At 44.3% G+C, this 144,179-nt stretch overlaps 1 protein-coding gene across 3 annotated transcripts; it reads left to right on the forward strand.

The window, feature by feature from the left end:
* Positions 1-2,575: 2,575 nt before the first annotated feature.
* Positions 2,576-111,052, forward strand: LOC147888966 (Zinc finger C-x8-C-x5-C-x3-H type family protein). 3 transcript variants are annotated; one of them, XM_087392140.1, is made up of 11 exons: positions 2,577-2,930; positions 20,451-20,570; positions 52,780-52,858; positions 53,253-53,412; positions 87,248-87,304; positions 87,516-87,613; positions 107,809-107,880; positions 108,039-108,253; positions 108,373-108,557; positions 108,905-109,141; positions 110,602-111,052. In XM_087392140.1, the coding sequence occupies exons 1-11, from the start codon at positions 2,789-2,791 to the stop codon at positions 110,725-110,727; spliced, it is 1,491 nt and encodes a 496-aa protein (XP_087248266.1). In that variant the 5' UTR covers positions 2,577-2,788; the 3' UTR covers positions 110,728-111,052. The 3 variants fall into 3 exon arrangements, with proteins under 3 accessions (XP_087248267.1, XP_087248266.1, XP_087248268.1); XM_087392142.1 differs by lacking the exon at positions 2,577-2,930 and adding an exon at positions 20,013-20,352; XM_087392141.1 differs by lacking the exon at positions 107,809-107,880 and having other exon boundaries at positions 2,576-2,930.
* Positions 111,053-144,179: the final 33,127 nt, after the last annotated feature.

Consider the following 144,179-nt stretch of genomic DNA (forward strand, 5'->3'; position numbering starts at 1 on the left):
TAGTTGTGCCTCTACTTCTTTTGCCCATAACGCTATGTGCATCTAACTTTATTTGGGACTAAAGGAAATATATTTGGGGGCACACAATTCTCCAATAAAAAAGCATAGAAATATCCCATTGTAGCGGTTGCAACTGCATGAATTTTGCAAATGTTGTATGCACTCGAAAATAAATTAAAGAACTTGCTATTCAATATACTTGAGAATGCATCAAGATAATCAAATAGAAAAGCTCTTGAAGTCAAGATTGTGTCACAAATAACCAAGTCATATCTTCCCTCGTCAATGGTTGTGATTGTGTGCAATTTGGTTTCTTTGAATTGTCTTCAAACACAATTACAAATCCAAAACTATTTATGGTAAAACAACCAATAGGCTTCTTCTCCAAAATCATGGTCCGAGTGGCTACCAAGCTATCCACGTGAATGTGTATGAATGGGTAGTGAAGCTTCAGAAGGCTGTTGACATGGGAACCATGAATGTGGCCAGATATGTGATTTCCCTCACATGATACAATACGCCCATGGAGAGAAGGAATTTGCACAATAAGCTTGCCATTGCAAGAGAAACAATAAGGTCTCATAGGACCATGACTAATTCTAGTGCCTTCGCACACACACACGTCACATTGGTACTCGATCAATTGGAATCAAGGTTGGTGAAGTGACATGCACTTTACATATACTAACAATCAATATCTTGTAAGTAATTACATCATATAACCTCTATTTGAAAAAGAAGGACGAAAGACAAGCACTTGGCATCCATAATCAAGTTCCGACACATGGCTCACAAAAGCTTTTGTGTTAACTTATGCATTGCGTGCTTGTGGTCAGCAATGAAAGAAAACTATTCGTCAATGTATTTCTCAAAATTGAAGCGCTTAGCAAAATAAAATGTTCCACATGGATATGGGCTCACCACAGCTTGATCCTTATATGGGCCATTAGCATTATGATCAAATCTGAGGATCCTCTCTTTGTATTAACCTTGATAATGACAAAGGCTATTGTGTCCATAAGTGAGGAAATGGAGCCTTTTCTTGACTTCATCAATGACGAAGTTAATGGGACGTAACTTATGGCGGTTCTTTGCAGTAGATGCAACAAAAACTATTATAAAGGTGGAGGCATGAGAAACTCAATGTGCCCCCTTCACCCCAATAACGCTTTTAGACATAGTTGTGCTTTCAAGAATGGATCAACTTGCAAGGTGTTTTTGAATTGTTGAATGTATGATTGTAGAATTACAAGGGTAAGTGTTTATCATCAATAATTTCACCCTAATGTATGTTGGATAAGATGGATTGCGAGCTTTGTAAGCCCCATATTCACCAATAGAATGTAAAGCAATCTCGAATAAATTTGGACAAATCTCTTATTCACACCATGGGGAGGAAGTTTAGTCTCTTATTAAGCACCGGTATCAAATCCCTTGAGTCTCTTGAGGTACTTTGCAAATGTGCTTCTTGAATCTTTGGTTCCTTCAAGAAGTACTTTCTTCGCAATCTTCCTTCTTTGCAAATAAGGTTTTACTTATAACAATTATAGATTGTGAATGCAATGAGCACAATTTCACACATGTTTTATATTATTCTCATTACCTTTGACAATTCAATAATTTAAAAATTCGAACTTCTAAGAGCATCGCCACAATATTTTAAAAGAATATTAAGTATTTTAGGCTATGCTTGCATGAAAAATATTGCCACATTTGCCTTATATGGAGCTTATATGTATGATTCAAGGAAACACAACATGAATAACCATTGCAATATGCATGAGGTATTACTTTTTCCTATTGAAATTAGCAATAATGAGGGTGCTAAGGGTCCTATGGAACTGTTGATTAGCTTTTTTATAATCAAGAAGGAGACAGAGGTAAAGAGGAGAAAATATATTGAAAATAGAGGAGAGATGCATTTAGTTTAAGGGGAAGAGAAGGGAAAGGAATAAACGGGGGTGGAAAGGGAGGAGAGGAGCAATTAGTTTAAGGGGAAGAGGGGGGTGGAATACATGGGGGAACGCTTTATTGTTCATTCACTTTTGGCAAGTTTTAGGGAAGGACTACACTATCATGGTGAATGTTGCCAGGTATAAGAGAAAATTTTTAAAAGATGTGAATCTAGGTCTACTACAATTCATGCTTGAAAGGCTAGCTCGTTTCAAGATCAAAGATTGGAGACCTATTCCCTTGTGTACCAGTTTATACAAGGTCGAAGATCAAAGAACTATTACCATGTGTACCGGTATGTACAAGGTCATGACCAAGGCCATTAAAAGGACACTTAGATGGATTGCTCCTACAGTGTTTACTATAGAGCAACATGGGTTAATTCGAAAGAGAGAGAAGAGGCTTACCATTAAACTCTTTGTGTAAAAAAAAAAAACTTACTCACTCAGTCACTAACCCACCATGGTCTTATTGAGGGGCACCCACCCTAGACCTACACTGTACGCAGGTAGATGCCCTACCGTTCCATAGCCGGGGCATCCACATCAAACTCCTCATTAACACTATACTCCCATGTGTATCCTCTTTGATGCTTAGGCTTATTTAATCTTAGAGAAGCTCCATTGCAAACATGAAATTTGTGACCCTCAAAAAAGTTGATCACCAAGATGCCAGCTGAAAATGTGCTCAAATTGACCATCATATCATCCCTATCGTCGTAGTGTCAATCTTGTGCCTCATCGCGCAAACACACACACACACACGCACTTCTTGGTCTCCGAAGGAAGCATTGCCAAGAGCTACTTGCGGGATCATTGTCAATTCTCAAGCAAGCATGTCCTTCCCTCGGGAATTTTACAAGACAAAGCTCTGTAATCTGTACCAACGAGGCCACTGTCCTCGGCAGAATTGCTCTTTTGCTCACGGGGATGCAGAGCTTCGACGTTTCTCGGGCGGAGGTGCAGGAGGGTTCAACGGTATGGACGTTCTCTCTTTTTTGCCGTTGCTTGGGCCCGAGACATGTCGCTTTTAGGCGAAAGTCGTCCGTTCGCAGCTCCTAGTTTATCCGTCGATTGAGATTGTCTATTTTCTCACAAGTCGTGTGACCTGATGTCTAGTTCCGACACTGTCATACACACCGATCATGATGTCGGTATGACATAAAATGCTTGCAGCTTATGATCTGCAGTTCGTCAAACGTTCTCAAAATCATTGCTAGGTAGATACCGTAGACATCTATGTATGTGCATGCAGTTTATACTTATCTCTGCCAACTCTGACTCACTCGATCTCTAGTGCACCAAGAGGGCTTTTCTGGAAATGGTGACACCTTGTTCTACACTTTGGGCTAGCAAGGCCTTGTTTATCGACAAATCGTGGGTGGGACAGTGTTGTTACCTCAAAAGGTTTCCGTAGTATCTCATAATTGACAATCTAGGCTATCCTTCCTTCGGCGTTGCATAGGTCCTGGATTGATGCTACTTTCTCGTGCCACAGCCCTGGGGCTGAGTCTTGTGGTTGCATTCTATGCCATCAAATAATTTCATGACCTTGCAGTATATATCCACTGTAAAAAAAATGCAGATTAGGTCGACAGGATTGTCCAGGTGCTTTTGAGGAAACAAAACGCATAGGTGTCTTTGGAATCATTTGAGGTTTTGTCATAGACAATGTAAAGGTATTCCAACGCATGATGCTCATTTAGTTACTTGTAAATGAACGCATCATGTTCGTATTGCACTGGCTTAGGTGATGGACGTTTGTATTCCATCAATTCTTCCCTTTCACCCTCGCTTTCAATTGATATGAAGGTACAATGCCGACGTTTTGGCTGCTAAAAAATAGGTGTGCTGTAAAAAGTTGTGTTTGTCTTTATCAATTCTTGATTTGGCTGTTGCAATATTACGACAGTGAGGCATACAAAGTGTGAGACACTTTTTAGATAGTTGTATGCGAGTCAGCCTTCAATGCATGTCATGTTACAATCGAGCATTAGTACTACACAAAAACTTCCATTGGAGGTGTGAGCCTGATAACAATATATGTTCTTATGTGAAGTCAGGAACGAGAAAGAAAGCTATTCACGATGGAGGTGATGGTTTTTGATGTTGGGATGACTGTTAAAAGCTACACTTTAATTCTTCTTTTACAGATCTGTTTGGGCATGTTTGTGGATGCATCCAGGTATACATAAAAAGAGGGACAATCACAAAGTATTATGGAAGTAGGCATTAATGCAGCATTTCATATCTACATCATCATACAGGGCAATCTTATGTTTACTAATAAATACATCCTCATTTGTAATGCTAGAACGTTCAATCCTGTTACTAGCAGACGAAGGTTGTCCCACGTATATGCCAAGGACACACCTTTGTGAAAAAGGGTTGACACAAAGATATGCCCAATGGTAACGTTAACCTGAGGTACTCATAGCTTTGTTTACAAATACCCATGAAGGTCATTGCTGTCTTGATATTGAACGAGAGGTTGAGATTATAGACTTTTTTACTTGGATTGACAAGGGATTGAAGATATTTAGTGGTAAGGTGCTAAACTGCTTGATGCCTGGCTGGTTATGAGAGTAATATGAGAAGGGGTGCAGCATGGTAAATGGTCCCCTTCTGAGACATAGTAGATGTAGAGAACCACATGCTTTATGTTAAGGTTCTAGATTAAGACATTTGCGTGAGTAATCAGTTTAAGAACTTGGTGCATCGATTAGAGAGCTGATATACAAACAAAATTCATGTATGCAACACATGCGCAAAAGGTCATTGCTCTCTTGATATTGAAGGAGAGGGCTTACAAAATAGAGGTTGAGAGTAGAGACTTTTTTACTTGGATTGACAAGGGATTGAAGATATTTAGTGGTAGGGTGCTAAACTGCTTGATGCCTGGCTGAAGGTCATTGCTCTCTTGATATTGAACGAGAGTGCTTACAAAATAGAGGTTGAGATTAGAGACATTTTTACTTGGATTGACAAGGGATTGAAGAAATTTAGTGGTAGGGTGCTAAACTGCTTGATGCCTGGCTGGTTATGAGAGTAATCTGAGAAGGGGTGCAGCATGGTAAATGGTCCCCTTCTGAGACATAGTAGATGTCGAGAACCACATGCTTTATGTTAAGGTTCCAGATTAAGATATTTGCCTGAGTAATCAGTTTAAGAACTTGGTGCATCGATTTGAGAGCTGATATATGCAACACATGCGCAAAAGGTACTGACACATAACTCCCTTTAATTGTAAACTGAGGTCACTCTCCAACATGTAATCCAACATTTGTGAGTATGACACCAACATAATTTCATTTAAATGCATAGCATGTTGTAGGCCTTGAGGATTTAACGAGACTTGAGGTCTGGTTGAGATATATGAACTATGGTTAGATACGTAAAATATCTGTTGTAGTTTGGTTCCAACTTCCAATTAATGCATACCCAGAGTGGAATGCATCTGCAAAAGTGGTTCCTATCTGCAAGTTAGTTGTGTTAGAACTGAACATATCCTTGGAAAACCATGGACTGAAGGCTTATTTCGAGGAAGAAAATGCCTTGCATTCTTTAGTGGTTTTTTTGTGTGTTATAAACGTTAGATTTGATCTTCAAGGTTCATGAAGACACAATGTTGGTGGTTGGGCTTAGCAGTAAATTTGGGCTTATGTTAGGCGCAGTTTGATTGCACGTCAAGTATTCTTAAGTTCTTTTCTTGCCTTGCTTGCATACTTCAGCTCAATAATCTTGGCAAGCTTTGTGGCTTGTTCAATGTTTGAGACTTGTGCGCCCTCACATCAGATGCTAAATGAGGGCTTTATACCTAAATTTAAAGCAGCAGCTTTTTGTAAGATAATAGTAGTGGGTATGAACACTTCACCCAAGGGGCACTTTTGTCCCCAATTAAGGGGTCCCCCCCCCTTGTTGGTTTTTGGGGGGGGGGGGGGGGGGCAGGGAGGGGCTGCGAACATTGAGTGGGAGGGGAGCTGAGCTTAGCCTTCAACGGTGAGAGAAAGAAAGAAAGGTGTATTAACGTCCTTGGAAGGCCTCACGGGCCTATGGGACAAAGTACAGCAAATGAAAATGAAAACTCATACAAGCCACAAGGGCTGAAGCAAAGGGCTAGCTAAGGCCATTGCTGAGTGCTAAACAAAAATCTGGGAGACAAAACTCAGTAGCCCGGAGAGAGAATAAGCAAGCTTTCCCTAAAAGAGATCGTCACAATTTCATTTATGACGCGTCTAACACCCAGCACAGTGTAAGCTCGCCGGTGGGCGAAGATGTCCCGGATATGCGTGTCAGGCTGCCTCCTATAGTGGCGGAGGGCGTGGTCTCCTTAACCTCTATATCCGAAGAGCAATATCAAGGGTGACACCTTGTCTCGGGCGACCTCTTCCAAGGAGGGCGGAGATGGGTCGAACCACGATTGTGTGTGCCCTGTTCGCTCTTGGTGTCTTGTGCGGACTCTGCATCACTCGGTTGGTCGTCCTATGTTGTCCCTTGCTACTGATCCATGCGCTACCTCCTCATCCTCGACTCCTCTGTGTCTTGGAGCCAACTCGAATGCATAGAAGTCTGTGACATGTCGCTGTGACCGGTTTGCCTCGACGCCCTATGGTCTCTATGTATACCTGCGGCTCTCCCTGTCTCGATCCCTAGTCGATGTGAAGAGAGAGAGAGAGAGAGAGAGAGAGAGAGAGAGAGAGAGAGAGAGAGAGAGAGAGAGAGATGTATTAACGTCTGCGAGAGGCCTTGCAGGCCTATGAGACAATACAAACCAAAAAGTAACTCATACAAGCCGCTGTGGGCTGAAGCAAAGGGCTAACTAAGGCCCTTGCTGAGAGTGTGTGTGTGTGAGAGAGAGAAAGAAAGAAAGATAGAAAGAGAGATATATTAACGTCCACGGGAGACCTCGCGGGCCTATGGGACAAAGTGCACAGAAAAGCGAACTCATACAAGCCTCAGTGGGCTGAAGCAGAGAGAGAGAGAGAGAGAGAGAGAGAGAGAGAGAGAGAGAGAGGTCGGTCTGCGAGAGGCCTCACGGGCCTATGAGACAAAGTGCGAATCCAAGAAGTACCTCATACAAGTCACTGAGGGCTGAAGCAAAGGGTTCACTAAGACCCTTGCTGAGAACTGAGAACTGAAAAACTGAAAAATTTGAAAGAAAAAGCTAAAATGCTAACATGCTTAGCTAGTGAGCAAAATACTAGAGTAGCAAAGTAACAGAAGCGTGTCAGGCGCTCAGGGCTAGTACTCCTAGTACGTGCTCAAGTTCCATATATCCAGGTAACTTGGTGGCACTCTGATGAGATGTGAGAAGCTCTCGTGTTGAGCTGTCTCGTGATGTGGGGGAGGGCATGGCCTCCTCGATCTCTGGATCCGGTGGGCTACATCAAGCGTGATGCCTTGTCTCTGGCGATCGCCTCCGAGAAGGGATGAGATAGGCCGGACCTCGATCGTGCGTACTTTGGGCTCTCTCCTTGTCGTGCGTGGAGTGTATCACTCGTCTGACCGCATCGTGGTGGGCAGTCTTACTATCGATCCATGATGCTCTCATCTCATCAAGCTCCTCTCCCTCAACTACATTGACAGCTTACTTCGATGCATAGAAATCTGTGAGATTTGTTGATGGTGACCTGTGGCATCAGTCCATGCTGCTCTCTGGCCTGTCACATCAGTGTCTCTCTCTGTCGGCACATCTCAAGCAGGTAGAGCCCAACACAGGCCTGATAGTGAAATTGTATCAACCGTGTGAGTGAACCAAAGCCATGCCCCTCCTGAAAGAGGCAATGATATCGTCCTCGGATCTCATAGTAGACCGGGCAGACACATAGAAAATGCTTTGTCTCGATCTCCCCCATCTAGCATAGTGTGCAAGTCCTCTGCTCTCGGGGTATGCCTACAACTCTCCCTGCCTCAATCCGCAGCTGATGTGATGAGACTCGTACCTGACCAATGGTGATCCTCAGTGCATGTGACTCTCCTGTCCTCAAGATACTGAGGTCTGATGGCAAGACCGTGCTCTGAGATCCTCAGGAAGTGATCATGGTAGAACTGGATCTTGGTGGAGAGATCCTCTCTCCCCCAAGCCCTCGATGTATGAAGCTGGAGGAGGTCCAACTGTATGATATGGTTGATCTCATCTCGTGGGATCATCTCGGGTGGTGCGTCCAACTGTACTGAAAGGGGGGAAGTCTGTCCATCTGAATGCCGTGACTACCAAACCATGTGGATATCCGTGCGTACCATGTTGTATCAACACCACTCTCTGCTAGTCGCCTGGAGGACTCAAGTGCTAACCTAGGTAGTCTTGGGGTAAGGCCCAAACTCTGTGGAGGAATGTCACTGTCTGAAAGATGGCATCAACTTGGAGAGGAGTCATGGTGAATTCTGCGTGTATAATATGATGGGGGACTAAGGGTTTACTCCGAATCATGCGGGATCCCATGGTCACCTGCAGTCTCTCAAATCTCTTCCACTCTGTTGCTGAAATATCACTCCCCCAGAAAGGTGCTGCGTACATTGCAGTCGGTTTCACCAGCGTGTCAAAGAGCCAACCCTTCATCGGGGGGTCCTGGAAGTGTGCCTGGAAGCATCGCCTTTGTAGTCGAGCCAGAGCACCCCGTCCTCGTGAGTCGTGCCGTACCCGCATGGATCATCGTGAAACCTGGTCTAGTGAACACTATCGGGACTGCACTATCTCCACAGGCTCACCACGGTATGAGAAACTATGGTGACGGGATGCTGGTTGCGAGGTGTTGAAGACCATAACCTTGGTCTTCCCAAGGTTAACTGTCAAGTCTCTCTCCCTGCAAAACATCTCCAGAGCCTCTAGACGTTTCTGCAACCCCCCTGTTGAGGATGATATGAGGACTATGTCATCGGCATACAACAATATCTGCACCATCAGGTCACCTAGCAGCGAACCCTCTCCGCCTAGTCGATCGACTAAAGAACTGATCTCGTCAATATAGAGCCCGAAGAGAGTTGGTGATAGGGGACAACCTTGCTTAACTCCGATGGTGCTCTCAATCCAGTCTGATAAGCCTCCTGGGGCACGTATTGTCCCTCTGACAGACTCATATAGACTCATGACCCCCCAAATCATGATATTTGGGAGCTGTAACTCCTGTAACCTCCTGATCAGGCGAGAGCGTGGGATAGTGTCAAATGCCCTACGAAAATCGACGAAGCAAGTGTAGACATGCTAACGCCTCGACTTCACCTCCTCAATAATAGCCCTCAGTGTGAAAATGTGATCCAGGGTGGAGTGCTGTCTCCGAAATCCTGCCTGCCCAAGTGCCCACTGTCCGTGACCCTCTGTGTGGCTGCTGATCTCCCTTTCTAGGACCGATCCATATATCTTAGTGAAAGTGTGGCCAATCATAAGAGTACGGTAGTTCCCAGTGTCCATGGGATCATCTGCCTTGTGTATCGGTACTATGGTGGTGGTGCTTCAGGTAGGTGGGAAGCCATGGTGGACGGCATGATTGAACAATTGTGCTAATATCGGGGTCAGGATCTCTTGCCCATGCGCAAAATGCTCAGTGCGTAATCCCTCATGATTTGGTTTTTGTCGGTTATGAAGCCGAAGAAGGGAAGCTCGTACATTCTGCGAAGTAAACAGATGACATGTGGTGGGTCTGGGCATAGAGGACATATCAGGTGGTGCCTGACCTGGGACATCATACAGAGAGCAAGCATATGTGTGCCAGACTGCGGGATCTGTGATGGGAATGGGTGACTTCCCTTCTGATAAGAGTCCCCATCCCATGGTAGGATCTCCTCCGCGAAAGGAACTATCATTTCATCCATCCTGTGCATGAGGAAAGCTCGCTTCTTACGTCGTGTCACTCGGCGTGAGATCCGGTGTGCCTCTGGTGGAGTCAAATGTCCCAGTGCTATCTCACGTGTAAGGTGGGCTCTCATATCTCTGCACTCATCATCAAACCATGGATTTTGGGACATCTTCTCATCTGGAACACGTGTAGATCGTGTCTTGGGAAAGGATCTGGCAGCAACATCTTGTATCACGGATATAAGAGTGTCTGATGCGTGTGCAAGGTCCATCCCATCACCAAATAGTACTGGAAGCTTAGAAGCCAGGTGGCTCACGTACACCGGGTCAAGAGCACGGTCAAAATGGATCTGAACATGAGTGGGTGGTGGGGGGGCCCTCCTCATGGCTAGCTTGGCGACCGATATATAGAAAGTGAGATATGAGTGGTCGGCTCCGAGTGGAGGGCGCAGCACAATAGAGTCATGTATCCGTGGGGCCAGTGCTAGCGGACTGAGCAGGTAGTCTACCGTAGTACTCCCCCCTCCATGTGGGAAACAGGTGAGTCCACTTCGGAGACTGCTATATATGATTAAGTCATGTATAGCACCCAGCTCGAGTAAATGTCTCCCATAGGCTGTCAATGGTGCATCTGCATCTGACGACTGCCTCATGATCCCCAGCTTTGCTGCATCCATCTCCGGTACTATGAGGGAATCCTCATTGAAATCTAACAGGCCCACCTGTCTATTCCTAGTACGTGCATTGAAGTCACCAAGGAGGAGAGTGTCCCGGTTGTCTGGTAACTGGACCCGAATCCACATGTGTCTGGTAACTGGACCCGAATCCACATGTGTCGTGCATGCTCCTCCTTTTGTATCATAGAGAGGAGTGGCCTCAGATGTGATCTGAAAAGAACAGCCACACCTCCAGATCCTCGTACCCCACTATCCCTCCTCAGTTCCTTCCTTTGGGCAGACTACCATGTGTATCCTGTCACTGTGGGTAGCCCTCTCTCTGGGCTCTCATGTGTCTCGGTGTAGAAGATCACATCTCTGTTATGGTATGTCTCCAAGAACCCCCCTGGGTCGGACCATAGGGTGCCATTACAATTCAACACTGCCATCCTCAATTTGTTTTGCATACTCGCCCCATCGTTCAGACACCGTCATGTGCTGTCCCCTTCTCCTGCTGCATCTCGTACTCCTTTTTCTACCCTCTCTCGAATGATCACCCTATCTCTGTAAACTGCCCATTTCCCCTCTTCTCTTGTAGCCATCACCCGTACCATTCCTTCCCTTCTGTGTTCCTGCTGTAGGAGTGTGAGATCTTCATCTAGAAAGATCTTGGTCCCCTTCAGTGCTGCCCGTGTACTCATAAGGGTGGATCTATCTGTGGCTGTTCGCAGCTTTACAACCAAAGGCCTCATTGGTGCATCTGTTTAACCCACTCTCCAGGCTGATTCACAAGTGAGTTTTACTCCCATCTTGTCAAAGAGGATTTTGGCATCTGACATGGGGCTATCACCTACTGTTAGGGCTCTGACCTGCACATTCAAACTTTGCTGTCCCATCGTTTCTCTTCCTCAATGGTTTCAGAAATGAGCTCCCTTTTCTTTGGTGGTGTGTCTTTCTTTATTACATCTTTCCATGCAAGCATATCAGCTTTCCCTTTCGTGATTTGTTGTGTGAACTTGGCGTGTTTCCCTTGTACCGTTGTTTGCAAAGCTGCCATTTCCTTTTTCAAGTTGTTCATTCTGTGATTTCAGTATATCAATGATCTTGCACCCTTCCTTTGACGTCCCCTTCACATTCTTGAGCTGCTGCATTTGCTCTTTAATGGTGTTCAGCTCCTCGTTAAAAGGTGGCTGAAAGTCCCCTTCTTCCCAATGAGCACTTGCCTTCAGTTTGTCATTCTCACTTTGGAGGGCATCAACATGGGCTCCCAATGTCACAAATTTTGAGGTCAAATTACTGTTTTTTTCATCTAGGGCATGAGTCATGTCCTGCATCATTTTACCTTTCTCACATGTCCATTTGTTTTGCATCTCCTCTCGCCATTTCTTCATTTCATCTTGCATTTGGGCTCGAAGGTGTTTGAGAGCTCATCTTCTCTAGTCTCTCTCAGCTTCTTGCGTAGGCCTTCAATTTCTGTGTCTTGCATCTTACATATTTCCTCGAGTGTTGATATGCAAGCCTTGGCGCTCGGGTCTTCTATTTTCTCCGCGTTTGTCCAAATGAGGCTATACTTCCGGTCCTTGTCACCCCTTGTTCCCATTGTGTCACCACTTTTTGATCTGATAGTCTTCTTGGTGTAGATTACAAGGGTTAGGGGGGGGGGAGGCTGGCTACCAAGCTCAACCTTGGTGTTTTGCAGCCCAAGGCTGCTTCACAAGCAGCAAGCAGCTGCTATGGGCACCGTGGCGGTCAATGGCACAACAATGGCGGGGCGGGGCAGAGGTGCAGCAATGGCGAGGAGAGTAGATGGGAGCAAGCAAGTGGCGCGGGGAAGGAGCAGCGCGACAGTGTGGGAGGGGGGTGTGCAAGTAGCAGCGCAGGGAGGGAGCAGCAGCAAAGGAGGCGTAGACGGGGCAGAGGTTGGAGCCAGGAAAGGCTATCGTGGCGGGGAGGTGAGGCATGGTGGGGAGTTGGAGCATGGCGGGGAGCTGGAGCATGGTGTGGCGGAGGAGCCTGGTGAGGTAAGGCAGCAAGGCGGGGAGGGAGAGAGCAGCATGGCGGGGAGAGAGAGAGAGAGAGAGAGAGAGAGAGAGAGAGAGAGAGAGAGAGAGCACTAACATCTGGAGGAGGCCAAAATGACCCACGAAACTGAAATACATCGTGAGATAACCCACCCCTCTATGGGGGAACTAGAGGTGCTTGGTACAGCCCTACTAGTCTAACAAATGTGGCTTCTTTGACTTTCTCTATCTCTATCGGTTTTTGCTTCAATTGAGCGTGACTAAGATCATCTGACATGCAGATCTTTGTGCCTTTCAATTTCTTGCTTTTTTGAAAGACTCAATATCCTGTCCCATGATTCAAAATGTGCTAATGGTATGCTTATTGACCTCATCAAAGCTGGCTATCTAAGTGAAGTTCCATGTTGACTCTCGTATGGCTCCCCTTAGATTCGTAAGACAAGTGTGAACAACCTTCACAATTCTAGAATTGGAATTGCTTGTTGTGTGTGTGTGTCTCTCTCTCTCTCTCTCTTGTTGCATACGTGTATTGCCAATCTGCTTGTGTGGATTGTCAATGGGGATCGGCACCTTTGGCATTGAAGAGGACTTGGAGTATGCCTGTGGCTTATTGTTAGCCAATATGCTTCTTTCGCCCGTTTTACTGAAGCTAATTCCTAGATTAAGCCCACGGGGGAACCCAATCTAGAAGGCTGGAAGTTGTGGTTGGACTAGAAGAGAGAACTTAGAGGGTGGATTGGGGGGAGAGACTACGAGAGTAGACTAGAGATGTGTGAAAGTGGTAGGAGCGGAGGAGAGCAAGAGAGGAGTAGAGCACGAGCAGAGGTAGAGTGGCTGAAGCGAAGGTGAGCAGAGGTGAACCGGACGAGTTGAAGGGGAGTGTTGGGTTTGGAGTCACGTTGCCTGCGTGGCAAGTGACGTTCTTCCTTAGTAGAGAGATGATGAATATATTTTATCGTACTTAGGTGGAGAAATATGTACCCCTCATTACATGAGTTTAAGCTTCAGAGTCTTTGGGTTTGAATTTGAAGCAATGGATCTTGCTTATACTTTGAGTTGGAGTGAGTTCTTCAAATATCCATATCTTCGTGCCCTTCAGCTTACGTGTTTGTTGTAGAATCTCGATTTTAGCTACCTTGCCACTAATGGAGATTTGTATGTGCGTCCCCCTTTTGTTGGATATTCCAAATAGCATCTGGATCCCATTCCACTCATGGGAGCTTCTCCTTGAGGTAGTTGATTTTGTCTTCTGTGAATGTCCCCGTGACTTGGCAGCCATCTGGTCCCACGCGTAGGATCAGCTTGTTGACTTCTGTGGCTTAGAGGTCAGCTTTATCAACCTTAATGCTAACATTTGCAGCCATCTACTGCTTTTTTGAGCTTACCTGACTAGTGTTATTGTGGATACCAGCCGAGGTGCCAGTGGAGGTGAAGTGCATTTGTGTAATACTTCTTGGATAATATCTTGCTTTCCCTTCCCTTCCATATCAGTATTTTTTCTTTCTAGAGCTGCTATTCTAAGCTTGATCTCACGAATTTCGTGCTGCAGAAATGGGCTCTTGCGGGTCGATCATGCTCATCATTTTCCTATGTTGTAGATATGTCACTTTGCATACGGAGAGGGTGTCTTTGAGAAAATGTACGGGAGGGGTGACGAGGCTGCAACATTTGTCACATGCTCCCCTGCAGTTGGGTGCAATGTGACACGCTGGCTGTATTGACAAGTGCGTAATAGTTCCCTAATAGGAGATTTTGTCGTATGCTATGACCCCTTTGTGAGTGCTTGTCCAGGGACAGTTAGGCACAAGCTACGTAAGTCAGTCTCTAAGCCTTAGGAAGTCCGATATTCAGTCGTGTTCACTGATACCCACTGTTTCCATCTTAGGTTTTAGTTAGGTCTAGGTCATAGCCTAGGTTAGGAGCCCCAGAGGCCCCCCCAAAGGCTGACCAGGAAGACCCAGGTCAAGCAGGAAAGGCAGCCTGCAAAGGCTGCCCAAAATGTCCCCTGGCAAATGAGCCAGGGGGGGCTATTTATTGGCTGCAAACTCAGCCAACCAGCCGACTCAGTTCGCTGTTTACAGCTTGCTGGTTGGCCCAGCCAGCCCTATAAATAGGGCCCTTGGCTGCCCTCATTCCTCATTCAGAAGCCCTCCAATCTTCAGCACTTCCCCAGCCAACCTTCAGCCCTTGGAGCAGCCTTGTGCCTTCCATCTTCTGGCCCTGATCAGCCTCAGTTCCTTGGCCATCAGTATGTGGGAGAAGTACATGCAGCCCTTCAGCAGGGTGTTGCACCAGCAAGGGAGTAAGGTATGGGTAACTGTTTCAGCAGCTCTTTACAGTTTTGCACAGCTCACTTCTCAGTTCTATATTTCAGTCATCTCTCAGCTCTCTTTTAGAAATCTATTACTCCTAGCTTTCACTCTCTCACTCACGCAGTAACCCTGCATCCCGGTGGACAGCACAAGCCTCTTCCTTGCCTTGCAGTTCTCCTTTGGACAGCAGCGACATGATGGGCTGCTGGAGTGCCTAGACAGATTCTACATAGGGGATTGGGCACTCCTCAGAGGAGGCTCTACCGGCATCTTAGTAGGGACCAAGATGTCGGATCACTCCGGCGGTCCTTCACTTGGAGTAGCCTCACAGCGGACTTCTCCAAAAGGGGGTCTATATACCGGATCATCTTCTACAGGAGGTGGATGTACAACACAATCACTACAAAACCCGTTTCTTTGGGAAAGAAACGTTTCGAAATGTTTCTATCCCAAAGAAAGGTGGCCAAGGGTAGTATTACTGGAAATTCTGCATGTTAGGCATTATTTGAACATGCCATGCATATGTGGGACATATTTAAGACATTTTTGGCACTAAAAAGTACCATCAGGCGTTTCAAAACTTTTGCTTTTTTTTGAAACGTTTTGAAATGTTTCACGTTTCTACGTTTCGAAACGTTTCTGGTGACTATGGTACAACATGCGATATTGGAGATTTGGAGATAGTTCGAGGACGGACCTAGTGAGGGTTGGGTGGCGTGGGTGGTTGAGACAATTCAATAGAGTAGTCAGGCGCTCCAGTCCCAGGCCCTTAGACAGAGATTGCTCTTCAACAGCAGTGGGAGAGAGCACTTCATCGAGGCCAACATCCATAGAGAGACTCAGGGAGCAGGATCTCGGATCCCGGTGGCTTAGGGACCGTTTGGAGTGTGCAGGATTCGAGCTACAGGACTTGGAGATGTGTGGAGTAGAGTTCTCGTACCACTCGTCTCGGGCCAGATGGGTCCAACAAGGGGATAGGATGACTAGGCAGTTCTTTCAGACCCTAGGACCACGTTCAGCAGGGATTCAGCTTTAGCGACCCCATGACTTGCAAGGTCATATGCACACGGACGCACAGGAGATACTTGAGATGACCACGAAGTTCTACCGCCTGTTGTTCAGTCGAAGGAGTCGCCCACGGCTCTTTTAGAGAGGCGATATGGGAGTAGGTTCCTTCAATCGTCATGCAAGGTTTGAGCAGACACCTACAGGCACAGTTTACCGACGAGGAGCTTTGGGAGGCCTTGCAGGCCCTACCGACCTAGAAGTGCTCTGGAGAAGACGGCCTAACCAGAGCTTCTTCAGGTGCTTTTGGGAGCATAGCTCTACCCCACTCAGGTTAAGCCTATCAGGAGATTTTCGACTTGGGCTCCCTGCCGCACTCTTTGGGAGGAGATAGATCAAATATTCGTAAGTGGAGATCGATCACCTTGCTCGACACGGCTTACAGGATCTTGGCCAAGGTCTTGAGCCTACGGTTGAGACCCCACTTACTAGACATCATCCATAAGTTCAGGAGCATAACATCTTGGACATCATCTCACTTTCTGGGAGGCAGTGGACTGGTCTAGGGAGGAGTCATAGCCTCTCGCCATTCTTCTTTTGGATTTCGAGAAGGCATACGATAGAGTAGAGTGATCCTTTTTGGAGGGTACCATGCAGAGACTTGGCTTCTGAGAGACTGGATCAGAGGGGTTTCAGCTCTCTATGCAGGCAGCTCTAGCCAGGTGATTATTGGGGGACATGTAGGAGAGGCCTTTTCTCTTACCCGTTGAGTGAGACAGGGCTGCCCTCTTGCCCCCTACCTGTTTCTCTTTGTAGCGAAAGCCCTAGGTTACTTATTGCGCTCCCGTGCACTGGCCTCACAGGGATGAGGCTACTAATCCGGCAGGAGGAGGAGGAGCTTCTAGACTTTGAGTTTGCAGGTGATACAACCCTTTATGTGGAGTTGGTATTGACAGGTTGGTATTGACATTTTGGCAAGGCAACAGTTCAGCCCAGTCCTAGAGAGTGTTTGGTGAAAGCTCTTGTATTGGAGCTCAACCAAACTCTTACTAGCAGGTAGAGCGTTGGTGGTTAACCAGGTCCTTCTCGCCACGGCTTGGTATATTGCCTCTTGTTGGTGTTCCCATTGGGGTTGCATAGGGGAGCTACGCCGCTTACTGCGGAACTTTCTGTGGGCAGGTTCTGATGGGACGCGTAACTCTAGAGCTAGGTGGCTTGGTAGATGGTGATTATGCCATAGGCGCAAGGTGGATTAGGCATCATTGATCTAGAGATGTAGAGCAGGGCCTTGCTGGGCAAGCTGGTGGTGAGAGACCTCACCCCAGGAGCGGAGCCCTAGAACCTCCTCCTTAAGCGGGGGCTTCTTGGGAACACTCCTCACATACGAGGTCCGTGGTGACAGTTTTACAGGTGGATTTTCTCTGAGGCTCCCTTGATAGGGAAAGGCTCTCCATTGATGAGTAGTCTCTACAATGTGTGGTAGAGATTAGCGGGATGACTTATTCGGGCTAGGTCGTCATGTAGAAAGGAATTTGAGAGGCAGCGATTCATATGGCACTCAGAGGTCAGGGATGCGGAGGGACACATGCTAGGTCAGCGGATCCACATTGGATGGGCACTATGGAATAGTGGACCGGCTAGTTCCTTCGGGGCTTGGAGGAGACTTCCTAGAGAGCCAGAGGCTAGAATGCATACCCTCTCTGCGGCAAGCACCCGGATGATAGAGATTGAGGCAGCGATCCCCGATTCGTGGTGGGAGGGATTACGGAGTCCTTGGACCCCACACTGCTGGTCAGGACAGTTTTCGTGGACCAGGGTACCTCTCAAGATACGCTTCTTGCGGGAGTCTCTTAGATCCTGTCATTGTTAGGTTTACAGGGTGGAGCCCCGAGGCTCATGGCAGGTGGATACAGAGCTGGATGAAGAGACAGAGGCATCCTTGGAGGGTCTGGAGTGACAGAGGGTTAGGATTGTGGGCCGCTTTGGCAGGACTGGCACATAGACCCCACCATAGTCTTATCGACGGTCGACCCTGGAGGAAGCTGTCTGGCGCTTGTGGATTTGGGAAATAGATTAGGAGGGATAAGATAATGAGTGGGGGGAGGACGGAAGCAGATAGATGGAATAGATTAGGGGGGATAAGATGTCAAACCCGAAAACGAGTATAAATGCATGGAAGGCCTCCCTCACTTCGTCCTTTTACTTAAAATGACCCCTAGTGCTAATCCCTACTTACCTGAATTTTTATTACATTCTGCTCTTTGCAGCATGCTTCAGTCTTATCCAAACTACGCATTTTGATCATTAGTTTTGGCTGAAGGAGAATTGTGATGTTGATGGAGATACTCCCAAGCAGTTGCATGTAAAGATTGTTTGGTGATTGAGGCACACACCAATTTCAAGTCTGTATTGGGGGCCAGGCTTGCTGTATATGCTTTGCTTGCACGAGCTATATTAGACATGTTGCAGATTCTTCAACTGCAACCTTTGAGGGGACAACTCTCATGGATAAATTATAATGTACATAGTACCATTAGGCACCTTGTGTGATGCACATGACGTGTGCTTTTAGGATTCCACATCCGGTCGTGATCGTCGATGATTCCCTTGTGTGAGTGCTAGTGCTTATGGTAGGCCATTATCTAAACTGTGAAATGTTCATGGTGCGTTTTGGAATGTATGTGTCACAATGTGGCTCCTTGCCATGACAATGGAGGAAAGTCCTGGGTAGATTGTGTCCTGCCGCGTGTGTTGGCTGCAAGATATTTCAGAATTGTAAGACGTGTGATTGAACAACCCCTTGGCGTGAAGTTTAAGGCATACTCAACCCACTGGATGCAAGCAGTCCATAAAATACTGAGGACTGGCGCTGGACAGGCTGCTATCACTTCAGCAACTAAGGATACTACTGATTAATTGGATCAGGGTGCTAAAAAGGCTCTTCATCCTGTAGGCCCTTCCGCTCAATGTAATACTTACTAAGGACTTAGTTTCTGAGCACCTGATGATGGAATCCAATGATCATTTTATTAGGTCACGAGCACCTGATGATGGAATCCAATGATCATTTTATTAGGTCACTGTCTCACCTGTGAGTCCCCATATGAGGAGGATATAGGGGTACTTTAACTGGGACAGAGATTGGCAGGGAAGGGGAGAAGTAGCCCTGATCTATAGATATGGATATCGGCATCAGTAGCTGCAGATTTTTGGAGACCCATGCTGCCTATTTGCAGCAAAGCTTCGAGGCCAGCAAATGGCCCTTATATAGGGCTTACCCCTGATCCATGTCGGGTCTGCATTTGGGGGAGGGGTTTTGGTTGGAGCTAAATGGGAACAGACTGCTCGGATGACTGTTGGCCCCTGGCTGCCAGACTAGTAGGCTGGTCAGCGTGCCACTGGTCAGCCACAGACTGGCCGTGCCCCTCAATACTCTAAGTAAAGGACAACTCTGTCACTACCTTCTGAAAGGCTGTCTATCGTGGCGACCTTCCATCAATTGCCTCAAGTTTCAGCATTATGACCATATTTCCCTCGGAAACCCAAATCTTCGATATCTGATGCATCTATATGTAATGTAGCATCAATGTACAGATCGGATGTTATTTGTATCTTGACGTCTTTCAAGGGAAACTATTTCAACGCTTGTATTGGTCAATATTTAGGCCAGTAGTTCAGCTGTCCTTGCTTGTGGGTACCTGGCAAGAATGGTCTCAAGGGTAACTTAATGCAATTCACAGTCCAATGAAAGATTGTATTGCCATGCATTTGCGCGATTTCTTCTCCCTATTCCCTTTTTAAAATAAAAAACTCTTTGTCAGTATTTGTAAAGTGATTTTGAATTGTTTCTTCTAGAGAGATATGTTAACTTCAGTGATTATTACAGGTAGTCTTAAGTCCCTTTCTGATTGGTTGCACTTTTTAGTATGCTGCCACATGATTGATCACCTTGCTATAGTTTTCTATGCTATGGAGAAGATCATTTAAGTTCACAGTTGAACCATATGATTGATTGGACATGGAGAGCTTTGAAGTCCAGTTTAACTCTTCCACTTATCGCCTATTTTCTGTCTGGAAAGATGGTTGGATGGGTCTGCAAGATATTGGCAAAAGGTGGTCTTTGCACTGGCAGACATTTTTGAGATTTCATGACCTCTTGATCATATATGTGGCTTAGACTCTTATCATCTGAAGGTATATGTGCAACTTATCGGGGCCTTTGATATGGAATCCTGTATTGGCCTGCAGGCAGCCTGGTTAATATATAAGTTTTGTGTTTGTACTGGATGGAAGGCAGCAATTTCTGATAAATCTTTATTTGAGAGGACAAGAGACGGGGTCCTCAAGATTCCCATCAGAGACAGTTATCACGCCTTTGGACCATCACTAAGAGTGCTTTATTTATCATACAAGAAGCAAGCTATATTTGATTTTGTCTCTTTGTTATCGACTATCGTTGAGTTGGGGCTTCTTGTGGATGGTAGAAGTCTTCACAGATATGTAAAAGCAATTGTTATGGGTATATAAAGATGTAAAGCTCATGCAGCTGCCTTTATACTGAAGGAAGCATTTATACTGGCCAATAATATGTTTCTCATATGCTTCTACCTCTTGGTAAGCTTGTTTGCTTTTAGTGGTGGATGTTCTATTTCGTGTAGAAATTATGGTTTGTATTCAATGAGTACACGGGGTTTACATTGATACTTGCACAGGTAGACGAGATTTTCGGGGAGGTGATTTGAGGGAGAGACTTGACCGACGACCTTCCCCGCGCAGTAAGAGGTTTTCTCCAGGAAGGGATAGCAGAGGGCGCAGAGGGCAATTGGATCGAGGTAGTATTACATGTTAAAATCTTTTTGAGATTGCTGAATGGAAAAGTACACCTTTGTGCAGTGTCTGTATATGTTGTTCAGTTGCTATTCAAGCTGTACTCCATCTGTAGTGGCATGGTGTATTTTTCTTATCTAAGTATGGTCATAGGCTTAATAAGTATATGCGAATGATTACAGGCTGTTTGGCTGAGCTTTTGATTTCTTTTGTTTTTCTAGTTCGGTCGATGAGACAAACCTCTAGAGATGGGTAAGATATGCAATGCACGTGACATGATTAGTCCAGCTGTTGACACAAACATATAAGTAGTTCCCAATAAAAAATTGTGAGGTTGTTCTTTTGAATCTTTAGCTTAGTACTGTGTAGAAACAAATACATTTGCTAGGACTTGTGTTGTTTTTGTTTTGAGTCACACTACAAAAGTAAAGTTTATGTGAGCAATTGCGCCATAGATGAAGCTAGTTGTGCAAACATTTTGTGTTGCCACTTTAGCCCTGGTATGGCCTTGTAGGCCAATTAGGACACTTGGTCCACCTAGGACATCTAGGATTGGTACAGTTAGGACATTTAGTCCTAAGTTGGTTGGGTCGTATATTGGCCACTATTGTACTTTCTCATTATCCATTTGCAAGTACACTCCATTGCTCGTCTGCTCGCTTGCATTTCAGCTTCTTTCCATTGCACTCCCATTCTGAATCCAGCCTGCCATTGCTCCAGCCCTCGACTTATAGCTCAGGTCCTTCAACTGCCACAGCTGCCACAGCTCGCCATTTGTTTGCAGCACACCACGACCCGTCCAGCTGGTTTGTTGCCCTTGTTGGAGACTCTAGCTGAGCTCACAGCTCGACGCAGCTCTGGCGACTAGTTCTTTGCTCCATTGAGTTCTTGGAAGCTGCCGTGCAGCTCAAGGAGCTCTTCCATCTTGATGCAGTGAATTGCGCCGGTTTGGAGGGACTACTGCAGCTGCACTCAAGGCCTAGAAGCCATTTGGTGTGAACTTTGAGCTTTATTTCGACTTGCAGTAGACAATCTAGCACCCGATTAACAGGCGCAACCACCTCTTGCAAAATTTCGATCAGTTTGAGCAGCACTTTGACCTGTTTGTTCAGTCATATGGACTATACAGAATCCCTGCGTGACTACTGTCCGTACATTGCATTTGAGATCTTTGTTGTCCATACACCTCAACGTCCGTACTGTGCAGACAATGTGTGTGTTTTTGACAGTTCTGAATTTCTGACAGCTCCTATGCTTCAGATTTGGTTCCAATCTTCAGGCTTGTGGATCAGGAGCTTGCATTTGCAAAGAATATGGGGCTTTGGAGTGTGCTGACAGCTCATTGCAGTACAAATGGAACTGGTAAATCGGTTTCCTTGGATTTCTACTCTTTCTTGGCTCATGTCACCTTCACAAATTTGGTGCTTTTCACAAATTTGTAGCCAGGATTGTAGTAAGTGCTTGGTAAGGCCTTGTATTCTGTTTTTTGCTCACTTTGGCTTGCCAAAAATTGGGGCTTTTGCTCCCATTGCCTTGCATTGGCCTCCATAGCAGAGATATCTCGATATCGAATCATCTCGTACTGTGGGGATTCTCCTTTTTGAGCAGCCTTGAGCAGATTTTGCCCTTGATTAGGGGCTGAACTCCTAGACAGAGTTTTCTTGGACGGAGTTTTGTAGGACAGACATTTGCAGCCAACCTTTTGTAGGAGGCATTTGCAGTCAGCGCTTGAGGGCAGCTTTATGCATTTGGCTCAGATTTGAGCAGCCATTGGGGCAGTCACATGTGCAGACATTTTGATGTCATTTTTTACTTGACTTTTCAGATTTGCAGTCAGATTCTTGGGCAGCAAGTTCATTTGCAGTGATAGCCTTGAGGCTTGGACAATTGCTGTTGAGTAGAGCACATTGCAATGGCAAGCAATGATTTGCTTGGAATGCTTTCAGATGAGGACGAGCTTGATGGTCCCAACTATCCAATGTGGTCGTCCATGGTGCGCCACTTATTGGTTGCCAAGAATTTTTGGGGTATTGCTGCAGGTACAGAGGTGGGACTGCCCTCTCAGGCATCCACAGCCACTCCACTCCATTGCTGCATCTACATCATCTACCACTACATCTACATCATCTACCACTACTACCACCTCCCACACAGGATGAGAGAGATGCAAAGGCACATGCCTTGATTGCCTTATCTTGCAAGAATTTCATTATTCTTCATATTTGGTCTTGCAAGACAGCAAAGGTTGGATGGGATACATTGGCTAATCTCTATCAAGGGGACAACATGGATGCCTATCTCACAACAGTCAAGGACAATAGAGAGCAGCACTAGATTCTCAATTTGTGTCCACTATGTTGAGTTGCCTTCTTGATTCTTATCAGGGCTTCGATACGATGTTGAGGTTAGTGGCCATGGGTAACCCCAACCAGACACCTCTAGTAGTTCTCAACTTCCTCATGATGCCCATGTTCAGCCTGATTGCATCAGCTTGATGATCATGCTATTGAACAGGCAGTTGCAGAGGAGGGGTCTGTCATTATTTTACATAAAACAGTCCCAAGTGGCTTTTGGATACTCTCAGGGACAAGTAGCAGGCTGAGCCATTGGCTGCCCACACTAGAGGTGCACAGAGATAGGTGCATGGCAATTTTTTTGGATATTGCTTTAACTGGCACGGCTTGCAATGAGGAACCTTTATGCCATATGGATGCTTTTGGCAGCAGAGAGTGGATGGATGCTATGAAAGCTGAATTGGATTCCATTCGCGAAAATAACGCATGGGGGTTGTGTGATGTGCCTCTTGGCAAGCGTGCCATTGGCACTAAGTGGGTTTACAAATTGAAGCGGAAAGCTGATGGTAGTGTCGACCACTACAAAGCCCATCTTGTTGTCAAGGGCTATGCTCAGAAGCAAGGAATTTTTGTTCCCATATAACGCATCACTACCGTTTGGTGATTGCTATTGCGTCACACAAGGCTTGGGAGGTTCATCAACTTGACATTCAAATTGCTTTTCTTCATGGTGATTTGGTTGAGGAAGTCTATGTAAGCCAACCTCCTGGTTTTGATGTTAAGGGGTCTGAAAATAAGGTATGGCGGCTTCGTAAGGCCTTTTACGGATTGAAGCAGGCAATCCGGGCATGGTATGCCAAAGTACATTCACATTTGATATGCCTTGGTTTTCAGAACAGTCCCACAAAAGCAACTCTTTATGTGCGGAAGGGTGGAACAAATTTGCTTATATTGATTCTTTATGTGGATGACATGCTTATCATTGGGCAGATACTCGGAAAATTGCAGCCTTCAAGGCTGATTTGCAGAAATATTTTGCCATGTTAGATATGGGCCAGCTGCATTACTAGCTTGGCATCTAGTTTCCTCATTTTGAATGGGGAAAATGATGAGCCAGCTAAGTACGTTAGACAACTCTTACATTGCTTCCAGCTCAAGGACTGTAAGCTGGCTTCGACACTTTTGGACCCTGGCTTTGGTTTCTCCTCTAAGGATGGGAGTGATCCATTTGATGCCACTCTTTATTGGCAGGCTGGCCATTGTTGGCTGCCTTATCTATTTATGCCATGACTCACAGTAGGCCTGATCTGCAATGTGCAGTTTTTCAATTAAGCATATTCATGCCCAAACCGAGTTCACAGCATTGGCAGGGAGCCCTCTCATGTCCATTCAATTTGTGGTTGGGGGACATGAATAGTGCCGATATACATGAGTCTCCAGATGGTTTCGATAGCAAGGCATGTCTATTGACAATGCACTGCCATATCAGTACTCACTTGATGCCGCTTTCATATGACACAAGGTGACTCATTAGATCATCTGAGATGACCTTTGGCAGGTATATACCCAGAGGACATGGATTTTTTCTACTCACCACATGAGACCAAGAGGGCCCTCTAGAGAGAGAATTTCCTCCACTTGAGTGACAAAGCTTCATCCAGGGCCAGATACTTAAAATTCAATCTCTCCCAGGTAGTACGGATTACCATGGGAAAACTCAGGGTCTCTTCTCATAGATTCCAGATTGAGGTAGATCGTGAGATTGCAGCCAAATAACACCGGCAATATTTGAGACTCTACATTCTTTGTCATACACATGAGGTGGAAACCAAGGAGCATGTTCTGATGTGATGTCGTAAGTATTATGAGATACATGGTCCATGCATATGAGTCGAGTCATTGACTACTGAGAACAGAGATGCGAGAAAAGTAGAGTGAGGTTGCTTGCTTAAGGCCAACTCTCCTACGCAGCAACCCTGAGATCACAAGATGTTTAATATGGCACACAACTCAAATACATGTGCTTACTTAAAGAGGGCAACTCAGATTTGGAAGAGAACTGAGATGTATAGCCATCACATAATAGTTATACGTGATGCACCCTCTAAAGGAAAACATCTCTTCTGCCATGTGCCTCTGTGTCGGCTTTAGTAGCTACTCAAGGCTGAGCACTTCTGCGAAGATATGCTCTGATGTGTATACTGCAGAGAAAGCTCCCTTTGTTGCACCTCTTGTGCTCTCCTATGGATCTGCTGCAGAAGTCAAGGACTTGTGCTTTTGCAGGGTACTTTACAAACGATGATGATCTCTAGGTGCTCTGCTCAAGGCTCCATGTATGGCGGACTGCTATAGGTCCCCAAATGTGGGCATACTGTCAACCTTCCATGCTGAACAGGGTGGCCCATTGGGCTGCCCTTCAATAACATAAACAATGAGTCTGATTTGCTGCCCATGTGGCCATCATGACGAGAAATGACTATTTTGACATCAATAGACATTAGAACATTATTACATGATGCACCAATTTGATGGTGTGACATGTATTTGTATTATGATGGACTCCAATTGATTTTTCTATGGTGGTGGATCATTTGAGTAGATAGGACCCCTCGAGCTGGAGGTGCTGCTTTAGATGGCACCAAATTTGGACATGTAACACTTATTTATTAATAAAGATGTGTATCCACGTGTCTAGGTCCTAGGGGTAATAGGAAAAGGAAGGGTGCATTAGAGTGCAGTGCATGGGCATTGGGTCATAGGCTAAGGGGACTTTGAGTGATCTCGAGGGACATTAATGAAAGGTATCCCACTTTATTGTTGAGATCTCACATAGCATTCTCTCTACCACTTTGCATGCATTCACAATCTCTCTCTCACCTTCTCTCACCTTGCATATAGGTCAAACAGAAACAAGTACTGTCACGAGGGTGCTCTTCCCCCATTGGAGGGCCCAATTAGTGTCAAAATTTTGCATGCGTTTGCACCCATTTGCATTTTTGCAAGTTTGGTTCATATCTTAGTTCCAAGGGCAGAAAAGGTTTGGCGATAGGCAGGCTGTATGGCCAGGGAGAGCTGTAGATGACGAAGGGAAACATAGCCTGTTCAAAGGGAGATGCAGTAGGAAACGCCACAGCATCAAAGAGCTATGTGGCAAGAAGACCCGTACAGACAAGAAGTCACGTGCTAGGGGTGCGACCAAGGCACGGAGGAGTGATGTAGGAGTAGGACACGCAGAACCACCAGAACAGTTCGTGGTTTAACAAGGAGTTTTTGGTCGCATGTGACTTCGAATTCCCATTCTCGAGACCTTGAAATTTGGAGGCTCTCTGGAAGGGCTTTCTCATACATTTCTGTTTTTTAGATGGGGAAAGGACGTGTCCTAACAGGGTGCCTCCTCCCCTCCTAATTCCCCTCCCCAGTTCTATTGAATGGAAAGTTGGATCGGAATGAGGTTTTAAGGGGATCTACCCACCAAGTACCCCCTATAATGGTGTTGAGACCTCGGATTCACTCAAATTAGGCACCTTAAAGTGAGCATACTATTTTACAGCAATAGACAAGGAAAAAAAGGCTCAAAAGGTAAGGAAGAAGAGCTCATTTTATCTTGTTTTTGGACACAAACGAAGCAGAGTCGGATAAGTACCACCAACTCTATAAAATTCAAATTTTGTTGTAAAATAAACCTCTCTTTGAAATTAGAGCAAGCCATTTCTCTTATTAGTAAAAGAAAGAGTGGAAGGGTAATGGAGCCCATTGCCGGAATGAAAGAGGGAAAGAACATGGATTAGGGTTTATTTCCTCCCCACCTGTGAGCCCCCAAATAAGGAGTGCATTGGGGGGGTGGACCATAGTATAATGGGCTGCCACATGGACAGCATATGGGGTCCCATGTGGGCAGCACAAAGACAAAGGTACTGGAGGGTGCCTTGGAGGTTTGCAATAGGCCGATGGATCCACGCGGCAGCGCGGCTCAGGAATGAGCAGGTCTACGCTGGAACAAGAGGCTGGAGTAGGGCGCCTGCATGGCGGGTGACATCTGCAACTGGATGGACAAGTACGGGCTGCTGCAGGGACCTGTGTCATGGGTTCCAGGAGCCAGACAGAGGTGGTACAGAAGCAGGAAGAGGTGCAGCAGGATTGCGGGATATGAGAGGCCATATGGGCTGGATTTGTCTTAGCGCCATTGGCTGGTTGCCGCGTGCCCAGGCGGGCTAGGAAGCGGCTGCAAAGGGGATCTCCCTTTGGGGCATTTATAGACCTCCCCCACCACTCGGCTGGTAGGGGGAGTTCTAGTCGGCCCAAGTGGGCTGGCTGGTTGGTCTTTTCAAGGGGGCCTTGAGCCCTATAAAAGGGGGCCTTGGGGCCTCCATAAGGCATCACCGGGAGCAGCACTTCACAAAGCAGGAAGGAGCAACATAGCAGCCGCAATTTGGCCTATTGTCACGAGGGCATGAGTTTTTGAACTTTCGGTCAACAATTTAACCAAGATGTGCCAACTTCGGTTGGAAAGGTTTGATTATAATTAAGGCGCCTTGAGTGTCGGTCAAAGCCCTTAATTATAGTCGAATAGGGCGACCTGGGTCAACCAAAGAATTATTGTTTGTGCGTGCGCATTGGTTTGCTTGGTGGGGACTCCCACAGAGACTAGGAATAGTCTAGAGGTTTCTATTTGCATGCCATGGTGGTATGTCTCATTAATTTGTTGCAGGTATCAAAAGGGGTTTATTGCCCTACTTCTATGGAGCCTAGCAAGAAAACGGGAGGTGTCCATGCGATTGAGGTCTACAGAATTTCCCTTTAGTGGCATATAATCTAGCTAGTAGTTTAATATTGACAAGTGGCATGTTGCCAAAAGGATGAGCCATGGGCTCTTGTAAAAGTTTAATCAAGTATGGTTTTGGTTCAGCCGGTGAGTTGAGACCTTTGTACTCAACAAGAGATTAGACCTTGTGGGGGTTCCAGCCCGATGATCCCTAGTGTTGTGTGTGAGAGAGAGAGAGAGAGAGAGAGAGAGAGAGAGAGAGGGAGATGTATTAACGTCTATGGGAGGCCTCGCGAGCCTATGAGACAAAATGCAAAACCCAAACAAGCCGGCTGAAGCAAAGGGCTCACTAAGGCCGTTGCTGAAAGCTAAAGTGCTAAGCTAGTGAACAAAATAATAATAGAGTAGCAAAATATCAGAAGAGTATAATAGCTCAGAGCTAATGCTCCAAGTACATGCCTAGGTTCCATATATCTAGGTAACCTAGTGGCTCTCTGATGAGATGTGAGGAGCTTTGGTATATGTGTCTGTCGAGCTGTCCCTCGACACGGTGGAGGGTGTGGTCTCCTCAATCTTTGTATCTTATGGGCTACGTCAAGGGTGACGCCTCGTCTTTGGCGGCCACCTTTGAGGAGGGTTGAGATAGATTGGACCTTGATAGTGTGCTCTGGTCCCTCTCCGTGTCGCATGTGGAGTGCGTGTCTCTCTTCTGGTAGCATCATGGCGGAGACTCCCACTGCTAACATCGTGGTGGAGACTTCTAGTGCTAATCCATGATGCTCTCATCTCATCAAGCTCCTCTCCCTTAGCCTCACCGGCGGCTGACTCAGATGCATAGATCTGTAACAAGTGTTTGTGCTTTGTCATGCTCGGTGATCTGTGGCATCAAACCCTGTTTCTCTCTAGTCTGTTGGATCAGTATATCTCTCTGTCGCCGCATCTCAATCAGATAGAGCCCAAGACAAACCTGATCGGGAAAATGGATCAGCCGTGTAAGTGGACCAAAGCCATGCCCCTCTTGAAAGAGGAAGTGGTATCGCCCTCGGATCTCATAGTAGACTGGGCAAACACATAGAAAATGCTCCTCTATCTCTTTCTCCTCCATGTGTCATAGTGTGCAGACCTTGTGCTCTCTGGGTATGCCTGCAGCTCTCCCTGTCTCAATCCTCAGCTGATGTGATGAGACTTGCAACTGACCAATGGCGATCCTCCATGCATGTGAGACTCTCCTATCCTTGAGGTACTGAGGTCTGATGACGAGACCATGCTCCGAGACCCTCAGGAAGTGGTCATGGTAGAACTGAATCTTGGTGGGGAACTCCTCTCCCCCCCAAGCCATAGATATATGGAGCTGGAGGAGGTCCAACCGTATGATACGGTTGATCTCATCTCGTGGGATCATCTCGGGTGGTGCATCCATGTTGTACTGAAAGGGGGGACGTCTGTCCATCCGGATGCCGTGACTACCAAACACCTGTGCGTACCACGCTGTATCACACGGCTCTCTGCTAGTCACTTGGAAGACTCCAATGCTAGCCTCGGTAACTTCCAATGGGGTAAGGCCCAAAATCTGTGGAGGAAAGTCGCTGTCTGAAAGATGGCATCGACTTGGAGAGGGTTCATGGCGAACTCTGCCTGCATAATTTGAAGAGAGAGAGAGAGAGAGAGAGAGAGAGAGAGAGAGAGAGAGAGTGTTGTGTGCTTGCAAAGAGAGGAAGAGATAAAATCGTTGCCAGTCCTACATTTCCAACGTGTGAGAAATTGGTATGGAGATATTACTGGCTCGCTGTTATTGGTATTTCCAATGTGTGAGAAATTGGTATCGAGATATTGCTGGCTCACTGTCATTGGTATCATAGCATGGTTTTGTTGCCCCTTCTGCAACAACGATCCCGGAGAAAGGAATAAGCACTTTGAAATGTGCTTCAGATGCACAATGCTATGCCGACCTAAATGCGTCGATGCCTGCGTAAAGGGTAGTGTCCCATCATCGCCTTTGTGAAGCATCACAGTTCCTGCATAAAGGGTAGTGTCCCATCATCGCCTTTGTGAAGCATCACAGTTCCTAGCGCCAACGTGAGAGAGATCAAGACTTGACTAGGTGTAGTCCATGAAGGAGCTAGAATCAATTGGGCTAAGCTTAGGAGGTAGTATATTGGCAACGGTAAAGTAAAGGCGATGAGCAGCCGTTGCATCTTACGACGACGGATAGTTTGAAGCAGGGCGAGACCCAAGCAAGGGCAATTGGTGGATGGAGAATTAGCTCATGATTCCTACGAATTTTGCAAAGAGATTATGTGCTGTTGTATAGCAGCTGAAGCGACGAAGAAATTCAACGAATTTCTAATAGCTGGGATCGGGAGACCGCCTTGAGGGGATCGTGCAAATTGACTTGTATATGCAATTGTCAAGGCCTCGATCTTGTATTGCGCATATTCGCCTGCTGATTTGCTGTACATGGACGACCAGTGTCTAATATACAAGGAATTCATTGTATTATCGCCAACAGATATGCTCTCACTAATCACGCACATAAACCCATGTTGGGTTTACTAGATCAGACCCTAGATAGAGTTTGGTAAAGACGAGACAGGAAGCTAACACATGGCAGAGCTGACTTGGCAGATTTGCAAGTAGTGACACGTGGCATGTAGGCTGTTCACGCTGATGTGGTGAATCTTCGGAGTGCAGGTAATGTGGCTGTTAGGTGTTGACGTGGATGAGTAACCCCTGCCTAACCGGAGTCTGTTCAGTTAACTAGACCACAACAAATTAGTCTGGTAAGTCTAACCAGACAGCAGTTTGCTAACCAGCTTGTTTTTTTAAAAAAAGAAGAGAGAATTCTTACCTGTCAGTTTTATCTATCTATTAGTAATTACCTGTCAGAAAACAGCTGAGTATCAGTGAAAGAAATATGCATGCCTTGGAACTGAGAAAGGGAAGCCAGATGCATTCTTGGTGCTATTTGCAAGAACTAGAAGGGGCAATACAGTAGTTAAGGCCTTAGAAAATTTGGCGATTATGCAGTGTAATAAAGAAATATGCATGCCTTGGAACTGAGAAAGGGAAGCCAGATGCATTCTTGGTGCTATTTGCAAGAACTAGAAGGGGCAATACAGTAGTTAAGGCCGAAGAAAATTTGGGGATTATGCCATGAGTTGACAGCCAATTATTGGCACAAGTCAGATTAAGTTATGGATGCAATACACCTCTTGTTGAGGCATTTTTGCTTTTAAAAGAAATGGTTTCACTGTGTGAGAATTGACAAGTCTCAAGTCAAGTTTGCAGAGATGGCTTCACAAGACCATGCAGACTAACAAGGAGAGTTCTTACAGAGAGGTGCTTTCTCAGCTAGCAGAGACAAGAAGGGATTCTTTGTTTTGCAGATTAGAACATCCTCATGTAGAGGAAGGGCTAGAGAAAGCTCCCTCTGGAGGAACCGAGAAGGAGTTTGGCAGAGATTCCTGAGTACTGCTCCTACTCTTCCTTCATATGATGTCACAGAGCATGGATGGTTCCTTCCAAAGAAAGGAAGGACTTTAAAAAGACCTTCTATAAGCTGTTTATGTGTAAATAGTTTCGAGATCATGTCCTTACTAGCTGGGAAAGTTTGCATGTGGATGATGGGGACATAGTGGAAATCTATAACCAAAAGTTTTGGCATGCATATTTGCAGATTGCAGCTTTTAAGAAGGTGCCTAAGAAGACCCAGATAAGGAAGTATAGGGCTAGTCTTAATCCAAAGATACAGGCTGTGGTAAATACCCAGCATCATAAAGGCATACATAATATTATGCATGTAGCCTTTGTGGCAAGTTTGATGCATATGTAGGATCCCACTACAGTGCCTGCTCTATATGCCAGGACAACAGAGAAGAAGTCAGCCACTCCCAAGTCTGAGAAAAAAGAATACCCCAAGGCTCAAAACAGGGAATTTCAGCCTTAGAAGTCGAGGGGAAACAAAGCACAAAAAGTCTATAAGGGGAAACCACAGTTCACTCCTGAATAGATTGCCATTACGCAAAAGAGGATAGATGTTTCTGGTGTGGCAAAGAGGGGCATGCGGCTGAGTGCCCTGAGAGGCCCTCAGGCTCGAGGGAGCAAAGTAATCCCCAAGCACTGCCCAGGCTGGTGGCGGGTGGAATTGCAGATGTTTGGGAAGAGTGTCAAATCCTGAGGCAAGAGAGCTGTTGCTTTCATGTGGCAAGATAAGAGACCAACAAGCACTTATTTTGTTGGATCCAGGGGCTACTGATAACTTCATATCAGAAGACTTAGCGTTGAGGCTGGGAATAAAAACCGAAGAGTTTGGTAGGGTCCTAGATGCTGATTAGATGTTCCATGAGGATCCTATGCCTGTTACTCCCTTTATTGGGAAGCTCTGTGTCCATGTACAGAGTTATGTAGATCAGGAGGATTTCTTCATTTCCCCTTTTAAACATTATGATGTAGTTTTGGGAATGCCTTGGTTTCATCATAAGGCAGTGAAGTTGTCTCTTCCTGAAAGAGTGCTTGAGTTGTACATAGGGGTAAAGCACAACGTATTGTTGCCATGAATAGAGGGGACACCATCCACGTTTCTGTTGGCAAGGCAATAAAGTCTATAGTTTCAACGTACATGGTTTTCATTAAAGAAAGAGATTTAGAAGTGCATGCTTATGTGAATGATAATTAAAGAGAAAAATGTTAGTTTCTTGAAAATTTTAAAGATTGCTTCTCAGATGCATTGCCAAGGGAGTTGCCCTTTAAGAGAGTAGAACACCATTGTATAGAACTTATGCGTGGCAGTGAGCCACCCAAAAGACCGCCTTACAGGGTCAATGCTACCCAGAGAGGAGATTATGGCTCAAATACAAGACTTGCTGTCCAAAGGCTTAGCCCAGCTCCTCTCAGTTTTGTTCCGCTATACTCCTTGTATAGAAGAAAGATGGTTCGTTTCGTATGTGCGTTGATTATCGCGCACTAAACAAGATGACTTTCAATAATAGATACCTGATTCCGTGCCTAAATGATTATGGATGTGCTGGATCAGCTAAATGGATCTTCAGTTTTCAGCAGATTAGATTTGAAAAGTGGTTATGAGGAAGTTAGAATACAGCCACAAGATGTGCACGAGACAACATTTCGCACTACATTTGGGTTGTACGAGTATCTGTGATGCCTTTTGGGTTAACAAAGGCTACCTTTAACAGGATGATGGATCGCATCTTCCATCCATTTAGACACTTCATAGGTACCTTCTTCAATGATATTATAGCCTTTTCAAAGTCCGAAGAAGAGCACAGAGGACACCTTGTTGCTGTTTTTCAAGAGCTGCGTAATCATCAACTCTATGGCAACAGCAAGAAAAGTGAAATTTTCTTGGAAGAGATCCATTACTTGGGGCACATAATTTCCAAGAATGGAATTTAGATGGATCTTGCAAAGATCCAAGCCATCCAGGAATGGCCAGAGCTGAAAATTGTGCATGAAGTCCGTAGTTTCCTGGGTCTCTGTTCTTATTACAGAAGAATGTTGCTTCACTTCATGATGTAACTAAGAAAAATGCAGCGTTTAGATCGGGTATTCCTCAAAAGATAGCATTCAACACTCTCAAAGAGAAGCCGACTACAGAGTGAATTTTGGTGTATCAGTCTTTTGCTGTAAATTGTAATGCTTGTGGAGAGTGTGTTGGGGTTGCGACTTGCATTGCATCAGAATGGTCATGTAGTGGCTTATGAAAGTGGAAGACTACGGGATGCTGAAAGACATTTTGGAATCTACGAGAAAGAATTGCTATCTCTTATGCATCACCCGAGATTGGAGGCAAAAGATTCTGGAGGAATGCCATGTACCTCCATATGTTGGGCATAGAGGAATCGTAGCTCCCACTTAGGCCCTAGAGAGGTATTTTTATTGGTCAGCTATGCTAACCCCCCCTCAAGGGAATGCCTCAGGCTATGTCAAGGATACATCTAGTCTCATAGTTTCTCATGCCATCTCATGGTGGTCAAGGATAAATCTATGGCTAGGTTCTCATGCTAGCAAGGGTTCCCATGGGTGTAAGGTAAACAAAAGGGATACAAAAAGACCTTCCAATGGTTATCTCCCCTGCATGTACATGCACACAATGTCTGCAGGAGGTACCATGGAGCAAAACATACACATGGCCTACATCATAAGGTGACCAAAGGTGTTTACAAAACACACAAAAACACAATAGTTTATTTCATTCATTTTGGAGGACTATCCAGGCTGAGTACTTTGACATAAAAATAGAGATCTGGAGCATACATAGAGATGATTTAAAATGCATAATCTTCAAAGGATGCCTCATCTTGTGGAGGCTCATCAACTGAAAGTAGATTTGCATTTTGTGTCTTTGCTTTGGCTCCGCAAAACTTCTCATGATGGTTGTTCTTGCCACAGTGTTTGCATGGATTAATTTTGAAGCAGTTTTTTGAAAGGTGATTTGTCTTTCCACAGTGATTGCAAGGGGTAAACTTGCCCTTCTGGACTTTTACAGCATAAACAGTGTCATTGCCTTTCCTGAGCTCCATATGCCTTTCTTCTTCTTGGAGAGCAGAGATAACACCTTCAAGATTAGGATTAGGAAGATTTTTCAAAGTGGTAACTATGTGATCATAATCTTCAGGCATACTCTTAAGTAACACTGCCATAGCATCATCTGGAGTAATAGGAGAGTTGATAGAAGCTAATTGAGTCATAAGACTCCGCATATAGTTGACATGAGCTGCCAAAGTAGTACCACTAACCATCTTCAATTCAAAGAAAGAGATTTTAAGTGATAATTTAGAGATGTGAGAGCTAGCACCAAAAATCATGTCAAGCTTCTGCCAAGCTTCTGAAGGAGACTCTAAGTCAGAGATGTGGTGAATATAATCATCTCCTAAAGCAAGAGCAATGATACCATATGCTTTCTCCTCTCTAGCGGGATCCCTTGCCGGGCGTGTCGGAGTTGAGGATTCTCCAGCATTGGAGGCTGTAGAAGAAGCGGTTGGAGTCGGTTTGACAAGTCCCCAGAGGTTCTCCCTCATCAATGCAAATTTCACCTTCATCTGCCATGTGTGGAAGCCCTTTCCATTGAACTTCTCTAGATTTAATAGGGTAGTCATGAGAGGGTCTAACCCAGATATTGGGCAGTGTCTTTCTCTCTTACAAGGCAAAAAATAACTGAAAGGCTTCCAAAATATAAGCACTTGATGTAGCAAAGACTAGTGACCAATATTCAATCAATGTTGCTTCTTCTTACATGCTTCATAGAAGTGGCTAAAAGGAATACTTTCCAATCAAAACCAGGTCTAGCAATTCAAAACAAAACTGAAGCCACACTTGTACTGATGTTATTGAAAGTTTCAAAAAACCAGAAATGCTAGAATAGCATCTTATGTAGCATCTTCTTCAAAAACTTGTCAAAACTGTCAAAACCAAAAGGCTGAACTTGGAGGGCTTGTAGCTTACTCTTCAGAGCAAAGGAAAAGGGGGTTTTTAAGGCAAAAGAGAGCTGATTATTGCATTCATTTTGGAGGACTATCCAGGCTGAGTACACAAACTCAGAATACTTGCATTATGGAATGAAGAAGAGTGAGGTCCTTAAGTAGGCACCTCATACATGCTCACTGACATCACTGATGACTTTAGAGCTCCACAATCATCTCCTCAATCTGCTCCTAGATTCTCTCAATCATCCTATGTGGCTCTCCACCACCCAACTGTGCTTGTGGGCACCTAACTGTGCCTCTAGCACTCACACATAGAAACATAAGGTGTGCCTGAGGCATACACCTTGAGACATCCAATCAGTTCAACATGAGGTGGACATTGCCACTCCTACTTCTCTCGAAGACACCATCAACATCACCTTGAAGGTGGAGAAGAAACAGTATTTCTCCAACAAGTGGAACAGCAGCAACAACAAGCGAAAGTCCTAGGGAACCTCTTCCAAGGAATAAAAGGATAAGGAGATAGCAAAGGATGCACCAAAAGAGAAAAAGTCAGCCAACCAGCCTCCTTCGAAGAAAGTAGCCCGCACTTGCAGCTCATTGTCTCCACAATAGAAGCAAAGGTATTACTTCGAAGGACGGTGTTTCAAGTGTGGCAAGCGAGGCCACAACTTCTATGAATGCCCTCAAGCTACCAAAAATAGCAACAACAAAGAAGTAGCCCCCAAAAAGCCAGCTTTGGTGGTTAACAAGGTGGAAGCACCTCTAGAAAAGGGAGCTGTAAACAACACCCATAGTTTGTTGAAAACATGGGGTCAGGTAAAGGATCAATTCGCTTTGTTTTTGTTCGATAGTGGAGCTACTCACAACTTTATTTCTCATGAGATGGCACAGAACTTGGGGATAGCCCCAGAGGATAAAGGAGAAGCCTTGGAGGCAACTGTAGCCTTCAAGAACCAAGAAGAGAAGGTGTACTCCATCATCGGCAATCGGCACATGTAGCCCTACATTGCCCCATATATGCACATATCAGGGATGATTACCAGCAGATACTGGTAGACACCACACAACTCTCATCAGTTCTCTCCACTGCCTCTCCGGCAGCGTTGGGGTCTTTTGTCACTCGTCTTTTTTTGTACCGTCAAGAACTTGAAAACTCTTGACCCCTCCACATCGGAGGAGATTTTTTTTGTACTGAGGATTAGGTCCCATGGGTCATTTTGGCCCCCCGAGGACGATAATAAATTCTACTTCTTCTATTTCTCTCTCTTTCCCGGTTATTGCTATGGTACGGGCAGGTTATGCTGAAGTACATGCAGGATAATGCACCATTGAGACTGGGATTGCGCAAGCTCGTGTATGAGCTTACTTGGATGCCTCCAGATTGACCAAGAGAAACTGGTTGCTTCCTCTTAATCTTGCTCTTTGGTTGTGAGCTGTTTTGGGGAGACCCAGCTGGCAAGGTGGTCCATCGTGGATGCTTACAGTTCAAGTTATTGTTTCTGAGGTTGTGGCAGACCAGTTTCGCTCTCACCCACTGCTTGGGTATTTCAGTGAATCCGTGCACACCTGTGGCAGTAAGGGGAGTTGTGTGACCCCACATCGGCTGCTAGCAACAACTCCAAGACTTATGCAGGTGTGCGAGCAGAGATGGATGCCTATTGCCACCGGGTGTGAGAGTTGAGCCCAACAAGGTTATTGCTTGGAATATTGATGCCTAGTGAGAGTGGAAAATGCGTTGAATGCAAGTGAGATTGAATTCACTGTTTATCTTATTTGCTGGTCTCTCCAACGAATAAAGAAATACCAAAAGGGGCGACAAGGGTTTGGTGCCAATCTATGTCCTTATTCTAGAGCAAGAGCACTCTAGCTCCCAATTTTTGTTTGAGTGGCTGGTTAGTTTTCTAATACCACCCTCTTGTTGGCCTTGAGGCCAGTTTCATGGTTCCGTTGCTGGGACATCACCATCTTCCTTAAGAAGTTGAGCCCGTGATTGTCTCTTGTGAATTATTGCCTACAGTAAATTGGATTATAGCAAAGAGAAATTCAGCAAATGTGTCTTTTACAGGTGATGATTGGGATATGGAGGGGAAGTGCTCCCAGGATTAGCAAGAAGAGCAATCTATGCATGAGGGAGCCTCCTAGGATGACCAAAATGTGGAGGCACAGCAAGCTGTAAATCTTTTTGGCACGAGTGTCTCTTAGTCAAAAGGGTCAAAACAGGATGAGGATGCAGAGGATGCCGATGCTATGGTTAAGGCACAGTTAATGAGTGCTGTGGGAACACTCACGCAGCTCACGTAGGACACCCCGGTTCTTTGAGTTTATGAGGTCTAAGGAGAGAAAAATTAAAAGGGCATCCTCCTGCAGGAGAGCCTATTGGAGTCCAAAAACCGTCACTTGGTGTGATGCCATTGAATGGACAGCCCTCAGTAATGCCGAATGCACAAGGTACTCCATTGCAGCAATCATGGCCAATGGAATAATTTCCAGAATAGAAATCAGGGGCAGCAGGCTTTCCCCCAACCCTCTTTGCATGCAGGATATTTTGGTGGTGGTTTGGTGTTTCAGGCTATGGCTGGCAAGCTGTAGATGTTCCTGGAATGCTTGGCAACTACCCAGTGAGATCTCAGCCTGGTATGCAAGGAATGCAAAGGAATGTGTTTGGGGGTATGCAGCCCGGAAGGCCTAACATTATGTATGGCAATATTGGCATGCACCCAGGAATGCAAAGTGGAATATCAGGGAATTTCGGAGGTTCCACAGGTATGTTTGCTATGCGTGGGGCTTGTTTGGCAAACCCTCGAATGGATAGTGGCAGTGCCGGACAGGTTGGAGGGAATGCTATGCATCCTCCATCTGTTTACCAGGAAGGTGGGCAGTAGTGAAGTTTGAGGCCTTCAATGAGGCTCAAGATAGGCTGAAGGCTCTAACTTTTGTGCAACAGTTTGATTCAGCCTTCTTAGGAGCAAACTTCACTGAGTCCACAGTCCTCTAAAATGTGAAAGGCAGCGACCTTCCTAAAAGGAAATGCTTTACAATGGTGGACCGATTCGCTACTACAGAACAAAGCATGGACCAGTTGGGTTCAGTTCAAACAGGTCTTTTCAGCTACTTGGCTGACCACTACGTTTGTGGTGGATGTTATGACAGCGTGGCACAAGTTGGATGCATCCAAATGTCATAACATAGAAGAGTACAATAGAAAGTTTTCGAAAGCAAATTGAAAAATATTGCTTTGGGCTGCCCAAGGAAATCAGAGACTACTGCACAAAGACAAGGGTAACCAACAGTATCAGCTAATTGAAAATGCTACCACAGCTGATGCATTGTTGTTTGGAAAGACTAGTGGGTACAAAAGCAGTAAGTCTGATAGCTTTAAGAAAGCAAGGAAGCGAGGGAATGCTTCCAAGGCTTCATTCAACAAAGGGAAGAAGCGTGAAAGGCCAGGCTCCTATTGGCTGTCACGTGAGGAAAGGAAAGCTTTGATAGAAGCCAAGAAATGCTTTCACTGCAAGGAAGAGGGACATGTGGCATGGGATTGCCCAAAACGCAAGCGTAAAGGAAAAATGGATGATAGGGATGAGCAGAAAAGGCAAGAAGCCTAAACTATTTGTAGGATTAATGCTTGATGTTATCAGTGAGCAGCCCCATGGGGATGCTATGGAGCTTTGCAAGGCATGGGGCAAAGCGAGAGATCAAATGTCATTGATCTTCCTTGACCTAGGGACGCATGCAAACTTTCTCTCTCCGGAATTAACATGCAAGCTTGGAATCCGTGCAAAGGAGATGGGGCCTGTGATTGAGGCAGGCTTGGCTTGTCATAGATTTAGCACTCTGGTCACCCCTATCATTTGAAAGCTCTGCTTGCACATTCAGAGTTTTGTGGACAATGAGGAATTTTATATAATGCCTCTCGAGGACTGTGATGTTTTGGTGGGTATGCCTTGGTGTCACAGAGTTCATGCTTTGGTGTATACATATAATCGGCAGATCTCTTTGGAGCTAGAGGGAAGAAACATGTATTGGATGTCAAACTTAAGGGAGAGTCAGTTGTTGTTGTATCTGCTTCAGCTATATGCTCATTAATGAAACATCATTTTTCTACTAAGTCTGAAGATCCACAATCTGTAATCTCTAAGCTAGATAAAGAGTGGACAGATTTTCTTAATCAGTTTTGAGAGTGTTTTTTTGACTCATTGCCAGGGGAACTTCCACTTGAGAGGCTTGAGGATCGTGGGATTGATATAGTGCTAGGCACTAGTCCACGAAACAGTAGGGGGAGTGCAGCTCAGCAAGAAGAAATTATGAGCCAGGTGAGGGATCTTTTAGAGAAGGGGCTGATTTAGCTTAGTTCATCCCCTTACTATTCACGAGTTCTATCCGAGAGCAAAAATCTTTTGTGGGCACTTTATTTGATGACATGATAGTGTACTCAAAAGATGAGGCAGAGCACAAGAAACATTTGGCAATAGTATTTGCAGAACTCAGCAAACACATGCTGAGCATAAATGCAAAGAAGAGTGAGTTCTTTATGCCTGAGATTCACTTTCTAGGGCACATTGTCTCTAAGGATGGAGTGTGCATGGATTTCGCTAAGATTGAAGCAATTCACAATTGGCCACAGTTGAGAAATTTGCACGATTATGAAGCTTTTTGGGCTTATGCTCGTACTACAGGCGGTTCATACGCCATTTTGCTGAAATTGCTTCGCCCCTCTATGCAATGCAGAAGAAGGGATCATCTCTTATATGGGCTGAGAATCAAATTGCAGCATTTGAGCTGCTAAAGGAAAAGCTTACTTTGGATCTATTACTAATCCTACCAGATCTCCCAAAGCTTTTGCTGTCCAGGCAGATGCATGTGGAAAGAATTGCCTTGGAGCGGTCATTATGCAGGATGGACTGGTAGTGGCCTATGAGAGTAGGATTTTGCAGGATGATGAAAGACATATGAGCATTTATGAGAAGGAATTGCTAGCTGTAATTCATGCCCTTCCTACATGGAAGCATTATTTACTTGGGGCTGATTTCATAGTGCAGATATATCATCAGTCTTTGAGATATTTCCTCACTCAGACGAAGTTATTTGAGAAGCATATGCATCGGGCCAATTTCTTATCCATATTTCACTTTCAGATAGTGCATGTGGAGGGTAAAAAGAATGTAATGGCCGATGCATTGTGAAGGGAACCCCAAGTTTCTGCAGTAACCATCACTTACCACAATGAGTTGAATGCAATGAAGGGCCAGTATGCTCAGGATGAGGATTTCTCAAGGATTTATGACTAGTTCTCTAATAATCAATGGCATGACCATTATACTCTCAGGGATGGATTTCTTATGATGCATGGTTGCCTTTGTGTCACAAAGCAATTGAGGTCAAAGGTTATGATAGAAAGCCATGCTCCACTGTATGCAGGGCATAGAGGCATTGATGCCACGGTAAAGGTAGTGGAATACTTTTTCTACTGGCCAGCTTTGAGATGGGATAGTTTTTCTACTAGCCAGCTTTGAGATGGGATGTGAATGCCTTTATTTTCCTTTGTATCGTTCCTCTTCTCTTTTCCTCTTTTGGTCCTTCTAGGATCAAAAGGCTCTTACAATGGCCTTGGGGCCTTGGCTAACCCTAACTAATCGCCAGTTTGGGGATATATTGGCTTAGCGGTGCACGCTATGATGAAATCGCCTTGTGGAAACCAACAAGGCAATCTCATGGGACGTCATCTGGCACCTGTGACGTACCCTTGTAGTAGTAAGGGACGAGTAACGACTGTGCAAGCAAGCCCTCCCTTTGAATACTAGTCTCGCTAGAGTTAGGGGATACGATAAGGGAGAAACTGCATTGGGATGGGTAGGGAGAGTGCAAGCAAGTTTCCCAATGTTGGATCGCCGGACTTGAGGACCTCATCGAACAAGATTGGAAATGCTAGTGATGGTCTTGTCGATGATTTAGATGGGTCTAGCTGAGTAAATGAAAACAAAAAAATTAGAATAAACATATATAGAGAAAGGTTTAACTTTTTAGCTAGGTCAAACATGAATAATCTTCATGATTTTGGAAAGGTAACATTAAATGGTCTAACTTTAAGGCTTTATTAGTTAGTACTCATACAAATAATAACATAATAATTCTTAATAAGCAAAGATGTCTTAGAAACAAGCATCTTAAGACTTATGTTCCTATTAGTCCTATTTATACGACACAAGTAATTTATGTTTTCTTTAACATACATAGTAGTAATATGCTGTATGTAGGACAAACCTATCGGGCGGCTTTTATTCGTATTCAAGAACATGTTAGGGAAGCAAGAAAATGAATTCCTTGGTTGAGAATTCAAAACCCTTATATGCGTCAATGGCGAAATCTAGTTTCGAATCTGTTCGTTGCTTCTATTGAGCATATAGAGGGACATTTTAATAATGCCATTTTACAAGGTTGCTCGACCTCGTTGAATTGTTTTGGATGAGAACTTTACATACTTTCTTCCCAAGAGGTTTTAATTTGGAAGGAAAATCAACTTGTTGTAAGAATAAAAGAACCTCTAAAAAGAACCCTATGATGTGGAGAACTCATATCAAGCCCTTTAACATTCCTCTTTACCAACATAGTCATAAACCTACCCTTGTATGGAAGCCAGAAGTTATGTTGCAGGATTGTCCTAGCTCTCCTGCAATCTCACATGTTGATCGTGATTTACTTCCCTCTTCCTGCAAGACTTTACAACCTCGTCAATTACCTTATGCTTACTAGGTCCTTCAAGAACTTGGATTCTAGCAATAGCATCTGCCAATTGTGTATTCAGCTCTCTCACTTGATCTTGTAGAAACAAAATATGTTCATGGTATCCAATAATGGGGTGGCCAAAAAGGCCACCTCTCTCATATATGTGTGCGTAAGGAGAGGGTGTTCGCGCTGCAACCGTGGCATATCTCAAACTGCTGGAAGGGGCTGCTCGAGTTGAGAGAGTTTTCGAAGAAGAGGAGGAAGAGCGGCTGGGCCCCCTTTGCTGGCCATTTCTCCTGTTGCCCCCTGGCTGAACTAACCCCCTAGTTGAGCTGGGGGTTCAGCCCAACTAGGGGTTCACCCCTTAGATGAGAACCCTTCAAACTACTGTTGACAAGACCTATGGCTACGGGAGGGTTACGGAGGGCTACGGAGAGAGCTGGTGGAGGGTTATAGAACTTTGACATAATATTTTTCAAAAAAAATTATTGAAAAAAGACCCAGAGACATTAGGCTATCTAGGTAAAGAAGCCTTGTTTTTTAGTCTCAAGAAGCAAAAACTCTTGGAATTGAGGAAGTTACAGGGAACTGAAAGAGCTTCCCCATCGAACATTTAGTTAGTCTGCACAGTTAAGGATTTGGTTCAAACTGAAATTCAGACAGTCAAGCATGAGGTCATTGTGGAGGTTAGAGCAAAGGTAAACAAAGCTGATATTCAAGAAGAGATTACGGAATAGAAGCCAGATGGAATAATGCATTAAAAATCAGAATTGGGGGAATCCATGGTACAATGAGGAGGATTCGTTTAGTGAGACCGTAGCACATGTTACAGCAGCCATGCCTAACATTGAATGGACAACAAATGAAGACGACAAGCCCCACTCTGGGGATGACGGTGAAGCTAGAGCAGTCCATATTAGTCATTGTAAAGGTCGTCATGTTGTTACATTTAACACACAAGATTTAAGACTCAAGATCCGACGACAGTCATACAAGCTGGAAGGAACCAAGCTATGGATAGTTGAGGAACTTACAAGAGCTCAACTGAAGGATAAAGCAACATAATTAGCCAAGGTTAAGGTTGCCAAGAAGGATGGAAAGTGGGCAGTGTACCGCGGAGAAATAGTACTCATTAAGGAGTTTAAATCAAATCCAAAAGACTGTCAGTCTTAAAATGATGTATGGCTGATTATACATGTTTTTTCCAGGATATAATCTAGGTACTCTAAATAACCGGAGTTGCTTTATGCACTCCTTGGGAGCTGCACTATGCCCTCCCTAAGCTGTTGTATTAGATGAATTTTCTGTTGTCCCATAGACCTTTTGGTCTCCCGTGGACGTCTTTCTAAGGGGAAGCTAGATGGAAAAACATCTTTAAATTCAAGCATTAAATCATTACAAGCGCTTTATGCTTTTCAACAACATCAAGTAAAAGTTTACTTTTTCAGATGCAGAAGAAATAAAATCATTAGTAAAATATAGGTTCACGATATATACCTTGCATTCTTGCTGGTGTATAAGTCGCCCGAATTCCATCTAATTAATACGAATCAGGTACATCATGTTCTCCTTGGATCTGAAAGGTTCTATTATGCTTTTCAAAGATGGAGTTATTGAAATAACTGTTGGAGCTATCATAGCCAAAGAGTATGTTGATGTGATGTGTTGGTGTGTAATACTAGGAAATCTAATACTAGTGGTTGTGTGAGTGCCACGTGTCACCATGGGACTTATCCCATATGCTCTTGGTGCTAGTATGTGTGTGTGTAGCCTAAAGGCTTGTACTTCACTTGTCTCATTTGATGATGATGAATGAATGAAAGCCTTCATGGATTCTACATTTGTCTACCATTTCTTCACTCCCTAGCTCTTTCTCTCTCTCTCATGCACCATAATTCTAACATGGTATTAGAGCTGGTCACCTTGCCATCGCTGCCCTGTCATGTCATCTCTACCCTAACCCTAACCCTAATTCTGCTCAAGTTCTTCTCCTTGCAGCCACCTCAGCTCTACCTCACTGTGCCCTCGCATTTCAGCCTCCTCCTACCTGATTAGGGTTTTTGTACAGCCACCTCAGTTTTGCTTCACCTTGCCTTCTGCCTAACCTATCCACAGCTTTGCCTTCATAGCCGCCATCATCTGGGATCTCTTGGAGCTGTGCCTAGCCTCTTGAATAGTTGGTCGGTGCTCCTTGCTTGCTGGTTGGTACCTTGCAGCCACCAGCACCTACACAGGTGGATATTCAAAGCTGTCTTGGAGCTTTTCAACATGGATTTTAGGGCTTCCAGGCGCTGCAGCAGATCTGTTAATCTACGTGCATTAGTTGCAGACTTTCGAGCCACTTGGGGCCTTTTCGACTTGTTTTGGAGCTGCTGCTTGCATTTTCGAGTTGTTCTAGGGTTGTTGCTACAGAACCGCCTTCAACAGAGCTGTCTTCGGGGCTGCTTCTAGTTTATTCTTGGACTAGTGACCTGCTGGTGCATTTTGGTACACCTATACCTCTACTACAGCATCTAGGTATAGCTTGGAGCTGGTTTGCTGAAGCGCTTCACACATTTCGAGATATATTATTGCATTTGGAGCCCATCCAGCTACCTTCTTGACGATTTCGGACCTGCTACAGCACCTAGAGCTGTCCTCATGCCCACAAGTTCTCTTTCCTTGGCTCATTTCTTCGTTTAGGGGCATCTACTTGCGGCTCTTTGATTCAGGTTCACTTAGTTCTCTATTTCGAGGAGTATTCTTGCTGCTTTTCCATTAGGGTTTGCATTTGGAACCTTTGAGGTCATCCAGCAGCAGCTGGACATGTTTATTCACGCCTTTCTCAAGCTACTGCTTCATTTCAGAGCCCTAGACAAGCTCCTTTATTGGCTGGTTATCTAGTTCAGCTTGCTGCCTTTGTTACCTCAATTTGACACTATGGAGCCTCGTCCTCGTGGTGAAGACTCTTCAGCACTAGCTAGGGATGAGCATCATGACAAAGCACTGGCGCTTATTGGTATGAGGTTGGTCAACAAATTGCTTCATCAACTTGACCTCACTACTTCAGCCACGAGTGATGGTTTGCCCTTGAAGCTGACTGAGAAGTCACTATCGCACAGGAGGTGTTGGATAGTTGGACTTGCTCTTTGCACTATTGCGGTGGAGGGGGGATTGGTCTACTCCTTGCGTGTTGGGTCTCACACTCTTTGCTCTGAAGGGGGGTGTTGGAGATATCATAGCCAAAGAGTGTGTTGATGTAGTACTAGTGATTGTGTGAGTGCCACATGTCACCATGGGACTTATCCCATATGCACTTGGTGCTAGTATGTGTGTGTGTAGCCTATAAAGGCTTGTACTTCACTTGACTCATTTGATGATGATGAATGAATGAAAGCCTTCATGGATTCTACATTTGTCTACCATTTCTTCACTCCCTAGCTCTTTCTCTCTCTCTCACACACTATGTTTCTAACAATAACTCCTCTATAAGCTATGCCTGAGACTATAAAGCCATTCTTGACCCACAACATATGTGCCATTCTTGACCCACAACAACATATGTTCTGTCAAGATGCATAATTTGGAACTCCAAAGCATCTTGATAGCCTTGAATGTCTACCCCTACACCATGTATCATGATGTCCCATTATCACTGCCCTTTGCAAGAGAGACAAGTGACTCTTAAGCAACTTTACTTTCTTAACTAGCGAGTAGTTGAAGAAATTCTGTGTGGCACAATCAGCGACCATAATTATTACTTTTTGCCTCTTAATATTTCCATGCATCCTCATTAAATCATGTGGACTAAAAGTGGGCTGCCACATTGTCGATGATAGACAAAACATATTTGTGGAGGTTTACTTGGGCTTGAGTTCCCACCTTTTGGGTTCTAGGGTTGTTTCAAGCAGCATGATTTTCGCCTAAACATTTAAAGCAAATATTTTCTGGCATAATCCTCTCTTGAGTCTCTTCATGTATTAAGGGTTTGCAGGGAATTCCATAATCCCCATAGTCTACTTTCTCCAAATCCATAGACTCCTCCTCTGTATCTTCTTCAACAACCACCTTTTCTTTCCTCGCCCTTTTCTCACTTTCGGTGATTACCCTTTCTCTCTCTGGACTTGTCTTCATGAAATGAGTTTTTTCCAGAAATAAAGGATTTATAAAGGAAAAGATAATGCGATGTTAATGTTCCTGTTATTTGGTCGAGGTCTTGGAGTTTGTCTTTGGAATGTACTTGTGTTGGGGTAAAGGCACTGGCCACCCTTGTAACAGTATTAATCTAGTACTACTAAGTACACTAAGTACACATTGTACTTAGGTACTTAGTGGCCCTAGTCTTATCCACAGATATATATACTAGTGTGTGTACTTGGGGAGGTACCACTCATTCCTTTATCCCCACCCACTGGTGTGTGACTACTGTGAGTGTGTCTCCTTCACTCCCTACTCCAAATCCCTCTCCCTCTCAATCTCTTAACTTGATACTTGCAGTGTATGCCTTGTTGGATGCAACTCAATGGATTTGCAGTCAGACGCCTTGTGAGCAGTAGCAGTTGATGCCATTTACTGTGTTAATGCACGGAATGTGCTGTCAATTCAAGGGGCTTTTGATGCTATTATGCTTGGGACAAATGCTTTAGCTTGTTGCTAAAAGTACAATCACTTTTGGTACAAATTTGGTCGATTTTGACCAAGTTTGACTTTAGTCAAATTTGGGGCTTTTGTAGCCTGACCGGCAATCTGTCAAGTGGAAGCACTCTACATGCATCAAACTATCTCGTGGAGCACTACTATGCTTTGAAAGTGCAAATTTGACTTAGAGTGTTTTTTTTTTTTTTTTTGGTCAAAGGTCAATCTTTTTAATTGGAGGTCAAATCTCTGATTTTCTTCATGCATTCAAAGGGCTTTTGAGCAATCTCACTTCCAAACTGTGAATTCAGTTGGGGGGGAAGTTTCTGGAGCATATGGAGGTCTAAAATCAGAGATCTTCATCCACAATCAGAGATTCACTGTTTTTTTGACAGTCCGGGACTGTCACACAGCAAGTTTGACCAGATTTGACTGTCAAAAAAAAAAAAAAGAGTCAAAAAGTACTGCTATCTTTTAAGAAAACAGTTCTGGGATTTTTCTGGAGCACTTTGAAGCAGCTGTACCGCACTTTCGCCAGCAGACCAGACAACAACAGCTTGCTGTACTGTTTCTGCAGCAAGTGGGAGAAAGACTTTCAGTTGGTTTTATGCCACTGAAACAGTACCAAGTTTATTTTCTGATCGTACTTCCGCTGCGGGAGAATTTTCTTGGAGTGACTGGTGCTTAATTGAACACCTTCAGGGATTCTACTTTCTTTACCATGAGTTCCAGCAGCGACGTGTCGTCCTTGTTCCAGATAAAGAAGCTCGAAGGAGCTAAAAACTACGACATATGGAGGACACAGTGCTACAATGTGTTGATGCAGAAGGACCAGTACAAACCTATAAAGGAGAAGGGTGTTAAGCCCTCCAACATTACTGATGAGCAGTGGGAGAAGATGGACGGCTTGGCCAGGTCGACCATTATGCTTACAGTTGTTGATTCACTGGTTGTAGGCATCAGGGATGAACCTACTGCGTGGAAAATGTGGCAACGTCTTGAGGATACTTATGCCAAGAAAAGTGCCACGGGAAAAGCTTACTGGCTGAAAAAGCTTGTTGGTCTTCAAATGAAGGAGGGGACAGCTATGTCCACTCATATTATTGAGTTTAACAGCATATTCAGCCAGGTGATCAACCAGGGGTTGAAGCTCGATGATGAGCTGAAAGCTACACTCATCTTATGTTCTCTACCTGAGTCATGGGACACATTCAGGACTTCTACCAGCAACTCAAATGTCATTCTGTTATTTGCAGATGTGGAGAGTGCTCTTCTACAGGAAGAGATGAACAGAAAGAACAATGCTATTGGGAAGTCAAATGCTTTGAATGCACGTAGCAGGTCCAAAACACGTGGAAAAGACAAAGAAAGAGAGAGGAGCAAGTCCCGCTCTAAAAGTGATCTTGTCTGCAATTATTGTGGCAAGAAGGGACATATTGAGAAAAAGTGTTTTCAAAAGAAGAATGACCAGAGAGCCAAAGAAGGCAAGGCTCAAGGCAAGTCTAAGGGCAAAGAAAAAGAGGAGCTGAATGTTACTTATGTTAGTGACAGTGACAGTGGACGTGAGATATGTTTCACCTCTTCACTGGAGGCTCATACACTTCATGCTGGTGATGGATCAGATATGTTTTCCTGGATTATAGATTCAGGTGCTTCCTTTCATGTGACATCCTACAGAGATCTGTTTGTCAGATATGCAGGAGGGCAGAAGGGAGTTGTCTTTCTTGGTGATAACCATGCATGTTCTATCATTGGTATAGGTGATGTCAGGCTTGTTCTTGAAAATGGCCAGCAGTTAATGCTTAAAGGGGTCAGGCATGTTCCTGAGGTGAAGAAGAACTTGATTTCCACAGGGTTGTTGGATGACGATGGTTATCATACCACCTTTGGCAGTCAGAAATGGAAAATCAGCAAAGGGGCAATGGCTATTGCCAGGGGTCCTAAGGTTGATACTTTGTACTCACTTCATGCTGGACATTGTCCGCATTCTGATGTAAATGCCACCGAGCTGCCAAAGATTTCATTGTGGCATAGCCGGCTTGGCCATATGAGTATTAAGGGAATGGAGCAATTGGCTCATTTTGGTTACTTGCCGAGTCTAAAATATTCAGATTTACAGAAATGTGAATTTTGTCTCTACGGTCGTCAAGTACAAATACCTCATAAGAGAAGGTCAGATCAGAAATTACAGCTCTTGGAGCTAGTACATACAGATGTGTGTGAGATGCCTACACTCTCTTTAGGAGGTTCAAAGTACATACTGTCATTCATAGATGACGCCACCCGCAAAGTGTGGGTTTACACTCTCAGAAAGAAGAGTGATACTTTCAAGGCTTTCACTAAGTTTGTTGCACTGGTCGAAAATGAGACAGGCAAAAAGCTGAAAGCCTTACGATCTGACAATGGTGGAGAGTATTTGTCCAAAGAATTTCAAGAATTCTATGAGGCAAAGGGTATCCAAAGGGTGTTGTCTGCACCATATGATCCTCCACAGAATGGTACAGCTGAAAAAATGTTCAGGACCATTCAAGAGAAAGTCAGATCCATGTTGTCACATGCTGCACTGCCCCACACATTTTGGGCTGAAGCTGTAAAGACAGCTGTGCACCTTATTAATAGGTCACCAAACAAGAGACTATGTGGTGGTGTACCTGAACAGGCATGGACGGGCAAGCCTCCGTCTTACAAACACCTACGGGTCTTTGGTTGTGTCGCGTATGTGCATGTACGCAGGGAGGACAGAACTAAATTGGATCCAAAGTCTCTTAAATGCATATTCCTAGGTTACGGTGACAAAGGTGAGATGGGCTACAGGATTTGGGATCCCAAGAACAGAAAACTTATACGCAGCAATGATGTCGTGTTTGATGAAACCATCATGTTCAAGGAACCTGTTGTACAGCAGGAACCTTTAAAAGTAACTATTGATGATGACAGGCATCATGGGCAACACAGACAGGCTGTAAATCAGCCACAACAGCAGCATAATCAGCCATTAAATGATGCTGCAGCAGATCCTAATGGACAGCCAGTTATGGCAGAAAACATCCCAATGGATGAGGCACAGTTAGGTGATCTTCCTGACATGCAAATGCAGCCAGGAATCATGGAACAGCCACCTTATCTGGGTGATGAACAGGCTGGACAGCCAGCTCAAGATGATGGTCTTTGGGTTAGAAGGTCAACCAGACAGACGCGGCAGCCAGAAAGATTTGTTCCAGGCATTGATTATTTGATGCTCACTGATTGTGGAGAGCCTTCATGCTACAGAGAGGCTAGGCAGAGGGCAGACAAGGTTCAATGGGATCTTGCTATGAAGTCTGAAATGGACAGTCTTCACAAGAATGGCACTTGGGAATTGGTACCCTTGCCTACTGGTAAGAAGGTACTGCCATGCAAATGGGTTTATAGACTTAAAGTCACACCTGGTGAAAAGCCAAGGCATAAAGCCAGACTGGTTGCCAAAGGGTTCAAGCAGGAATATGGTGTTGACTTTGAGGAGATATTCTCTCCCGTTGTCAAGATGACAACACTCAGAACTGTATTAGCATTGGTTGCACATGCAGATATGGATTTGGTCCAAATGGATGTCAAAACAGCATTTCTTCATGGTGATTTACATGAAGAAATTTTTATGCAGCAGCCAGAGGGTTTTACAGTGAAGGGCAAAGAGAAGCTTGTATGCAGACTGAAGAAAAGTCTTTATGGTCTAAAACAGGCACCCAGGGAATGGTATCATAAGTTTGATACATTCATGCGAACCCAGGGTTACAGGAGAAGTGACATTGATCACTGCTTATATACCAAGAAAGCTTCAGATGGCAGTTTACTTATCCTCATTTTGTATGTGGATGACATGTTAATTGCTGGAAAATCTCATAAGGAGATGAATGCCTTGAAAAAGAGATTGCACCAGACCTTTGATATGAAGGATCTTGGTGATGCCAACCATATATTGGGTATGCGCATACTTCGGGATAGGGAAAAGCGGTTGCTATACTTGTCTCAGAAGGAATACATTGGCAAGGTCTTGCAGAGATTTCACATGGAGGGGGGGAAGAGTATTGGTACTCCATTACCTCCTTATGTGAAAATCAGTGCTTTGGACAGCCCTCAGACAGATGCTGAGAGAGCTGAGATGTCAAAGATTCCGTATGCATCAGCGTGTGGCAGTCTCATGTATGCTATGGTTGCAACCAGGCCCGATATTGCGTTTGCAGTGGGAGTGGTTAGCAGATACATGGCTAAACCTGGCAAGAAGCATTGGAATGCAGTGAAAGGTGTCATGAGATACCTGAAGGGTACACAGGACTTGTGTATATGTTTCGGCAGTCAAGATGCAAAAGTGCAGGGTTATACAGACTCTGATTATGCCGGTCACCCTGATACCCGGAAGTCTACTACCGGCTATGTTTTCACTTTCACTGGAGGTGCAGTGTCGTGGGTATCTAGAATGCAGCAATGCATTGCTTTGTCTACTACAGAAGCTGAATATATTGCAGCCACTGAGGCGTGCAAGGAAGCTATATGGCTATCTCGGCTAGTGGCAGATTTGGGCTACTCTAGTGATACTCCATTGTTGCATTGTGACAGTCAGAGTGCCATACAGTTGGCACGAAATCCTGTTTTTCATGCAAAGACGAAGCACATCGACGTGAAGTATCATTTTATCAGGGAGGTGCTTGAGAACAAGCAACTTCAGCTTGTGAAAGTTCACACTGATGACAATCCAGCAGATCTGTTGACAAAAGGATTGGCTGCTGAGCGGTTTGCACACTGCAGACGGCTTATGGGTATAGGATAAGCAGACCAACTGGTCCTGTACATGATGATGTATATTGCTGTTTTTCTTTTACTCTCTCTTATGGGCACACTGCCTTTAAGTGGGAGGTTGTTGGGGTAAAGGCACTGGCCACCCTTGTAACAGTATTAATCTAGTACTACTAAGTACACTAAGTACACATTGTACTTAGGTACTTAGTGGCCCTAGTCTTATCCACAGATATATATACTAGTGTGTGTACTTGGGGAGGTACCACTCATTCCATTCCCACCCACTGGTGTGTGACTACTGTGAGTATGTCTCCTTCACTCCCTACTCCAAATCCCTCTCCCTCTCAATCTCTCAACTTGCTCTCCAATTGACACACCATTTTGATTTTTCGATCCTGCTCTTCAAAGTCAATCCACCAAATCTGGATCTTTAATCTTCGCGACTTCGAATTCCCTGGAATAATCATTTTCTTTAAAGTCACAAAGGTTTGGTGTTTAAAAGGATTGGGGTATATATGTAAAGAAGAGAGGGTATTTTTTGGAGAGGATGAGGGTTTAGAAAATGATTGATGAGGCTAACCAAAGAGTATGGTGCCTAGATATCACACACTGGTAAATTCAAATCCAATTTCTTCCTTACTGTATACTAATGCAGACAGTAAATGAACAATGCTCAAGAGAGAGTAGAAACATCAATACATATTTGCCCAAGATGGACCAAATCATATACAAAAGATAGGCATAGTGTACCACCCTCTATTAGCAAGGTGATGAGTTGATGTGGACCCTTGTGGCTCCCAAAAATGGTCTCGTGGCACCTTCAAAACACTCAGCCTGTGTTGCTCTCCTAGAGCTTGTGTGGGCCTCCTGATGGAACTCTGCAACCACACCTTTCTGCTGCTCCCTTGAACAACCACACCTTCCTGCTGCCCCCTTGAACAGCTGACTCTTCTACAGACTGGACGGACCCAGTCTGGAGTTCTTTTCAGCAGACTTTCCTGCCCGACCTGGCCATGTGGCAACCTGCCACTGGCCCATTTCCATCCATGCCTGTTCCTGGCTATTTCTGGGTCTTTGCCTGTGGCTCAAACCAGTCCCAAATCTGTGGGAGATCTCCTGCAGCACCTTTTGGATCTGACCTGCTCTGACCTTCTGGTGCAACTCCAAACAAATCTGGTTTCTTGTGGCAAGACAATGCTAAAGCAGTTTACATTTCTGTATGTCTCATGTTTTGAAAGCTGGTTTTATGGTGATCTCATAGTTACAATATTTTCTCTAAACTTTAAAGTTATGAACTTGGACAGCAGCAGATGTGTCATATGCATAGCTTTCTGCAAACATAGGGGCAAAGGAAATAAAATTTTCGATGCTTGTTGCATGAACATCTTAAATGATTGCATGCTATCAAGGATATAACCGCTGTAATAAATTGGATGTACCATCTAGGATGTTTTTGGACCAACTCACAAGTTGATTAATGCATTTTATTATTGTTATTTTGTACCTTAATTCTTGATGCTCTTTATGGGCACAGATTCTTAATGTGGGGCATAAGAAATTTCCTAAATGCAAACCAAAGGTCTGATACTGCTGTTTAATGTAGGTCACAGTCATTCAAGGTCTCCTGCTAAAGGTCGGTCAAGCAGATCAGCTTCTCCTTTCAAAGCTGGGCTTCATAAAAGGTTTTGTCCCTTGCTGTTTCTTGATGCTCGGTAGTTCCAAAATCAATTGTCGTGCAGTAACATGAAAGCATAAACTTTCAATTCTTTTTTTGAAAGGTTATCATCTCAGAAATTGGCAGAGTGGTTCTTAGGTTTATCAACATCGTAAGCTTTAATAGCTCTGCACATATTACAAATGTCGATGTGTTCAGATGGTTTCATTTGTTTTCCTATTCAAAAGGTGCACATGCCAGGTGAACTAATTTGTACCAGCCAATCAAGATGAATCACTCTATAATAGTGATGTTGTGTAACTTTTGATCATTGGTTTACTTTAGAGTAAGTAGACTAGATATGTGTTTACTCATAATATCGTTTTGGCCACTATTTCATTCTTTACGCATTGGTATTGCAGTGACCACAATGATAAAAAGAGACAGCGCCTTGATGGTCCAGATGCACACCTCAGTGATCTCTCTGCAGACATGGAAGATGCAAATACTTGGGTTGATGAAAGTCCTCGAAAAGCTATGAAATCATATTCTCCGGATCCCAAAGACACACTTGACGTGGAGGTTGTTTTTCACTTTTAAATGGCTTGCTAGATTGCTACTGTTAATTATTTTTGCTCAAGGTTTGTGTTGATTTCTGAACAAGAAAGCAATTATCCCAAGAAATGTGAGACATGCGTGCGGTGCGTTCACACACATGTGCATATTGTTTATCGACATGTATGTGTGTGTTTACATGAATACCCATATATACATACATACGTACACATGTATGCATGTAGAGAAAGAAAGAAAGACAGGTATATTAACATCCACAAAAGACCAAATTGATCTATGGGACCTATAAAGTAGCCATTACATAAAGAGTTTCAGGTGGGAATGTGTGTATAGCATCTCTGTTGGAGTGCATGAAGCTCCTATTATATGGCATTCCAAAATTTTGCTACTTGGCAGTGACAAATTCAAGAATGAAAGGAAGATTTCTATTACAACTGTTTAAGATTGAGAGTCATTGGGTCTAGGCTGGAAGTCCCGGATAAGTGCTTTGCCATATATCTAGACAGGCCATTTGCCGTCCTTCCAAGCTTCTCTTCCTTGATTAAGTCTTGTGGTGGAGTGGTTGGGAGTGAGCTCTTTTACTTCCTTCTGCATTTTGCATAGAGTTCAGAAAATAACCTGGCGTATGTCTTTGGAAAAGGAGCAGGAGTGTTTAGGGCTGCCAGTGTGGAGCTCTTCCTCGTAAATCCTTGTTCTTGTTGCTGTTGTCCTTGAGGGTTCGTGTTGTGCCTCTTCTCTCCTGACACCCCAGCTGTCCTAATCCTTGGATTGGGTGGGAGATCCTCTGAATCCAAAACTTTACTCTAGGGAGGAGGGAGATAAAGAGCCTATGGCACTAAGGGCTACAGAAGGTGGGGGGGGGACTGAGTGGAAGAGGAGTTGAGCAGAGAATGGGAGAGGAGCAGAAGTGAAAGAGGAGTGGGAGAGGCATTAAGTAGGGAGGAGCGGCTGTGATGAGAGGAGGGGAAGAGGAACGGAAGCAGAACAGGAGCGGGAGTGTTATGTACCTAGTTGCTAATCCTCGACTTAATACATCCAGGTTAGGGGCCCCTGGGATTAAAGGAAGTAGGCTAAGGTGGGGCTAGAGGACTTGAACATTAGCAAAGGGCTAGTGGGCTACTTTTAGCAGGCCGGTACACATGTCTGGTTTAGATTTTGAGCCTAGACTGCTGCCTTCTACATGGTGGATCATGAGATGCTGTGCAAAAGCTTCCTTGGGAACGGGTTTTAGTGGTATGAGATCCCAGAGCTATAGGCATGGGCTTGTGGGAGTTTGATCTCTAGCCCACAAGCTCAGGGGTGGCTGGGAGGTGAGTTTAGCCTTTTGTATGCTGATTGTTGTTTTACACTGTGTTTAGGTTAAAATTGTAGAGGGGACTTTACAAGTGGTATCAAAGGTGCCAGGTATGAGTTTGATCAAAGGTGCTTTTGCAAGCTGCTGTTGTGTGATGAGGTAGGAACTGTTGTGATTTATGGAGTGTAGAAGTTTGGCTCGCAGCAATCTGTGTATGCAAACCCTCAGGACAAAGGCATGATTGCAAGGTATGCAACTGCAAGGTGTCAGGTATGAGTTTCATCTGTGCAAGGTTCTTTTGCAAGCTGCTGTTGTGTGATGAGGTAGGAACTGTTGCGATTTATGGAGTGTAGAAGTTTGGTCTCTGTATGCAAACCCCCAGGGGGTTCAAGGTCCTGCAGGGGGGGGGTTGGCGCTGCACTAGGTTTTTGGTGAATGAATTGGAGTGAGCTTTTAGTGCTGGTTTGTTTGAAATCAGACTGGTATACTGCTAATAAATTCACTGAAATATGTGGCTTGTAGGGGGCAGCAAACTGGTTGGAACCCCTGTAGGTGTCTATTTAGGCGAATCAATTGCTGCAGTTATGCACAGTAGATGCAGACCTGCTGCACGTCATTTACTGGTATGGGGTTATTATTTTTTGCTGGCAGCTGCAGCAGTACTTGATCGCTGACTAAGGTGCTGCATACCAGTGCTCATACAGGTGGTGTGATTGTAGGCAATCCTACCTGACAGGAGCTGCAACAATCACGATTCTTTGTGTCAGCCTGATGCATTTTGGCATAGGGTGAAACCTCTTGAAAGCAGAAAAGCAAATGGCTTTTGTGAGCTTTTGGGAGAGCTTACCAGGCTGATTTTGGGTAGCTTTAGGACCTGCTTTCTAAAAGCAAAGGGCCTAGGTTATTAAAGACTGTACAGCCTACAAGACATTAAACAGCCCATAAACTGCTACCCAAACCTGCAGATCAACCCCACAGAGGTTGCGGACTAGCTTGTAGACTGTATCGATATCTGCAACAGATTCTTGTGCACCTGTTTGGCAGCGAATTGCATCTGCAAATCCTCTCTCTCTCTCTCTCTCTCAGCCCTGCCCCCTCAGCCACCCTCCCAATCCCAGCCTGCTGTTGCGGCGCACTGCACCGCCAGCTACCACGTGACGGCTTACTGCTGTCCCGCGATCTGCCACACCTGTCCACCTAGGCTGCTGTGTGCAGCCCCGACCTGGGCTGCTAGAAGCAGCCAAAGGCACCGTCTAGGCTGCCTTTTGTTGCTGGAACCTGTGCACGACAGGCGCACTGCCCCCAAGGGCCAAAGGACTGCTCCTAGGCCCCCGCTTTGTGCTAGGAGCTGCAAGCAGCACCAGAAGGAGGCTTTCTTTTGGCTGAAATTCTTTCCCCCTTTGCCTTTGCCTTTGTGATCTGTGGCAAAGGTTGGTTTGCATTAATGGAAGCAGCCCAGTTTTGACGACTCGGCTCCTCCCACAAGAGTAGGGAAACAAGGTGATGAAGGTGTAGTGGTTGGGGTTACCCATGGCCACTAACCTCAATGTCGTAGCAAAGCGCTGGTATGAATCAGGTATGCCATCCGATGTGGTGTACACTACCTGAGAATCTGGTATAATCTCATCAACTTTGATGAGCTGCTCTCTAAAGTCCTTGACGTGTGTGAGATGCATCCATGCTGTCCTCTTCAGCCAAAAGGCAACCCTGGCCTCATCTCGAATCTGATATAGATTGGCCAAAGTGTCCCATGCTGCCTTGGCTGTCTTGTCAAACCGAATGTGAGGTATAACAACCCTCTTGCTAGACATTGCAATCAAGGCACGTGCCTGTGCATCCCTTTGATCCCAGTGGTAGATGAACCGGAAGTGGCAATAGAAGGTGCGGTGGCAGTAGATGTTTGTACTGAGAGACAGATCTAGTCTCTGATCTAGTTACAATACCCCAGAAATTCTTGGATACCAACAAGTGGTGCACACTATGTATGACCACATGGCATAGTTGGTACCATCAAGCTTGTACGGCAGCATAAAGCCTGTGATAGACTATTGACATCCGTCAGTATGCATGGTTTATTGTGGTCTTTGTCACCAAGCTGTAAATATTCCAAAGTCAAAGCATAAGTCGACCATTTATTGATCATAATTAATGAGTTGTTCTTTTATTTTAATTATGTTCAAAGAGTTACTTTCATTTGGTCAAATTATTGACTTCGGTCAAAGATACTTAACCTCGGTTAGGAAGATTTGGCTTCGGCCAAGATAGTTAACCACGGTTAACCAAGGAATCAAAGCGTTGACTTCGGTCAGAGAGTGTTGACTTTTGTCAACGAGACTTGGCTTATGCCAAGAGGGTTAACTTTGTTAACCAAGGTGTGCCAACTTCGGTTGGAGAGACTTGGCCATAATTAAGGCGCTTTGATTGATGGTCAAGCCCCTTAATTACGACCAAGAGGGTTGACCTCGGTTTACTAAGAATTGTGTTCTATGTTTTGTTCACATGTTTGCTTGGTGGGGACGCCCCCAATGACTAGGATTAGTCCGCAGATTATTATTTGCACGCAAAGCACTGACCATTAATGGGTGCCATGGTTGTGCGCTTTAGTTAATAGTCGAAGGTACTAAGAAAGATTGAAGAATCAAGCAATATGGGGCTAGACGAGCGCTTCGAAGATTAGTCGCGTGACCAAGTGCTTCGAAGACTCTAGAGTTGCCCCTAGTGGCATGTTATTAAGAAAGTAGATTAGATTTTGACACTCGGCATATTGCCAAATGAATGAGCCTTGAGCTATTTGTAAAATCATTCACGTTTTGAATTTTTGTAACACAGCTCTACGCTGATTTTGTATTCTGATTATCTCGCATGAATAAAGACCTTCTTTAGGGGGGTCCAGCCCGACTGTTGTCTTGGGCCGTAGTGTGCTGAGAAAGAAAGAAAGTTTATTAAAGTCTTCGGAAGACCGATGGGTCTATGAGATTGTGAAAAACCTGATACAATGAGCTGTGGTAGTGGAGCTACTAAGCGAGCATCCACACCAATGCAGAATGCAAAAAAAAGCAAAATGGCAGTACTAAGTACAACATAGTCATATCTTGACTATATATATCAATCTCAGCATCATCGTCGGCATCATCATAGCCACCACCATCATCATCATCATCATTAGTAGGACATCAAGATGGATAAGGCTATGGAAGTGGAGACATGAGGTCAGCAATAGAACGCTGTCGCCCCCTCAAGGGTGCAGTCCTGGTACGTCTCCTGGTCGTAGCTCTGCGTCTAACCAGTGTCGCAAGAAACGTTTCTAGAAATGTTTCTAGATTTTTACAGGCGTTTCGTCTAGAAACGCCTAAAAATACTATAATTTATAGAAGTTATATATACTTCATAATCGCATATGGGATCGACACGTTAGCCCCGATCCTAGCAAAGCTATTCAATGACGTTGTTTGCCTTGGCTTCCCCCGCACTTGGATACTCAACACCATCACCCCCATCCACAAGGTAGGGGATCCCATGGACCCGAGTAACTACAGGACTATCATGATTGGACATGTGATGTTGAAGATCGATGCAGCTATATTGGATGCATCGGTCGGCCTGTTCGCAGAGATGAGAGGGCTCAGAGCAGAGGGTCAGGCCGGTTTCAGGCGAGACTAGATCACGGAAGGAGAGGGTATACTGTTGCTTTGTGGATTTCCGCAAAGCCTTTGACACAGTACCTCGAGCTCGTCTTATCACACGCCTACAGACACTGAGATTTGATCAAGAGATCATGTGGGTAGTCATGGCACTGTATGAGAGAGTCTCAGGCCGACTTCGTACAGGCGTAGGTTGGACAGATGAGATCCTGAGTACCATAGGGGTCAAACAGGGTTGTCCCTTATCACCGACCCTGTTTGGCCTCTACATCAATGAGCTTGAGACTTTCATGGGGACGTTCGGAGGGACCGGTTGCTCACTTGCCAGGATCATCATCAGGATTCTTCTTTATGCAGATGACGTGGCACTCTTGTCGTCCACACCCGAGGGGCTCCAGCGACACCTGGATGCACTGCAGGCTTTTTGTTTATCGCATGATTGGGAGGTCAACCTTGGCAAGACCAAGGTCAGGATCTTTAACACCTCTCGAGCAAACGTGCAACGGAAATAGTTTACTTTTACTTTGGGTGGGTCACCAGTTGAGATCATATTCTCATACACTTACTTGGGAGTCATCTTCTCCGGTCCGATCTTCACGATGAGACCAGCGATGCAGGCCAGACTGAGCAGGGGATACACCTCACTGGCTCGGCTAGAGAGACAGCGCTTTCACTCTCACTTCCAGGACCCTTGGACCAAGGCTCTTCTCTTCGACTCCTTGGTCCGACCAGCCGGTATGTATGGCAGCCCTTGTTGGGGGCCTGACATGTCAGAGATAGAGTGGACACGGGTGGAGCGCTTGCAGATCCTCATGCTCTCACGGATGATTCGGGGGAAACGATCTATACCACATCACATCATTCAGGCCGAGTTTGGTGCTTCTCCACTCCAACTAGATGCAGCCTTTCAGACCATCACATATCTACACCGGGTTAGATCATATGGGGACTGCACATCAGGAAGACAGAGGTTGCCATGGTTGGCTCTCGATTGCTCCATGAGGTTGGCAGCAGGGGGAGACGAGCGATGCTAGTATGCACGGACTCACAGATGGTTTGTGAGACTAGGGTCCCACGTCGATAGGATACGTCCTTTTCAATACAGTTTAGATGCCCCCCTGGTACTCCCACCCACCATCCCGATTGGGCCACATGCCAACCAGGTCATTCGAGAGGATCTCCTGCAGCTACACACCTTTAGGACCTGGTTGGAGCCGAGGGAGCTTCCAGTGAAGCTGAGTTTCTACAGAGATTACTGTCTTCGCATTTCGGAGGAGGGATTCATCACACCACCGGGGTACACTGAGCTTCATATGCCTCACTCACTACGGATCTCCATCGGACAGTTTCAGGTATCATCACACCGCCTTCGCATAGAGAGCGGCAGAGCAGAGGGGATTCCTAGGGAGCATCGCTTATGCATATTGTGCGACTGTCAGGAGGTCGAGTCGGAGGAGCATTTTATTTTCAGGTGCCCAGTGTACTACGAGATCCGAGGTCGCTACCACTGCCTCTTCAAAGACGGCTCCGAACTCCTTTCCAGATTCCTCGCCTACCCAGATCAGAGATGCCTCGCGGCCTTCATTCACGAGGGAGTCCGACATAGAGAGTACTTACTCAGGCGACGGGGCTTGGCCACATCATCAGACACCTCTTAGAGCAGGATCAGAGAGTTCTTCCCATCGAGTGATATTGATCGTCCAGTCTCTAGCCGCCGACGTGACAGAGACCCTGATCCGACGATCGCAGCACGACACACGAGACATCGAGGGGACACACAGATCACTGTGGGGGACCTCCCGTCATTGTTTAGACCCGGGATACGTCCTACGGGAGTCACGGTGGATCTGGTCTTGCGTCGAGCCTCGTCCAGGAGACCGAGACGCATGGCACCCCTTGACAGGCACCAGCGTCCCATCATCGGCTATGCACCAGCCAGGAGGACATGACATACGGAGGATTCCGCTCCGCTCCAGTCCGTTTCTTTTCATTGTTACATTCAGATGTATTTGATTATGTATGATCAGACTTAGGATTCAGCATGGGTGATGATGCTCGTTTCAGTAGCTCCACCCCTACTATGATTTGTTTGTTTTCTTTCAGTCTCATAGACCCATCGGTCTTCCGAAGACTCTAATAAAATTTTTCTCTGTTTCTTTAATAATTTCAGAATCAAATTTCAAGATTCAAGATTCAAGATTCAAAATATAACAAAATGTATTATGTATTACTGTTTACATCATACATGTAACATGCCATAATGATATACTGGTAACTGTATGGTGTAAATTGTATACATAATCAAAGCTTGTCGCCTGCAAGCCAGTTGCTAACAACTAGACAGTACACTCTAGTCTTGACTCTCTAGAGCTAGGGACCGCTACCCTCTCGAAGATTTGCTGCCTCATCACTGTCATCATTAGCACTGGAATTAGCAGATGGATCTGCATCCTCTGTGGAGGAAGAGGAAGTGCCACCCTCGAACCAAGCAGGGGGCTCGCAACTGATCTGAGTCCGCACTGTCTACGAATGCCTCCTCCTCCTCCTCTGGCTCATCTTTGCCTTAACGTCCTTAGGATGACGATGGAAGAAGAGATACCTGTGATTCCCCTCGTGAGGCTCATGCTCGACGTTGATAACCACGAATCTGAGGTGTCCCTGTATCCTCTGCAACAGCAGCATCACGTACTTGTGGTGCACGAGCTCGAGCCATCGAACGTGTCTGATGTTGGAATCAAAGCATATCTTGTCGCAGGAACTAGTAAGCATCGTCATTTTCTCGACTATGATGGATGATGGACATGTCGACAGGTTTTAGCTTGATCTTGTCAGGATTGACTTGCTTGGGCTTCCACTCGATGCTACTGGTACCATCTGCAGACCTGTGCTTCTCAAGTAGACGTAGGTTGGCATTGACATATACCAACCTAGTGAGCTGCTCCACGCTCAACTTGACATAGTTTACAAAGCATAAAGAAGTCAATTCTCACGACTTAAGAATTGTTTTTCAAAATGTTACAAGCTTGAAGCTATAGCCTATAAATAAGAACTATAAGAAGTTAGAACGAACTTGTTTCTCTTCCTGGTGTGTATGTCTGCACATATGCTCCATATCCTCTCAGCTGGACCTGATGTGCAATCTTGCGAGAGGATGCGGAGAGCTAAGTTTTGCAATGAGGGATTCAAAATCCCAAATTTCTCCCACCAAGTAAGAGCCAACAGCCTGTTGTCTCTTTCCTTTGCAATTGCACGGGAGAAATGACCCATGTCGTTGCGGAACTTCACTATGTCCTTTTCAATGCTATTGCAATTTGCAATACAGAAGAAGACAATATAAATAATTAGATAAATCATAAATCATAAATGATAATAGAAAGCACTTAGTAGTGAGCAGGCTGCAAACTTATATGCCATGCTACCTCACCTATTCTGGACCGATGAGTCACATACTTTCTCCAAGTATAGGGTCCATCCGTTCACAAGCACCCGATCATTCCATTTAACAGACTCCTTCCACAAGGGATGGAGTATATGTGCAACAATGTGGATTGGCCTATGAAACCAATGCCATCTCTTGCTCCAAATTCCTAATATGTCATCCATTCTGAAAATTTACCAAAAGGAATCAAGTTAGAGGCTAGAGCTAGGAGAACTGAGTATTAAACTTACAAGTTTCAACTTATATGTACGTGCTTTGGTTGAGGATCTCAATAGGATAATCCTTCGTTGCTTTTCAAAGCTTCAGCATGAACTCGTATAGCAAGCCCATAGTACAACCCTCATGGTCAAAGAGTTGAAGCACGGAGTACAAGGGCTCTATGAACATCTGAATGCAAAGGGCTTCCTGCCAAAACTTATTGTCCAGCAGGCAATCTCGAGTCACTCCAATCTAGTCAATCTGAACTTGTCATCATGCGACAAAGGCTCTCTTTGGTCTTAACCAGCCTACGAATGATAAAGTTTAAACAAATTTAAACAATGAATAATTTGAGGAATTGATTCTTGAATGATGAAAATTGAATCGTGATTCATGAATCATACTTGCTAAGAACCAGGAAGATGTAGCCAAAGCATGTCTTTGAGGGTCTCACAAGCTCCCACTTACACTCCCTTTTGAATAGGGCCAGTGCATGTGGCTTACGAGTGATATAAGTCACTAGCTGCATTGCTTTTTCGACCACACTAGACACCCAAGGCAGCTTTCCAATATCCTCCATCATCAAATCAAGAGAGTGTGAGGCACAAGGTGTCCATACTATCTTGGGATACTTCTCCTCAAGAAGACTTCCCATTCTCTTGTAGTTGGAGCCATTATCGGTGATGACTTGCACCACATTGTCCTCACCAATCTCCTTGATGGCTGCCTCAATATGACCCCATATCCACTCTCCGGTGATGTAAAGGCCGGCATTTGAAGCATCAACCACCCTCAAGAATATGCTTCCCACACAACTAGTGACCAAGATATTAATCATATGTCTCCTCTTCGTGTCACTCCATTCTTCGGAGACGATGGTGCATCCATACCGACTCCAAGCTTCCTTGAGTCCCTCCATGTCTTTCTTAATTAATCCCACCTGCTTCTTCAAACGTGTGGTGCGGAGAGTCTCAGAACTAGCAGGTGCAAGGGATGATGCTCTTGCTCTACCAACAGCTACAAGTGCATGATAAAACTTCTTGTAGGCAGGAGTCCTTGCAACATTGAAGGGAATATTGCAAGCGTAGAAAAACTGCTCCTCTGCAATTTCAGCCTCTTGCTTCAGGCGTGGTGCCCAAGTAGCCTGTATAGGAGTAACTCTCGGAGTGATAGTTGCTGGACCACGCGGCCTCTTTGCAGGGGGATGTGGAGGGGCTGATGGCATAGCGGACAGCCCAACTGATACGAATGCCGATGGAGTGGTGCCATGTAGAGGCTGAGTAGAGGCACTCCCATGCACTTGTGATGTCGATGTAGATGGAGTATACCCGTGCCCCTCATGCTGTGAGTGAGAACACTCCACTTTCCCGGAATCTGACTGGGATGATGTGAGAGTGACGGTTGCCTCTATGTCCAACTTCTGCTGCTCAACCAACACATTAGCTTGAAGAACTTGATCTGTGATCACGGGATGGAGGAGGGATCGAATCTCAGCAAATTTGGATGGGGTACCTCCATATGCCAAGAAGATCCCCTCTGGAATGGCATGGCAAGCACTCTTACCTTAGCCTCCGATCCATAAAAAATGTGCTCGAACTCGAGGGGCAGATCTCGTCAAAGTGTCACCACAAAACTTGCATACTGACCTCCTCGTGCTAGATGTGTCGTACCTCTTTATAAAAACGGTATCCTGCCATACATCCCGTCTTGTGCTTCCACTCGGTCCACCAGCACGTCTTGAGGCCATGGTATGGGAGTAGAGAGTAGAGTAGAGTAGATTGTAGAGGGTAGACCGTAGAGGGTAGACTCTAGACTCTAGAGTAGAGGGTAGACTCTAGAGTAGAGGGTAGAGGCTAGAGGAGAGTAGAGGGTAGAGGAGAGTAGAGGGTAGAGACTAGAGTAGAGGGAAGAGTAGAGTAGAGTAGAGGGTAGAGGGTAGAGGGTAGAGTAGAGAGTAGACAGTAGAGGAGAGTAGAGAGTAGAGTAGAGGGTAGAGTAGATGGTAGGCACTAGGAGCAAGGCAAGCAATAGAGCAGCGCGGGAGAGGAGCCAAAAAACAGAAACGGCGGCCAAATTTGTAAATAAACTTGTTGTAGCGAAATTTTGACAGCCAGGCGTTTCGCCCTAAATGGTCGTTTCGGGCGTTTCTAAGAAACGTTTCTTCGCGTTTCGGTGTCCCGTAACGTGTTTTTTGGTGACACTGCGTCTAACTACGGCCACTGTGACCCTCCTCAGTCGGACTCCGACCCGAAACAAGGAGGGGATGTCCCCAAGTATGCTCTGTGAGTCAACCCTCTATTTGAGCTGGCGGGTCACAGGCTCTGGGTCACGGTCAGATTGAGGTCTTGCCTCGTGGGGGTCTATGTGATCTGGCTGAAAGAACTCCGTGATAGAGCTCTGAGAGGTAACAGTCGAGGGAGAAGTCTGCTCCTATCTCCGTGCCCAGAGTATCCTATTGCGGTGTTTGAGCACCTCATGAATGAAACCAGCCAAACATCGCTGGTCTAGGTAGGAGAGGAAATGGGCCAAAACCCCATAACTATCTCTGAAGGGGCAGTAGAAATCTCATAGTAAACAGGACACCTAAAGATGAAATGCTCCGCTGTCTCAACCTCCTTCATGTCACACATTGTGCATATGCGCCTCTCCTTGGGTAGCCGCTCTTCTCTTCCGCTCTCGATATGAAGTCTGTGTGAAGAGACCCGGAACTGCCCAAGGGATATCCTCAGCGAGTGGGGTAGGTGAATCTGCGTGTATCTTGGTGGATCAATGAAACCCTCCGTTGTGATATGTAAGAAGTGATCTCTGTAGAAGCCCAACTTCACTGGAAGATTACTCGGGCCCAACCAAGTTCGGAATGTGTGTAGCTGTAGTAGATCCTCACGGATAACCTGGTTGACCTCGTTTGATAGGAGGGGAGAGAAAGGAGCATCCACGCTGTACTGGAAAGGAGGTAGTCTTTCCATGTGGAGCCCTAGTCCTGCAAACCATCTCTTTGTGCGTGCATACCAGCACCTCTGATCTCCCCTTGCTGCAAGTGCCATAGAAGAGGACAATGCTAGCCATGGTATCCTGCTACGCCCGGATGTGTAATCCCCATACTCCTTGACTCGGTATAGATACGTAATGACCTGAAATGCAGCATCTAGTTGTAATGGGGGTGACCCAAACTCCGTCCGAATGATCTGGTGAGGGACGGATGGCTTACCACGGATCATCCATGATAACATGAGAACTTGTAGCCGCTCCACCCTATCCCACTCTGTATCCGACAAGTCTGGCCCCTAGCATGGATTGCCATACATCCCTATTGGGCGGACCAAGGTGTCAAAAAGCAACCCTTTGGTCCGTGGATCCTGAAAGTGAGAGCGGAAGCACTGTCTCTCTAGTCTAGCCAATGAAGCATATCCTTTGCTCAGGCGCGCTTGCATCACGGGTCTCATGGTGAAGATGGGTCCGGAAAAGACGACCCCCAAATAAGTGTATGATGAAACTATCTCAATAGGGGACCCATCAAATGCGAAATGCTCATCATGCATGATGGCTCAAGATGTATTGAAGATCATAACCTTGGTTTTACCCAAGTTGACCTTCAAATCATGAGACTCATAAAAGGACTGTAGTGCGTCAAGGTGTCTCTTGAGCCCCTCTGTTAAGGAAGACAAGAGAGCCACGTCATCTATGTAAAGTAATATCCGGATCAGCGTGCTTGCGAGAGAGCAACCTACCCTACCTTGTGTCTGCATCACTGTCTCGAGCTCGTCGATGTAGAGGCCAAACAAGGTAGGTGATAATAGGCACCCTTGTTTGACCCCGATAGTGCTCATGATCTCGTCTGTCCATCCAGATCCTGTTCGGACTCTACCTGAAACTCGCTCATAAAGTGCCATGACAGCCCAAATGATCTTCTGGTCGTAACCCAAATCCTGTAGGCATCGTATGAGGTGGGCTCTCGGAACGGTGTCAAATGCCTTGCGGAAATCCACAAAGCAACAGTAAACCCTCTGCTTTTGTGCCCTCGCCTCCATGATACATCTGAGCGCAAGATGTGGTCCATGGTCCCATGATCCAGCCTGAAACCGGCCTGTCCCGTTGCTCTAAGTCCTCGACACTCCGTAAATCTGCTGACCTCAGAATCAAGTATTGATGCATAAATCTTGGACATGACATGTCCAATCATAATGGTCCTGTAGTTCTCCGGGTTCATGGGATCCCCTGCCTTGTGGATGGGTGAGATAGTGTTGATGGTCCCCAAGCAAACAGCTTTATTAAATAGCTTGGTTAAAATCGGGGCTAGGAGGTTAATCCCATATGCAATGAATTGAGTGCATAGTCCCTCATGATCCTTCGCTCGGCCATTATGAAGTTTCATTACGGCATCCTTTACCCCCCCCTTAGTGAAGAGGGTGTAGGATGTGGGGCGTGGCATATGTGATAGGTTAGGGGCTGGCTGATTTGGGATATCATAGAGCGTGCGTGCATAATCAGACCACACCTAAGTGTCAGTGAGTGGTGGGGGGACCGTCCCTCTAGAAGTCTCCCCCAGAAGTCCTTAGAGTTGTTAGTGAACAGAATGTTCAATAGCTCCTTCTCGTTCTGATGCACGAAGTCAAGTTTCTTCTTGCGTACCAGATGATGGTACTCGCGTAGTGTCTCTGGTTTGCTCGGAAGGCTGTTTTTTGTTTGGAATTTGAGCTGACGGCGTAAAGCCTTACACTCATCATCATACCAGCTATTACAGGGTATGGTCCCAAGTGGTGGTGGGTGGGTGGGGCGGGTGGTGTGGGGGAAGACGTGAAGAGCAGCCTTGTGTAGTGAGCGAGTGACTAGGGCAGCACGGTCCTCTAATAAGGGTATAAAGTCAATGTATGCGAGAAGTATGTACAGACGGCCAGAGTAAGTAGGTGAGTGATCGCGATCAAAGCGTATATCGTGGTAGGTGGAGTAAGAACTCAACGGGGTAGAAAGTGTTGTGCGGCGGGGGTAGAAATGCTAAAGAAAAGATAGGTATGATCAGCCCCTGGAGGGAGAGGCGCTACGGTAAAGTCAGTGATGCGAGATGTGAAGGCAGGGGATCCCATGATGTAGTCTAGAACACTGAAGCCTCCCCCATGTGGAAAGCAAGTGAAGCCACCTGATGCGGGCCATCTGTCTAGATCATTATAGATAATGAGATCATGCATCTTGCCGAGGTCTAATAGGGCCTGCCCATAGGATGTGAGCTGTCCTCGTCTGTCAGTCGAAACTCGTAGCATACCTGCTTTCTCAAGGTCAATGTCTGGCAGTAGAGTGGAATCATCCTTGAAGTCGAGGAGTGGTGCCTAACGAGTGCCTGTTCTCGCGTTGAAGTCCCCAACTAGGAGGAATCCCCTGCGGCTAGAGAAGTCAACGATGGACTGATAAAGACCAGCAAATGGGGATGTCTCATCCTCCCTTCGAATATCTCTGGCAAAGCGGGAGGTCTCGGGGGAGAAGTTGCAAACTGCAATAAACAAATCCCAGTCTGTCCAAAACGGCCGACTGGAGGTCGGCTATTCATGTGTTGAATCTGGATCCAGAGAAACCTGGAGTGTGGATCTCTTTGCTTCACTGAGATGGCCCCCAAAAGTGTGGATTTGTAAAGGACTGTGACTCCTCGTGACCCTCGAACCCCTTCTATATCCCTTGTCTCATCTCTGTAGGCGGACTCCCATGTATACCCGTTGACTACTGGTAGTGGGCGCTCTGGACTTTGATGTGTCTCTGTGTAAAAGACTATGTCGTGACCTGGATGTCTGGGTCTCATAGACCCCACCTCCCTATGCGAGAGGAGAGGTGGGTGCCCGACAGGTGCCTGTAAGGAGTCGTCCATCTCGTACTACTGCCCACTTTCCCTCTTTGTGGACCTGATCTCGCTGTTGCAATAGAAAACGCCTCTCCTCAACCTGTAGTGGAGTGAGGTCCTCGTCCATGGAGATTGCTGGCTAGTCTCGTAAGGCTGACCTACGACGTAAAGCCGAAAGTCGTGCCTGGGCGTCATGGAACCGTATGATAAGGGGCTGCTCTCGGTTGGGGTCCCTCCCAACCCGCCATGCTCTCACAATCCTGTGCTTAGTCGCCCCTAGGGTAGTGGTCACGAAGGTCTGCGCATCTGCCATCAGGGTAGCCTCAGTGCGGGGAATCCCACGTACTCTGATGTTGAGAGCCTTGCTGGCTCTCTGCTGCGACTCCAGGAGGGTAGCCGAAACGGTTACCCTTGCAGGTTCCCGTTTGGCTATGTCGACCCATTTGGACGTCTCCTCGATGGCAAATTGCATGCTCGCAATCTGTGTCTCCACAACTGGGGTGCTCCATGGGACTGTACGTATAGGAGTGAACTCCTGTCGGAGCTGTGAGATCTGTCTGAGCCCCTGAATAAGATCAGCCTGGACTCGGATAGCTTGAGACTGCTCCTGTATGAGACGTGCGTGCTCCTTGGTGAAGCGTGTCTGCTCCTGTGCGAAGCGTGACAGCTCCCTCTCGGGCTCTCGGATGCTCTAGACCTCCATCAGCAAGTACTTCCAAGCCTCTGATGGGTCAGCTCGTTTGTGCTCTAACGGATACTGAAAGGACTGTGGCCTGAAAGTGTGAGGAAGAGACTGGAGGTTGGGTGATGACTTGGTGAGATGGGTGCGGTATGGGGATGATAGTGGCTTGGAGGAGGCGATTCCAGCAAGGTGTGGGAGCGTGGGCTGACTGAGAGGCAGACGGGAGAGGAAGGTCGAGTAGTGCGGAACAATGTATGACCCCTCCAAAGTAGGTGTCATAATCGGAGAGAGAACTGTAGCGGGAGAAGAAGGGAGAGATGGTGTCAGTGACAACCTCTCTATCCTAGGGGAGGGTGGGGCAATCGATGTCATGGATAGGGGTATATAAGAGCCAGTAGCTGTAATTGTAGAGGCTGTGGGTGGAAGTGGAGCTGAAAGTGGAGCTAGAAATAGAACTAGAGCTGACGCTGAGGCTGAAGCTAAGGCTGAGTATGAGGATGTAGCTGAGACTGAAGCTGAGATTGAAGCTGAAGCTGTGGCTGAAGCTGAGGCAGAAGTGGGGCCCGCCTTTGCTTTGCTGTCCACTCCGAGTCCACTACGGTTGTAGCGTGTGTTCACATCTTCGAGTTTCAGCTGTGTCTGTTTTTCGGCTTTGTTGTCATCTTTCTTGGCGTCTTTATCCGTATCCTTGCCACCTTTTCCCATTTCGTTTGATTGACCCATGTTCGGTGCAGGTCTTAGTGCAGGAGCGGGAGTGGGAGTGGGAGCATGATCTCCCTCCCCATGATGGGAGGTACCCCCAGGGGGCTGAAAAGAGGCGGGGAGCGGGAGAGCTCAATGGAGGTGGTAGAAAGTGGGGCTGTAGATCGGAGAGAGAGAGAGAAGAAGAAGAATATATTATCGTCCTCTGAAGACCAAAAATCGGCCTATGGGACCTGAGTAATACAAAATCCTCGTACACAAAGACTCCTCCCTTGGAGGGGAGGGTATTAAGAGAAACTACCTTTATGTCTTAGGTGAGTTCCTGTGCTTGAAAAGCTTATAGACAAACGTTCCTAAAGCTGGGGGTGACCCGCTATGTAGCATATCAGCCAGTCTGTTATGTCCCTCGAGAAGAGAGCTAAATGCTTTCCGGATGTGAGCATAGTAAGGGCATATCATTACCATGTGTTCTTCAGTTTCTGCCATTCCCTGGTCACATAATTGGCATATTCTGCTCTCTTTTGGCATATCTTTCCATCCTCCTATTTCAATCTGCAGCTGGTTTGATCGGGTGCGAAGTGAGGCCAAAGCTCTTCGCTTATGTATTGCCATAGGTGTGCAAATGTACTTCTGCGTGGCTGTTTCTCTTCCTGTATAAGTAGCCCAATATTCGGGGGGGAGAGAGAGAGAGAGAGAGAGAGAGAGAGAGAGAGCTGTTTGCAGAAATGAAAAGGTTTCAATGAGCTGCTAGTATAGATGAACAGTTTACAATTCGTATCAGAGCACAAAATCAGGATTTTCCTTAAGAGGCTGACGATTTAAGACCAAATCTCGTGATTGGCAAGTGTGCGCTGTTCTCTATCGTTAGAAAGGCACTACGTTAGACAATCATGAGGCTGACGGACGAGATATACAATCCCATGACCAGCGACAAAATTTGGAATCACTGGAATAAAATGCTACTATAAGCATATACGGAGCGTGAGCGTTATGCGCCATGCAAGAGAGCTTCAGAAGAATGAATCCATGCTCCTTCTGACGAAGGATTCAAAAAGAGAAAAGTAACTAATTGCCTCTATGATCAGATGGTCGTTATGGATGTCCACCACGGACAAAAGCCAAGAGATGCCTTATGTAAACGATGCACTACAATTAACAGAGGATGCATGATGGATAGTGCATAGGCTGCGTGGGGTAGAATCAAGGCTCTGAGCGAACACAAGTCTTGCTCGTTCAGTCAATGACCTTCTATCTTACGTGCGTGCATGTACTTGCTGCCAAATAATTGACGTGGTGCCTAGGAGACGAAGACCCGTTTGGCTTCGCGTGAACTTTTGGAGGACGACACGGTCTCTCTGGAATAGGCTCCTGCAAGAAAGCTTCCTGGCATGCAAGTATCGTGAAAGCACGGGCGTCTAACGGATATGGGGAATGGAGATCTTTCCGCATACAAACGCCTTCACGTAGGCGTGGACTGAGAAGAAATGAAAGGTGGCTAAGAGATGCTGATGTGGCGACTAAACTCGGGAGCAAAGCCCGTTTTTTGCAAAAGAGTCATCGGCCCGAAAAAGAATTTCTGGAAAAGGCCCCAAATGCGATTTCTGGGAACGGTTTTTCAGAAATAAGCGGGATCATCACTCCCCCCGCAGGCTTGAGCAAGGCGCCTGACAAGAGGCGTCAAGTCCGCATGGCCCTTATGGGCTGGGCCCGCCGGAACGAGGTTCTGGGGTACAAAATAAAGTGACGAGGATCAACGAGTGGGAACGAGAGCACGCGGGTACTAGCAGCTCTTCGGGCTTGAAGACTAGATGTGCAATGGCTTACATGGTGTGCTGATGTGGCACACACGTGCAAAGGCTGATGTGGTGCCATGATGTGGCACTGCCACATAAGCTGCTGACGTGGCAGCACAAGAGAGACACATGTGGCAGCTCTGCAGATGCTGACATGGCAGCCAGCTCATGTGCTGATGTGGTAAACCCATGTTGGGTTAGGCAACTTGACCACATTTAGTGACGGTCTGGTTAGGCTGGTTCAGCCAGATCAGTTTGGTCAGTGAAACCAGCTAGCTAACAGTTAATTGCTCTGGTTAAAGGCTCAATCACAGACTAACCAGATCAGAGCCAGTGGTCCGGTTAGTGTAACCGGCCGGTTACTCATCCAGTTACTGTCAAAAAAAAAGAAAGAAAAAAGGAAAAAAGGCAGTTGCAGAGACAGTTTTGCCATCAGTTTCCACCCATCTGTTAGTCATTTTCCTGTCAGAAAATCAGCAGAAAAAGAGGAAATCAGAATTTTGCAGAGATATAAAGATGCATGCCTTTGTACTCAGTAAAGGGGAAACAGATGCATTTCTGAGTGCTTCTTTACAGCAGCCAGAAAAGGGGTTTATGCTTTGAATTGACAACCTATTAGTGGCACAAGTTGTGACTAGTTGCAATGATGGTTTCACAGCAGCATGCCTAATCATCCCACGAGGGAATGGCAAACACTTATCAAGCTTAGCAGGTAGAGGCTATGCAGATAAATAAAGAGAATGCTTACAGAGAGCTGATTCAGTTGGGAGAGGCAAGAAGCGACCCTTTGTTTCAAAGGATGGTACAACCTCTCTTTGAGGAAGAGCCAGAAAAGCCTCCTTATGGAGCAAAGCAGGGAGTGGTGGGCAAAAGAGATCCTTGAGTCCTACTCCTCTTTCCACAGATGAGGTATCGGGAAAGAGTAAGAAGTCTCGCCATAAGGACCACAAAAAGAGGAAAAGAGAAGGTTCTCTTTCCAAGAAGAAAAAGGCGAAGGATCATCATAGTTCATCTAGTTCACCGCCTTCTTCTAGCTCTACCTCTTTATCCTCGACCTCATCTTCTTCTTCTGGATCCTCAGAGCCAAAGCATAAGAAGAAGAAGAAGAAGAAGAAGTTTGGCAAGAAAGGAGAGACTAAAGAGTTCAAAGATGGTGGGAAGTCCGTGAGATTTGCCACATACAATGGCCAATATGGTCAAGTTGAGAAGGCAATGCAATTCATAAGGCAATTTGATGCTGCTTTTAGTCTGGAAAATTTTAATGAGTCTTCCAAACTTCGTATGGTTGGTTTGCATTTGATTGGTACAGCTAGTGCATGGTGGATAGCTAAATTGCTAATTATACAGCTCCCAAGAAATGGAAGGATTTCAAGAAAGCCTTTTATAAACAGTTTATTCCCTAGCAGTTTCGGGACCATGTCCTCCTTGGATGGGAGAGTATACATATGGAAGCACAAGATGCAGTTCAGTCTTATAATAAGAAATTTTGGACTCATAGTTGCAAGTTTCACCTTTCAAGAAAATTTCTGACAAGACTCAACTCACAAAGTATCGGGTAGGACTCACTCCAAAGATGCAGGCCCAAGTGAACATTTAGGATATCAAAGATATTTCAGATCTTATGCATTCAGCCAATGCGGCTTATCTTATATATATGCAAGATCCTACCACTGTGCCTTCACTACATGCAGGAATACCAGGGGATAGAAAGCCAGTGACCCCCAAGTCTGAGACAAGAGAGTTTCCCAAGGCTCAGAAGAGGGGATTTCAGCCTCAGAAGCCGAGGGGAAACCAAGTACAAAAGCCCTTTAAGGGAAGACCATAGTTTACCCTTGAACAGATTAAAACTTTCAAAAAAGAGGGTAAATGCTTTAGATGCGACAAAGAGGGGCATGTGGCTGCCCAATGCCCAGAAAAGCCTTCAACTCTGAAGGGAAAAGAGGCAGAGAGGCCACGGGGACCGCACAAATTAATGGCGGGAGGAATTCTTGAAAGCCAAAGGAACGAGAATTGCTTCTATAAGGGGCAAGATCAGAGACCACAAGATAAAGACGGAGGAGTTGGGCAGGGCTTTGGATGCCGACCAGATGTTCTGTGGGAAGCCTGTGCCAGTCACTCCCTTGATAGGAAAGGTCCGCGGGGTTGATTCAGCCCAATTCTCCTCCTTTTTGCTCCCCTATATTGCTGGTACAGAAGAAAGATGGTTCATTTTGTATGTGCATCGATTACCGCGCACTAAACAAAATGACCATCAAGAATAGATTCCCTAGTCCACGCATTGACGATGTGTTGGATCAGTTAAATGGGGCTTCTGTTTTCAGCAGGATAGACTTAAAGAGTGACACCAAGTGAGGATACAGCCTCAAGATGTGCATAAGACAACTTCCCACACTACTTTTGGGTTGTATGAGTATCTGGTGATGCCTTTTGGATTGACTAATGCCCCAGCTACTTTCAATAGAATGATGGATCGTATCTTCCGACCCTACAAACACTTCACTGGTACTTTCTTCGATGACATTATTGTCTTTTGTAAGTCCGAAGAAGTGCACAAGGAACATCTTGCTACGTTATTTCAAGAGCTGAGAAATCATCAGCTCTATGCAAACAGCAAGAAGAGTGAATTCTTCCTAGGAGAGATACATTATTTGGGACATATAATATCCAAAGGTGGGATACGGATGGATCGGGCAAAGATCCAAGCCATTCAAGAGTAGCCAGAACGGAAAACTGTGCATGAAGTCCGTAGTTTCCTAGGCCTGTGTTCTTACTATAGAAGATTTATCAGGTATTTTGCGGACATGCTCCACTTCACGACTTTACTAAGAAAAATGCAGCTTTCAGATGGGAAATTCCACAAAAGACAGCATTCACCACACTCAAAGAGAGGCTGACCACAGGGCCAATCTTGATAGTTCCAAGTATCAGCCATTTGATGTGGACTGTGATTCTTGTGGGAAGTGTGTTGGGGCTGCATTGCATCAGAATGGTCATGCAGTGACTTATGAGAGCAGGATACTCTGAGATGCCGAGAGATATTTGGGAATCTATGAGAAAGAGTTGCTGGTTGTAATTCATGCCATTTATACATGGAACCATTTTCTTTTAGGTGCGCAGATTTTACAGTTAAAACAGATCACCATAGTCTAAGATACTTTTTGACCTGGACAAGACTCTCCGAGAAGCATATCAAATGGGCAAACATGCTGTCAATGTATCATTTTCAGATTGTCCATACTCTGAGAGTTAGGAATAGAGTGGCAGATGCCTTGTCTCGAAGATGTCAGGTGAACAATGTGACTATTGCTTATTATCAGTATCTGGAAGACATGAGGGAGCAATATGCTAATGATGCAGATTTTGGTGAGATTTTACAGCAAGTGCAAGAGGGGCAGTCTACTAGTGACTATTCCCTGAAAGATGGGTATCTAATGAAAGATGATTGTCGATGCATCACCTAGGAGATGAGGAAAAAGATTTTGGAGGAATGCCATGCACCTCCCTATGTTGGGTATAGAGGATTTACAGCAACAACTAAAGTGCTAGAGAGGTATTTCTTTTGGCCAGGGATGTGGAAAGGTATACATTAGTTTGTCACAGAATGCCTTATCTGTGAGAAGTGAAATATGATAGACGAAAGGCACCTGGCCTACTTGTGGCTCTTCCCGTGGCTCAAGCACCGAGGGAAAGTATTGCAATGGACTTCATTTTTGATTTGCTAAGATCAAAGTCAGGGAATGATGGGATTTGGACTATCATTGATAGATTCAGCAAGCAAGCTCATTTCATTCTGGTTCGCAAAACCATAAAGGCAGATCATATGGCTAAACTTTTCATGGCACAGATCTTTTAGCACCATGGTATGCCTAAGTCCATTGTCAATGATCGAGGTCTGAGAATGATGAGTCTATTCTGGAGAGCTTTATTTGATAATATGGGGACGAATGGTCAAAGTGAGGTAGCAAATTCTATAGCGTTGGATATGCTGAAATGCTACATGGGCGACCAAGGTTCAGACTGGGAAAAGTACCCACCATTGGTGGAGTTTGCTTATAATAATACAGTTTACAGCTCCACAGTTGAGGTTATCTATTGAAAGGTAATTCTGCCACCTTTCCTGAGGACCAAAGATGAAATATTTGCAGCTGATCAGTTTGTTAGAGACCTCTAGATAGCTTTTAGCCAAGTTCGGACAGCAATTGAAAGGTCTCAAGAAAAGCATAAAAGCGCTGCAGATAAGCATAGGAGATAATTAGATCTCAAGGAAGATACCTTATAAAATTCAAGAATTATTCGGCATTGGATGCCAAGTGGATGGATGAAAACATGTTGTCTGATCATCCACAGCTTTTGGATGCCCACAAAGAAGCTTTTCAGTTGAGGTCAACTGAATAGAAATGGAGGGGATGTTACCAAGCATAAGTCAAAGCATAAGTTGACCATTTACTGATCATAATTAATTAGTTCTTCTTTTATTTTAATTATGTTTAAGGAGTTACTTTCATTTGGTCAAAGTCTTGACTTCGGTCAAAGATACTTAACCTCGGTTGAGTAAGCCTAACCTTGATTAGGAAGATTTGACTTCGGCCAAGATGGTTAACCAAGGAACCAAAGTGCTGAGGTCAGAGAGTGTTGACTTCGGTCAACGAGACTTGGCTTATGCCAAGAGGGTTAACTTCGTTAATCAAGGTGCGCCAACTTTGGTTGGAGAGACTTGGCCATAATTAAAACTAGTTTGGTAGCATAACAGGACATAAAAGTGTTTTTTTAAGGTTTTGGAAAAAAAATCACAACTTGATGTAGATGCGCTTTTTGGTGATTTCCTCTTTTGAGCTTAAGGTAGATTCATAGGACTATTTCTAAAAATATAAGGAGCACAAAAAGCTATTACATGTGATTACAAAATGCTCACAAATGTATGGTAACATAGCGTTTCACGCAGACAGTGCTCAGATTTGAAACTTTATTTAGCAGGCCTGAAAATAAAAATGATTTTAATGAGCTATCATTTTTTACAGGGTGTTTATAAGTATATAAAACACATAAGAGTGACAAAAATTTATTTAAAAATCATTTTGGCAAGATTGATTTAGCAATTAATAAGAGTGGTTAGTCTAGCGGGTTGCATTGTAAGTCACATTTCATAAAGAAGCATCATTATACACTACATATAATAGCCACAATGTGTCATACCTTAACTATAACAATATTATATCATAAGGAAAGTCATCACATCACAGTAAAGGATAAAATAAAAATAGATTATGTGTTCCTAATCTCAACTACCAAAACAGGTTCCATATTAAACCTCGCTTTTATAGTTTTGAATTATCTTCGCATATAAGTGTTCAACATATAACTTTTTTTAATTGGTAGCACTCATTCATGGTTAGAGGAACTCTATAAGTATAATTTAAAGTCTTGAAGGTTCTTATGATACTGTATAACCCTTGTACCTTGAATTTAGCATGAATTACAACATAATGAACAATCAAAATACGGTTTGAATTTGGTGTTCTACATGATATTAGGTCCCCTTAAAACTCACGATACTCCATAATATCCTATTCAAGATATATACAAAGTACGGTTGAGTTTGGAACTTGTTAGACGCGTCAAAGAATTTGCAAAAGATCAAATTTTGCCTCGTTGTCGGAATTCTCTAAAATTACGGTTAAGGCCATAAATCATAATAAGTATGATTATCTAGCTCCAAAGGAATCTAAACATATGTGTTATAGTTATCCTTAGACTCTAGAACTTACAAAATCTAAAAAAACTCATTCTAATGAAGAAGTATGGCCATTTTATCTAAAACCTCAGAAATTAACTTGAGATTTTGGTGTTAGGTTGACCTTAAAGCTTTCGGTAGAACTCAAAGTAATAGGTGCAAGTTCCAATCCGTAATAATTCCAAGTTTTTTCCAGCATATAAGCTATTATGGCAGATAATAAAAACCCCAAAATAGCTTATGGATGGTTTTGAATAATTCTAGGAAGTGGCTAAGTTGACAGGAGATAAAAGTGTCCTAGGACATTTTTATGTCCTTCTACCAAACTAGTGTTAAGGCGCTTTGAGTGATGGTCAAGCTCTTAATTACGACCAAAATGGTTAACCTCGGTCGACCAAGAATTGTGTACTATGTTTTGTTCACATGTTTGCTTGGTGGGGACGCCCACAGTGACTAGGATTAGTCCACAAATTATTATTTGCATGCAAAGTGCTAACCGTTAATGGGTGCCATGGTTGTGCGCTTTAGTTAATGGTTGTAGGTACTAAGAAAGATTGAAGAATCAAGCAATATGGAGATAGGTAAGTGCTTCGGAGATCACTCGCGTGACCAAGTGCTTCGAAGACTCCAGAGTTGCCCCTAGTGGCATGTAATTAGCAAAGTAGATTAGATTTTGACACTTGGCATGTTGCCAAAAGAATGAGCCTTGAGCTCTTTGTAAAATCATTCACGTTTTGAATTTTGTAACGCAGCTCTACGCTGAACTTTGTATTCTGATTATCTCGCATGAATAAAGACCTTTTGGGGGGTCCAGCCCCACTGTTGTGTTGGGCCCTAGTGTGCTGTGAGAGAGAGAGGGAGAGAGAGAGAGCTGTTTGCAGAAATGAAAGGTTTCAATGAGCCTGCTAGTATAGATAAAAAGTTTACAGTCTCCTAGGCGTGGCCTTGCATCGGACAAGTGCCACTGTTACACCCGTTGGTTATGTCTCTGGTCAAGTGAACATAGGGAAGATCCCCAAGCCTGATCTGTGTATTGACACACTGATGGGTCTGTCATATCTCTCACTCCGAGCATTGGCTATGTTTTCTCCTTGGGGCCTGCTGATCCATGCTATAATGGAAAAACTACGTAATCACACTCTAGGTGGAGCTTAGCTGAACACCCTAAGAGAGAGTCCATTAATGTCCATGGGAGATTTATTCGACTGGCAAAGAATGTGAAGTCTTGCAGCCTGTCTGCTAAGAGCAAGTGCAGCATGGGTCCCAGATGTACATCTTGTGGTCATTCAATACTTGATGCTGCTGTAAAGGTCTCAGAAAACTAGTCTCGCTCCTTGTATGAGCCATCAGGCAGCTCCTGGATCTTGATCTTAAGTGCATTATCACACCTGGCCTTGCGTGCCTTAAGCTCTTTTTTGACCTTCATATCCACCTCTATAGTAACCTCTGTCTTCATGGACTGCAGTTCTGCATTAATTATATCCCTGACTATAGAAACCGAGTAATAGGGGAAGATGTGTTGCATGTTTGTATTACCTCATCTATCACTGCATGCTTCTTGGGCTCTTCCAAATCTTGGAGTCGTGATTCCATTGCTATCAAACATAACTTAAGCTCTTGTATCGCTTGTTGTAAGTGAAAAATCTGCTCCTCGGGTCCGGTATTGGGCCCTTTTTGCCTGTGATATGTGGAGTAGGAGTGTGCATAATGATTGCAGGATAGGAGATTTGGTATATGGAGAGAGAAAGAAAGAAAGATGTATTAACGTCTGGGGGAGGCCTTGCGGGCCTATGAGACAAAGTACAAACCAAAAGACCTCATACAAGCCGCTATGGGCTGAAGCAAAGGGCTCACTAAGGCCCTTGTTGAAAGCTAAAGTGCTAAACTAGTGAGCAAAATAGCAAAATAGCATCAGGTGCTCAAAGCTAATGCGTTGAGGACACTCATAGGCTCCATGTATTCAGGCATCCTGGTGCCTCTCTGATGGGATGTAAGGAGCTCTCATGTCTGTGTCTGTCGGAACTGTCTCTTAGGGTGGCGAATGGTGTGGTCTCCTCGATCTTTGTATCCGGTGGGCTACGTCAAGGGTGACGCCTCGTCTCTGGCGGTCTCCTTTGAGGAGGGCTGAGATAGACGGGACCTCGATCGTGCATGCTTTGGTCACTCTCTGTGCCGCATGTGGAACGTGCGCCTCTCGTTTGGCAGCATAGTGGCAATGGCTCTCAATGCTAATCCATGATGCTCTCATCTTATCTAGCTCCTCTTCCTCAGCATCCCCGAAAGCTGGCTCAGATGCATAGAGGTCTGTGACATGTGTCTGTGCTCGATCGATCTCGGTGACCTTTGGCATCGCCCCCTGCTTCTCTTTGGTTTGTCGCATTCGTATGTCTCTGTGTCGTCGCATCTCAATGAGATAGAGCCCAACACAAACCTGGTCGAGAAAATGGATCAGCCGTGTAAGCGGACCAAAGCCATGCCCTTCCTAAAAGAGGCAATGATATCTTCCCCGGTTCTCATAATAGACTCTGGGCAGACACAGACAATGCTCTTCTGTCTCGACCTCTCTCATCGTGCATAGTCTACAGATCCTCTATACTCTGGGTATGCTTGAAGCTCTCCCTGCCTCAATCTTCAGCTAATGTGACGGAACTCGCAACCGTCGAGGGAAAACCTTAGTGCATGTGAGACTCTCCTATCCTCGAGATACTACTCTAAGACCCTCAAGAAGTGGTCATGGTAGAATTGGATCTTGGTGGGGAACTCCTGGTCTCCCCCTCAAACCCAGGACGCATGAAGCTGGAGAGGTCCAACCGTATGATGCGGTTGATCTTATCACTCAGGATAAGCTCAGGTGGTGCATCCATGCTATACCCCCTCAAACCCAGGATGCATGAAGCTGGAGAGGTCCAACCGTATGATGCGGTTGATCTCATCACTCCGGATAAGCTCAGGTGGTGCATCCATGCTATACTGAGAGGAGGGAAGTTTGTCCATCTGAATGCCGTGGCTATCAACCCATGTGGATACCCGTGCGTACCATTCTGTATCAACACCGCTCTCAACCAGTCGCCTGGAAGACTCGGTAATCTCCACTGGGGTAAGGCCCAAACTCTGTGGAGGAATGTCTGAAACCTTTACCAATACCAAGATCAGCCTTTTGGTGCAATCGTTGGAACTCTTGGACACGCGAAGGGCTGGAAACCCTAAGCGCAGCAGATTCAGGCGGCTGGAACAGAAATCGCAGTAGAATCTCTCTCTCGGGACACTCACACGTGCGTTCGTTGCAAGATTATGAAGCTGGAACAAATGGCAATTTGGTTTGGAAGGAGAAGAAGCAATTTGCAGTAGTAGAAAGAGCTCTGGGAGGGGGAGAGAGAACAAAACACAGCACTAGGGCCCATAAATAAGGACTGGACCCCCCCGAAGGTATGCACTAGGAAATACTGTGTACAACTGGCTCTGAGAAGAGCATGAAGCTGAGTACAATTTTTCCATTCATGTGGGAGGCTTGGGGCCTTTCTTTTATAGGCTAGGCCTAGCAAAAAGCTAGGGTCTGCTTTCTAAAAGCTACTTTGACATAAAAGCCAAGCTTTTTAGGCTTTCTTTATAAATCTGGTGCTTTTGGTGCCGTTTTTAATCTCATGGACCCTCCTTTCAAAGAGGCACTCCCTTGTCCATGCTTTTAAGCCTCATGGGACCTGCTTTTTGTGCTTTTCTCCCCACTCTTGGGTCCTACACATTGCACAAACAAGTTTCAACACTTTAACCCATTAGAGGTTAGCGAAATGCATGCATTCCTAGATCTTGGACTAATCCTAGTCCCTTGTGGACGTCCCCATGGTTCTCTTTTACCAATGCAAAGCAAAAGTTAAACAATAAAACTTATTCTTAGTTAACCATAGTCAACATTCTTTGACCAAAGTCAATTCTAATAAAGACTTTATTTCTTGAGAGAAGTACCAAATGGTGACCCTCGGCTTCTAATCAGTTGCCCTCAACTGAATAGCTTCCTGATACAATTGCAAAACTTGAGGATTTTTTGAAAAGAAGTCCTCATCTACCCACGTGGTATTAAGAGCTGAATAATCCTTAAACTTGACAAGGTATCTGCGAATAACTTTGCTCCTTTCTTCTCTATATGGTATACAATTTGTTCTGGTTGGAGAACCTCCATTTCTTTCACCTCAGGTGACTCTTCTTGAACTGGTTCTGTGGGATACTTCTTGAGAAGACTCACATGAAAGGCATTGTGAATCTTCCACGTGTTGGGTAGTTCTAGTCGGTATGCGACTTCAGTTATGGGCTCACTGATCCGAAAAGGCACATAATAGCTAGGTGACAACTTTGGGTTTACTTTTCTTTTTCTCTCATCTTTCCCAGGCATTCTTTTTCAAACTTAAGTAACACCTAGTCTCTTTGGAGATTCATCTCGCTTCGGTGGCCTTCTTTTGTTTCTGTTAGGATCCTAGTCGCTTGTGGACGTCCCCATAGTTCTCTTTAACCAATGCAAAGCAAAAGTTAAACAATAAGACTTATTCTTAGTTAACCGTAGTCAACATTCTTTGACCAAAGTCAATTCTAATAAAGACTTTATTTCTTGAGAGAAGTACCAAATGGTGACATCCCCTCGCCTTCTAATCAATTGCCCTCAATTGAATAGTTTCCTAATACAACTGCAAAACTTGAGGATATTTTGAAAAGAAGTCATCTACCCACGTGGTAGCAAGAGCTGAATAATTCTTAAACTTGACAAGGTATCTGCGAATAACCTTGCTCCTATCTTCTCTGTATGGTATACAATTTGTTATGGTTGGAGGACCCCCTCCATTTCTTTCACCTCAGTTGACTCTTCTTGAACTGGTTCTGTGGATTCCGGCGTTGATACTTCTTGAGAAGACTCATATGAAAGGCATTGTGAATCTTCCACGTGTCGGGTAGTTCTAGTCGGTATGCGACTTCAGTTATGGGCTCACTGATCTGAAAAGGCACATAATAGCTAGGAGACAACTTTGGGTGTACTTTTTCTTTTTCTCTCATCTTTCTGAGGCATTCTTTTTCAAACTTACGTAACACTCATTCTCCTTGGAGATTCATCTCCCTTCGGTGCTTATCTACAGCCTTCTTTTGTTTCTGTTGGGATCTTTCGATTGCTGTCCGAACTTGGGCAAAAGCTGCATCCAGGTCTCGAACATACTGATCAGCTGCAAATATCTCGTCCTTTGTTCGGAGGATAGGCGGCAAAGTCACTCTTCCGTTAATGACTTCGAATGGGGCTTTTCCTGTGGAGCTGTGTATAGTATTATTGTATGCAAATTCCACAAGGGGAAGATACTTTTCCCATTCGGTCTTCTGCTCCAACGTGTAATACTTGAGAAGGTCCAATATTGTAGAATTGGCATTCTCACCTTGTCTGTCTGTCTGAGGGTGAAATGAAGATGAAAAATCCAACTTTGTTCCCATGTTATCAAACAATGCTCATGAGAACAAACTACTCATCCTAGGATCTCGATCAGTGACAATTGATCTAGGTATCCCATGGTGCTTGAAAATATGTGCTATTGCCTCGATGGTTTTTCTTACTAGAATGAAGTGGGCTTGCTTACTGAACCTGTCAATTATGGTCCTCATCGCATCATTCCCGTATCTGGATCGGGGAAGGTCAAAGATGAAATCCATCGCAATACTCTCCCATGGCCCCTGTGGTATGGGCAATGGCATAAGAAGTCCTGGGGTCTTGTGCCGATCATACTTCACCTTTTGGCACGTGAGACATTCCGTAACAAACTTGTGTATATACTTTTGTATTTCTGGCCAAAAGAAATATCTTTCAATGGCTTGTGTAGTAGAAGAAATACCTCGATGTCCTGCATAAGGAGGAGCATGACATTCTTCCAATACTTTTCTCTCATATCTTGTGTCACACAAAGGTTGACTAGATGATGGCCCTTGTGAATATTCCTCATATATCATTGTTCACATGGGGCCTTTTGGATAATGCATCTGCTACCTTGTTCATGACTCTTGGAGTATAAGCAATCTGGAAATGGAATATGGGCAATAAATTTGCCCACTTCATCTGCTTTCGGAGATCTTTGTTTGGGTCAAGAAATACCTGAGGCTTTGATGGTCGGTCTTGACTGCAAAGTCAGCTCCAAGAAGATAATGCTTCCAGATGGTTAAAGCATGAATGACCACTAGCATCTCTTTTTCGTACACACCCATAAATTTTTCTGCATCACGCAGCCTCCTGCTCTCATAAGCTATCACTTGACCATCCTGGTGAAGGGCAGCTCCTACACACTGTCCACATGCATCACAATGCACATCAAACTGCTTGTGTAGGTATGAAACAACTAGAATCGGCTCGGTTGTTAACTTCTCTTTAAGAGTATTAAAAGCTGTTCTTTGCCGTTCTCCCCATCTGAAGGCTACCGATTTCCTGATCAAATCATGTAATGGGGCTACTATATCAGCAAAGTGTCTGATGAAGCGTCTGTAATAGGAGCAAAGACCAAGGAAACTACGTACTTCATGTACCGAGGTAAGATTAGGCCATTCTTGTATACCTTTTATCTTTGTGGGATCCATCCAAATCTCTTCTTTAGAGATAATGTGCCCGAGGTAGTGAATCTCACTAAGGAAAAACTCTCTTCTTGCCATTTGTAAAAAACTTGTGATTTCGATGTTCCTGGAACACGATGGCCAAGTGCTTTTTATGTTCTTCTTCTGTCTTTGAAAAGACTAGAATGTCATCAAAGAAAGTACCTACGAAATATTTGTATGGTCTGAAAATCCTGTCCATCATGCGACTAAAAGTGGTTGGTGCGTTGGTTAACCCGAAGGGTATCACCAAGAACTCATACAATCCGAAAGTGGTCCGAAAAGCTGTCTTGTGAACATCTTGAGGATGGATCCTTATCTGATGGTACTCACTTTTCAAATCAATGCGTCTAAAGATCGTAGCCCCTTTTAATCTGTCCAAGATATCATCTATGCGAGAGATTGGAAACCTATTCTTGACTGTAATTTTGTTGAGGGCTCTATAATCCACACACATATGATAGGAGCCATCTTTCTTTTGAACTAGAAGCACGGGTGAACAAAAGGGTGAGGAACTGGGTCTGATGAGTCCCTTAGAAAGTAGATCATGTATCTGTGTCATGATTTCTTCGGTTTGCGCTGCACTCATGCGATAAGGTGGCCAATTCGGAGGCTCACTTCCTGGAAGGAGCACTATGACATGATCTTCTGGTCTCTCAGGAGGAAGCTCTCTGGATAGAGAATCTAGGAAACAATCTTTAAAAGAATCAAGAAAGAGAAAATTTTCTTCTCGACAGGATTCACTTCCACTTGGGGTTCACCCTCGGTTCACCCTCTCTCTCTACGTACGAAAACAAAGTACGCAGAGATAGCTGATTTTATTGACTTAGCAATAGAAACATTAGATTCAACTGAGATTGTCTCGCCTTTCCTTTTGGCCAAAGCTTTATGCTCCTTGTATTAGTGCATGAAACCGAGAGTTCCTGCTTTGGTGTCCAAATTTACTTCCTTTCTGTAAAACCATGGCATACCCAAAATGACATCATGATGTTTGAGGGGTGAAACATAGAACTCCTCTTGGTCCATATAGTCTTGAATATGAAGTCTGAGTTTTCCAATCAATAGAGTAATGTTAACTGGTTTTCCTTCAAAAACATGCTCTGCATCTAGAGCTTGTCCCAACTCTTCAGTCTTGATTTCTAGCCTCAAAGCTAGGTCGTTTGAGATGAAGTTATTTGTAGCTCCTGGATCGAGTTCTTGGATCAGTGGATCTTCCCAACGTAACAGGGATTCCTCCCACCAAGGCTTTGGCTGTTCTTTTGGCATTGATTGCTCCCTCAAACCCGGAGGCTTTTTAGGGCACTAGGCAGCCAAATGCCCTTCTTTTCCACAATGGAAACACTTTGCCTCCTTTCGAAAGGCCTCTATTTGCTCTGGTGAAAACTTCCACTCCCTTTGTACCTCGGCTTATGAAACTGGAGCTGTCTTTGTCCCTGAACTGCCGAGGCCATGTTTCTTTTGAATGTGTCTCCTTCTTTGTCTTTTGAGGCAGCTATCGTGTGTAGCAAATCTTTCTTCGTTTCCTCAACCACTAGGGCTGAGTGCATCAAATCTCACAGCTTTGTCTTGTGTTCAATGCTCACTTGGGTGCAAATACTTGGATGTAGACCAGCGCGGTACTTTCACATCTTTGGCTTTTCTAAAATTTCCTTGAAAGGAGTAATCTAGAGGTACATTAAAAAGAACTTCAATTGTAAGTCTCGACTGTATCCATAGCTGTCATGGATACACTCTCCCAAGTTGTATGAACATTATCATAGAAAAAATCGCTCGAAAAATTGCTTCTTGAAACTCTTCCGCTTCTTGGGTGCTTGATCTCCCACTAGAAAAGCTCCCCCTCCCCACCATGCTCTAGCATTGGTTGCAAGATGGAGGCCTACAATCTTCAATTTTGACTTCTCATGATGTCTTGAAAGCTATGTCGAACTGTAAAGAGGTGCTCCCTTGTCCATGCTTTTAGTGGAACTTGCTTCTTGTGCTTTTCTCCCCACTCTTGGGTCCTTTTTGCACTCTCTTAGGTCCTACACATTGCACAAACAAGTTCCAACACTTTAACCCATTAGAGGTTAGCGAAATGCATGCATTCCTAGTTCTTGGATTAATCCTAGTCCCTTGTGGGCGTCCCCACAGGTTTCTTTTACCAATGCAAAGCAAAAGTAAAACAATAACACTTATTCTTAGCTAGCCATAGTCAACATTCTTTGACTGAAGTCAATTCTAATAAAGATATACTTTATTTCTTGAGAGAAGTACCAAGTGGTGACAATGTCACTGTTTGAAAGATGGCATCAATTTGGAGAGGGGTCATGGTGAGCGCTGCCTGTATATCTGATGGGGGATTGACAGCTTACTCCAAATCATCTTAGATCCCATAGTCAACTGTAGCCTCTCAAATCTCTTCCACTCTATTGATGAAATGCTACTCCCTCGAAAAGGTGCTGCATACATGGCAGTCAGCCTCACGAGGGTGTTAAAAAGCCAACCCTTGGTCGTGGGGTCCTGGAAGTGTGCCTGGAAGCAATGCCTCTCTAGTTGGGTCAGAGCACCTTGCCCTCGTGTTAGTCGTACTATAGTTGTATGGGTCATCGTGAAAACTGGTCCAGTGAACACTGCCCTCAAATATGTGTAGGAATGCACTATCTCCATTGGCTCATCTCGTTATGCGAAACTATGTCGACTAGACAATGCTCGTGAGGTGTTGAAGATGATAACCTTGGTCTTTCCAAGGTTAACTGTCAAGTCTCTCTCTGTGTGCAGAACATCTCCAAAGCCTCTAGATGTTTCTGCAACCCCTCTTCTGAGGATGATACGAGGACTATGTCATCTACGTAGAGCAATATCTACACCATTAGGTCAGCTAGAAGTGAACCCTCTCCAGCTAGATGGTCTACAAAGGATGTAATCTCACACACACACACATATATATATATATATATATATATAGAGAGAGAGAGAGAGAGAGAGAGAGAGAGAGAGAGAGAGAATCTCACAATATGTTAGTGTTCGGGCAACTCCCGGTCTCCTACCAGTAGCTTTGTGATTGAAATTAGAATCACCACTCCAAACGTAAAGTCTATGATTTCTTTGATATAAGTCATTGACCATCCAACTAGGGAGGGTTGGCGGTCATGTCTCAGCATTGAAACTATGTTTTTTAGCCATCAAGACTTTAATTGCTTGGCGAGCTATTAAGCATCGTAGGCCCATCTAGGGAGGACTCGTCATTGAGGAGACTTATGGGCACTGAGGGTCCAAATATCATGATAGATCGGATTTGTTTGGCCATGGACACATGTGACAATACAAACAGCCCATATGTTGTGGGTCATAACCTTCTTTGCCTCAAACAAAGTCAATGCTTTTTTAGAGGTCATACCGACACCTTTTGAAACAACCAGATTACAAGGGAAGCTTCGGCTCTTGAGGATATCTTGCAATACTTTTCAGGGGATGAGTACTTCTTGGGAGTCGGTCACTCCATTATTCACTTTGCACCTGCTCCCACTCTCTCAAGAGGTGGAAGAATTCCAAGCTTATTCCAAGATATGACTAGAGAATTAGGTAGGAGGGATTTGTGACTGAGATCTCCTGTGTGCTCAATGAGATCTTTCTTTTGGCTCTTTGTTCTTTATGTAGAAAGAGCAGAACATTTCAGTACTATCTTTACTTGTATCTATGATTGTCTCATAGATTGTTTGGTCTCCTAAAGGCTTCAATGAATCTTTCTTTCTTTCTTACGATTGTCTATTTTTTCCTTGAATTTGAGATTTCCTATTATGTCTGCCTGAAAAGGTGTAAAAGATAAGCCAATAATGCTCTCTTTTTTTGGGGGTGGCAAAATTAACACTCCCTTAGAGGTTGTGTTTCGTGGGTTCAATTTGATTGTTTATGTCAGGAAATTGAATCCCCAGGTTTAAATACTGCTTTGTTTTTGCAGCTACGAGAAGTTCATGCAGACATTGACTCCTTAAGCTATCGGGTATTTGAAGCTGAGGTAAGTAAGGTGCACGACTTAAGGTCTCAAAAATGATGATGTGGTTTATTGATAGTAAAAGCTGAAAATTTGAGAATTAAAAAGCATGTATCTTTTTCACCACTAGTATGATATATAGTATTGCAATATGATCTAACAAATTCTGAAGTTGTGCTGCATCTCACAAGTTGGTGGTCGTGATTTCTTGTTATCATTGCTGCTGAGATTCTAGTCTTCACTTGAGAAGAAAGCACTAGAAATCAAGGATTTGTCTGCGAAGAATGTGGAGCTTGACTCCCAGCTGCACAAGGAACATGAAGTGTACAAACGGTGGGTTTGTAAGCTCTTTTTGTCAGGTCTGTTATTCATAGTTATAGCTCTTCACAATGGGGATGATTAATTTTTCATGGGCCTATTGATGGATATAAATCATTATTTCATGGAAGTGTTCAACCATATGTATGGCTTGGAAGCTTGTAATGGATCTATGGTTGTACTCCTTCTTGGTTAGCTGTATTCAACTTAAACAAGCTCTTGGCATGTTGGATTTCTGCATGCATAAACGGATAATGTTGCATCTTTGTTGGTTGAATGCTATTTTTCTGCTTGATGGAATGTCATAGTATGCTTGTGTATATTGAAACTATTGCACTATTGAGGGAAGCTACACATGGAAGCTGATATCGTTGTTGTCTCGTTTATGGTGGTATTTTGCTGGTCAGGTCGTTGGTCACTTGGCCTACTAGAAAGACTTGATAGCCTAGGGTTTATTTGTATTCTTTTACTTGGAGGTAAGGGCATAGTAATAGGTATGTTAAATTACATATGGACCCCTAAATGACTCTAGTCGTTGGCTCAAAGCAAACACCAAACCAGGGCCAGCTAGCTGGAAGACACACCAACAACAGTTCCATTGTGGAGATAGCCTCATGTTTTTTGTAATGATGTAAGATGTCAATTGTATTCTTTACATTCTTTGTGTGTGCTGAACATTGGTGAAAACCGTCAATGTAATTAGTGTTGATTAAATCTGTAAGAAATGTACTTTAATGCATGTGTGTGTGTGTGTGTGAAGAATAGAATCTCGTTGTGGTTGTTATTTGGACGAACTAGTTGTTCTAAAACATTACATGGTGTGGAAAACGTGACAAACCACCATTTTGTTTTGTTTTAAGTAGCAGATAGTTTTTTTACATAATCACCTAGGTGGATGGAAGTAAGAACAATGCCAAGCAACGCCCAAGACTGGCAAAGTTGGAGTATGGAACAATGAGGAAGAGATGGGCATAAGAACCCATGCTTAATAGAGGGTTTGATATGTGAACTCATGCTTAATAGAGGGTGTGGTATGTTGTATGCCGAATTTCCTCTCTGCACGAAAAGTTCATTCCATTGTAGGATATTAACTTGACAGTATGCTCCGATTTGCTTTCCATTTCGTCGACGTAGGCTTTGATACCACTGATAGTCCTATTAACTAATTAAGAAAACTATAAGCAACATGAAATCGTTATCACATGGAATGGAACATGAAGCAGAAGAAGAATGATCGACACTTATTCCATTATGGTCTCATTCTTCTTCTTTAAAAAAAAAAAAAACCTGATAGTTGTCACGGGGACGTGAAGTAATGAACCCTGACTAACTTTGGCTTAGGGGGCTAGCCCAGGGAAAGCAATACTTCCTAGAAGTCCCTAGGTGCACACACTAGGCCTACCTGCTAGGGGCAAGGCAAGGTTTAGAGGGGTCTTAAAGTTAAGCCCAAGGAAACCAATGTTTCATTGGTTAGTAGGGGTTAGAACTTTAATGTGAGGGGCAAACCAATGTTCCATTGGTTTGTGTGGGTTAGAGCATTAATGAGGGGGCCACGTGGCCGCCCCTCATGCACACCTACCCCCCTTGCTCTCCCTCCACCTTGGTTTTGATGAAGGTACGGGGTTTTTCAACGCAGCTTACTTCTCTCTCTCTCTCTCTCTCTCTCTCTCTCTCTCTCCCTCGTGAGCATTGGCACGCAAATTGAGGCTGCTGGCACTCATTTGAAGGTCGTATGGATATCTCACGCATCCCGAGGTCCTCTCTCTCTCTCTCCAAGGCTTCCGTACGGCTGTACGGAAGCATTAATCACGGATTGTACGAGACTGTTGCATGGGATCCAATACGGGCTGTACGGAATCCTCTTTGCTGGCTGTACGGAATAGGCATGCATCCCACAGAGCATTCATTGCTGCTGCACGGAATGGGCCTGCTGTACGGGCCGTTTCACGACTCCCAAGGCACGCTGTCGGATGTTAATTCGTTGCTGCACAGACGCTAATTTGCTGCTGCTGTATAGATACCAAAGGCTGCTTTACGGACGTCTATTCAGTGTTGTACTGCCCTTTTCCCCTGCTGGACGGCCTGCTCACCTTCTCTCTCCTACCCGTGATCCTCTTGCTCTCTTCTATCTCTGATTCCAGCCCGTTAGCCCTCTCGTCCTTCCCCTCTCCTAGCTTCTAGCTCCTCCTACTAGCCTCAACATTGGATGTGTTGCTTCTGGAGGTGTTTCGGAGCTGGATTGAAGTCAATTGAAGCTGGTTTGAGTTCTCTTGTCGCTATCCCTTTCATGTGATTGCATTTGGTGATTTTGGAAGCTTGTTATTGCTCCATTTGTTTGTTGGAGCTTCCTCTAGACCTTACATGCTTAAGCAAACACTCAGTTACAGGGAGAGTGCCAGAGGGGCAGTATATTGCATTTGGGTGCCCTGGGGCTGCATGAGCATTTTGGGAAAGTGTATGGATGCCTTGTCATTAACAGTTGGTCACAGTCTTTGTGGAATGCTTGGACACCTTTACAGTTGGTCATGGACAAATGGTGAATGCCTTAGCTTTGCCTTAGCACTTGGGTACTAGTGTGTGCACTAGGATGGAATGCGGGTTATAGCCAAGGTTTGGCTTGGACAGTGGAATTGCCCGTGGGGGAGAGCACAAGGGTGAGCCCTTGTTGTATGTACAAATCTCATTCTTAAAGAAATAAATAAATACTGGAAGTGGCGCCAAGAGTTTGGAGCTAGCGTGGTGTCTTGTACTTGGTTTTATTGAGCAGGGGCACTCTAGCCTCCATCTAGTTATTTCTCAAATTGTTTCTAAGTGTTATTGTTTAAGGTTAAGTGGTTGGAAATGATGCAATGTGGTTGTAAGTAATGAATATGCAATGCAAGTTATGGTGTACTGCCCTTTAGGAAACTGAAGGTGGGTTACAGTGGTTCCGTTGCTGGGACCGTCACCATCTTTCTACATAGGTGAGCCTTGGGAGTGTTGGGTGAAGAAAGCCCCATTGCATTTTTATTACAACCATATTATCAACAATCATGTCACACGGCAAGAGATCATTGACTACCTTCGAGCAGGAAGCAGATAGCTTTGAGGAGGAGCACAACACGAGTGAGGGTGAAGAAGAAAAGAATGAGGAGGAACAGCATGTTTTTCCTGAGCATGCCACTAAGGATTCGCAGGACGAGGTAGATGAGGCAGAGGAGCTTGATCCCAATGCCCTTTTTCAGTTACGAATGCAAAGTGTAGTGGGAGCCCTGTCATAGTTGCAATAGACTTTCATGGAGATTATGCAAGCTTCTCCTGGTAGTAATGCTCCCACTTGAAGCAAAAAGACAGCTTAGAAGAAGCAGACAAAGCATAAGAATACTCACAGGCGTGTATCTCTCAGTGGACAGCCACTAGAGATGCCCACAATCACCCCTGTAGGGATAATGTCAATAATTTTCATTTAGTTAATCAAGGACAGCAAGTCCTCCCTGAGCCCATGAAGCATCCAGGATATTTTGGCGGAGGATCAGTTTTTTAGGCAATGGTGGGACAGCCCACAGAAAGGCTCAGTATGCTTGGTACATACATGGATAGTTTTCAGCTAGGGATGCAGAATTTCCAGCAGCACATGGAGGGAGGAATGCCCCCGGCAAATGCCAACATTATGTATGCAAACATAGGGATGCAGGCCGGTATGTAGACAGGGATGCCTGGAATGATGAGTAGCACTTGGAGTATGCCTCAGATGCAGGGAATGGGATCTGGAATGGTGAACTCCGCCATGGGCACTGGCAATATGGCATAGAATATCCACGATGCCTCCACCATATCTACAGCCCCTCGTTTATGATAATCTTACTCCCAAAGGTAAGCTGAAAGATTATAAGGAGGAAGGGGCAGCTATGAAGTTTGGAACCTTCAATGGGATGCAGGACAGATTGAAAGCTCTGACATTTGTGCAAGAGTTTGATGCTGCCTATTCCGGTGGTCATTTCATAGAGTCTTCCAAGGGGTACGAAAGGCAGGCACCTTCTTGAAGGGTAACACACTCCAATGGTGGACTAATTTGCTTTTGCAGGTTAAAGCCCCTAACACTTGGGTTGAGTTCAAGCAAGTTTTCTCATCTGCTTGGCTCACCACCACCTTCGAAGTGGATATAATGACAGCATGGCATAAGCTGGATGCCGCAAACTGTAAGAATCTTGCAGACAGGGATGGCAGGAATGATGAGCAACACTTTGAGTGCCACAGATGCAGGGAGTGGAATCTGGAATGGTCAACCCCACCATGGGCACAGGCAATATGGTACAGAATATGGGATCCACGATGTCTCCACCATATTTACAGCCCCCATTTATGATAATTTTATTCCCAAAGGTAAGCTGAAAGATTTTAAGGAGGGAGGGGCAGCTGTTAAGTTTGAAACCTTCAATGGGACGCAGGACAGATTGAAGGCTCTGACATTTGTGCAACAATTTGATGCTGCCTATTCCGGTGGTCATTTCACATAGTCCTTCAAGATACGAAAGGCAGCCACCTTCTTGAAGGGTAATGCACTCCAATGGTGAACCAATTTGCTTTTGCAGGGTAAAGCCCCTAACACTTGGGTTGAGTTCAAGCAAGTTTTCTCATCTGCTTGGCTCACCACCACTTTTGAGGTGGATATAGTGACAGCATGGCATAAGTTGGATGCCGCAAACTGGAAGAATCTTGAAGACCATAACAAAAAGTTCTGGGAGGTCTTATTGCTAGTGAGCTCGTATAGGACTGTATCACTGTCTGAGCAGGTGGAAAAGTATTGTTGTGGGCTGCCAAATGAGCTTCGTGACTATTGCACCAAGACAAAGGTCTCCAACATATCTCAGCTGATTGAGAATGCTACTACAGCCTATGCTCTTATGCATGGATGACTGCAGGATTCAAAGGTAAGCAGCTGGATGACTCTTTCATAAAAAGGAAATTTGCCAAGACGACCAAAGTCAAGTTTGATGTGGACCCTAGACCCGATAGTAAGCCGAGTACCAGAGAGAGATTGTCTCCTGAGGAACAGCAAGCGCTATTTGAAGCTGGAAAGTGTTTCCTTTGCAAAGAAGAGGGCCATCAGGCCAAAGATTGTCCCAATCGTAAACGGAAACAACCTATGGGAGCACACGAAGCGAAAAAGGACAGCCACACGCGCTAGGAGATTTGTTTTCTTTTGGTAAAAAGCAGTAATATTGGTCTGAATAATTGTACCAGCCAAAATTTGGAGAGTCTCCTCTTTCTAGGCTGCCTTGTTATTTACATGATGTTTATTCCTTGGTAGTTTTGCATTGTAATTTGTAGGATGGTTTTTCCCTGCTAGTTTTGTTGGTTTTTGTATCAGTCAGAAGCTGGAGAGTCTCCTCTTTCTAGGCTGTATGGTAAATTGCAGAATAAGTATTCCTTGCTACTGTTGGATTGCTCTCGTTGCCCGGCATGGCTAGAGCAGCACATCCGTGTATCACATGCGTGTTTTGGATGCTCTTATTGCCCGGCATGGCTCGAGCAGTAAATCCATTTAGTACATGCCAGTTGGTATTTGATTTGAACCATGAGGCAAGGATCCAAGTCTAGCATAGATTGGCTGAACCGATTCAGCTTGCGGTGATGCAAGTCTGAAAGGATCAAGTTTCGGGATCTATGTTCTTAGGATCCATTCTTGCCATGTGTGTGTGGTTCAAGTTATTGGAGATGAGTGAACTAGCAGATTTCACTCAGAGTGGTGTAGTCCACTCACTTGTTGTGCTTTGAGCTGACTTCGGTTGTAGCTCCTTTAGGCTCAGTAGAGCGTAGGTGTGGTGCATTGCCTCATGCTCAAGAGGGGGGGTACCCCCTTGTCAATAGACAAGCTCACGGTATCTAGAAGTTGCTTGGAGACAGTGTATGTCCCACCGGAGGTATTGATTGCTAACAATACATATGCTACGGGGCTTCTATGATAACTGTACTAGTCACTCCACACGGATGATGCATTGATATATGGATGGACTCGCGCGCTCTCCCAGACCATATTATCATTGCTAGTGGTTTATGTTTATAGTAGCAAACTTGATAGTTTGCTGTTTCAAGAGGAGGGTATGTCATGGGGATGTGAAGTTATGAACCCTAGCTAACTTTGGCTTAGGGGGCTAGCCTAGGAGCAGTGACACTTCCCAGAAGTCCCTAAGTGCACACACTAGGCCTACTTGCTAGGGGCAAGGCAAAGTTTAGAGAGGTCTTAAAGTCAGGCCCGAGGAAACCAATGTTTCATTGGTTAGTAGGGGTTAGGACTTTATTGTGAGGGGCAAACCAATGTTCCATTGGTTTGTGTGGGTTAGAGCATTAATGAGGGAGCCATGTGGCAGCCCCTCATGCACACGTACCGCCCTTGCTCTCCTTCCACCTTGGTTTTGATGAAGGTGCGGGGTTTTTCAACTCAGTTTACTTCTCTCTCCCCCCGTGTGAGCATTGGCACACAAATTGAGGTTGTTGGCACTCATTTGAAGGGTATATGGATATCTCACGCATCTCGAGGTATAGAGAAACGATAGGGTTTGCAGTGGAGCGATCAGAATATAGACAATACTCAGATACAACTGAAGAACGGAACTCAAAAAACATAGTGCCTGTCGGTAATATGAAAAACTGAATACAAGAACCTCAAGCCGTCGTGTTTGACGGACCGTGGCTGAGGTGAATCAGAAAGATGATTCCATGTAGAGAGACAGTAGAAAAGATAGCGGCAGAGGGAGCGTAACGCAGTCCTCCGTGTAGCTCAATGATGACGAGGATGATGAAGGGCTGGAGCTGCCCCAGGAAATGGCTGAAAACCAGCATGCTCTGAGGAAGGAACCTTCAGGCTATCTGGAATAGCAACATGATGAAGAAAAGGAGCTGATCTGGGGCAAAAGGAGCTGATCTGGAGCAGAGGAGCAGAAGGGAACAGATCTGGAGTAGGATGGGACAGATCTGGAGCAGAAGAAGCTGATCTGGAGCAGAGGAGCAGAAGGGGAAGTAGAGGAGCAGATTTGAGTAGAGGAGCAGAAGTTGGGACAGATCTTGAGGAGAGGATGGAGCAGGCAAGAAGGAGAGGTAGCAGAGGAGGCAGAAGTGGAGAGGAGAGGTAAATGGAGCAGGCGGGCCTGCAGCAAAAGATGGAGGAGATGAGGAGCAGCTGCAGGTCCTGTCCTGTCAAAGGAAGTGTGGGGGCAGAAACCTTTTATAGGCCAGACCTAGCTGGTCGGCCAGCTGGTCGGTGGGCCTGCCAGCTGGTCGGCCAGACCAGCTGGACTTTCTGGCCATTTGTTTGGCTGAGATGGCTGGCCTTTTGGCTGGCCTGTGAGCTGTTTGATTGCCCCGTAAATTGGGGATTGCTTAGTTGCTGAATACCCCCTCTCAATTGCCAATTTTGAGGGGCAAACATTGTGTGCTTGGAGCTTCGTGTAGGGATGTCGATGGTGGTGCTGGCTATCCCTGTGAAATGCCCAATAGAAGATCACAAGAGGAGTGCCCTTGCAAGGGAATTGTTCACTTCTTCAAGTGTCGTAGTTACACGTATGATACCAGATAGAAATAAGAACACTGTGAAGCTTGAGAGGATAAGCCACCCCCTCTCACCGCCGAAAGGTGGAGGAAAGAGCAAAGGTAAAGAACAAATTTGTCGTAGCAGGCTGATAATCCAGAGAGGTCGGAGGTGAACAGTGATCCAGTGTGTGCCCGATCTTGAACCTCGGGAGAGAGGAGTCTATCTGCGCCTCCATGAATGTAGAAGAATTCAAAACAACAGTCATCAAGACACATCTGAACAGAAAGGGTCCCGCCTTGGGAGAACTTGTAGATCCTGGAAGTCGATGCCGATGATGGTAGAGGTGAAGGATCATGACCCCCTCTTTCGAAGGAATGGGGAGTGTCAAGCCAGAAACCTATAAAAGGAGGGAGGGATGGTAGTAGAAGATGGAGGTAAGAAAGGGAGGGAGGGATGGCAGTAGAAGATGGAGTTCTGAAAGGGAGGGAGGGATGGGAGTAGAAGATGGAGTTCTCTCCCTTAGTGCGCAGCGGAATGAAGAGGAAACTGATATGTTTATAGGAGTGATGCTCCCTGTACCTATGGCCTCCATGAAAAAGCAAGATCTTTAGATCACCAGAGATCTGGCGTCTTTAGCTCACCATGGCTCTGATACCATATAGAGAAACGATAGGGTTTGCAGTGGAGCGATTAGAAAATAGACAATACTCAGATACAATTGAAGAACGGAACTCAAAAAACATAGTGCCTGTCGGTAATATGAAAAACTGAATACAAGAACCTCAAGCCGTCGTGTCTGACGGACCGTGGCTGAGGTGAATCAGAAAGATGATTCCATGTAGAGAGACAGTAGAAAAGATAGCAGCAGAGGGAGCGTAACGCAGTCCTCCGTGTAGCTCAATGATGACGAGGATGATGAAGGGCTGGAGCTGCCCTAGGAAATGGCTGAAAACCAGCATGCTCTGAGGAAGGAACCTTCAGGCTATCTGGAATAGCAACATGATGAAGAAAAGGAGCTGATCTGGGGCAAAAGGAGCTGATCTGGAGCAGAGGAGCAGAAGGGGACAGATCTGGAGTAGGATGGGACAGATCTGGAGCAGAAGAAGCTGATCTGGAGCAGAGGAGCAGAAGGGGAAGTAGAGGAGCAGATTTGAGCAGAGGAGCAGAAGTTGGGACAGATCTTGAGGAGAGGATGGAGCAGCCAGGAGGCAGGAAGGAGAGGTAGAAGAGGAGGCAGCAGAGGAGGCAGAAGTGGAGAGGAGAGGTAAATGGAGCAGGCGGGCCTGCAGCAAAAGATGGAGGAGATGAGGAGCAGCTGCAGGTCCTGTCCTGTCAAAGGAAGTGTGGGGGCAGAAGCCTTTTATAGGCCAGACCTAGCTGGTCGGCCAGCTCGTCGGCCAACTGGTCGGCCAGACCAGCTGGACTTTCTGGCCATTTGTTTGGCTGAGATGGCTGGCCTTTTGGCTGGCCTGTGAGCTGCTTGATTGCCCCATAAATTGGGGATTGCTTAGTTGCTGAATACGAGGTCCTCTCTCTCTCTCTCTCTCTCTCCCCCCCCCACGGCTTCTATACGGCTGTACGGAAGCATTAAGCACGGATTGTACGGACTGTTGCATGGCATCCAATTCGGGCTGTATGGAATCCTCTTTGCTGGCTGTACGGAATAGGCACGCATCCCACGGAGCATTCATCGCTGCTGTACGGAATGGGCCTGCTGCACGGCTGTTTCACAACTGTCAAGGCACGCTGTACAGACACTAATTTGCTGCTGTACGGACACTAATTTGCTGCTGCTGTACGGATGTCTGTTCACTGTTGTACTGCCCTTTTCCCCTGTTGTACGGCCTGCTCACCTTCTCTCTCCTGCCCGTGATCCTCTTGCTCTCTTCTATCTCTGATTCCAGCCCGTTATCCCTCTCTTCCTTCCCCTCTTCTAGCTGCTAGCTCCTCTTGCTAGCCTCAACATTGGATGTGTTGCTTCTGGAGGTGTTTCGGAGCTGGATTGAAGTCAGTTGAAGCTGGTTTGAGTTCTCTTGTTGCTATCCCTTTCATGTGATTGCATTTGGTGATTTTGGAAGCTTGTTATTGCTCCATTTGTTTGTTAGAGCTTCCTCTGGACCTTACTGGCTTAAGCAGGCACTGAGTTACAGAAGGTGTGCTTGGGAGAGTGCCAGAGGGGCAGTGTATTGCATTTGGGTGCCTTGGGGCTGCTTGAGCATTTTGGGGAAGTGTATGGATGCCTTGTCATTAACAGTTGGTTACAGTCTTTGTGGAATGCTTGGACACCTTTACAGTTGGTCATGGACAAATGGTGAATGCCTTAGGTTTGCCTTGGCACTTGGGTACTAGTGTGTGCACTAGGATGGAATGTAGGTTATAGCCAAGGTTTGGCTTGGACAGTGGAATTGCCCGAGGGGCAGAGCACAAGGGTGAGCCCTGGTTGTATGTACAAATCTCATTCTTAAAGAAATAAATAAATACTGGAAGGGGCGCCAAGAGTTTGGGGCCAGCGTGGTGTCTTTTACTTGGTTTCATTGAGGAGGGGCTCTCTAGCCTCCATCTAGTTATTTCTCAATTTGTTTCTAAGGGGTATTGTTTAAGGTTAAGCGGTTGGAAATGATGCAATGTGGCTGTGAGTAATGAATATGCAATGCAAGTTATGGTCTACTGCCCTTTAGGAAACTGAAGGCCGGTTACATAGTTGTATTAACTAATTTTTCTACTGCATGTAAGGAAACTATAAGGAACAGGAAATCGTTATCACATGGAATGGAACATGAAGTAGAAGAATGATCGACACTTATTTCAATATTATCTCTGAGCTCTACTGATCTTGTTGGAGCTTCATTACAACACACGCAGTTAGCTACAACCATACATAGACTAAGGCATCAAGCGATGGAAGAGAAAAGAGACTATTGCGGAAGAGGCCATGCTCATCACGATCGGGTTCGAGGGCATAACATGCGCACGAACTTCAGAGATGACTATGGCAACAGCTACCCGTGATCATAGCAATGACCACGGCCTCTAAACGAGCTCTCTAGAATCGAAGTACTCCATGCAGCCTGTCAGATTTCACTCAGAGTGGTGTAGTGCACTCAAAGTGATATAGGAACCAGAACCCACTTCTTTTGAGCAAGCCATGGGAAAAGAAAATTGTAGAACCAAGAACCTTTGAGGAAGCAAAGGAGTCCCAGAGTTGGAAGTTGCTATGCAAGCAAAGATGGATGCCATTTTGAAGAATGACACATGGGACCCCGTCGAGAGACCTTGGAAGAGGAAGGTCATTGGAACCAAGTGGGTGTACCAGGCCGTTGTTCAATCCGATGGCACTTGGGACAAATACAAGGCACATCAAGAAGGCCTAGAACGTCGTTTCGGCCAGAGGAGACATAAGAAACGCATGGAACGTGGCCGGAACATTCCCATGCAGTGTGTCACTAGGGAGCGCCTTTTGGGTGTTCCCGGGATAGCACTTGTGGCTGTCCTTTTTCGCTTTGTGTGCTCCCATAGGTTACGATTGGGACAATCTTTGGCCTGATGGCCCTCTTCTTTGCAAAGGAAACACTTTCGAGCTTCAAATAGGGCTTGCTGTTTCTCAGGAGACAATCTCTCTCTGGTACTGGGCTTACTATCAGGCCTCGTGTCCATATCAAACTTGACTTTGGACTTGGAAAATTTTGCTTTTCATGAAAGAGTCATCCTGCTGGCTTACCTTTGAAACCCTGGATTCATCCCTTGCATGAGAGCATAGGCTGTAGTAGCATTCTCAATTAGCTGAGATATGTTGGAGACCTTTGTCTTGGTGCAATAGTCACGAAGCTCCTTTGGCAGCCCACAACAATACTTTTCCACCTGCTCAGACAGTGATACAGTCCTATACGAGCTGATTGGCAATAAGGCCTCCCAGAACTTTTTGTTACACTCTTCAAGATTCTTACAGTTTGCGGCATCTAGCTTATGCCATGCTGTCATTATATCCACTTCAAAAGTGGTGGTGAGCCAAGCAGATGAGAAAACTTGCTTGAACTCAACCCAAGTGTTAGGGGATTTACCTTGCAAAAGCAAATTGGTCCACGATTGGAGTGCATTACCCTTCAAGAAGGTGGCTGCCTTTCGTATCTTGGAATAGGCAGCATCAAATTGTTGCACAAATGTCATAGCCTTCAATCTGTCCTGCATCCCATTGAAGGTTTCAAACTTCACAGCTGCCCCTCCCTCCTTATAATCTTTCAGCTTACCTTTGGGAATAAGATTATCATAAACGGGGGTCTGTAAATATGGTGGAGGCATCGTGGATCCCATATTCTGTACCATATTGCCTGTGCCCATGGTGGGGTTGGCATTTGCAAGGGGCATTCCTCCCTCCTTGTGCTGCTGCAAATTCTGCATTCCTGGCTGAAACCTACCCAAGTTTGTACCAGGCATACTAAGCCCTTCTATGGGCTGTCCCACCATTGCCTGAAAAACTGATCCTCCGCCAAAATGTCCTGGATGCTTCATGGGCTGAGGGAGGACTTGCTGTCCTTGATTGATTGATTGAAAATTATTGGCATGACCCGATATAGGGGTGATTGTGGGCATCTCTGGTGGCTGTCCACTGAAAGATACCCGCCTGTGAGTCTTCTTATGCTTCGTCTGCTTCTTCTCAGCTGTCTTCCCCCTTCCAGGGGGAGCATTACCACCAGGGGAAGCTTGCATAATCTCCATGAAAGTCTGTTGCAACTGTGACAGAGCTCCCACTGCACTTGGGCCGGTAACGCTCGACTGATCAATCTGTCTGGTAAATTACTCGGTGCCCATGTAGCTCGAGCCATTCCCAAATTGAATTTCCGAGCAAATTGCATTCGTAACTGAAAAAGGGCATTGGGATCAAGCTCCTCTGCCTCATCTACCTCGTCCTGTGAATCCTTAGTGGCATGCTCAGGAGAAACATGTTGTTCCTCATCATTTTGCTCTTCTTCACCCTCACTGGTGTTGTGCTCCTCCTCAAAGCCATCGGCTTCCTGCTCAGAGATAGTCAATGATCTCTTGGGTTGTGACATGATTGTTGATAATATGGCTGTAATAAAAATGCAATGGGGCTTTCTTCACCCAACACTCCTAGGGCTCACCTCTCTAGGAAGATGGTGATATCCCGGCAATGGAACCACTGTAACCTGCCTTTAGTTTCCTAAAAGGCAGTAGACCATAACTTGCATTGCATATTCATTATTCACAGCGACATTGCATCATTTCCAACCACTTAACTTTAAACAATACTACTTAGAAACAACTGGAGAAATAACTAGATGGAGGCTCCTGCTCAATGAAACCAAGTACAAGACACCACACTGGCCACAAACACTTGGCGCCCCTTCCGGTATTTATTTATTCTTTAGGAATGAGATTGGTACATACAACAAGAGCACACCCTTGTTCTCTGTCCCACGGGCTATTCCACTGTCCAAGCCAAACCTTGGCTATAACCTGCATTCCATCCTAGTGTACACACTAGTACCCAAGTGCCAAGGCAAAGATAAGGCATTCACCATTTGTCCATGACCAATTGTAGAGGTATCCAAGCATTCCACAAAGACTGTAATTAACTGTTAATGACCAGGCATCCATACACTTCCGAAAATGCTCAAGCAGCCTCAAGATTTCCAAAATGCAATACACTGCCCCTCTGGCACTCTCCCAGGCACACCCTCTGTAACTAAGTGTCTGCTTAAGCCTGTAAGGTCCAGAGGATGCTCCAAACAACAAATGGAGCAACAACAAGCTTCCACAAATGACCAAATGCAATCACATGAAAGGGATAGCGACAAGAGAACTCAAACCAACTTCAACTGTCTTCAATCAAGCTCAGAAACACCTCCAGAAGCAACACATCTAGTGTTGAGGCTAGCAGGAGAAACTAGCAGCTAGGAGAGGGGAAGGAAGAGAGGGATTACGGGCTGGAATCAGATATAGAAGAGAGCAGGAGGATCATGGGCAGGAGAGAGTAGGTGAGCAGACTGTACAGCAAGGGGAAAGGACATTACAACAGTGAATAGATGTCCGTACAGCAGCCTTGGGTATCCGTACAGCAGCAGTAATAATGGCTTCCGTACAGCCAGTGGTGAATTCCGGCAAATTAATGTCCGTACAGCCTGCCTTGGGAGTCGTGAAACAGCTCTCACAGCAGCAAATCAACGTCCGTACAGCCTGCCTTGGGAGTCGTACCTCTTCTGTACAGCCAGCAAAGGGGATTCCGTACATCCCATATTGGATCCCATGCAACAGCCCGTACAAACTGTGATTAATGCTTCTGTACAGCCGTACGGAAGCCTTGGAGCGAGATAGAGAGAGAACCTCGTGATGCGTGCAAAGGGGGGAGGGAGAGAAGCAAGCTGTGTTGAAGAACTCGTACCTCCTCCAAACCAAGGTGGAAGGAGAGCAAGGGGGGTAGGTGTGCATGAGGGGTTGCCACATGGCTCCCTCATTAATGCTCTAACCACACAAACCAATGGAACATTGGTTTGCCCCTCACATTAAAGTCCTAACCCCTACTAACCAATGAAACATTGGTTTCCTTGGGCCTAACTTTAAGACCCCTCTAAACTTTGCCTTTCCCCTAGCAAGTAGGCCTAGTGTGTGCACCTAGGGACTTCTGGGAAGTGTCGCTTCCCCCTGGGCTAGCCCCCTAAGCCAAAGTTAGTCACGGTTCATAACTTCACGTCCCCGTGACACACATCGACACAGTAGCCTGTTACCAACAATACGTGCGCACAAGAGTAAATCACGACACATGATTACGGTTCCCTATACCCCTTATTACAAAGAGAGGTGGAGGTGGCTTGCTACAGCCAACGCTTCCCGCAGCAGAAGATAAACAAAGAGATAGTGCTCAGGAATCACACTGTGCTAATTTTAAATCCAACTTCTTTTCTAGTGTAGAGAGAGAGATGTGCTGAAGAGAGAGAGTAGAAACAGTAATATATATTTGGACCAAACCATATACAAAATGTGGACACAGTATGCCACCATCTATCAGCAGGGTGTTGCCTAGATGTGGACCCCTATGGCTCCCCAAATCTGTTCTCCTACATCCTTGTGGGCCTTAAAAACACTTTAGCCTGCGTTGCTCTCCTAGAGCCTGTGGGCTTCGTTGTGGTGCTCCGTAGAACCTTGCTGCTGCTCTTCCTAGAGAAGACCCGTAGATGAGTGCTCCACTGTTTGCTGCTCTGGAACTGCATACAAACTCTGATGACCTGTAAATCTCTAATCGCAGTGTACTGTTCTTCACCTTGTAGGTGATCTGTGGGCTGTACTTCTAGTAGTCTTCTGTATGATCCCTCAGCCTCCTGCTGCACTGGTAGACAGCCAGTGCTTGTGGCCTGTTAGAATGAATAGGATAATAGATTATGCCCAAGATTAAGGAGCGTCTTATAGGCATGGAAACCCTCCAGATATACCCGACCAGGCTGGCCGACCTGTTGTGCGGTCTTTTACTGGTCCAATGCAGGCACATTTATGCCGTGTGGCATTCCAGTTCCAGATGTCTCTTCCATCCGTTGGTTTCCCAACCTGTCTAAGCGCACCAACCATCTCCTGCAGCTCCAACTAGCTCCGTTGGTTGCTCCTTTTGCTGTCGACTGCTGCATGCAGACCTGTCCCAGACACCTTTGTACAGCCGTGTACTGGCTCTGCAAATCCTGCCTAACTGCCACGTGGCTTTTGTGCAGGTCCAGCCTGTCCCTTTTCCTGCATATGTCAGAGCTTGTTCAGCTCACTATTGGCAGCCTAGTAATACTGCCTTAGGCCTATGCGGTCCACATGGCAGCTAGCATGCTAGCCACGTGGCAATCGTGCAAATGCTATCAGGTCTGCCCTATGGCATCTCTGACTCTCTGCTGTTAAACGCCCCCCCTCCCCCCACGGGGAAAAAAAAGCTCTCCTCAATCGGCAGGCTCACAGGTGTGGAGTTGACCTACAAAATTCCAACGAAAAGGTGTCTTAAAAAACCCTAGACCATGAGCTTCGGATGAGCTCTCAAGTAGGTAATCCTAGGATCTCAGCATATTCCTTCCACCTGTAGATGTCCCTGTCTTCACTGTGAGGCATCAACAGGTTCATCAAGTCCACCTTTCAGCAACATGCAATTGAGCTTCGAAGAAGCACAGACTTTCCTGTTTGCCTTGCAGGAAGGCTCTCACCCTCCAATCTCTCATCATCTGAGAAACATAAACAAAAAAATCTGCCCATAGCATGCTACTAAGCTTTGTGTGAACAAAGAATATACATACTAGTAGATCCACCCATTTGTATGCTTGCTTTGAGAACAAGCCATGTGCCTCATGGAGGCACCCACAGCTTTGCTATGTAATCCTATGTTACCTTAACAACACCTGGAGTTGTTACCAAGAAAGAATCCTCAGTCATTACCACATTTGCTGCCGGTTTTGACTATTCTGATTCTTGATCGGACTCCTTTCTCCTCTTCTGGTCAGCTTTCTTCTTTCTGTAGTCCTTTGCAAAATGCCCGGCTGATCAACAATGGAAGCATTTTCTTCTTCTTCTTGCTCACATTGGCATCATCATCAGTCTTATCATTCTTCTTTTTGTTGTTATTGTTGGCTTGCCATTGTCAAGCTTACCCTTACATCTTGCGCAATAAAGGCCTTCTTTTTGGATCGGTCATACTTCTTCTCCCAGGTTTCCTCCTACAGAAGCATAGTCACTAGCTCCTCAAAAGTCACTAGTGCGGGCCGTTCTCCTGCCACAGTGGTTGTAACAATCCCTTTGTAGCTCCTATGGATTATGCCAAGCAAGAGCCTAGCAATCCTTGCCAAATCTGTCTTTTGACGAACCTTGGAGAGTGGACCCCTCACCACCTTCATCTTGGTGATTTGCTCCTGAACTGAGCCCCCCTTATCCATGTGCTTGTTTTACAACTCTGTCTCGAGGTCGAGAATCCTCATAGTTGTTGATCTGATACATGTAGTTGAGAATTGTCGATGCTTGAAAAACATGCATGAAAAGCATTGTTGATCTCATACGTGTCTTTGAGAATTGTCCATGCTTGAAAAGCAATGTTTGCTAGTTGGATATGTGGGAGAATTGCATTGCAGTCGTGCCAATGATAATGGCAAGTATATTTGCACCACGCAGTACTCAATCCCTCATGCAACAGGATCTGCTGGTGTTGTCACAACTTCAGCGGTATTTCTGGTAGGTTGTGGCCTTAGCTCCAATCTTGTCGTAATCTCCAAGATCATCCGAACCACCAAGTGGCTCCGGATCTTCCATCTTCCGGAGAGGGTAGTTGCTTTCTTTGAGCTTACCCATTTCCACCAAAGCTAGAGATGGGCAGTCTAGCAACATGATGAGGATGTGAAGGGCTTAGGAAGTGTACACCTGCCTGAAAGGATCACCCTGCTTCTCGCAAGGGTACCTATCCTTTAGACGTAGAAGTCGATCTCTACAAGCTGAAACAAGATCTCCTTTCACAAGGCTCTGACCTTTAAGCTCACAGCGCTTGTGAATCTCCCTCAAGGCTTTGATAGCATGTTACAAATAGAGGTGGAGGTTGCTTGCTACAGCCAACGGTTTCCCGCAGAGAGCCTAAGATAAACAAAGAGATAGTGCCGAGGTTTCACACAATGCTAATTTCAAATCCAGCTTCTTTCTCCTAGTGTGTACTAGTGTAGAAAGAGAGAAGGATGTGCAGGTAGTAAATGAACTCTGCTGAAGACAGACAGTGGAAACAATAATATATATTTGTCCGACGATGGACCAAACCATATACAAAATGTGGACCGAGTGTGCCACCATCTTTGGTCGGTTTCTGCCTAGATGTGGACCCTCGCGGCTCCCCAAATTTGTTCTCCTACCTCCTTGTGGGCACCTTCAAAACACTTCAGACTAGAGCTTTTGCAGGCCTCGTTGTGGTGCTCCGTGGACACTCCTTGCTGCTGCTTTTCGTGGAGAAGACTTATAGATGACTCTCTACCATTTGCTACGCTATAACTGCAGCCAAACCGGATGACCTGTAAACCCTGATCCCATTGTACTGCTCTTCACCCTGTAGGTGATTTGCAGGCTGTACTGCTAGTATTCTTGATGATCCCTAAGTCCTCAGCCTCCCTGTTGCCCTGGTAGACAGCCAGTGCTTGTGGCCTGGTAAAATGAATAGGATAGATTGTGCCCAAGATTGAGGGGCCTTTTATAGGCATCATGCATGGAAACCCTCCATATATGCATGACCATCCTGCAGACTGGCTTGATCTGTTGTGCAGCCTTTCCAATGTAGGCGCATCTCTGCCGCATTGCATTCAAGCTCTAGGTGACTCTTCCCTGCTCTGTCCCAACTTGCCTGAGTGCCTGTGTCCTGACCAGCTCCTGCAGCTCCATCCAGCGCCTGTTGGCTGCGCCTTTTGCTGCTGATTGCTGTGGGCATGTGTTGCTAACAGACCTGCCCTAGACACCTTTGTACAGCCCTGTACTGACTTTGCAAATCTCGCCTAACTCCCTCATGGCTTTTGCACCGGTCCAACATGTTCCTTTTGCTGCATATATCAAATCTTGCCCTGGCCATGGCATTTGTCACCAAGTTGTAAATATTCCAAGTAAAATACAAAGTTGATCTCTTACTAGACCATAGTCAAAATGTTTTTCATCTATTTTAACTATGGTCAAAGAGTCGTCAAAGCGTTGACTTTAGTCAAAGACACGCGACTTCAGTCAAGAAAGCCTGACTTTGGTCAGGGAGACTTGGTTTAGGCCAGAAGGGTTGACTACAATAAACTAGAGTATTCGTGTTGACTATGGCAAGAGAGATTTGACTGGGGCTACGCATTTTGACTTTGGTCTAGGTTCTTAACCATGGTCAAGGTGGGTTGACCTCATTCAACCAGAGTACTTTTATTTGGTGTGCACCAGTTTGTTTGGTGGGGACACCCACAGAGACTAGGACTAGTCTAGAGTTATATTTTGCATGCAAAAGCTAACAGTTGATGGGTGCCATGGTGGTCTGCTTCATTAAATTGTTGTAGGTACCACATAACTATCAAGGAAAGGCGTTCCGGCATCCAGAACGTCTGGAATGCTGTTCCAAGAAGCAAGCCGGAACTGGAATTGGCCCCTGAACGTTAAAAAAAACAAAAAAAAACTCTTTGAAAGTTTCAACCTTTAGAAACGCATATCTATCCAACCATGAAGGAAACAAGGAGAGGCCAAGATCACAAAATGCTCAAAATCTCATATTCCATTCAAGTCAAGTACACCATTTTATATCCCCATGGGCCTGTCCCTTTGACATCATAGCTTAGATATTTTTCACACCACTCTTAAACACACACAAACTGCACACATAAACACATGAACAAGAGCAAGACCTTGATCCCAACAAGCAAGAGGCGGACCTGTGCCTGTCCTTACCTGGGCTTGGCCCCCCTTGATAAGCTGACCCCTTGCAGGTGGACTGGTTGGCTCAGCCAACCAGCTCTGCCCCAGTGTTTAACCCATTTCTGGACCAACACATGGGCCTTGGAAGTTCCTTAATCTCAGCCCTACAAGTTCTAGAAATGCCCCTTAAAATTGTCCTTCGATGGAGCCCGAAGTCCTGTCCTGTTTGGCAGATAATGATTTAAAAAAGTCCAATTGTCTACAAAGTTGTAGAAGAGGGGAACATTATGTTTGGCAGAATAATGATTTTAAAAAGTCCTATTGTCCATAAAGTTGTAAGAAGAGGGGAACATTATGTCAGACTTTCTGGGTCATATCCAGAGGATGAAGGTGAAAATCGTTTATAAGTTTCTAAGAAGAATGGATACTATTTTAATTTGTAAGTCATATTCAAGAGGATGTAGGTGGAGAGCACTCCTCACTTTGTACAGCTTCCTGAGAGCGAGAACTCGTCTTTGCACATGCAGTTTCTAGAGTGAACTCTCTCTTGTGTGGGAGGTCAAGGGACCCCCTTTTCTGTTCAAAAGTAGGACTTTTATTGAGAGGTTTTATGACTGTCCTCTTATATACAAGAGGTATTGAGTGCAAATTCTTGATCGCATGAGTATCTTAGAATAAACAAACTGTCCACATCTGGCTTTCCACAAAAATTCTGAAGGGATAGCTAACCCTCGCTGTGTGGAAACACAGAGTGCCTGGGACATATCAGGTTTAAAAAGTGTGATCTGTATCGCATGAAAGGAACAGAATGTCATATATACACAGATATAGGCATGCAAGCATACAAGTCTATTGTTTGTTTGGGGAATACAGTATGTACATAATGCACACACTTGAAGTACGTGACCATGTCTTTAACTTACCAACGTAAAAAATGCTTAGCATGCAATCAGCCTATAGACAAGTCCAAACCCGTACACTCAAATTCTCATACATATTAGAAATGCCTTACATACTTTGTTTAAAGGCTACCTATTCTTTTTGCAGGGGCCCTTGCTATTAGAAGTGTTCAGCTTAACTCTGACCAAGTTGAAGCCCTTCAACTCTTTAGCTGGTCCTGGTTATAGGAACCATAAGATAAACTATTCTATATCCTCTCAGAACTTTGATTCTTGAATAATGCCTATTTGATACATTCCAAGGGAGATCTCAGAAGGGGAGATGCATCTTGTTTGTCGAGTCTTGTTTATTGCCCTCTCAAGAAGGTTCTGTAATTTTCATTCAGATAGGGTTTGCAAATTCTGAGACAAGATATCTTGTTGCGCAGGCTTGGTTCCAAGATGAAGAAGTTTGTGAAGATGTATCTCCGGTGTTCAAGGGCACAGGAGGAGGTTAAAAAGTATGCCCAAGCAGGGTGAAGTATTGTTTGTTTTGATGAATTAAAAGGGCACTGTTTGAAATGAAACGGGATGAATTTAATGTATGTTGTTTGTCTCCTTCATATACTTTTATGAAATCAGTGTACATTGTTTCTCTATTTGATGCACTTCTATGCAGGACACAAGCACGAATGCAGAAGTTGGTTGAGGATATTCGGTTTGGTGATGTGACAAAAATATCTTTACATGGAGAGGATTCAGACGTCAACATAGTTAGTGATGGAGAGCCTGGTCCACCACTAAATACTCCTATCAAGACAGAAAGTCTCCAATTGATCAAAGGCACAGCGAAAGATAAAAGTGACATGGATGGCATTGCCTTAGAGAAGAATGGTGAGAGATATAATATTCCTTTAAAGGGTTTTTATCTTGCGAGAATCTTTTGCATTTGGCGGTTAAACCTTTCTTGATACTAATTCATTTGCTTGTGATTGCTGACTGGGGGGATTCAGAAAATAAGGTCTCTTCTCCCTCCCGTGGAAAATCACTGATTCAAAAGTCAAGTAGGTCCAATCTCATGGAGACTGGTATAAGTATTAAGGACACTGATGCTGATGGTGGCAGCTGGGCAAATGTCTCCTCCAGCAGATTTGCTACCAATGGAAATTGTGAAAGGAGTGAAGATCTATCAAATAGAGTAAGTACTGTGACGTGTACCATTTTAGCAGTTGGTCTCATGAAATGTCAACCCGTTTCCACCTTTGTGTGTCTTCTTTCTGCAACAGTTTAAGGCGGGAAATTCCGAAATGACATCATTGTTGCATACTTCTGAGTTTTCAAGAGAGTAGATTCTGATATCCTGGACTGATGACTGTGGCTGCAAACATTTAGAATTCAGGAAACTGTTAGAAGATGGCAATATTGGCCATCTGTAATATGTGTTTGTATGCAGAGAAAGATGCATTTCCCAACACATTGTGTCATTTGTATGCTGGTGATGTTCAGGCATTGCTCAAGATTGTGGGCTGTCATTAATTCATGCAGGCCAGAAGCTGGGACATGGGTGTCAGTCTACCCTCAACAGGGCTAGCAGCACATGCTGAAGATGATGTTGCAGAGAATGGTGAAGGGAAACAGGGATCAGCTGGCATTAAGTTTGAGGAAGATGCCAAGCCAAGAATATTTCAAAGCTCACCAGACAAATCTGAATTCAGTGGTAGCAAGAAATCTCTTGGTGGTCTTACACCAATTTCGATGATTGCCTCTCATCAATATGCACAGGTAACACATTCTTCCTCGATTACAAGCTGTTTCAAATATGACACTTTATGATTTAAAGCTTTGAAAGTTCATTCTTGTGAAATTTGCTTGTGATTCTGATACCATGCTAGGATTATACCTAAGCGTGCGTGATATCAGGCAGTTTACTGAATGGATGATTTTTAGGATCCTTGAACATAGAATCAAAATCCAAAGTGGGGAGCTTCATAGCCCATTTTCCTTTTAATTCTTAGATTTGTTCTATTTTTGGAGTCCATGTACTCTTGGGTACCTGTTTAGTTTAGTTCTGCTGTGTGTGTGTGTGTGTGTATGCTTGTTTCCTTGTGTTAGCACATTAGTTGTTTCTTTCTGCTTCTTTTACAATTAAAAAATTGTGTGTGTAAATGTTTGTTTCCTTGTGTTAGCACATTAGTTGTTGTTTCTTTCTGCAACTTTACAATTAAAAAATTTCAGGGTTAGGTTGGTTGTGATGGAAATTTAACCTAATTAATTCTCTCTCTCTATCTGCTTTTCTTCTTCTAATTTTCTGCTCGTTTCTTTCTTTTTTGCTTTCAAAGTTTTTGTTGTTTGGTTGCGATTTCAAAGCTTAGTAAGCACTGGGTTTACCCAAGAGATTCTGGAATCTTTTGAAACCCTGATGGCAGCTTATCTTGGGTACTGATGAGAACATAAGTGTAGCTTTGCTTACCAAGTTCTTTCTCTTCTTCTTTTATTTTTCTCATTTACACAAATTTTTAAAACTTCATCTTTTGTTCTTTTGCTTGCTCTATAGAAAATTTGAATTTGTAAGATTGAATATATTCTAGTCTTATGCCAGTGATAGGAAAAGCGTTAAGTAGAACTTTTATGCATGCTTGATTGCACAGGCAAGGCAACTGTAGATATTAGGGAGAGGCAGGGGAGGGAGTAAGAGTCCATGCCACATTAGGAGAATATATTGAGAAAGAGATGGGGACTAAAGAACACAGCCGTGAAGAGAGGTCGATAGGGCAAGACGAAAAGCGACATCGTCTAGCAGGGTAACAGGGTGACAGGGAGGGCTGGGTGATATCTTTGCATCGTCTTAAAAGGGTCTGGGCAATATTGAAAGAGTGATACTGTCATTCATGAGAACCTATCATTTCTGTGGTCTGCAAAGACAGCAATATAGTTTCTGAAATCATACTCCATAGTCTGACTGTCTTTCCAACTAAATTTGCAAATAGCTAGGGAAGAAATATAACAAATAAAGGAGCTTGGTTCAGAGACACAAAGGAATCTCAATATCAGAGACTGCTTGTTTAAGGAAATTTCCTCTAGAGAGTTGTTGCAAGATGAAAGTTGCTTCACACATGCATATGCATAGTGTGTTTCCCTTCTGATTTAACAAGTCCTGGGAACCATGTGATTTGTTGTTTTCTTTTTTACGCTTCAAGTCCTGCCATTTTTAAAGAATAATACAATTTTTCTTGCTAATGCAGTATGAAGGTGATGATGAAGAAGTAGATGTCGAAGTTGTGGATGATAGCCTGGACAATTCATTTGGGATCAATCATAATGCTAAGCAAACAGAGAAGGGCAAGACCTCTTTGTTTCCTATCACTTAAAAACGTTTTTGGTGTGAACGTCAGACAGGGGGACTGGGTACGTTAGTCCTCTCTAATATTACAGAATCTGTCATCACAAATATCACAGGCAGGTGCCATAACGAGTCAATGGTCTATTTCTATAGATCCTGGACGTCCAAGATGGCAATATACTGTTTGTTTGAATAAGAAACCACATCTTGCCTTCTCCTTCCAGTCTACCTTTTTTGGGTGCATCAGGGTGGTTGACTTTGAAATGTTGTCCAGTGTTTTTTTCCAATGTGATAACATTAATTGTATGATGAAGTATTTATTTGTTAATGACAGCTTTAGTTCACATTCATTCTATTGGGTCTTCCTCAGCCCCCAACACCCCTGAAAAGCACTCCTCTCTCTCTCTCTCTCTCTCTCTCTCTCTCTCTCTCTCTCTCCACAAAGGCTCTCTGCTAGATGTGGTTGGGTACAGTCCAGATCATTGTGCGATCACCCCAAAATGGGTTGCTAGGGCCTCAGTCAAACAAACAGAGTGCCATGCCTGTCTTCTAAAGGGGAAATGCAGTCAAGGGGGATGGACATACTTATCCATGTGGAATCTAGGCAAGACAAGTTTTGCTCTGCCATGAGATGTGCTTAATTCACATTGTGGTCACATTTTTGCACGTGAGAGATTGCTGCTGTAGGATCACTGCCAAGATTGACTGCAAGTAATTTTGTTAAACAGCTTCATTTTTCCATACATTGAATGCCCTTAGGTCTTTTGGACGAATTTCATTTGATTGCGCACCTCTTTCCTTAGTTTGGCGCAGCTACCAACCCTACTTTTAAAATAACATGATGCAAACTGCTTTCTTTTTCAGATTATATATATATCAAAGTTTACATGCCCTCCTTGTTTCCCCCCATGCATCTTGTGATCATTTTCGCTAAGAATTGCATTCCATGCTCTCACCTGAGTCGAAATCTAATTCTATTAGAATCCCACATGGTTCATTTGATGAGTTCGAGACATATGGTGTAATCACATTGGCACAAAACCAAAATATACATGGAGGATCTTGAGGGCGGTAGTCTTGTAGGAAAGTAGTAAAAAGAAAGGAGAGGTGGTTTGGAGTAGATCACAAAGGCAAGAAGTTTTAGGGTGATCCTTTACTCTCAGCATGCTTTGTAAACCAAGTAAGAGGTGGGATTCGTGGGGGACCATGAGGTTCTTTAAGAGGGGTTTGATTAGACATAGGTTGGATGTATTAGTTTCTTTAATATTTGAGGTTGTGATGTGTTGCTTTCTTCATCGGGTGTTTTGACCTTAATCTATAAAGTGCCATTTGATTCCATTAATTTAAGATCGTAGATAGGGTATATTATGGCCACGCTTTATGTAATAGGTGGGAATCATCTTTGGTGGGCGTTGCTAGGGCATTAGGGCTGCGTGCTAAGAGGGAGAGATGAGCATTTTCATCATGAATCACATTTTCACATTCCAAGCTGCTTATTTTGGCCGAGCTGTCCACTTTCTTCTTTTGTACGGGTAATTGTATACTAACATATTTTTGTCTCCTCAACTCCATTCCATCAAGCTGGACACTCTAGACAATCATCTTAATCTATAAAGTGCCATTTGATTCTATTAATTTAAGATCATAGATAGGGTATATTATGGCCACGCTTTATGTAATAGGTGGGAATCATATTTGGTGGGCGTTGCTAGGGCATTAGGGTTGCGTGCTAAGAGGTAGAGATGAGCATTTTCATCATGAATCACATTTTCACATTCCAAGCTGCTTATTTTGGTGGAGTTGTCCACTTTCTTCTTTGTACGGGTAATTGCATGCTAACATATTATGGCCATGCTTCATGTAATAGGTGGGAATCATCTTTGGTGGGCGTTGCTAGGGCATAAGGGCTGCGTGCTAAGAGGGAGAGAGGAGCATTTTCATCATGAATCACATTTTCACATTCCAAGCTGCTTATTTTGGTCGAGTTGTCCACTTTCTTCTTTTGTACGGGTAATTGCATGCTAACATATTTTTGTCTCCTCAACTCCATTACATCAAGCTGGACACTCTAGACAATCATTGTAGATTTGAACCACTAGCTTAACTTTGACTATAGTGCTTGGGAGATGAGGTCATAGCAGAGTTCTACAAGCACTTTTGTTTGGTTGCCAACAAGTATTTGTATGATGTATTGGCTTTAGAAAGAAGCCTTGACGTAGCGAGCACAAATTTTTAGTGTAGATTATTAAGGAAGTATTTGTGCCAAACTCTCCAAGTTAGAGGCTTGTAGTATAGTTATTGTATCATGTCGATTTATCAAACTTCTTAAAAATTATGCCATCATTAGTAGTTTATCTCCTAGTGAAGATTCACATGGATTAATATGTTTCTTGTTTAGACATCTTCATCAAATTGGGGAACCTTGGATGATGATGAGGGCGATTTTAGTGAGAAATAATTGCATGCATGGTCGAGTATATTGAGCACGAGAGAGAAGAAATGAAGGTGGGATTGAAAGAATGAACTAGCATCCAAGGTACAAGTTTGGTAAAAGGATTTGCTAGGGACATTCTTAAGTAGGGCTTGTAATGTTCTCAGTGTATGGGATCGTGATAGCTTTTCTCCACGGGTTTATGATCACGTATGGCTCGTGTTGTCTCTTTGTTGGCTTGTGAGAGGCCATGGGTCACGATGATTTGATCGATCTTGTGTGGTTTGAGGTTCAACATTAGAAGTTTTGATTTATGCTATTGCTTGCTAGAGGAAGATAGTTATGAGTGAATCATGAATCAGTTTAGACCTTTTTTGAAATCGTAGCTCATTTGTCAATGAGATATTGCTTCTTGATGATGCAATAATATTATTTTTATGCCATGTGAAAGTTAAGAGTGTTGCTATCTTATGATAGTCTATTGTGAGTAAAACGAGTAACCTTTAAGGCTTAGTAAAGTAAGCTCTAATGACTAAGTTATGTCATTTAGGCCTAGATAGTGTTTTTGCTTTGATATCTCCCTTGTTCCCTCTTGATTTGGTTCTCTTGTGTTTGCATTGGCTTCCTTTTGCATTAATGCGATTGCAACATAGCATAGCAAGGGATATGTGGAGTTTTCTCAAATTTATGGGTGTAATGAATCACTATCTTTTTGATAGTGGTCAATAATCTCATAGATTTCGAAGGATCTTCAAAGAATCTTAATACAATAATCTCTCTCTCTCTTTCTCTCTCTCTCTCTCTCTGTGGATGATGAACTCACCCTTTTACAGCAGGAACATAGAAGGGAAGGCATGACACAGGTAATGGTAGCAAGGGAAGCAGGGAAATGGGTCGCCTACAGGGATGGCAAATTGATTATCTCGGAAAGAGTTGACAGAGGAATAAGGGAGAAGGAGAGAAGAAAGAAGGGGAACTATGACGGTATCAGAGTTGGAAGGGGAGTGCACAAAACAAGCTGAGTATGGCTGTATGGAACTGTAATGGTATCCTTTGGTCCAACTCAAGTGGCTTCTCGGAGACACACACAGACAAAGACATCATCTTCTATACCGAGACACATGAGAGCCTAGAGATAGGCTTGCCCACAGTGACAGGATACACCTGGGAGTTAGCTCATAGGAAAGAACTGAGGAGAGAGAGTGGAGTACGAGGCTCTGGAGGCGTAGCTGTCCTTTTGGAGATACACTGGAGATCCACTCATATCTGTGGTATGAAGAGAGGAGCATGCACGTCAAAAATGTCCGACCGATCTTCATTGCAGTATGCTACTTTCCTCCAGACACGTCATCATATGCTCATGATGTCACTACAGAGGGACACAGCTCTTATGAGACGATACATGATTATATCATAGAGATTTCTAGACAGGGGACACCCTCCTCCTGAGGGATTTCAATGCAAAGACAGGGGATAGGCAAGTGGGCTTACTTGACTTCACATATGAGAGAGACCTCCACATGATGTCGAAGTTAGATGCAGCAGAGCTTGGGATTTGGAGACATTTTGCAGATACCTCATATGTGACAGCATACGGGCGACACCTGCTTGAGCTGAGAGTTGTTCACGATCTCATAATCCATAATGGCCTTTAGAGATGGCCATCATCTAGGGGATTCACATGTTTCCCACATGGAGGCGAGACTAGCACAGTGGACTACCTACTGGGCCCATTGGCTTTTCTCTCATGGATACATGATCTCACTGTACCCCCACTCGGAGCCGACCACTCATATCTAGCCTTTGGTATTCTTGCTACTACGCCAGTTACGGGGAGATTTTCTACCTGTACCCCCACTCGGAGCCGACCATTCATATCTAGCCTTTGGTATTCTTGCTACTACGCCAGTTACGGGAAGATTTTCTACCACAGTCCATACCCAGATCTACTTTGCCCGTGCCCTTGATCCAGTGTATGTGTGCCACTTAGCCAGAGAGCTTCCGACCCTAGTGAAAGGTGATTTAGACGTCGCTCACGCTTCAGCCACCCTTGTCACAATGATATAGGATGCTGCCACCATATCCTTTCCTACGACCCTTGTCACAGCGATATAGGATTTAGACGTCGCTCACGCTTCAGCCACCCTTGTCACAGTGATATAGGATGCTGCCACTAGATTCTTTCCTACGATCCGATCTGCACGGGTACGAGATGGGAAGATGCCTCAAAACTCTTGATTTGATGATGAGTAGAGAGAAATGCGAGCCCACCTCACATGGGAGTGAGCCTTGGGTTAGTTGACGTCAAATGAGACACATTGTGGTTGACATGCCGCAAGAAACGAGTCTTCCTCACAGACAGGACGGATGAGATCATCAAATCATTTCGAGGAGGAAACCCGACCACTGGGTGGGAACTCCTTTCAGAGGGGAAGCTACCCATCCCCATTAGTGATCGGGTAGTATGGCACACTTATGCATGCTCCCTATATGATGTCTAGAGGCAGACATTGCCAGACATGTCCTCTATGCCTAGGCCTACTACTTGCCATCTATTCACTACGCAGAATGTGCGGGCTGCACTTCGTCGGCTCCACAATCGGAAAGCACAGGATCATGAGGGCCTACAGATAGAGCATTTCGCACATGGGTAGAAGGTTCTAGTCCCGATTCTTGCACAGATGTTTAACCTTGTAGTTTGTCATGGCTTCCCACCAGCATGGAACACCACCACTATCGAATGCATGAGATCTCATGGACAGTGGGAACTATCATATCCTTATGATTGGCCACACAGTGGCCAAGATCTATGGATTGGTACTAGAGAGGGAGATCAACAGTCATACAAAGGCATGGAGGCAACGAGCACTAGGGCAAGCAGGATTCAGGAGGCAACACTCTACTCTAGACCACATTTTCACTCTAAGGACTCTTATTGAGGAGGTAAGGTCCAGACATCAGAAAGTCTACACATGTTTCGTGGACTTTCGAAAGGCTTTTGACACTGTTCCACGATTTCGTATGATCAGGAGACTACAGGAGATGCAGATTCTAGAGACACTGATCTGGGGTGTGTTGAGCTTATATGAGTCAGTCAGAGGTAGGATCCATGCTTCAGGCGGTCTATCGAATTAGGTAGAGCGCAAAATTGGGGTGAAGTTGGGTTGGCCTACCTCACTGACTCTCTTTGGACTCTACATTGATGAGATCTCATCTTTCATAGATCGCCTAGGGGGTGAGGGTTCATTACTGGATGATCTCCTTATACACATATTGTTATACACTGATGATATAGTCCTTATATCCTCTTTAGTGGAGGGATTGCAGAGAGATCTGGAGGCACTAGAGGTGTTCTGCAGAGAGATTGACGGTTGACCTTGGGAAAACTAACGTTATGATCTTCAACACCTCACGAGCAGTGATTCGCCGACTTAGTCTTACTTATCTTGGCGAGCCAGTGGAGATAGTGCAGTAGTACACATTGTATTGTCTCGACGGTGACTCACGTGTCGTGGGGATCTTGAAGGAATGCCAATGGAGCCTTCACTCCCAACTACTCCTTGTAAGAGCAATGCAAGGCACAAGCCGTCCGCATGTGTCACTCAAGCGGCTCCCGGATTGTTGCAATGTGTTTCCACAAGAGAAAGGGGAAAGGGTGAGAAGGGAGAAGAGAGAGGAGAAGGGAGGGAGAAGTAGAAGGGAAGGAGAAGGAGAAAGGAAGAGGAGAGAGTGAAGGGGGATGGAGCCGTCCGCATGTGTCACTCAAGCGACTCTCGGATTGTTGCAATGTGTTTCCATGAGAGAAAGGGGAAAGGGAGAGAAGAGAGAAGAGAGAGGAGAAGGGAGGGAGAAGTAGAAGAGAAGGAGAAGGAGAAGGGAAGAGGAAAGAGTGAAGGGGGATGGAGTGGCAAACAAAAAGGCACTACAAAAGGAAACAAGAGAATACCCAAAAACACTCTTGAAGAGAAGAGGGAGCTTGTATTCCAAACTTGTGTATACAACAAGGAAGTCCAACGTCAACCATTTGGCTGTTTATACAAGTCACCTTTTGAAGGGAGGGCCAATCCTTTTCCTTTTTGCACTCTCCCTTTCTTTACATTCATAAGGCTCTTGGGCCCGTAGGGTGCCAAGGCGTCTCTACTATCCTTTCCATCTCTCCCCTATTGTTCCACACTTGTGTGTCGGAAATAGCACTTGTGTTAACCATATAAGAGCGCCAAAAAGCGCTTGTATTAGCCTCACGCCTCCAAGTCCTGAGCCATTTGAGGCTCAAAACCTAAGGTGCCAAGGCTGATCTTGAGCTATTTGTGGCTCAAAACTTGAGAGGCCGAGAACTACTTGTACTCTAATCACCTCTAAAGTAATCACCTCTAATCATTGATTTTCTTGCATTTTGCAACTGTACTCTATGGATGCTAACATGCTCCCCTTCCTGTTGTTGAGTCACCCTCGCATTAGCCACCCTGGAGGAGGTGGGTGGAGAGGATCATCTGGACGACTGCATAGCGGTCCAATTGGCAGGGATTGAGCCGAGTCATGTACGAGCGAAACTTCCAAAATTGGGTAGCGTGCATGTCTTCGTAAGTGGGGATGTGATGGCCATGGAGATTGCTGACTCAGAGGTAGAGGTGAAGGTCTTGAAACTGAGTAGGACCGATGTCGGGGTTGACTATTTGATTGTTGAGATTGTGGAGCTTGTTGTCAACAATCGGCCGACTATGGGCAGGGAGATCGCGGAAGAGTAAGAGGAGTAGGCGGTTGAAATGGACCGCTGCAATGATGGCGGGATCGGGGACAGAGGCGTACGTGTCATTGAAGGATTAGAGGCAGAAGAAAAATTTCTCTTGTGTCGTCTTTTTCGGAAAATTGTACTTCAAAAAATTGTACAAAGTATTGGGATCTCGTTGCTGGAGCTCGCGAAACTCTACCCAAGTCCATCAACGTTCCATAGGCATGTACAAGGGGTGGATCCATTAGTCGACATGGGCACTGCGGTAGTAGTGCCAAAATTGCTTCTTTTTTAGGAAGGGAATGTGCCAATGAGGCTAGAGACGGGCGTCGGCATTTTTTAGGGGAATTGGAGCATCGAGGGAGAGGTGGTAACCTCCTCGTATGCGCTTCGGGTGTGTTCGTCGCCAGTCGTTGAAGGACTGGGTGATGAATTGTATAAGGAGATGCACTTTCAGGATTTCGTAGAGGTGGAGGTGGGAGCCTTGGAGCTACTTCTTTGAGTGGTGCATGAGTGCACTGTCAGGCAGTTCCTGGAATGATTGCACGTTGGGTCTCCACTGTACATCTTTTGGTTGGGAGGAGGGAGGAGTTGGAGGAACCTCATCATATTCCATTGGTATGGGTTCCTCGTCCGCTTTCCTTGTGGGCGCCGTTTCAGTGGGCGTATGAACAAAATGGGCTAACTTAAGCAATGTATTGAGGAGAGGTTGAGTGGGACGAAGATGAGATGGACTGGGACCTCTCGTGCTATGCGGTGTTGGTGTTAGAGGCATTAGAAGAGTATTCAAGAAGATTTGTGCGAGGAAGAGGGGGTGGGACGGGTTGGATGGCTTGCTGGGTGGGTTGGGCGGGATCATTGGGAGGCAGTTGTGGGAGCTCAACAGGTGGGGTAGAAGCATCAAATACAGTTATGCCTTCTTGGCCTGTCTCCTTGGCAACTTCCTCGGGGTATTCTACGTGGATTGTATCAAAACTGCTAATCAAGGACTCAAGGGAGTCTTGGAGAGCTTGTAGCACTCGGTTATAGAGTATTATACGGAGGGGATGGTAGGCGGTGCAGTGGTAAGCCACGAGATGCCCTTGCGTTTGTATTGCATTGGCTCAGCCGTAGGTCTGTATCCAATTGATGTCATCTTAAAGACTGTCGGGAGTGCAGATCCACGGGTTGAGTTCCTCGGGCTTGGCTAATTGAATCACATCGTGAGTTCGAAAGTCGAGGCTGAGCCACACGGGGCAGCGCACAGCGGGAGCAAAAGGCGGTGCACATCACGGGGTAGCGCATAGCTCGAGACTACGTTAATGGTGATTGCCTTAGGAAGTTTGTGGCGCACAGAAACATGCAGAGGAGAGGGGCAAAGACTCGCAAAGTTTCGAGCTCCGTTACACAGAGCGGAGGCAGAGAGTAGCAGAGAGGTAGGCTAGGGGACTAAGGGGAGAATATAGTGTACTGAGAGCAAGCCAATTGCACGGAGAACCGAGCCATTCACACGGGGGGGAAGCAGACGTCCAGACTCCATAGGGTACGGGATACTATAGTCAACCCGAGGTGCATAGTGATAGGGGGATTGCAAGGTAGATATTACAGCGAGGTAAAAAAGGGCCAGACAGAAGCAGGCAAACATTACTAAGGAAAAATGGAGGACATAGCATAGAGTAGAATATCTTTTATAGGCTAGGGGTCGGGGACAGTCGAGAAAATAGAGGGTCGGGGGAATAGAGAGCTAGGTTTTTTGGGGGTTAGCTATTGGGCAGTTTTGGTAGTAAATTGGTTTAGGGAGTTTAACTAAAGGGGATTAGGAATTAAAAAAGGATTTCAGAGTAGTTTTAATGAAAGAGGGTTAGGAGTAGATTAAATAAAAGGGTTTAGGCCTTAACGAAAAAAATTGGTAAAAATAAGTAAAAATAGGAGAATAATTAGAAAAAGTTTTTAGAAAAAAAAGAAAAAATTAGGAAAAAAGGAAATATATAGGAAAAATTAGGACACAAATAGAAAATTTTATGAAATAATTAGAGAAAATTTAAAGAAAATAATTAGAAAATATTATGAATTAATTAAGAGGAAAAAAGGAAATTTAAAGAAAATTCAAAGAAAAGTCAAAGAGAAAATAATTAAAAACCAGAGAGAGAGAGAGAGAGAGAGAGAGAGAGAGAGACAAGGGGGCCAGGGTCTGACTGAAAGAGAGGAGAGTGTAGGAAGAGTGTGTGTGTGTGTGTGTGTGTGTGTGTGTGTGAGAGAGAGAGAGAGAGAGAGCTAGAAGTGGGCTAGGGTCTATATATAAAAGAGAAGAAGGTGTGTGTGTGTACCCACCCTTACCCGGGGGGACACCACAAGATCGGGGTAGGACACCCATCAAGTGGTGTCCTGCCCTGTACCTAAAAAGAGGTAATAAATTAGAAGTTTAGCCAAAAACTTAACCAGCCTCATGTAAAAAAATTCCAAAGTGTAAAAGATGGGTCTCTTTGAGTGTGGATTTGGTAGAGTATGTGGAAAGGGTAATCTTAATGTAATAGCTAGGGATAGGGTAAGGTGAGTGAAGTAAAAAGAAAAAACCTAGGTGAGAAAAGAAATTAATAAGGTACAAAAGAGGAATAGGATTGCTAAGGTAAGGAAGATACCGCAAGAACATCAATTGGTAAAGCATAAATTAACCAAGAGATACTGAGTGTAATTGTAAGGAAAATTTTATTTTTTGATCAGAGGAGGGAAATGATATATGGAGAGAAGAGGACATAGTCATCCATAGGGAAAAATAAGGGATAGAAGAAGGCCTTTAAAAAGAGCAAAACATAGAGGACTAAAAAATATAATTTAAAATTAATGAAAAGGAAAAAGAGTGCTTAAAAATTAAAGCGCTAGAAAAAGTAATTACTTAATTAAAAAGTAGGTTTAGAATAGAGCAAAAACGATTTAATGTAGATAGATCTTTAAAGTTTCTTAGAGCATTTTACTAAACATAGATTGGGTTCTTATGTAATTTGAAGAACAAAAGAAAGAGGGTAGTGAATAATGAGGGGTACCAAGTACTTATGAGTTCATCGACGAAGGAGCCGGGAGCTTGAAAACAGAACCACGGAGTATAATTGGAGAAAGGCCAGCCATTCGGTGTGTAGCGTACGGGGGGCTAGTGGTGAGGCCTCTTATCAAATCTAGAAGACTCGCACTGCGCACGGACGCAGAGACGTAAAGCATAGGCGACGAGGTACTGTGGACAGACGGGATGGATAGTCTGCTAGCAGGAGTCGTCACCCACAACAAGGCACTGGGAATAGAAGTGGGGAGCTTAAAAGGCCGTGGGTTATACTTATTTGCAGAGTGGTACTTAGGGGAGATCTAGTGCGTGCGCAGTGAGCAGCAGTAGCTACTGCGATGGGAGTAGAAGGCTAGAGTTTGGTAGTGGCAAGCAGTGAGCATAGAACACGCAGCTCTTTTGTAGAGGGCGATTGTGCCGAGCAGGAGTGAATCAGAGCATGTGCGGGAGGGGTTTAAGTAGGGGGAGTTTAAGGGTCGGGGAGGGTCAGGTCCGAGGATTTCTTAAGGTACACAATAAAGCCTCGAGGTGTGCAGAGGGTGAATCAGTCAGGGATTTTGAACTCCGGGAAGTCTATTGCCATCCTCAGTTAAAGAGATAGACAGCTAGAGCGTGCTATGAGTGTAAATTGGCGGGGCGGTTTGAAAAACAAAAGAGAGAGGGGGGGGGGCGCAAACGTTAATAGGGGGTTAATAGATCATGATATGTTTAGTAAACACTAGAGGTAGTATACTAATGAGAAATACGGGATTTATTTAGAATAGGGAGTTTTTGTTTTAGTTAGGGACAATTAATTTTTAGAAAGGCGGGTCATGGTGCACGGTGATTTCCTTAACTTAAAACATTATTTCAATAAAGTAAAACAAGGGGGGTTAGTAGGAATAATTTAATGAATCAAGGGGTAAAAGATTTTAATAAACAAAATAAAAATTTTTATTTTATAAGAATCAAATAAGCTAGGAAGGAAGGAATTTTTTACAGTCGAGAAAAAGGAAAAAAGGAAAAAATAAACTTAAAGGGACATTTAAACTTTAAATACAGGATAAATATGGAGGATATAAAATAGGTTTTAAAAAACAACATTATTAGAAAATTTAGAAAGAAGAATACATTAAAAGATTATAAAAGTGAAGAGGAAATTTCATAGGAAGGAAAATTTAAAAATTAACAAGATAAAATTGACTAGAAAAAGAATAAGATAAAATTGATTAGAAAACAAAGAATACTTAGAAAAAAGTTAAGAATTAAGAAAATATAAGAATTAGGGACAATGTGTGTGTGTGTGTGCGCGTGCGAGAAGAGAGAAATGTAGGAAGTGTGTGTGTGTGTGTGTGTGTGTGCGCATGTGTGAAGAGAGAAATGTAGTGTGCGTGTGTGTGTGTGTGTGTAAATAATTCAGTATCCCATCATATAAATGAACCATATATTTATTTCCAAGTAATATTACCAATATTTGAAATAAGAATTTAATTTAGGAAAGATACATATACTCCAAACATTGTATTGATCCTTGCTGTAGTGCAAAATTTTTATTATTATTGATTTTTTATGAAATCCAAAGGAGATAACAATGTATCTTCAAGGGGTAGCCAAGATAGTCATGTACTTGATAACAATTATTCGAGGACGGAAGAACTATACCTGCCAACGAACCAGACAATACCGAAAGTTAGAACTTTACTGGTTATTGAATCGGTGCCAGGTATCCAAGCATTCTTCCCTCACTTGTCATTGCTTTCACGAATAATATACATAAAATATGCAACAACCAAGGCTAGTAAACATCGTATACCATGAGCTAAAATTAGTGAGGAAAGGGTAAGAACATATTAGGTGCAAAACCAAGTTAAACTAAATGGAAAAAACATTTCCTAGCCTTCCATAAAGGAGGCATGATACAAGTTGAAAGAAAAAAAACCTACCATGTAGGAGGCACAATAAATTAAAGGTTAGTGAAATAATTTCCTAGCCTACCATAAAGGAGGCATTACAGATAATGAAATTTCTAAGCCTTCCATAGAGGAGGCACAATAAATGTTAGAAATAAATTAAAGCAAGAAATTTATTACATGGGTGTCCAGTGCATAAGCATTGCCATATTGCTTGTTATTTATGGAAGGTGAGATTATTAGGAACACAAACAAGAAAAGATATATACACTTAACGAAAAATTTCAATAACAAAGTATTCTAACAAAGGTGTTTCCCCCAATCAGAGTTCAACTCTTTGTTTCTTGGCTTTTCTTGCCAAATATGGTTGAAGCCTACATTTAGCTTCTTCTTCATGGGCTTTCTGCATCTTACGATTGACAAAAGCTATATAACTAGGCTTTAGATAATTCTAGCAGTTTTGTTGTCCACAGGGGTTTTCATGCTCGATTCTTAGAAAAATGCATTATAAGGGTGTTAGTTAGAAAGTTAGCAAATACTTAGATATTAATTGCATAATAAATGGTGGAAAATGTAAAGAGATGCCAGGCCGACATGGAATCAATTAAAGAAATAAATCACAAAAACCTCGTTACTAGGAATTTATCACTTATCATTAATTATGCCCATACACCAAGAAAGAAAGGGACAATGATAAAATGAAATGACCATGCAATAAGAAAGAAGCAATAAGATGGAAAGGGGCAATCATCAAAAGGATGTACAAGTATTAAATGAGAAATAAGTATGAACTAGTAAATATCCGCTTGCAATATACTCATCTATAAGTTACCGTAGAGAAGCTTACGAATTGGAAGGAGCATGGACGAGCAACAAATTGTATGAGCAACATTGCATTCGTATTTCTAGGCTGATAGTGGCTCAAGGGAAGGTCCAAGGGCTAGGCAGGGCAACAGTGAACATGAAAGCCAGGAGAAGAACTCGTGAAGAAGGAGGAGGCAATGGCTGCTCAGGAATGGTTCACTGCAAGTAGAGTAAAGCCTCGACCAGCTAATGGAAACAAGAACATTAAAGAGATTTCCCTTCGTAAGCTTAAGTGACAAGAAAAGGGAAAGCACACGGGTGCTTTTGAAGAGAGTAAGTGCCAGCTATATGAGCTCTATGTAGTGCAAGTAAGTAGGGTAGGTACAAAAAGAAAGTTTAGTCTATGACCACTAAACAACAAGCTAGAATGTAGTAGGCAATGTCCTATGCAAAAGCAATGCAGCACGCAACCAAATGAAGCTACAGCCAACCAAGCACTAAGAATAAAGAAGCGAGCACGTTAGATAAGAGCCCCAAAGATTCGGAACATACGAGAAGAGAGCTGCCAACGTAATCCCAGTATTGATTAAATGCCCGAGGTGGCAACGAGTACCAGGACAAAGGGGAGGAATTAGCCTGCGCTACTGTGAAGCGCCATGCAAACTACAACTATCTAACAACTAAAGCAAGTCAAAGACCCTAAAGGTCATTACATGGAACCACGAGCAAGGCAAAGCACATGAGCTGATGCAATCAGTAGGCGACGTTACAATGCCTAAGAACCACATATCAAGCAACACAACCAGGACCAATAAAGGTAGGAAGGTCGTATTTACACCAATGCAACAGCAGGTAATCGATCAACCTTCAAAGCAATCATAGAGCCAAGCAAGCGAAGGTAGTCACCTGATCAAAATGCACTTCAATGCTTATTGCCAATGTAAGAAAGAACACGAAACTGCATGCAAACCAAAAACCAAAGAGACATAATGTAGGCACGTAAGAAAAACAAGAGCAGATCTATGTACCTGAGTAGATGCCATTGAAGAAAGGGAGGCGATGATGCTAGTTGCGGGTAGAAGGGACGGATTCATGTCCAGGCTTAGGTAGATAAGGAATAAAGCTTTTTGATAGAAGCCGCGATAGGGGAGGATAGAGGCAAGTAGGGGATATGTAGTTAGTTAGCTCGTGTAACAATAATAGCACTGCAAAGTAGTTACATCGACCTTATCCCATTCTTAAAATGAGGGAATAGATTCATATGAAAGCATATGGTAAGTTTAAAGAGCCAAAGAGATAGGGTGATTAGAGGTTGAACCACACATATGCTAGGAAGCTTTTAAAATTAGCCAAAATGATCCATATGCTCATCTTCAATTATTGTAAGTTGGCATAAAGTCTTTGGAGCAATTATCAAGTCTAGAATTGTAAAGTACAAAAGATTATGTAGTACCAAAAATTGACAAGGTGCCAAAAATTAAAAATTGGGGTTGATCAATTAAAGGCAAATACAAAAGGGATCCAACCAAAAGAAGTAGCCTGTTACATTGATGTGTGAACACGGCACCCTTCTCCGTACAAAGAATTGCCGCTACCAACTCCACTAAGTAAGCTGCATCATATCGACCCAAAGGGTTAATAAAATATATATTGTATTAAAGGGTAATAGTGTGTATGTGTGGTCATGCGACTAAATACTACGCATGTGAGTGTGTATGTGAGTGGTGCTTTATAAGTGTGTGTGTGTGTGTGCGTGTGTGTGAGTGTGTATGAGTAAATATGTGATTGTGTTTGTGTATGTAAGCGTATGTAACCTCTGTGTGTGTGTGTGTGTTTGTTAGAGTACACATAGAGTTGTGTGTGTGTGTGTGTGTGTGTGTGTGTGCATGCGTGTGTGCGTGCACGTGCATGGCCCATCCCCAACCTAAAGGATAAGACCACATGGTGAGGGATAAGCCCACCATGTGGAACTTACCCCTCACCTGTAAAGAGAATAATAAGTTTTGAAATGTCAAACTGTAAACAAGGAAAGGTAATATTTTTCCAGAAATGTATGATATTCTTTTTGATTGAGTGCGTATTAAATCCATTTCTCTCAAATAGACCAATTAGTTGCATTAAATCAATATATGCCCATGACATATGTGAAGCATTGTAAATAAGGAGTAACACTTGTGAGACACAAACCTTGTACGCAATATTCTTGGGTCTAGTGCAAGCTACATGAATAAATGATACATTAGAACAAGGTAGGTTATCTTTCTTCCAAAAGGTATGTGTTTCATAACCCCAAATAAAAGGTCTAGAAAGTGTAATGGAAGTGTTAAGATAAGTGGTGGAATAAGTGTCATAAGTGAGTTTGATAGTGATAATCTCCAAAGGGTAAATACATAGCGGATCTTCTGGATCAAAGGGCTTGTTGTGTGTGAAACAATCCAAGACAAACTTGTTGTTAACAAATATAAGATCATCCATAAACCATGCTGAGAGCTAGAAGGCTTTTACTTTCTTCATGTCTTTCAGTCTTGATAATTTGAGAATAAACCGTATCTCAAACCAAGCAAGATACAAGTTACACCAAAGTGGTGAACATCAATATCCCATAGGAATTTCTTTAGTTTGCGCATATATATCTCCACCTAAATTACGAAATCTTTGAAGTTGACTGAACACTCTTTACGTCTCTTTGCCAGTACAAATTGTTTCCTGGGCTTTTTTAAACCCAAGGTAGCCAACTTTACTGAGGATATTAATAAAATTTTGAAGCGAGTCAATAAGGCTATACCTACCTTGGTGGGGAATGGCTTCATAGCATGACATGATGTCAAAGGTAAATACTGAGAATATACTCGCTAGTAGATTAATTAAAAAATCATACTGGTTGTGGATGATCCAATATGCATTAATACGAGTGCAAGTAAAGGCCCACAGATCTTTATGAACACTTTCAGTGTATTCTTTAATACCAATATCAAGGGCAATCAACATTTTAGTAATGAGGGTAGTAATGTTCGTAAACATACAGTTGTGAGTGTTAATGAGCCATCTAAATGTATTTTTATGAGCCTTATACATCACCATGAGATAAGGGAAAGTCACATTAGATGGTTGCTCTATACCATATGACAATGAATATATTCCAACATTTTCTGCAACATCATTTTTTGTGACTTGAGATATTACGAATTTTGGTGAATCAAGTCTTTGCTTGGTAACAAGCCTCATAAGCTTTTTACAGATGAAGGTAGGGGTCTGCGAGGATTTATCTAGCCGTGAAATATAAAGATGTTGCGTAAGATATTCCACTTCATCCATAATATTTTTGTCTAAACACCATGGCTTTTGGTTAAACCTATGATTTGGGAAAAGTGTTTTGAATTTGGTTTGGACAATCGCCTTAATGCAATCCGTATGTTCTAGTAGGACATTGATGCCCATCCAGGAACCAAGCTTGGTCCAAGCCATATTTAGCTCATTGATAATAGGATATGGGTTAATAGGCACAAGAGGAATATGGTTAAGGCATTTTCTCATAAAGTCTTGCAAGGTAGGGTGTCTACAGATAAGGGGGTTAGTAGATAGGACATGGATACCAAGGTTATCAAAGTTTTGAGTAAAGGCATGAAATCTTTTAGATGTGGCACAAATGCAAACTAGGGAATCACTAGAGAAGTTGCAAAATGTGTCCAGTGGTTTATAGAAGGTGGCTGCTAAGTTTCGTGGAAATTTCCATCCAAATCCAATATTAAAGGTGGACCATGACTTCTTAATAGCAAAATTTTCAAATACTTCCATAAAGATTTATTTCGGTAAAATAAAATAGTTTATTAACGAAAAGCAAATGGATAAACCTTTTAGATTTTCTATTTCTTCTATTGAGCAAAGACAAACCATTGGCTTTTGTTGAGATAAATTGTACCTACTAATCATCAGTGCTGAACTCCAGTGCTTTAGAAGTTTTGCCAAAGTAATCCGAACCTCAAAAGGACTGAGGCTTCTTAGTGGAACTCTTCATGGTAGAAGGAGTTGTTGTAAGTAGTTTGAGATCCTTGTTTTTTGCTGGGAGGAGTATAGCTTCAATGGTGTTGGCATCTGAAGTATTGATGAGTCAAGGTAGAAGTGTGGAATTTGGAGTGAAGACAGGTAGGTTACGAGCAGCCTCAACATAAAGTCATGAAACCAGAAATACACTAAGAGTGCAATTTTGATCTCCAAGGGGAAAGAGGACCAGAAGCTCAATCCAGTCATTCATGAAAGCGATAAATAAGGGAGAATGGGATTTCTTAAAGGAAGCTTGCTTTTCAAAGTCCTCTTCAGCCACACTGCTTCACAAGCAGCAAAACATGCTGCCTTGTACTCACCCTCGGTAGAAGACAATGCCACTGTTGGTTGTTTCTTACTGATCCAAGAGAAGATACCTGAACCTAAAGAGAAACAATATCCAGAAATTGATTTCTTGGAATCAACATCTCCAGCCCAATCTGAGTCTTAATGACCAGCCAAGGAAGTGCCAGTACCATAAGTGATGCCATAATCAAGAGTGCCCTTCACATACATGAGCACCTGCATCCCCGCATTCCAATGATTCTCTTGGGGCTTATTAGAGAACCTGCTCAAAATGCCAACATCAAAACTGATGTCCGGTCTGGTGTTGCACAGATAGATGAGACTGCCGACCAATTTCCTATACCTCCCAATGTCTGCTGGTGGTGAGGCATCCTCCATAGACAGCCTCACATTTACCTCCATAGGTGTAGCTATCTCCTTGCACTCGGACATACCAAATGCCTTCAAGATCTCCCTAGCATATTTCTACTGAGAGATGAAGATCTCGCCTGCAGACTTCAATCCCCAAACAGTAGTGCATCAAGCCTAAGTCTGTCATCTCAAACTCTGTGCTCAACACCTTTCTAGTCTAATGGATCATGTCTTCATAGTCACCTGTAATAAGGAGATCATCCACATATAGAACAATAATAGCAAATTTTCCACCTTTCCTATACACATACAAGTTAGCATCTGAGGCACATCTTTTGAAGTTTAATTTATGAAAGAATTTGTCTATCCGTTGGTACCATGCTCTTGGGGCCTGTTTCAGCTTGGTACAGAGCCTTCTTCAGTTTGCATACCTTGTTCTCAGAATGGGGGGCCTCAAACCCTAGTGGCTGAGCCACGTACACCTCCTCCTTGAAGTCACCATTCAAGAATGCTGATTTAACATCCATTTGATAAAGTGGCCACTTTTTATGAGTAGCCACTGATAGTACTATGCAAATAGTGGTCATTCTGGCAGTTGGAGTGAAAGATTCCTGAAAATCAAACCCTTCAACCTGCGAAAATCCTTGTGCAACCAATCTGGCTTTGTACTTTTCCAAAGTCCCATCGGCCTTGTACTTTACCTTCCAAACCCACTTGGTGCCAATAGCCTTTCTGTTAGGTGGTCGATCTACCAGCTCCCAAGTTTCATTCTTCATGATGCTGTCATATTCTACTTGCATAGCATTTTTCCAATCTCGATCTACAAGTGCTTCCTCCAAACTCATAGGCTCCTTTACTTCTGCAATAATCTCAGCCATCAAGGCCATATTGATTCTGTGAGTAGAAGCCCTCCTTTGCTCCTTGATTCTCTAAGACCACCTTGGTCCATCTACATGCTGTTCAACATACATAGGTATTTGGTTATCATGGTCGTAGAGCTGCCTTACCCATCGTGACACTGGCTTTTCCGGTGGTGTAACAACAGGTTAGTGACTTATACCTTCATCATCTGATATTTCCTCCTCCTTTATAGCTCCTGGGACAGGTCCATAGTGAATTACCTCTTCGCTTGATGGATAAAGTGGAAGAGCTCTTCTCTGTCTCCACTGCATGTGGCTGGTTCCTAAACACCACATTGTGCAGCTCGCTATGGTCTTCTTTTCCTCTCGGTCATACAACTTATAGGCTTTCTTCTCATCACAATAGCCTAAGAAGATACATTTGGTGCTTTTTGGTTGTAGCTTGTTTCTCTCTTTGTTTGGTACATGCGCATAGCACCTTTTACAGTTGTGATTAAGGATGTAAACCGCAATATTGATAGCCTCAGCCCAAAAGTGGTTTGGCAGTCCAGCACCTTTCAACATACACCTCCCCATCTCCACGGTGGTCATTCGGCATTCAACAACATAATTTTGTTGAGGCATATGTGATGTCATCGTTTGTCGCTTGATCCCTTTGCTCAAAATCTCCAAACTCAGTAGAAACAAACTCACCACCACCATCCGATATGATTTTCTTCACTTTTCTCCCTGTTTCATTTTCAACAAGCTATAGCCATTCTTTCAATTTACCAAAAGCTTGATCCTTTTCGTGAAGAAAGTACACCCACATCTTCCTACTATAGTCGTCGACAATCAATAAAAAATAGAAAGATCCCCCCAAGCCCTATGTAGGCATCTTACCGCACAAGTCAACATGCACCAACTCTAGAGGAGCGTTTGCTCTATTCTTGCTTTCTTGTGGGAATGCCTTTCTCTGTTGCTTGCCCATCATGCAAGCTACGGTTCTTAGGTAAGTGAGCAACCATACCTTACTTCTGCATCTCCTTTAGCACTGCAAATCCGATGTGGCCGAATCTTTTGTGCCAAAATTTTCTTGTGCCCACTCCAGCGGTGGCTCTGTAAGAGCACTTAGCTCATACAGGTTGTTCCTCCTTACTCCTGTGCCAACAAGATTGCTAGGACTATCTAGAATTTTTGGTCCTATCTTGTTGAACCTCACCTCATAAAAAGCAGTGGAACATACAACACATTAGATAGTTTCTTAACATCTCCATTTACAGAAACAAATGAAACCGTACATGTACCCTCAACAGGGCATTTTGTGTTATTTCCAACCATCATAGTGATGGGTTCCTGTAGAGGCTGCATGGAACAATATAGACCCTTCTTATAGGTCATGTGACGGGAGGCACCACTATCCAACACCCATGAATTAGTGGTTGATGCTTCTTGAACTGAGGAACACTCTTCCTCAATGGCCAGAAATAGATCCAACTCTGCTTCCACTGTGTTAGCTGTCTCTTTCCCCTTATCTGTCTTCTTCAGGGTACCATTCTTTTCATCTTCTTTCTTGACCCGGCAATCTGCACAATCACATGGCCCTTCTTCTTGCAGTAGAAGCATTCTCCCTGAAACGTCTTCTTGCCGCCCTTCTTCTTTTTGTCACCACTAGTAGAGGACTCACCTTTGGTGGAGGAACCACCTTTGCCTTTCGCAGTGGCAGAGAATGCAACATCCCCATGGCCGCCTCCATCTCGAGCCTTAAGCCTCAATTCCTCCTCCATAAGTAAAGCAAAGAATTTCTCAAATGACAATGGTTGGGGTCTCACCTGAGTGTTAAGCACTGCTACCAGTCCATCAAACCTTGGTGGACATATCCAGAGACACTGTCGAGCTAGCTCTTTGCTAGTCTTTTGTATCCCAACACCAGCCATCTGGTCACACAAATTTTTGATTTGGGTTATGAACGCCTCCGCTCTCTCCTTCATTAAACTTCTCAACTATGAGCTGATTCTCCAAGTTCTGGATCCTTATCTGATTCTGCGTCTCATACTGACTCTTCAATATGTTCTAGGCCACAGTTACCTTAGTAGATGTATGCTGAATCAAGGTCAAAACACTATCACTAGTACTTGTAACCAGGGCACACACAGCATCTACATTCCTGCGTTTCCAAGCTCGTAGAAGGTTGGCATTAGGAGGTATCATAATCCCCAGATTTGTTGGGTCGGGGGTTCCTTGTGGTTCTAGGTCAGTCACCAGTACTATCTCTAGAAGCTCATATGAATCCAGAATAGCAGTAATTTTAAACTTCCACAGAGTGTAGTTCATACCATCTAGCTTGCCTTTAGTGAAGGTGGAGGACGAATCCTCAATGCCTGGATTGTTGGTGCAGTAACCAGCTGCTAAACTCGAGCCACTTCTTGTTGCGCTACTTCCTGTTGCCATCACTCTGTATGCTATTGAAGCCCTCGACTCTCTTCTATTCTACGATCCTTAGAGCCGCGTGGGCTCTGATACCATGTTAAATTACACGGCGCAGCGGAATAGAAACTGCTATACTATCGCCTCAGGGGCTCTCCCCCTCGAACCCCCACCAGGGGGGCCAGCTAGCCCCCAGACCCCAGTAAGAGCAAGGGGCTCCCACACAATCACCTTTCTACCATCAACGGTCTCATTGTTGATAGACCTCATCTGACATGCAAGTCAAGATCCATCCAGTGTCTCAGGCTCACACATGGCTTCTCCTAGAACTTGAGCACCTTGGACCACTGGTGGTTACCACAGGAGGGTGGGGCATTGAGCATATCTAACATGCAAGGAGGGGCGCAAGGAGGTAGACAGGTACAAGAACCCCAAGAGAAGCACAAGCAAGACTCGCAAACTGTAAAGAAGATAACCCAAGTCGTGCAAAAGGCAACGTAGATGCAACAATAGAGGGAGCGATCCTATGAAGTTCTGCAACTGTCCATCGTAACAATAGCTGAGAACTAAGTGTAGAGGTTCATTACAACCTGGTAATTGCTTAACACAGAAACACTCTAAACACCCTATGCAATACGTATGAAATTATGACAGACACCAAGTATTTATAGTACCACTGAAAAGTGCACAGCATAAGACAAGGATGGTAATGTAGTAAGCGAACATGGAACCTATGCCTAGTCGAACATTCACTCTGAGGTTCCAAGACAACCAGTAGCATTGGCTCAGTGTGCAAAGCCAACATTCTAACATTTATATACGTTCCCAAAATTGGAGAGAGAAGCAATCATAAGCACCTACTTGAGAGGCCACCATGGGTAAGAGGTTAATGCAATACTTTGACAGACATATTTGGAGAGGAGCCTAAGTCCTGGATGTAGATATGCCATGCTAATAGAGACAGGATTGAAGGGAATGAGACTCCTTCGGTAGCTGCCCAGAGACTTTTGCAGGAGTGATAAAGCTTAGTAGTAGAACTGGTACATTTACTAGCTCACAAAATCATGTAAGCAAAGAAGCAAGAGAGGAGCAAGTGACAGGTAAGGACGCTAGCCTTGTTGGAGAAGGAGTAGCCAAAAAAAGAAAAAGTCCCCTGCTTCCCAACAACGGAGCAACACATGCACTCCATAACTGCCTCATTCCACGTACCTACAAATTTCATGCAATACAAGATATCTATTTTCCTTTCATAAGATAACTACCACAAGCTCGCTAACTAATACAATTATAAATAACTAGGGTGCCATCATACCAAAACAATTATGACATTATAAGTCAAAATCCACCCTATGTTGTATATTTACTATCAATGATTGTTTACCCACATCGTGTCACGATAGATAGGCAACCTTGCTTGTGAAAATTGCAACCATTACATTACTCACCTTGGATCAACTCATAAAAGGTCGAAATAATTATCACTCTATAAAGAGGATTCTATAAAATTAGATAAGTGAACATATCAAGAGGCCCCACTTACCATATAGAATAAATAAGTAAAAAACTCTTACAGTGACCAAATAATACACATGGATATTAAAGACTAACCATAATTGATGATTGTCCCAAGGAAAAACTTCAATAGCTAAATTTATGATGAACTACATGACACTCATGTTTTTATTGAAATCAACCCACTATAGTATGTCATTGAGCTAACATATAAAAGTGCCACCCAAAACTAAACTAGAGTGTATGGACATAAAATCCATTGCCACTATCATGTTGGTAGTACCCCATTCTCCAATAGGTTCTTACACCAAATCATTCGTCAATTGGAGTAATGGTACCCTGTATTACACATAATATAAACACAGCAATGCAAACACAAATATCAGTATCCAATTAGTACATAGCTAAAGAGAAAAATGTAAGGTGTGTAAGTATACCCTATGTATGTGTGTGTGTGTGTGTGTGTGTGTGTGCATGTTTAGATTTAATAATCCCATCAATAAATGAACCATACAATTAATTCAATCATTTGGATAATTATAAAAAGATGCATTTGAGAAATGGATTGAAAATCTTTAAGAAAACTAAATTGAAATAACTTTTGACAAAATTGTAATCCAAGAAATTGGTATGGAAAACAAGAGGAATGGCAATAGAATTTTTATTTATATTGAGTTTGCAAACTTAAGCAAAGAATCACTACAACAGTGTCGAATCCGTCAAGTAGTCCAGGCTCTGAGGTCAGGGTCTACTTACCTGCCACCATCCAAGAAAAACTATGGGTTAGAACATCATAGTCTCAATTGGCTAGACAGGTAATGCCTGTATTCCCTGGCACGTTATTAGTTTACCTAGGAACATAGACATCCGTCAAGATTCACAAGTAATTTTTTGAAAATACAATGCCATATGTACAATTGGTGTCACAAATCTAGCATTAAAGGGAATCATTTGCTACTAAAGTATGTGAGACAATAAGGGGGGTAGTCCACACCCTTACAAGAAAACAATCAAATGGGGGAATATTACGCCCTAACATAAGTTTTGAAAAAGCTAGGGGGATAACATTTTCTTAAAATTTTGGGGCTAAAGAATAAAAGCTTGGATAATGAAAGAAGTAATTACTCCACACTCTTGAGGAAATTATATAATTATTTATTTTAATATAAAAAATAAATAAGGAAAAAATAAAATACGTTAAATAATCATGGGGGAGAGTCCACACCCAGGATTAAGGACAATAAATTAGCAAGTTGGAAAAAATTTAAGGGCTTAAAGGCTTTACTTGCCTTACTATTCGAAGCCTATGAAGTATAAAAAATTCACAATCATGCTAAACAAAAGCATAACAAGAAGCCAAAGCTAAATCTTCCTACACAAGAGAGCTTTTTAAGACTTAAGAAAAAAATGAAAAACATTACTCAGATGACTTATAAATTTCTTAAGCAAGTTGTAGGTGATAGCCAAGGCCCATTATATGTTACAATTAGGAATAGTAATAATATTGAAACTAAAGCAATTATAAGTAAATAATTAAATGAATATATTTTAATAAATAACTAAATTGATAGAAATTAAAAGGGATAATTGAATCAACTTCTAAGCGAGCAGAAATGAAGACCAATTAAAAAAAGGGGATACACAAATGAAGACAAACTCTTTTAATTAAAAAAAAGGGCCCATAATACTATAGATGGAAGTGCAAGTCGTGTAGATGGAAGCGAGAAATGTGTGCTAACCCATGCAATAGAATGACAACAAGGGAGGCCACCTGAACTCGAAGGCAGTGAAGAATGAAGGAAGAGGTGACAAAGACACCGCCATGCAGCTCGTGAAACCGAGCAAACTTAAGAGTGGCACCACTAAAGAGAGTGAGTGAATGAAGCGATTGTTTTTCTTGAGCATAAGCAAGGTCAAGGCAAGGAGCTCTAAAGCGCAAGGATGAGATATAGTGCAAGGAAGAGAGGCTTTACTGAAGAGTTATCATGACTAAAAGCAACGGAGATGCCGCCAAGGAAGAGTTGAAAGAGGAGCAACACCTTGAGTGAAACTAGAGAATTAAGAAATAGAAAGGTTGGCACGGAGGTGCAGCCCACAGCAAGTGAAGGAAAGCAAGAATTGAGCTTCAAGGAAACTGTGGAGTAAGTTCCAGAGACAAAGAAGTGCAAGGGAGGTCAAAAAGCTAGAAAGGGATAGATACACCAAAACTTTGGTCGAATAGCTTGAGCCAAAGACAATATCTTAGTGAGAAATAACTAGCCATGGAGTCATGCAGGTCCGAAAAGGTGAGGTTGGTGAAGTACTAGCGAGAGCGCAATGGCACCAACTAACAAAGTGAATTAGCCAGGTATGTACACATGAAACGCACCAAAAAAGAGAGAGCATGTCTACGTAAGGTCCACTGAAGAGGATTTGTGCATAGAAGAGGAAGACACAAAGAAATAGCCTCCCATGGAGAAGCCACAACACAAATAAAGAAGCTACATAAAGCCACTAACTACAAACGCGGTTGCGAAAGAGACCTGTGAAGCGAGAGAGGTTGCCAAGGAGCTAGCTCATAGAGGAAACACCAAAGAGGAATGACAACTGCACTCCATGATGCCAAGCACGTGAACTCATATGTGAGGCGAAGCTAAAAGGAAGGAAATCGATGAAGAGGAAGGGTAGAAGCCAAGAGTAATGAAGAGGCCACTAACTATAAGGGACTTGTGAGAGAGAAGTGAGGCTTGGAGTGGGAGATGAGATAGATACTTGTGATAGAAAGTTGGCATACCAAGCAAAAAGCAAATGAAGAGGGAGAGCGCAAGGTCTTGAGAAGGCAAACTAGATGAAGAGGGAGAGAGCAAAGCTTGCTACGTAGTGGAGGTAGAAATGAAGAAGAAGGAGAAATCTTTAAAAACGGTAAGCTCATGATCACATGTAGTGATTAAAGGAAGGGAAGGCGGTGGCGATGGCCATTTAGATAGGGAGGGTGGTTAGGTATAATGACTTAAGAGGTAAGGTGACCGGTCACCTACAACTTAGGTAGATATTTAATATGATACTAAGGTGGGATGGTTTGGGCCACTAAAACAGTGAGGGCCTTATAAGAAAATCGAAAGTGAGACGGTTATGGCCAAGCAAAGAAAGAAAGAGAAGGTGGTGGAGGATGTGCATCGGTTCCTCGCAAAAAAAAATTCCAACCAAATACCAAGCCTAAGGTCATGGTAAGGTTTATAGCATATAATTTAGAAGAAAATAAGCTATACTTCTTGGTTCTTCCATGTTTTTTACAAATTGTATCTCAATATCCCATAATATACCCCTTGTTGCCAACATAATAAGGGACTCAAGATTAAGTTGAAAAGTGAATAATTTATCACTAGATCTAGTACATCTTTAGATAGTCATAGAGATAATAAAAAATCATCCCTTGGTTATTAACCATATGATTTAGAAAAATGTTTAACCATATAATCCTAGAGATAATAGAAAACAATCTCTTAGTTATCAACCAGATGTAAAAACAAGTCCCTAAGGTAGGAACACTTAACACGGGAAAAGAAGGGAAAATTTTCTTTGGGTTTATTACACAATAATGGAGATTTTTTATTAAAAATAAAAGGGGAAATTTTATTAAGAATGTGTGTGCATACTTTTATTATATATATATATTATAAGAGTGATGGGGAAGGGGAGGAGGGGAATAGTAACACATTATTTTTTAACAATATATCCGAGTTTTTTAATTCCAAGGCATACATAATTATAAAGAGAAAGGGGATGAGTATGCTTGTGTAACAAATTAAATCATAAAAAGGGTGGTTATTATGTGCATGTGTAAGTGTGTGTGGGGGGATTATGTGTGTGTGTGTGTGTGTTTAGATTTAATCATCAGATTTAAAAACACAAGGTCAGGGTCCTACCTGCCACCATCCAAGAAAACCAAAAGTTAGGACAATATAGCTTTACTTGTGTAGATAGGTAATGCATGTGCCCCCCGGGTTATTATTGCATTACCTAGGAACAAGCACAACCTTCTAGATTCTAGAGCATAAGGAGAGTCATTAGGTAGCAAAAGTAAAGGGAGAAAGTCAACATCTAATGTGTGATTAAAAAAGACCAAGGGGTGAAGCACCTTCTTTTTTTGTATACATTATTGTTATTAGGGGGTGGTCCATCCCCAATTGAGAAAAAATTATGGGGGGTATACCACACCCAAGATTTCAAAACAAGGACCATCTAGACTTTTTTAAAATTAAAGGAAAAATAAAACAATTTGTTGAAGGATTTCTATAAATATCTATGGTAATTAATTGATTAAGGCAATCAATTAAAGGAACCTAAGGAAATAACTGTTAGATATCAATGCTCCACTCTCATGTAACTATGCGGAAACCAGCTAACTCTACTTGTAAGCCCCCCATATGAGGAGAAGGCATTTGAGTAGCTCGGTTATTCGGTAGGTCCTGGTTTGGACACCAGATGGAAGCCATGTGTGGCCTGATGGCTGGATAGAGTTGGCACACTACCAACTAGGCTACATGCAAGTGCGAGAAGGCATCCCATGACAGACCACATTGAGGGTAGATGGAGCATTTCCCAGGGCAGTCTACTCTCGGGTTGTGGGGCCCGTTTGGAGACCCAGATGATCCCGGATGGCTGTGGGCCGAACGATAACTGTAGGTTAGTTGCTCTATTTTGCGCACCGGTTCTATCGTGTGGTCGGTGGCCTATTTCGGGACCGACCCCAGTCGACCGTTTTGGGCAGACTGGGTCGGTCACCCAATTGAGCCCAACCGACTACGACTGGTGGCTATATAAGAGCAAGTCCGTGAAGCCCATTTTATTACTAGCTACAGCAACCCTGATTCCTTAGCATCCAACCTCTGTCCTCTACTGTTTCTAGCTCGCCATCAAAGCTTCTCTCACAATGCCATCTATCAGTTCTACAGTAATCAAATTTTTGATTCTCCATACTATCTAGTTTTTTCTCTTGCGTACGAGATCCTGTTATCTGTTGAGCACATACGTTGTATTGTTTTCTTACATTGTATCAGAGCCTAGACTCTAGCAAGAAGATCTGGTAGTGTGTTTCTGTTTGTGAGCAGATTGTGAGAGATGGCCCAGCCCGCAAGACTACGAATCCCACCGTTCGGCGAAAGCGAAAAGTTGGATGGCTCTAACTATCCACTCTGGAAGTTCAAGATGAAGACCATCCTAAGTGCATATGAGCTTTAGGACACTGCTACTGGGGTGGACGTGAGGCCGGTTGTGAGATCGGATCCAGCTAATGCAGGACAATAGATAGTACCAAGTGCAGATGAGATTCTCGCGTGGACAAGAAGAAATGCAGATGTGTTGTGTTCTATTGTCTGCAGTGTAAGTGATTCCATCATGGCGTTAATTCGATATGTCACCATAGCGGAGGAGGCATGGTCTTGAAAAATTCAATACGAGACCACGAATCAGACGCGGATTCAGAATCTGGAGACTCAACTCACGAACGAGAAATTGTTTGAGTCTGAAGCAGCAGAGAAGTCCATCACCAGGGTGAAGAATCTGCACGATCAGATGACTGCGATCGGCATCACCATCACCATTGAGAATCTAGCACAAAGGTGTATACAGATTCTCCCACCAAAGTACGATGGTCTTGTTATGGTGCTGAATACACAGAACAAAAATCCACCCCTCAACTTTGAGGATTTTAGCGCGATGCTTCTGGAGGAGGAGATGCGTCAAAAGATGAGGACTGGAGAAGATTCGGCTTTCTACGTTGGATCAAAGAATAAGGACTCTGGTAACCCATCTTCTTCTGATGATAAAAAGAGAAAGAAGAAGATCAAGTGCTTCTATTGCAACAAGGCAGGGCACAAGCAGAATGAGTGCCAAAAGAAGATTGTAGATGAGAAGAACGGAGTAAAGAAAGAGTCCAGCAACAGCACGCAGACAGTACCAGTAGAGCTATTCATCATAATTGAGGAGATTTACATGGAGGCAGTTCATGTACCTGTGGATGAACCTTGGATCATTGACAATGGTGCATCACACCACATGACCAGTCAGAAGGATTGGTATACCTCTCTACAGCCGATAGGAAATGACATCCTGGTAGCAGTCGACAATGATGCAAAATGTCTAGCAAAAGGAAAAGGTACGATTGCTCTCAATTCAAATGGAGTTGTAAAATAGTTGTCCGATGTTCTTTATGTGCCAGATATCAAGAGGAACTTGTTGTCCATTTCTGCGATCATGGATCGGGACCTTAAAGTTCAATTCGATAAGAATGGTGCATAGATCCTGAATTTTCAAGGAAAGGTCATTGGTAAAGGTACACGGTGCAACAACATCTACAAACTCTTAGCTTTCAATGCTCGAGCCGATGTGAAGAACACTAAGCTATGGCATGAGAGGTTTGGTCATCTAAACCTTAGTTCTTTGAAGGAGATGCATAAAAGTGGAATGATTGCAGACCTACCAGAAATTTCAGATCTGGCGCGATGTATGTGAAGCATGCATGATGGGACTTGGTTAACTATGCTTTGATGATAGAAGTGATCCGTGCTGATGAACCCAAATGTCTTGAAGAGGCACAGGGTGATGATAGGTGGATGGAGGCTATGCAGTCGGAGTATGGCTCCATAATGAAGAACAACACATGGGACCTTGTGGATTGTCCACCAAAACGCAAGGTAATCGGCACCAAGTGGGTGTACAAGACCAAGTACAAGTCCGACACCATGTTGGATAAGTACAAGGCTCAGCTCGTGGCAAAAGGATTTGCACAGCTACATGGTTTTGATTATCAGGATACTTTTGCTCCCACAGCTTGACTAACCACAATTCGCAGTGTTTTGGCTTTAGCTACCCAGGGAAGTTGGCCCGTGTTTCAGATGGATGTAAAATCTACCTTTCTGAATGGGGATCTCAAGGAGGAGGTATACGTGGAACAACCACCAGGTTTTGTGATCCCCGGTTCAGAAGGTAAAGTCTGTAAACTAAAGAAGGCACTTTCCGGGCTAAAACAGGCCCCACGAGCGTGGTACCAGTGTATTGGTGCCTACTTTCTACAAAATGGGTTCAAGAGGTATTAAAATTGTTCTAAGAGCTTATAAAAGCCATGAATACAAATAAATTGACAATAAAAGATTGCAGGAGCTATAAATATAATGGGATACCACAAAATGATAAAGTAATATTGAGATTCCCTTCAAATTAATGTGTAAGGCTTTGTAGGTCATTAGAATTATATACATATACACATTAAAAATAATAGTGACAAATAACAGTTGGGATAAATTTAAATTCATAATCAAGGCATGGTAATTACATAAAAAAGACATTTTAAGATCTAAAATATAAGTACTAAATGAATCACATCATTATTGACACAATTCAACTTTGCTAACACTAACCAATATGCAATACTAACTATACTCAATAGATAATATATGACTTGATTACACTACTAATAATAAAGAGATAATAAAGTAATCGGTGCATATATTTTATTGGAATGATTATTCTATTTAATTAGAAAAATTGTAATAGGACCAATATTGTAATGCATAGCATATTTCAACTTTTCTTTTAATGCAAAACATCAGTCTACTTTGTAGAATCTAGTACCAAACTCATGCACACCTACTTTACCAATGCTTTCAAGATCATAGTAATAGTCATTATGGTTGTTACATATATCATACAAACCAAAGGAGTAGCCATCTACTGCATTATACCTCATAAAAGGCAACATGCATTAGTGAGCATGAGTATGGCACAACATGGATGAGATGTGCAGTGCCTATTTGTCGACATAATCCTACTTCACACTTCCTACAAAAGAGAACTTTGAGAGATCTCAACAATGGAAGAGGAATGGAAGAAGGTGAGAGAGAGGGAGATCTAGAAGAGAGAGCCACACAAGTTTTGGTGGGTGTAGAACACCCTAATATTCTATGTCATCCATATATATATATATATTTGTTTGAGTATTATACATAACTGGCGTTAAGGAACAGTGGCCTTTAACCCCCATAAGCTCCCACTTAAAGGCCAATGTGCCTATAAGGGAGAACATCCATTGAGCATACTATCCAATGCCCATCAATACATGACAATACTCTTCATTAGGGGTTATCATCTACATGAATCCACCGTGGCATCGCCCCTGCCTCCGTCTCTACTGTCCCCCTCTGTCGCCCGTTCCTCTCTCGCCTCCTTTCCTGCCTCCACTACCTCCACCTCCATCTTTGCTGCCCCCTCCACCCTCGCTCTTCCTCCCACCCCTCGCTACCCTTTCCACCCCCTCACTGTTATCTAACCCCACCCCCCGCTACCCTTTTTGCCCCCTGTTGCTGCTATCTTTGCATTGCCTTCCCCCGCTACCCCCCACCTCTTCTCACTTCTCTCCTACCTCCCCTCTTTGCCTCCTCCTTCCCACCTCCTCCACCCCCCCCCTCATCCCCTCCTCCTTTCTGCCTCATCCTACCCCCCTCTTCGCCTCCTCCTTTCCGATTCCCCCTCTTCTTCCTCTGCAGCAGGAGCATTTGTGTTTGTTCAGAGGAGGAAGATCTTGGTGGTGACCTTTGTTCTGGTCATAGGGGTTCTATGGTAGCACCCTCAAATCCCATAGTTGTTAAGGTCCTCCTTTCTCCAACCGACAAACAATAGGTACAACAAGCAATTCAGTCCCTCCAAGACAAGGCGATCATGGTCAAAATTGTGGGCCTCACACCCACAAGGTGACAGGTGTGAGAATGGATCTAGGCGACTTGGAGGGTGACCACATTCAGGAGGTCACATCTGTGGAAGAGGCTCCTTCCTCGTCCAGCTGAGCTCCCTTGATATTGCCTTGACACTTGTGGAGCAGAGCCCCATCCTCCTTGGCCCGCATTTGGTGTACCTCTTCCCTTGGTACCATGGCTTTACAGTGGAGGACATGGACACAACACACCATGTTCCCCATTTTTTGATTACGTTCCACTTCCCAAGGCTCCCAAAGGAATATAGAGACGATGATGAATACTAGAGCTCGGGTTGCTTAGCACAAGGAAGACTAGAGTCCAAGCCTCCCAATGCCACAGGCATTGGGAGGCTTGGGTATCATTGATTTGGAGATGCAGAGCAGAGTCCTCTTGGGCAAGTTGGTTGTTCGCGGCCTCACCCTAGGTGCAAAGCCTTGGAAGCTCCTCTTACACTGAGGGCTCCTCAGAAACACCCCATGCATTGGGGAGCAGTGGCATCATTCACACAGATGGATCTTCTCAGAGGGCCCCCTTATGTGGGGAAGGGTTCCCCCTTGATGAGGTGCCTCCACATGGTTTGGCAGAGATTAGTAGGGGGGCTCATTCGTGCTCAGCCTAGATGTAAAGAGGAGTTTGAGTGTCAACCCCTTGTTTGGCACCCAGAGATCAGGCATCAAGAGGGGTGTATGCTTGGGTAGTAGACTCACATTGGTTGGGCACAACGGGTAGGCCCTTGAGGGAGGTTTAGTGGGATCCAAGAGAGTGGTTTTGGCCCTCCTCTAGGGGATGGCCTTGCCGAGCACATGGACGAGGTGCCCTTCTTTTCCTACACCACACAAATTGGCAAGAGGCTTTAAATGGACTCTTTGATGTGGACCCCTTCGAGGGACAGGCATTGGGGGGCCTAGAGAGTGCCCCAAGAGGTCTCTGTTCTGGGTTTTGGACTCAGTTATGGGCCAAAAGAAGATATCTTACATCTTCTGGCTAGCCGCCCACGAAGGTTTGCCCATCGGCCCATGGTTGGAGCAGATGCAAGTGGACGGGTAGTGTCATTGTTGCTCTACTGGTCTTTTGGAGATGATCCTTCACTGCCTTTAGAGTTGTCATAGCACAGCGAGGATTTAGATGGAAGCCCTCAGAATTCTGACCCCTATGCAAAGCCTTCAGAGGGACTACACATGGGGGATGGTGGCCTGGTTGACTGAGGGAGGACACCGGCGGTCGTAGATTGATGAGATCTCCCCAGCTTATTGGATATAGGGTCAGAGCATTCAGAGGATAGAGCTCCATGAGGCAGTCCCTCTAGATAGCCTCATTTCTCCTCCTCTGGATGATTGCGTATGGGAAGTAGTAGCCAGTATCTATGTGGAACATTTGGGTTGCTCGCTGCTGCAATCTGGTAATGGGTGAGCATCCGGCTCCACCGTCAGCTACCTTGGTCGCCATTTGGCAGGATATCATCTACACCCACTCCTTGGGAGCATGGGACCCTAGGCTCTAGGGCGACTGTCACGAGGCATGCTCGATTTTGCAAGGCTTGGCCTGCAGGAGTTTTTTTACATCTTCACTCTATGAGGGATTCACTAGTTGTATAGTCCCCCCACCTAGTTATTAGCCCCTATACGAGAGATCCCCTAGGCAGTGAGTTGGGTTTCCCTGAGACAAGCTGGTTTTTTCTTGCAGCCTTTTCTAATTTTTTCATTACTCAGCAACTTCAGGGCTGCTATTTTGTATGAAGTCTTTCAAGCATTAATAGAATATTCTTTTCTTTGCCCAAAAAAAAACACCATCTAGTTGACCCACTGAAATGAGGCTCTTGGTCAGCTTAGGCACATATCTCACATTTTTCAAAACAAAATGCCTTAATGCAATGTGTTAAAACTGTCCCTTAGCATAAAGTAGCATATGTGTGCTAAATGTCCATCAATAAAGCATTCCATAAGGCAATCAGGGCCTATCAACACATCCAATAAGGATCACATTGCATCCAAATGGTTTGTAAACCATCCACTACAACCCAATACAAACCACAAATGAGTGCACATGGCTCAGACTACAACCATAATGATATGCATAATGTATGTCCCAAAAATCATGACCCCACGGCAAAGACCGCTATTGAAAATAAGACCTGAGATGCCTCAAAACATGGGTATCACTGCATAATCGGACTCAGCAAGAAAATTTACAAATATCTCTCTTCTACTAGAACTTCAAAATCCCAACCGATGAATGGGAAACAGGGAGTCAACCCTTGCAATTGACTTGTAATAAAAAAATCAAAGGTTTGAACCTTTGAATGGATTCTTGATAGAGAAACAGATGATTCAACTTCTCAAAGAGACCAAACTTCTCCAAATCTCTACTAAATGGTGCAAGAGCTAACACGTA

This window comes from Dipteris shenzhenensis, chromosome 21, assembly GCF_047967505.1.
Source record: "Dipteris shenzhenensis isolate YYH24624 ecotype China chromosome 21, Dip_SZ_1.0, whole genome shotgun sequence".
NCBI lineage: Eukaryota > Viridiplantae > Streptophyta > Polypodiopsida > Gleicheniales > Dipteridaceae > Dipteris > Dipteris shenzhenensis.

Coding starts and splice junctions, on each gene's coding strand:
- LOC147888966 (XM_087392140.1), top strand. CDS start 2,789: ATGTCCTTCCCTCGGGAATTTTACAAGACAAAGCTCTGTAATCTGTAC. Junction 52,859..53,252: donor AAAGCTGGGCTTCATAAAAG/GTTTTGTCCCTT, acceptor TTGGTATTGCAG/TGACCACAATGATAAAAAGA. Junction 108,558..108,904: donor GTGAAGATCTATCAAATAGA/GTAAGTACTGTG, acceptor TAATTCATGCAG/GCCAGAAGCTGGGACATGGG.